This window comes from Vanacampus margaritifer, chromosome 18, assembly GCF_051991255.1.
Source record: "Vanacampus margaritifer isolate UIUO_Vmar chromosome 18, RoL_Vmar_1.0, whole genome shotgun sequence".
NCBI lineage: Eukaryota > Metazoa > Chordata > Actinopteri > Syngnathiformes > Syngnathidae > Vanacampus > Vanacampus margaritifer.
The window spans coordinates 8,221,970-8,333,825 of NC_135449.1; the positions used below are offsets into that span (position 1 = coordinate 8,221,970).

Here is a 111,856-nt window from a genome sequence, read left to right on the forward strand (position 1 = left end):
TAAAGGGAGGCAGAATTTTTTTTTTTTTCATGGTTAAATACTCAGCTGGCCACACTGACCCGTGAACATTTTTGGTGTACCAAAGAAACAAACCTAACAAGATGAGCTTTGAGAGTCGTTTGTATACACCGCCACGCATGGAAGCGACGTAATGTGTTTTTACTCTTTGCGGGTGTGAAGGATGCTGACCTCATTCCCGCCCGTCTTGTCGTCCTCCTCCAGCTCGAAGGCCGATACTGACAGCTCGGCTATTGTTCCAGCGAGTGCGTGGGCTCGCGGGGCTCCCATGTGTTAGAAATCATCCACCCACGTGCTGCAGCCGACGGGGGCCCGAGACCATGAAACCGTATACCGAGTAAGGGCGAGAGGTAGTGAGAGAGAGTCTGTGGGCTGCAGGACGGGGTTCTGATGAAAGACAGTGCGACTGCGGAGAAAAATAACAAACGCCAGGCTCCCGCACACACTGGAACGTCACGCCAGAGGCTTTTGCAAAGGCCTCGCGGGGCCGGGCTGGTGGGCTGGTGGACGGATGCGAGGATGGAGGTGGGTCGGACGCGGCCGCCTGGTTCTCCCGAGGCTGCTTTGGATGGAAGCCAGGCCGAGAGCTGGTGCGCCCTCTTGGCTCGCACGCCATTATGAAAAAAGAAACCGAGCGTCTGCGCGCTTTCAAGTGGGTGACTGCATGTCCGTTTATTGAAGTCAGCTGTGACGCTGGTGAGGTAGTATTCCTAAATACTGCCAATTACCAGAGGTGGCAAAATACTCACACTTTTGTTCTTAACCAGACGTCAGATAGTTATGTAAAAAGTGGCTGGTTAAAGTTGAAGTACTGATTCAACTCCTGTACTTAAATAAAAATGAAACCCTAAAATTGTCTTTATAATATGTTCTATGCGCCCCCACTAGTACAAACACGGCATTCTGATTAATATTGCGTTTGTGGAACATGAACTTAGCAGTAAAAAAAACACCTGCTTTTTCCCCATCTCAGGGCGGCCATTTTGATATTATACCGCCCTCTGCTGTTGACTGAAAATGACATCACAGTTGCTCAAGGATCAGGTAATGACCAATCATGGCTCACCTGTTTTCTGTGTTTAGTCATGTCACGTTTACAAGCTGAGCCGTGATTGGTCGTTACCTGAGCCATGGTTTCCTTTTTAATAGAATCAACAGTTTTTATTTCTTAAATTTACAGTGTGTATAACAGCAAATTGTATTTTCTTATCTAGAAGCAAAGCTAAATTGATGAAAGAAAAAAAAAACAATGCAATTCTGCGAACATTTGTTGTCAAACCGCAAAAGTAAAAATCAAAACTCAGGATTCTATTGTGAAAACAAACATCACATTACAGATAAATTATCGATGATTCATATAATATTAATATACTTTTAACATTATAGACCACTCTTCCTGCTAACGTAACAGATGTTCATTTATTTCTGGTTCCAGTTCAGCTTAGCGCTAAACGTGCTAGCCGTGTCCATCTTAGATTATCTTAGCATTTAGCTTTTCCGTCTTTTCTCTTCATGAGGGTTGTCAAAAATGTCTTCACGCCAAAAATCATTGCCACACAGGCGATGATTACTGATTTAGGAGCGACTCCATAACATGTTTAGGTGCACTAATAACCAGCTGAAGCTGTTGCTAGCTAGCTAGCTGCTTCTGTGTAATTAGCACAAAGCTTTGCTAGACTTCTGACGACATGCGATAGGTGATGTGAGTGAGCCCAGTGAAGCTTTTTTTGGAACGGTCTCTGTGGTTCTCCTTCTTCGTCTACTTTCTTTTGACGGTTGTGTTAAGGTCTGACTCTCAATTTTGCTATTCATTGAGGTGCAAAGAACAAATTTTGATGCGCAAACTGCAATGTGAAACCGCTCATTTTGAGACCTTGCTCTATTTATGTCTTCTGTTGTCATCTGCAGAAACAAGTAACAAGTGTATTTTGACAAAGTATGGAACAGAAACTACAGATATCGGTTTTCAAATGCAGGGAGTAAAAGTAAATATCCGAAAAATAATCAAGTAAAGCACAGATCCCTGGAAAATCGACTTAACTTCCCATCGCTGCCGATCATTTATAAATGTGGTCAGCATCCCAATGGAAGCTGGCCAGAGTCTACATGCCTCAAGTGCAGCCATTAAAATATGGCTTAGTACATTATAAAAGCTTTGCCTCACTGTTCCCATGACTAAAGTGTGTTTACTGTGCTCCAAAGCCCGGCAGCACATTTTCACCTCAAACAAAAAAATGTAAACCTACTCGCAGATTATTTGACAGCATGACCTCATGCAGCCTTGGATCTTACTCCTCTTTTTTTTTTCTTCTTTTTTTTTTAAATGACAACACCTGTACTTGAATAGCTGCCATCTTGGGCCCCAAAAGTTTGGATGGAAACCCAAATCTCTGGAATTTATTACAGGGGGGGGGGGGGGGTGGGGCGTTAAACATGCAGCTGATGCTCAGCAACTGTGAGCGGCCCTGAAGCGCGTTAAACTGCATTTCATGCTAACGTAAAAGGTTAATTGGTAATTAACTCTGACTGGTGACATAATACGCGAACAATACGTCAGGGAAAATGACGTGTTGGTGCTTTACTGCGCTTGTTGTTGAACAGCACGTGGAAACAGATGCATGAAACAGTCGAGCTGCATGCCGAGACTATGAAGCAGAAAGGCCAATAGCTCACAGATAATAAATCCAATTCTAATAAATGTGACTTATAGCAATTAACTCCGATAAATCCCTGCAATAATCTACACCCAAAATCATGTCAATCAGGCAAATCGTATTCAGAAGAGTGGACAGTAAACCAATCCATGCAGCCCGACCTTCTCAACTCTCCTGTCCAAACAGGCCGGCCTTGACCGGCGGCCCTCGGTGGGGGTGATGGCAAGGAATAGCAGAGGACTCATCCATCACCCGCCAGCTCCCAGAGTGCACTGGGACCACTGGGGGTTGCCATCATAAAAGTGTCACGGCTGCCGGAGAGGCTCGGACAACTAAGAACCAACACGGCCTCTTGACTGGAAGCTAACTGTGTTAAAGAAAACATTTCTCGGAGCTCCTCTGGTGCTTGTGCAGCGTGGGAGACGTGCGTGAGATATCTGTCACAGAAAGACGCGAAAAAAAAAAAAAAGTTGGCCATGTTGGTTAGAAGCAGCCATTTTGGGCACATTTTTGTGTGTTTATTAAAACTTCTGGACCTTTGAATGTAAACGTATGTATGTGCTAAACAAATAAAGTAGCATCTGTTATTGTGCATGAAAGTTGAGTCCAAACAAAAAAAGTATTTCCCATGAATAATACGCTATTCAGGGGTCTGCTGCTTGGCTTCAATCATCGCGCGAGGACTTGAGCTCATTTGAGCGACTTTTAGGCTCGGCTCATGTGTGCTCCTGTCAATCATGTTAAGATCAACGCTGCCGGGATCTTGGCAATCGGTTCAATTCCAAGACTTTTGGGGCCAAAAGTATTTGCCAAAGTAGTCATGCATTTCCGATGTTGGCCACGTTAGCATGCTAAATGCTAATGCTAATGCACCGAGAGTATATACCGAGTAGAAAAAGAAATGGAAGCAACTCTGCGGAGTGGCATCCCAACAAGGATTTACTTTTCACAGTACTAAAAGGCAACGTAAAGAGTCTAAAACAAAGCAAAAAGTATTTTGCAATGACGCTTGGGAATATTTCATAGTCGGACACTAAGCAGTAACACATCGGCAGCCTGTGCGCTTCCTGCCGAACAAGACCTTCAGTGTTTTCACCCAGTGATGGAGTGGTCGGCCGCGTGACGCTTCGCAGAGTAGCACCGCCGCTCGACCTTCCGGGGGCGGCGGGTCAAGATCGGCGAACGCCGGAGTGGGCGGGACGTGACATCCAAAAAGCAGCGTTTGGCAGGAAGTCTGATAATTTAAGGTTTCAGCTCCTCAAGCTCTACGGAAAGTGTAGTATTTATTCCTCCTGAGGGACTCGCCAATCATCAGAGACGAGAGAGTGGGGGTGACGGTGGGACGCGTCTGCATCATGTGTGCGAAGGTCCACTCGCCAGGCCTGATTTCTTTGCCCGCAGGTACTCAGAATCACATAAGCCGCAAAAGAAGCTCACTCGCATGCAGACACACGCAAACACATGCTCTTGATCTGCTTCCTTTGACTCAACGGCCATCTTGGGAGGATGTGCGGCGGACACGCCATATACTAACTGCCCCCCAGCAACCCCCTGTCACGCCTTTGCTGGGTTCTGTCTAACATGTGTGAGAGGATGAAAGCTCACATACTAAACAATGAGAAATGGAGAGTAAAAAGTTTGCCAGCTCGCCACAGAATTAAAAAAAAAAAAAAAAAGTTGTCTCACCCAGGGCCCCACAGAAGAAAGGCAGGAATGAAGAAAGGCAGGGATGAAGAAAGACAGGAAGGAAGGAAAGAAACAGCAAGAAAAGAAGGAATGATAGGAAGGAAAGAAACAAGAAAAGAAGCAAGCACAGAAAGGAAGGAGGGAAACATAGGAAGAAAACAAGGGAGCACAGAAAGAAATAAAGGAAGGAAGGAAAGAAGCAAAGGAAGGAAGAAACGAAGGAAGAAAATAAGAAGGAAGGAACGAACGAAGGACATAAACAAAGAAAACAGGTGTGAAGGTGGAAGGAATGCCACAAAGAGGAAGGAAGGAAGGAACAAAGGAAGAAAACCAGATATGCAAGTTTCAGAGAGGCACTCAGGCAAATATGGACATAAGGATGCAAGAATAAAAAAGTAACTGAGGGAAAGAAGGAAAAGATGCCAGGATTTATTTTTTTATTTTTTTTAAATATGTAATAAAAGGGTTTGTTTTGAAGTCTGTACCCACTTTTGGCCTCATGTCTGTACTATATATCCACAGTAAGTTAGGATGTCTCTGAAAGGTCTTTGAGTCTTGACCACAACTAAAATGTGAAGTAGCCGACCAGAGCTTCCAAACAAATGTTGCCAACAAAGCAAAGCTGACGTAAAATTTGTACTTGTTGTGAAATAATTCCTCATTTGTTCCAGTAATTTTTTAATCCTTTCAGCTTTCCAGCAACCTTTGACAGATTTTCACAAAAGCGACTCGCTCGCCATGAATCATTCATCGCTGGAAACATTTTCAAAATGGAAAGTGTGCAGCGGCGGGCAGCAGTGGCGGCTGCTTGCTCAACCGCAACATGCATTTGCTACCACAAACGTGACATTTTCACAAGGTGATGTGAGAAGATGAGGACAGTACTTCTCATCTGATTAGTTGCCAAATCATTATAAGCGGGTTGTGGACAACTAGCAATAAAGGGAATCCTACAATGGCACCGAATCACGACATGTTGAGGTTATACAAATGGCGGGTAATGAACTCGTTTGCCTACTGGCATAAGAATATGAAAATGTGATGTCGTCACATCGCACAAGATGACACACTCAGTTACAGCCATTTGTATTGTTTGATTGCTTTATTTTGTAGCCAGGTGTCTTTCCTGTTAATATTTACCATTAGCATTAGCTTAGTTTAGTAATCGACAAGACTTTTGGGGCCAAAAGTATTTGCCAAAGTAGTCATGCATTACCAATGTTGGTCACGTTAGCATGCTAAATGCTAACGCTAATGCACCGAGAGGAAAAGTAGAAGAAGAAATGGAAGCAACTCTGTGGACGGCGTTAGCATGTAGCATCACAAGGATTTACTATTTACATGGTGTGATATAAACTTGTTTGTCCATTGGCATAAGAATATGTCTTCACATCGCACAAGATGGCACACTCAGTTTCAATATTTACCGTTAGCATTAGCATAGGTCCCTGATTGACATAACATTCAAATGTGACAAACAAACAAATAAACATTGCTTACACCTCATTCCATTTCTCACCCATTCAAATCAATATTGATACTTTACTCAATTTGACCAATTTGAGGGTTACACCGTTGAACCCATTTTGTTACTTGGTTTCTGAGTCAGCTCAATCCAGGACATGTTGAAGTATTCGAAAGCATCAAGGAAGTAGGGGGGGTGGGGGGTTGATGATCCTAATAATCATTACTTATACCTCATTATTACTTCATTATTCATCATTAAAATCAATACTTGTGGTTGATTACACTCATTAACCCAAGTGACTTTACCATGGGTCAATTTGAACCAGTAACATGATAAGATTATTATTTTTGGTTTTACAGAAACAGCAATAAAAAAATTTAAAGTAAAATCCTGATAAACATAATTTAAATCTTATTAACGCCATTATTCCCAATTTCAATCACTATTTCTACTTGATGACACTTGACTTTAACATGAATGAGTTTGACCCCCAATTTGACAGCAGAGTTAAACTTAGACGATCACGCTGCCTCATTTTCATCCAAATGAGGTCATTCGAAATCAGTCAAAAGTGAAGGTATAAGATAATATTTGGTCTTCCCCGCAGTAAAAAGGAAGAGGAAACCAATGTTATGCCTGCCTCAACATGCAGCAATCACACCAACCGCCAAACTCAAACTAATCCATTAATTTGACCGCGCTGCGCCTTTAAGAGGAGCCTCAACGGCGTAAAAACAACATTCCAGCCTCATTAGTTTACACTGCTGATATTAATACTATGATTACAATTGGACATGGTTTATTTGGACTACTATTAGTCCTAATACAATAATAGAGGCTGAAAGAGGTTCAGATGTGGGAGGTGGGGGGGCACAGGATCCACTTGGAGTCATTCCACCCCCAGCAGCTGCAGTGGGGTGGGGGGTGGGGGCTCACACAGGTCAGGCGTACAGTAACACTTGACCTCCACTGTGTGTGTATGCATCCCGCCCCCCCCCCCAGCCAACGGGGGTCCCTGCAGACAGAGCCAAAGGGCAGTAACCTCCAAAGGCTTTGTTTGGCGGTCCACGGCGCGAGCATAGGCCCGCCATTGTACGAGCGCGCCGTTCCAACGCTTGTTTTCTTTGGGAAGCAGGAAATTGGATGACTGGCTACCTGCTACAACAACATCCTGTACTTGAGAAGCCGTCCTCTCGCCCATACCCACCTATTATTTCCCTTTTCCATCATACGCAAGTGGCCAGCCAGAAAGATCCCCCCCACCCCCTCCCCGTTACTCCCCCCCTCCTCTCCCTTGTGCGTGGGCTTGTCTAGCTTCACTCAGGTTGAGATCAAATTGGCCTCATCCAGATGCTTCCGTACAAAAGAGTGTGTGGCGGCTAAATGCTTTGACTTTGGGAGTCAGGCGACGCCCTCGCAGGTTTATGGTCAATTGTGAGCCGCCTGGAATGACACTGATGCTATCAAACACACACACATTTTTTATTTGATGTCTCCGTTTCTCAACATCTATGTCATAGGTACCTTTCAGGACAGGAAGTACCCCTTAAACCTTAAAATGTTAATATTAAATGTGTTTGGTTTATTATTTCAATTTAAGTCATTATCGCAGTATACATTATTGTTGTCCCAACATTTTACACAGGAATTCTTTTTAAATAAATGAAACCATTAAATAAATATTTGTTTGGCTTTATTTCTTCAATTAAAATGATTACCGTCCAGACAACTGGAAAAAAAGAAAAAGAAAAAATTGCTTTAATTTTTTGGGCCATATCACCCGGCCCTAATATACATATATACAGATATACTCTATATAAACAATTGTTACTAGACCCCAAATGTCCACTAACATCAGCAAATGAAGATCAAATCAATTCACATTTTGTGTTTGAAAAAAATAAAAAAACATCATAGTCCCCAAAAAATTTACAATTAATATACTTAATCTAGTAGTAGCACTTTATCCTCATACGCTAACAAACTCATATTCATTTAGCGGATTCAAACGTATCTAAGTGTATCAACCCACAGAAAGGTTTTCATTTTTAATTTCAACTAACTTTAATGTCAGTCCCGCAACAGCAGAAACCACCAGAATGTTTTTTACCCCCCTCTTTGTGCTGTACTAGCCTCGTCCTTATAGCACCTAAGCTAGTTTGTCCCTCATACACGACGAACGTCCGTCCCATTCACACACAACTACTTTCCAGCTTTCTATAAAAAGGTGCACACTTGTCAGGTGTGAGAAAACATTCTCCGGGATTAGGACACATTACAATCAGGATGTGAGCATCTTGATGAGGACTCATCTGGAGATGACTGCGTGACATCACTGATGGTAATTACGCCATCACGGGAAGGGATTTATGCAGCGTTTCTGTGTTGGATGGGCAGCTATTAGGTGGGATAAGATCCCGTGACCCCCACACAGGAAGGTTTCCCTGTTGCACCCCACCTGGGATAACACGTTGAGATGACCACAGCATGTCCATGAGACACAGATCGACTATTTGACCCAGACAAAGGACGCTCTGCCAGCTTTATTTTTTTATTTTTTTTTACTAGCACATCTGCAGGTTTTTGTTTTGCTGTAAATAGCTATGACGTTTCAGGAAAAAAATTCCACCTGTTACTGAACCTAATTCTTAATTCCTAAATACATTGTGTTACATTTATTATTATTATTATTAATTAATTCATACTTTTATTTTTAGGGGTGTGCCCAAAAATTTATTCTCATATGAATCGCGATTCGCATTTAGTACGATTCAGAATCGATTTCAAATGTCCCAAAATCGATTTTATTTAAATTATTTCAGACTGTCTTCCCTTTGTTTGTGTGTGCCTTTATTGGGAGCGCTGTTCGTGTTGTACCCAATTTGGCCACTTAGGGGCAGTGTGGTTCCACGTGACCTGATACACTGTTAAGTTGTAGCCACATTAGAGAGCAGAAGGAAAAAGTCACGATCAAGTTATTCCAATAAAAGTTTTTTTGCAGCGTGGAGCCTTTTTTTTTTTGGAGTGATAAAAGTGCCGCGAGTAGAGCACCTATGCATTGAAGCAACAATCATTGTCAATGAAATCATTTTGAATCAAAAATGGTTCTTAATCAAATCGCACACCCAACAATCTGAATCAAATCGTGAGACATTCAAAGATTCCCACCCCTATTTATTTTACTACTACCATAATGAAACCTGATGTGTTAAAGGAAAAAAAAGGGCAGATTTGGAATCAGCATTAAATTAAAAAAATCTATAAAATTTTATTTGCATCTCTTATTTATTTATTTATTATTATTATTTTTAATGTGTTGTCTGGTGACAAGCCCATATTTAACACCAAATCAATTTTTTGTTAAAAAAATAAAATAAAATAAATATTACTGATGTCAAATGAATCGATGCAACATCGCCATCTACAGGGACCATACAGTGCTTTACAAACCTGAATTCTACAGACAAGTGGGGCAAGACCCTCTTCCAAACACGACTTGACAAATACAGTATAACACAATGAAGGGCAGTGAATGTCTGAAACATTGGCAACAAAAGTGAGTACACCCTTTTGGGAAAATGTCCACATTGGGTCCTAAGTGTAAACATTTTGTGGGGCCTCCAATATTTTCCAGCACTCTCTTGAACCTTTTAGGCATTGAGTCACCCAAATTTGAATCCTTATATATACACACATAGGACATTATAAGCTGTGGGACAAAAATTATTTGTACATAAATTTCATTTTCAAAACTAATTATAATACAAGCAGGCACATTAATGAGTATGCGAGTTTGTTCATCTATGCCAGCGATTTATAGTGACAAGCAGAAAAATGAAATGCTATGCCACTAGACATCATTATTATTATCATTTCTGTATATACGCACACTTGTGACATTTTTGTTTAGTTGTGTGATTTTTCTTATGTAAAAGGATATCAGCAGCAATGCAGTTTTTTTTCTGTTCTTTTTCTTGTGCAGGGTTGGAAATAAATGCTGAGGATATTTTGCCAGTTTTATAGTGGAAAATTTATTCTGTTTGCAAAAAAAAAAAAAAAGTCAACATCTGTTTTTATCGCTAACAGTATAAAAAGAGATGGAAAAAAATATGCACATATACATATATATACACACACATATATGCATTCAAGGGGAAAGTGAGTCTCTGCGGCTGGTTGCAGTCACGTGACCAAAAATGGTGATGACATGTTTTGGACGTCCAGTCTTGCACATCCAAAGAGGCCTCTCACAATATTCAAGATGGATGGCTCACAAACAAAACACAGATCATGGTGGACATCAATCAACTATGTACATTGGAAAAGCACACACAAGGCAGTCTTTCTTTCCTGGGAAGACAAATATAAAAATAAAAATAAAAAAAAGTCTTGGGAATTATTGGATTCCTTTGCAGAGCGGTCAGACTTGACCGGCCCTCCCTCTCTCGTTTTTTCTCAATCCTCAGTCGGAGCTGGGCGAGGCGGCCGAGTCCATGTCGTCGTTCTCCAGGTCGTTGGGCGACGACGACTGCCCGCCTTTCACCCGCTTCCACTTCATCCGCCGGTTCTGGAACCAAACTTTCACCTGGAGGAAAGACACAAATACAATAAGACGTTGCGGTTGGTGCCTTTATTATTATAATTTATTTTTTTATATAGTAGAAAAATCAATGGAGGAACCACTTGTAAGGTCGTATGATGTGCTTGCATGTGGGCAAGGAGAGCCGTTTAGTGAACAGGACAAATACTCTAAACAAGAGTAGAAAAGTCACTTGTAGTAGATTGGTTAGCAGCATAGTTTCTTATGACTGAATCAGCCCAATTTTAGTTTGGATATTAAAAAAATGTTTTGTCAATTTGCTCGTAAAAACATATAAATACGTTCTATTTTAAATATTGCCATAGTCCCAAAAACGTATTTATACGTTTTTTAATGCTAGAGCATACACAAGGCCTTGAAGCAGCCTCTGAACTGAAGAGAACGCTTGAAGCAATGGTAGCAATTACAAAAACGGCCAGTAGGTGACAGCAGAGTATAGAAGATCAACCAGGGCCATGTTGCAAAAAGCTCTTTTCCTCACTGTTTTAAACAGATTTGTGAATAATGATGAAACTTTGCTATATTCTTATGCCACTGATGAAAGAAGAGACTCTAATCTTTATTTTGGTAGGTTCCGTGTTTTTAAAGCCAGAGAACACTATATTTTGAGGGCCTTGCAAAATCAGTCAAAATACAGCTGGGAGCGAAGGGGGCTGCTTCAGTGAAAATGGCTGGGAGTGAATGAGTTAATTTACAACTAAAGGAAAAATAAAAAATAAAAACTGTCAACACTATCCATAGCTAGTGTGTACTCTCACATATCCATATCATCTCATCAGCTGACACAGGATGTCGGTTCACTCATCTTCCTAACACAATAGGAAATACTTAACTGTGACACCGAGAATAGCCGCCAATGGCAGGAAGTTCATCATAATGGATGGCAAAAAAAAATATGCAATGAGAACACAGACGTTCGCCCGTCAATGTTTATATGTAATAATATAAAAATCATACAGGATTTAATTGCCAGGTTTAATGGTCAATCATTATAGTAGTAGTAATACGGACATTCACCAGAGACCTTTAAGGGAGGTTGCTGCGAGAATCTGACAGACAAAACTAATGAAAATTTCTTATAGTCACATTTGTCATTTTCCAGATGGCCGGTCAATTAACTGTTCGCCATCGGCGCTTATAGGTTTAAATATGGCGAATTACTTTCATTTTCACATGCAACAAAAATATGTGCGTAAATGTCCAAAGCGTCAATATTTTGTGTGGCCACCATTTTCCAGTAGACGTGGGAAATGACTAATTGTGCTCAATTTGGACATTTACACTTAGGGGTGTAATCACTTTTGTTGCCGGGCCTGTTAATGGCTGTATTTTTGAGTTATTTTGAGCGAAGTTGGTAACAATACATTTACGGTACATTGTTATAGAAGCTGTACAATGACATATGGGACATGGCAAATATGGAAAATAGTTATTTTAATAGTTAAATTATAATCCATTCTAATTATTAAATTATGCAACTAGCAATAACTGAGCACAAAAACTGCTAAAGAAAACTGGTTAAAAAAAACAAATAATTAAAAAACTTTTTTTTTTATTACAAATAGGCAAATTTACAAATGCCGGACAGCAAAAAAAAAAAAAAGAAAGTGAAATATGTCAAATGAAACCATTAAGCCAACCCTCCAGCACAAGTGTCCTCTTTTTCTTTCTTTTTGTTTTTTGGGAGAAAACTAGATCCCCATTACCATTTTTATTTTTTCCATCTTTTGGCTCAAAAGTTTGTAGGATTTGGACATGGCCTCCTCTACTACGTTCCAACATCCTGATCCCCCCCCCCCCTTCCTCGCCGTCCACTGTCCTCCATGACGACTGATGGAAAGGACATCACAATGCGGCCGCCCGTCTGCGAATTCCATTTGGAGAAGCAGACGGCCGTTCCGTGCGCTCACCGCGGCACCGCCGTCTCATTAGTTGGGACACCGGACATATTTAAATGCCGCCCGCCGCCGCATGCGCACGTGCTGGCCCGGTTTGATGGCGCCCCCTCACTCAAGCCTCACGTCATGTGGAGAGAACCGCAAGAGTCCGTGCAGGAAAACATCTGCTCATTGTAATTTCTAATTTGGACGACGCCAATGGCTTCGTATGGCTTCGTATGGCGGAAGAGGTTTTATTGTCCACGGTCAAGAATGAAATCTTGATGGGAATAAAGCTTTATTTTTCGTACTTCATTTTTCATGGATTTGCTCACCTTAACAATAAAAATGTTGTGTCACAGTGACACTGGTTTCCAAACTGCGGTTCCCAGGCCCCCTGTGGTTCGAGAGCTGAAATTTGGGGTCTGTAAAATAATTCATTAATGTTGTTTTTTTAATTAAGAAGAATGAGAACCACTAATTGGCCAATTATCCCTCACTACACCCTCAAAAAAAATTTGAATCCAAAATGTGTCGTTCTACTCTAATATGATTGTGACATCACGGTACGAATGAAGTGTTTTGATTTTTTAGTTTTTAGTATTAAAGCTAATTTTCACAAGAATAAAGTTGTTGTTTTTTCCACTAGGAGGGGATGCGGAGGTCAAACAATAAAACAAAGCATGTTCCGCATATGCTTTATTTATTTATTTACTTATTTTGCCGTGCAAAAATTAGGTGTAATTGCACATCCACTACAGTAGATGGCAGTGGTGCTTATTTAATTTCTTTTTTCAGGCAAATTGTTGTGCTTCAGATTGCACACAGACAACAAATCCACAAAAAAAGTTCTAAATTGATTTTAATTTTTAATTAATTACTTTAATGTAAAGGATACAATGTTTTGCAGATGTGTACTTATAACTATTTTATAAATAAACTATACTATTTTTAGTCACGACAGCGCAAAATATTTTCTTCGTCCCAAATAATTGAGCACTGCCTTGATTTCATAATATTATGACTTTGGTCTTGCCATAACGACTTTCAAGTCGTTGAGATACTTATTTGCTTTTTTGAAAAAATACAAATTATTATTATTATTTTTTTTATATATACAGTAACATCAGGGCTTTTTTCTTAAATAGAGGCAACGTTTTAATTCCTATGTCATTGGCAGCCTGTTTCAATAAAAGTAATGTATAAATTATATTTCATCAGCCTTTCATCTACATATAACCCTTTTTTGTGGTAGTATTAAATAAATAAAAAATTGGGATGACAGTTTTTCAAGGTTTGTCTTTTTCTTTCCTTCATGTTCCATTTTGTTTTGTACTTATTTAGTTCATTATATTCAAATATATTGGCAATAAAGTGAACTTTACTCTATTGACCATTGTTGTTTTTTCCCTCCAATGAGGCTTTTGATTTGCTAAAATGGTCTTGCAGTCAGATTGGAGCGCCACTCAGTGCTCTGACATGCACATGACAGGAATGTGTTTGCACGTGGAAGGAGATTTCATTTTTTCCCTGGGTGCAAAGGTTCCAGAACCAACTGCAACAGGTGAAAATCCACACTATAGAGAGACTTTTAAAAAAAAATTTTTTTACCAATTATTAAACTGATTCAATCACCCTTAAAATGTTTAAAATCCACTAATGTAAACCCATTTGAATACAAACAAAACAATGGCAGGCATAAAGTACTGTATGTGCCTTTAAGAGGCGGGGCCTGCTGGGGTGGTATGTGACAATAGCAGATCTGCGTGTGAGTGTCTGGCTGTGAGCTGTGGCCGACAGCAGCTTCTTCAGTGTGTTCATTCTGTTTTACTGTCCTCCACTTGTTGCTCTCCTTTCCCACATGTGAGGGCATGCAATTCTGTTTACGGTCTGATACCTGTCTCTCTGTGAGGTCCAGGTTGACGGCGATCTCGTAGCGGCGCAGCCTGGTCAGGTAGTTGTGGTGGGTGAACTCGGCCTCCAGTTCCCTCAGCTGCTCCTTGGTGAAGGCCGTGCGCTCCTTGCGGGCCTTGCAGTTGGCGTCCGTCTTGCACGACGACTCCGGTGTGTCTGGGCCAGGATCGGAAGAGAAATGCATTGGGTGGGGTGTTTTTTTTGTTGTTGTTGTAAGAAGAAGAAGAAACTACTTCCGGCAAAAAATTAAATAAAAAAAAGATTAGCGCCTTTGTTTTTATGACGCCAACAACAAAAGCGGTACTTTGAGGACCACCGTGAATCACACACACAGCGGGTCGGCATTTGGCTAATTTGTCCATTTGTCCACGCAGCCACACAGGGACCGACTTAGTGCAGGAATGCGGCGGAACATCGTTAAATCCGCCAACAAAAGAACAAAGATGAGGATGTGTCCCGGTCGTAGTAGTTCTTACGTGCGTGTGTGTGTGTGCATCCCCCAGGAGACTCCCACATTAACTCATCTCTACCTGACAGCACATCCATCAGAAGATGCCTCAAACATCTCCACAGGGTTTGGCATTTTTCACAATGTCACTTTAAGGCAAAAAAAAAAAAAGCCACAGAAAAGCCAAACTGCCCTAATTTGGACCAAGCATAGCTAGCGACATCATGCTCTACCATAGTCAAGCTTTTGAACAAATAACATAATAGGCACATTAACATTAGACTTTTAGCATTATTTGTACTTTGAACTTTATGGTGTAAAGGACATGTATTGTAAAATTTAAGTTTATTCTTGTAATATTGACACTATTCCTGTGAAATTCAAACTTTTTTTTTTAATCTGAAACAAGGTTTTGCATTATTTTTCTCTTGAAAATGTGGCAGTATCACAAGAGTCTAAAAAAACACAACTTTGTTGAAAGAAATAAAATGTGATTTACCCAAAATACCTAAAAAATAAATAAATAAAACAAAAAAGATTTTTAAAAAAGACTAAAAATATATATATATATATATTTATGAAAAAAAACATTATCTCCCAAGACAAAAATAATTTAAAAAATTATCCCAGAAAAATTTTAACGACAATTTTTTTTCCCCAAAAAGAAAATGTGACAATATTTTCATGGTCCTCAAAAACATTGTTGTGACAACTTCACTCAAAAAACAAAACCTAACTCAACTCAAAAAAAATTGTTCTCCAAACATAAAATTTTATATAAAAACCTCTCCAAAACCTTTCCCCCCAAAAATATCAAAAATAACCCTTAAAATAAATAATATATTTTTTTTAAATCTTTAACAATTTAAAGCCATCAACTATGTTTTAATGTTGATTTTATTTCTTTACAAAATACAACAACTTTTTAGTCAAGTTTATCTACAGTATGTAGCTCTTCATCACAAAAGAGTCTCCAAATTGAATGTTTCCTTTCTATGCATTAGAATATATATATTTTTTTTCTTATAATTTTTTTTTCAAAATACTGCATTTCAAACTGTTAAACAGACGCTCTTTGGTTGAGATCAGGCAAATCAAATCAAAATAACAGCCAGTGATCATTAATGGTAAACAAATGACGAGTGGGCAAACATTCCGAACAACAACAAAAGGATGATGTCATCGTATTTAACTTTCAAACTCTAAATTCGACATTTCTTTTTGCCAAAAAGTGAACTTCTGCAAATCCAGATGTGCATAAATGCAGATGGTGTACTGAAACAAAACACACACACACACACAAATCACACTTAAGTTCAGGTGTCAGCGCTAATGGCGTTCAGGTCGGCTGGCAGCGTCCATGCGGGAATGCGCGTGTGAACACCTGGCGGGACCTTCTGACACCCCACCCCCAATAAATATCCCGCACAGCCAGATGCCGTAAAAGCAAGCGGGCGGCCGAGGGTGGGGGGACAAAGTGCTCGTGTGGAGCCCGCAAATTGTCTTTGGGCCAATTAACATCATGTGACAGCTATGAGCAAGCACTGATGTCATGCATATAACTTGACATAAATAAATATACAAATGCAAACAAATAAATAAATACTTTGTTAAAATAAATTCAAATTTGTCACTTTTGTTATTCTTTTTTAACTTTGACATTGGTCATTACTTATATTTATTAAGTTTACATTCTTAACACTGCACATGAAATATCGGTTAATAAAGACTTAGATTGTACAATAAAACACATTAAGGACCTTTAAGGTCATTTTAACTTAAGAGAATTTTAAAAAATTGTGTCTCTTGAATAGTTGCAATAAAGTTTGGCGACTAACAGTTTCATGCTAGCTAAAGCGAATGGCTCATTAACATTAATTAGAGTTCCGTTGCCTCACCTGTGACATCTCTCTTCCTCTTACTGCCACTCTTCTTGTCAGAGTCACCCGAGGCCACGCTCTGGGGCGAGTATTCCCCCTCGGGGCACCCGGGCAAGGCGCCCGGCAGCCGCTCGGCCCCCACACTGTCCAGCTCGGACCCCGCGCCCATGCCCGCGCCCTCCCCCACGGCGGCGGAGGTGACCGCGGGCGGGCAGGTCTCGGGGGCCCGACCCCGCGCCTCGCAGGGGTTGAAGTGCCAGTCGGGCCTCTGGTAGCCACCCTGGCTGTCCGGGTAGAGTCTGTCATCGCGGGGGTAGGCGGCAGCGTGCGGCAGCAGGCATGAGCCGGAGAAGTCCGTGTAGGCCAGGAACTCGGGTTTCTGGTGCAGGGAGAAAGGGGCCTGCTGGTAGGGCGACTGCAGATTGGCGCCCGGGTGAGTGTTCCGCATGCACCCCCAGATGGGGCTGCTGGGGTGAGCGCTCCTCATGCAGCTGCTGGCCGGCTGGTCCATGGCGGGAAAAACTGAAAGATCCTCTTGACGGCGTGAGGACGGAACGCCTCGCTGACCCCCGTCGTCGTCCTCTGGGTCCTCAGGCGCTCTCTGGGACTGGATTGTGGCCTGCTAGAGCTGGACGCTCAACTGCTGGACTGAGGCGGTGGTGCCGCCTCTTTTCACAAGTCTGGAGAGGCCTCCTTGACACTGAGCCCTCCTCCTCGAGGTGGGAAAGCTTGGCAAATTTATGGTAGGGGGTAACGAGACACCCCGGAGGCGGAGCCTGCAGGCCCTCGGCCACATGTTGGAGTAGCTGGCCTGCCGCATCCACTATTAATCACAGGGGAAATTTTATATGCACATCTAATGGCCTTTCCAGACGCAGCCATTTTAAAAGGGACATTGTCTGCCGGCTAGAAAGCAGCCACCCACATGGGAGCAGCACCGCCGACTCCTTGCCAGCTCCTTAGTGTTCGCCGACACCCCCTTAAGTTGCTTTTTGACACCCGGACGCTCTCCTCCGTGTTGCGATCACGCCCAAATCCACCTGGCGGCATTCCCTTTCCTTTTCCCACGTTGTTGACATGCACGATATGGAATCGGAGGGCTGTGATTCAACACGAGCGGGCTGTTGGCTCGGGGAGAAAAGAAAGGAAAGGAAAGTCTTCTGGTGGATGCTTCCTGTCTTTTTTCAACACAGCAAGCAGTTGCGGCCGCATGAACCGCATTTGCTTCACCAAATCCGTGTCACGATCACGTAGTCCCCCTCTACACCACCAGATTTTAAACACTCACTCAATCACACAAGGATGGATGTTGTAATACTCTCAGAAATGTTATGTTATGAATGTCACAGAAGTTGAAGATAAATGTCAAAAAATAAGTGGACAACTGACCAAATTTTCATGAAAATGAACACTTGAAAACAAAATGGCTGACTTTTTGTGTCTTTTAAGGCAAATTTTTTGAATGTCAACTCACAATTGAAATGTCTTCCAAACTGAAACGACTGAATTTCACAAAATCTTGTGGAACCCGCAAAAACTACCAAATTTACCCAAAAATGAAAACATTCAAAACCAAAATGGCAGACTTTTTGTGTCTTTGAGGTTAATACTTTTTTGAATATCAATTAATGCTAGACATGTCTTCCAAATTGCATGTGGCCAAGTGAAACTGAATTCAAGGGCTGACAATTTCACAAAAACAGATCCACAAAAACAACCAAATTTACCCAAAAATTAAAACTTCAAAACAAAATCTCTATTTGGGCATTTTTAACAAAAAAATAACAATTTAAAGCAACATGGAAAACTTTGTATTGTCTTTAAGGGAAGAATTTTTTTTAAATATTTTTCTTTAATGTCAACTCGTGATAAATGTCTTCCAAATTTCTAAAACTTGATGACCCACAAAAAAAAACTTCCATCCAAATTGGCAGACTTTTTGTGTGTTTGAGGGCAAATGTTTTTTTAACGTCAACTTACCAGAGACAAGTCTCATGTTGTTAAATGAAACTGAATATCACAAAAACTTGATGGACCCTTAAAAACGACCAAATGGCCCCAAAATTAAAACTTCAAACGAAAATTGCAGACTTCCTGCATGTTTTCTTTCCGCATTAATTATAACACTTTTTTTTTCAGGTTTATTTATCACAAACATGCCTACCAAATTTTAGATTGCTCAGTAAAATTGGCATCAGGTGCTGAATTTTGCAAAAATTCAAAGTACGTCTAACCAAATTTATCCTAAAAATGGACACTTGATATCAAAATTACAGATCTTCCTGTGTGTGTTTTAGTATTGGAGCATATATTTTTGATGAACTTTTTTTGTACATCAAATCATGATAGACATGTTTAGCAAATTTTACATAGCTGAGTGAAATTTTTGAAAACTTGATCGACCCACAAAAATGACCAAATGTTCCCTAAAAATGACAACTTCTTTATGGCTCCACTCATGATACCAACCTGGAATTTGGGACGGAAAACTAGCAAAATTGGCTTCAGGCGGCTTGATTTTCAAGAAAATCAAAGTACCTCAGATGAAATGTATCCTAAAATGGATACTTGAAACCAAAATGGAGTGTCTTCAAGGCTCATCTACTCAGATTTGGATTATATACCAGATATCATGTTGCTAAGTGAAACTGGATTCTGGGGCTGAAGTTTCAAAACAAATTTGTGGACTTCCTGTCTCTTTTCAGGCGAGCGGCAGCCATCGCCAAACCGAACAGACAAATTACTATACAGGGTTTTGTTTTTGAAGAAAGAAAAGCAAAAAAGAAAACAGACTAACGCCTGATGTGCGGTAATGAACCGTCAACTGTATTTTGTTCTCAATTGTCTTTTGTAAAGCCTACTTTTGAGTTGTTGTGAACTCTGGTCTCGCTGCATTCCCACAACGAGTGGAAAAAGATCCAAACTCCGAGGCAAATGGGAGGGCGCCTTTTGCGTTCACCCGGTGAATTGTTGAGCCATGAAGCATCGCCGGCTTTTTACTGGCCGCACGGCGGGGAGCCAGCTCGCGCTACTCTTGTGGTCAAGCAGGCCGCCGGCCATCTGTGCGTCGCCATCAATTAGAGCGCCTCCCTCCGTGTGTGCTGAGTAAATACACACCAGCCCCGGTGTGCGTTTGTGTGTGCGTGCGTGATGGGAGTCTGGGTGTATTTGTGCTGATAAGTTCCACGCCACCCCTGTCATGATCTGTCATCAACAAATAACAATTAAAAGCGCTGAAAATAAACCATAAGAACTAACGTTAATCACGCAAGGATGACCTGGAAACCGGAAAAGCAAACGCTGTGATGTCATGTGGTAAATGTGAAACGGTTCCATCATACACAATGCTAGGCTAACAACACTGTTGGCTTTAGAGAATGAAAACAGGATGGAACTCTGCATTCAGGGTTCACTGGCATTAGAATGACTGTTTTTTGTGTGTACATGAGAAGTGATGGTCCACATAAAGAATTTGAATCCGATTTCTTTTTTCACTTCACTTTTTTTCCACCGAAACATCAAAAAGGACAACGACGTTTGATGTTGTGATCACCTACCAGGATCCAATCTAGTCACTTTTATGAAATATTGTTGCAAGGGGAGTCATAAAAATCAAATAATACAAAATATATCGACCAAATTGTGGGCAACTTTTACTGTTTTGTAAACTAGCGCTTTTCAGTGCGAAGCCTTGTTGTAAGTGGAAGCATTGCATGTCAACGGAAAGCCGAAAAAAAACTTGGCCTGACAAAAAAATTGTTAAAATAGATTTAATCTGCCATACAAAGAAGTAATAGAAAGTATGATTTTGTGTACAGATCTAGGTTACAGCTGCCTTTTTTTTAAGCAATGTTGATTACATCATTATATTTCAACACTGACTAAATGTATATTTTTGGGGTCTCCTCTTAACTCTCTTTTACTTTTTTTTTTATATTGTGCTTGTGTGTGCGTGCATGTGTTTTTGTTTTAAGAGAAACACACATCAGTCATACTGCATGTGCAACACATTGCAAATAAATGAACTGCACACGAGTCACATCTTCAACCTCCTGCCAGGCCCGCAACCTGTTACTGTCACTCTCGGCTAGCCTGCCTGCGTGCGTGCGTGCGTGCGTGCGTGCACGTATTCCACCACAGTGGGATTAAGAGCCACCATCCGTCTCGACTGTCTGACAGTTAGACCCCTGGCGACCCCATGTTCACCTGGGAACTGACTCATCTCACTCTGCTACTGTGCCGGGAACGTCCAGTAGGAAATAATGGGGGGTGGGTTTGGGTAATAAATGCCAAATGCATCAACAACCTGTTCAATTTTCGGAATGGGTCTTTGAAACATTTTCTTTGTCTTTTTTTTCCAGTGGTGTTAACTGAATGAACTTTACTTCAAAACAAACAGTAATAATAATAAAGCAGCATATTAGGCCATGCGTTTCTCATTGGGAGCTTATTATTATTGTGCATTTGGATAGCACATCCCAATTGTGCGTTAGTCCACATGCTAGCCATATCAAGCTAATTTGCAACCAAGTTGCATTTTTAAGCGTAATTGAGTAAGTGGTTCCCCATGCGGGCCAATAACAACAATGGATGATGTGTTGCTTGTCGTTTGTTAGCCAGCAGCATGGTTAGCATTGCGGCTGCTCTTATTGCGCTGACAAATGGGCTGAATTTGGTGTTTGTCTGGCCAAGACGCACTGCACGACGCTGTTGCCAGTTTCCTCGACATGCGACCAGAGCGGAGCCCCCAATTACTGTTGGAAGAAGCTTTTTTTTTCTTTAAGCCAACAAACAATCAAACCTAACGTATCTTACGCTAGCCAAAATCAATGTTCAGAAACAGTTGCACAATTAGCATGGTTAGCATAGTTGCATCATTATAGCTTTTCTTATACAAATCGATAAAAACACCTGGTTGGCAACCTTTTTGGCAATGTTGCAGATAGCTAGCTAAAATGCTAAAAATTTGCCGGTGTTAGCCAAAAGTAGCTTACAAACAAAATATACGTTATGGATGACATAAAGGTTATTAAGTCGCTAAAAAAGAAATTGTTGTAAACGAAATCAAAGCTGAAATTAGCTACTTTCACTATGGCAAGAATTATGCCGTAACATTTTTTTTAATTTTTGACGCCACTGACATGTTATTAGGACACTTGTTTTAAATTGTGAATAAAATACATGTCTCCTTTCACAAATACTCGGAAAAAAGGTAAGTCTTGTTTTTTTAGGAGGAAATAGCGCTTTGGTCAGCCTTCAGCTAGCTGCTTGACTCAACCGCGTGCGGTCAAAACGTCACCGAGGGGATAAGAGGAGGCTGAGATGAGGTCACGCTATACGAATACCTCAACCATGACGAGCGCCGATATTACACTTTCTGTGACATCACAAACTCCCTAATAACTTCAAAAGGCTCGAGCAAAAATTACACGAGCGCGACATCACGTCTCGCTGAAAAAACAACAACGTTTAGCCAAAAAGAGACAACATAATTACAATAATGGTTCTAGAGTTGGCTACTGAGACTACTGTAGCTTCATACAATGTGAAAACACTACTACTTGCTACAATTTGACTTTATTAGCCCCATGGCTCCATGTGGGATTTAATTAGACTTATGCATATTCACTCCATTCGGTTTACATTATCCCACATTAACACTATATATGTGTGTGTGCACGCGTGTGCGTGGCGGAGGAGACAAAGCGCTCACACATGCAAACGATCACGCATGATTGCAATCATGTGCAGGCAAAGGTTCCTTTAGAGTGCACGTAGTGAAGGTACATTACCGTCATGTCACGCATCCAAGGCTAAGCCACGTTAGCGAGCGTTAGCGCGTACCTTCTCGCAGGATATCGACCCTGGCAACTTCAACTTTTCCTTGAACCGAGGGCCAAAATCTGAATGTTTTTCTTTATTTTGCATGTATTTAAAAAGTTCCACCGTCCCATTTCACATGGACCGGGATAGTTAACAAGAAGACAAAATATTATCTTGAAAATTCCTTTGATGAAGCCTTAAAATTGGTAAATAAGTGCTAATATGCTCATGAACAATACCTGTATAAAATGTTAGCATGAAGAAAAAAAAAGAAAAGAAAAAAGATTAATTCGATGAAAGTGGTAACATGATCTAGAAGTGCTGTGCTAATATCCCCTTGTACAAGAATGAACCTTTGGAGATGTACCAACACGTGCTTGTACGAGAACATGCCAAATAAGCAGCGCTAACATGACCTTAAATTCTTTGAATAAAAGCTATTACTTAACATTTATATTACTTTAACGAAGAAGCCTGACCTTTGTACATGAATGTTAGCTTTAATGAAAATGTGCTAACATGAGCCTTTACGTGAAAGTTCCTTAGCCAACAAAGTGCTAACATGACTTTTTATAATAGAGCGCTAAAATAACGTATAACTGCTAACATGACTTTGAAGTGTAGCTATCACAAACAAATCTTTTACCGGTAGTTTTGAGGCATACATTTTTGTGTCGACCAGTTTTTATGGTCGACTTAACTCAGTTAGCCGACTTAATTTCCTACTATAGCCCTACTTTGTACATTGATAAAAGTACTAAAATTAACTTTTACATTGACAAAGAAGTGCTAACATGACCTTGCACATCGACAACGAAGGGCAAACGCCCTCGAAGTGCTATTATGACCTCGTTTGTGTCTTTTCCTTTGTGAAAGAAGTGCTAACGTGACTTTGTACATTAGTGAAGAAGTGCTAGCATGTCTTTTTACATCGACAAGGAATGGCTAACACCATTGAAGTGCTAACATGACCTTGTTTGTGTCTTCTCCTTTGAGAAATAAGTGCTAATGTGACCTTGTACGTCGGTGAAGAAGTGCTAACTTGTCTTTTCACATTGACAATGAATGGCTAACACCCTTGAAGTGCTAACATGAACTTGTATGACTCTGTTTGACAAAGATGTGTTAACAGCGTACATAAGCGCTGACACAATCTTTGTGCATTGTGAAGACGTGCTAACGTGACCTAAAAGTGCTAACACAACTTAAATGGACAAACACAGACATGAGTTAGTAGTTTGTTTTAAGAAGAAATAAGCGGTTAAAAAAAAAAAAAGCAGATTACGTCAGCCCTCAACAGACTGACCACAATCATGTATGCGAGTGTAGTCGTCCATGTTGTTTTGAGTTACAACAATGAAAACATCTCATTGACACCACGCCACGAGATACAACACCCCCCCACCCCCGCCTGCTTGCGGCACGCTGAGATGTTCCTGGCAGCCGCTAAGGTTTTTCTTCCAAACATATAATGACTTAATGGTTGCTCCGTGAAGACTGCTCTCTAGTGGTTTGCACTTGGAACAGCTTTGTGGCTCTTTGGGACAAATGAGTTGATTTTAGCGACTGATTGGACTGATTGGAGCCTTTAACTCGATCTTTTCCAACTAAAAAAAAACTTCCTTGTGGGGGCTCATGCTCACGACTGGCTTAAGCGGGAATCTCCCATGACGCATTTCTCTCTCTGTGTTCAACATTTGTAATGTTCATTTCATTAGACAATAGTCGGCTTCGGGGGGGCAGCACAGTTAGCATAGTGGTTAGCATCGCTATTTTATGCATGTTCTCGCAGTATTTCCGTTGTGTTGACACATTGCACCACATTGCAAATAACTCAGTAGGGATACTACTAAATTGTTTTTATTATGTTTGGAATTTTAGTCACAGATGAAAATCAATTGCTAAAAAAAAAAAATTATCTACTTCAGTAACGCCCTGGTGATCGTAGTTTACCATTCACGAATTTAGCTACAGTATTTATAGTTCATTTTAACCAGTCCTCCATTATTTTCAGTAAAACTCCCCTATTCACTGTTTTGTTTGTTTGTTTATTTGCTTTTCTGCCACAAGATGGTGACAAAGACCTGTATAATAGGAAGGTAGTAAATGTCACGCACCTATCTTTAAGCGATAAATCTACTGCAGACTAAGAGGCTAAAATTTTGTTCTACGTACGTTTTGTATCCAGAAAATATTCTATTAAAAGACCGATTATTAGGAGGCGCCACCACACTGGCATGCGTGGCTTTGGCATGGTGACATGATCACAGATCACCTTCCTTCCCTCTTCCAAGCAGCAGCACCGGGTTGGACTTCCTGCTTGGGGAGCAGCCACGCTTTGAAGAGGCCCGCACTGAGCGCCGCCTCCCCGAGCGGTCGCCCGGCGTACCGCCCGAGCCCCCTCAAACAGGAGCGCATCATCTTTGAGGGGCTCCCGAGGCGCCGCGCCGTCACGCCGACTGGGTTTAAGCCGTCGGGCTGATCGCACGCGATGTACAAGAGACGCTAAAGTGTCACAAAGAGACAGGAAGTGTCTCTTTTAAAGCCAAGTCTACACCGGTACTAAGAAGAAAAAAAAAAAGGGAAAAAAAAACTTCAAAGAAAAAAAAGTCTAAATGGCATTACTCCCCATTCAAATCCATGTTAGTTTTTCCTGTGCAATTTGATAAAAAGAAAGAAAGAAGAAAATCACCTATGCATGTTTTTTTTAAGATGGCACAAAATTATTTTATTTTATTTTTTAAAGCAAATAATCTGTATGCCAATTATTTTTTAAGGTAATACAAGATAAATTGGAAATAAAATTAATCAGTTCAGCGCATATGCCCAAACAATATGGATTATTTTTTTAATTGGCGTATTTTTTAATCCCTTACACTTAAAACAAAGATAAGAATTAAAGTGAGAAAATGTTACTGTTTTACAATACTTTTACTGTTAAACTTTATAGCAGAGAAAAATATTCAAAAATCTGCCTTGTCTTTTTTTGTGTGCGTGTGTATTTTTGCCTTTGTGTGTGTGTGGGGGGATGTCATTTTCTTTCTGTTATAATGTAATGTGTTTTTTTAAAAAAAAGTGGAATAAGCAGCATAAATAAATAAATAACCTGCAAATCCCCCCACTGCCTCTGATTTTAAAATAGATAATATCGACCAGTTAAACTGGCCAGCCGATTAATCGATCAGGGCTTAGTGTACATTATTATAACTTTCTTCGGGCATCAGTCCCTGTGCCCATAAATGGTGTTGTATCATACACGCAAATACACAAAAATAATAATGATAATAATAATAATAATAATTTGAGGCAACTACTTCAAACCAAAACGTCAGCTTCCTGTTCATTTTCAGACCAATTTCATGTCTTTCGACGAGATTGGTGTTGGGTCATTCCAGGGCCGCGGTATTGAGTGACTTTTACGAGTTCAAGTTCAGGACCCTTAAAATACGTACATACATGTTCACCAGGATATACCATGCATCCATCCATCCATCCTTCCATGAAAATCCTTTCCAGATGTTTGAAAGCAAAATTTACAGCTAGCACAAAATACACTTGATACAGAAGGAATGCATACTAAAGATAACATATGCAAATGTAGAAAAAAACAAAATTTGAAATGTGCAATTGTAGTCAGAAACAAACAAAAGGTGGTGCTATAAGCCAGAACTATAAGATCTCTTCAGCCAATCAAAAGCCTTAAAAAGAGTAATTTGTGTAAAAGGCACAATAATAAACAAAAAATGGAAAACACGACAACGGCACATTCGGTTTTTGCTACAGAATAAAAAGACGAGAACCATGGCGGCAAGAACTGGAAAATTCCCTAAAAGGCACACCAAAAAAAGTCTGCAATAGGACACCAGTTTACGCTTGATGCTAAAGAGAAGCTACAATTAGCAAGCATGATGTCATCACCCCACTTTCAAGTGATTTGGAAGACGGTAAGCATCTGATATGACATCAGTTGATGCCAACAGCGAGTGACGGCCGCCATGAGCAACACTTGCCATCGTGAGCACTCAGACATTTATCTGCCTGACACTTTTACAGAAGAAGACGAAAAAAGAGAAGGAAGAGGAGGCGGAGCAGAGAATATTCCAGATGTCAACTGTAAAGTTTGTCCAAGTCCGTCCGGTTTGTGGCCACTGGAGCTTTGCGTGTACCTGATGCTGCTAAACGCATTAGCTGGCCGGGCAGCAAGGAATTCTGGGAAGGTTTTCAAATCCACGTCTCTTTTGGAAATAGCGACTGCACAATAGCTACAATGCTAATGGTACTAACGCTAGCCTATAAGCATAATTGCCGAAGTAATTTTTTCTTCATGATTGATTTTTTTTTTGTATTTGTTAAATCAGTCCTTATTAAATGTTCACTAATTTAACATAAAACTTGCCGCCATACTTGCCCAAGTAATTTTTAACTTGCGTACTGTTACCAAATCAATTAAAAAAAAATACTAATGTACTTGCTAAAAATTGTTGTTTCTCTTTTTTTCCGTAAACATTCAAACTATGCTAATAGGCTAATACTGTGTATGTCTGTTGGCGACCTCAGCAAAACATTTGCGGCTTGGAAGCACATAACTCAAAACAAATTTCCAACTTGTGGATAATCGCCTGCTTTGCAATGTATAAATAAATGTCTTTGGCAATGGTCTTCGTTCTTGTTATATGGAAAATCATGCGAAAACTGATTCTGCTCGTGTTGTCCGTTTCTCAGCGGGAATTCAAGTCGCTAGTTGCTTTTTTTGAAAAATAGTCGCCAGAGGGGTCGGAAAAGTCACAGACTTGGCAGCACTGACTGTGCTTTTGTGAAATAGCTCTGATCGCAGCTTACAGGTCAAAAATAACCCACATTGGGTCAAGAAGAAACCAACCCAAAAGTTGGGTCAAATGCATAACCCACAAAAAAAATAAAAATAAAAATCAGAACTGAGCAGAAGTAGAAACCTCAAAAACATCAATTGAAAAGTTTTCACTTCCTTTCTCTCGCTGCCTTTTTGCTCCATCAGCAGCGCAACCACAGACCCCCCCAACCCCCCTCGGGAGGACAACATGGTCGGCATCACTTTCACTTTGACCTGAGCAGAAGCAGACGCGGCTCGCCCACGGGCTCGTGTGTCGGCGGCGGTGCCGCGAGGCCTGCGCGGAGACCAGAAGGGACCAACAAACACGTATGATGTAAGATGCAACTTGACACGCGGCACACGGGTCATTATGAGGGCACAAAACACGTCAATTGCAACATGATACATTTTCAATAAAACTACAGAATATATTTGGGGTAAAAAAACAAGAATAATTGTGCGCTGAACTGAAATGCAGTAAAATTAAGATGTAGAAATGCAGGATGTGAGGATTTGTAGTCTAAAATATTATATAACAATTGCTCAAATCAGGGCAGCAAATGAAGATTTTACATCTTGCTGTGTATTTAGTTACTATTTCTAATGAGAATGTTTACATGCTAACCTGCTAACAGTTAAATATGTCAAGCATAAAGAACAACGGTAACCTCGGAATGGAAAACAAATATCCGATCTGAGCAAAACAATTTGAAGTTGGAAGTTTTTTTTTTAATTGGTCAAAAAAACTGAATATTGAATATATACTGAATACCAATTATTTTAGAGTTAATAAAATATACTTCATGGTCACAAGAGGCCAAATTAAAAAAAAAAAAGAAAAATGTTTTACTTATTTTATTATTTGAGTTTTATAGTAAGAAATTGCATCAGAATTGGAAGTTAAAAGGGTTTTTATTCATGAAAACATGACAAAAAGATATGAAGTACACTACTGTATATTACCAGAGTGTTTTGCTGTTAATAACTTAAGTAAGTATTTGTCTCTACATTAAAACGTCATGGAGAAACCTCAAAAAACAAAAATCAGCATTCAAGCCAGTTTGGAGGGTAACACTGCCACCTAGAGGATATCAATGGTGTTACAGTCAAGTGTAGCCTTCAAGTCAGTTAAAAAAAAAGAAGCGTGACACGTTTATCCAGCCTCATTTAAACTATGCTTTTTTTCTTCAAGCAATTGAATAACATCCATCCATCTTCTATACCGCTTGGCCTCATTAGGGTCAAAAGAAATAAATATTTATCCAATATTATCTCAATGCTTAACAAAAATATCTGACCATGAAAACAAGATAAATCTGTCTGACAAAAACAGCAAGGGTCTCTCTCTCCGTCTCGGACCCCTGCAGATGCTCGCGTGTGATTCCAAGCCAAAGTCGCTCTGACGTGCGCCTTACCTTTGCCAGATAAAATATTCTCCATTCTGCTTAAAAGAAACTTCAGACGCAAAGACAGCAAATAAGCCGTTAAAGCTCATCTCCAACCAATCACATTTGTGTTGCTTCACCACAAATTCGCAGTAGGGGGCGTACATCCATTAGCATTCAGTGCTTTGACTGCGATCTGCGTCCCAATACTTTTGTCCATCCAGTGACAATCTGAGAAAAACACATCTGTGCAACAGGGGGCGCAGTGGAGCGCAATTGTTGTCCGCTGCATGTGTTGCGCACGTGTTGGCAACGGCGAAAGGTGCAATTAGCGTAAAGATTGCATGTTGGTGTTTTATATCTTGTGTTTATTATTTGCTTTGTGAACCCTCAGACAATGGACAAATTCCTTTGACAAAACACTTTCAAGACAATGCCAGGCGGTGAGAGTGAAATGTATTTAGCGGAATAAAACGAGTCCCTAGATACATGTTGTTTAGAGATTTGACGGTTTGGTATGACGTCTTTGTTTGAGAATCATAAATAATAAAAGTGATTATTTACAGTGTGACAAACTGATGATAAAGCCATGAAATGCTTCAAATATTTGTTTTTGTTTTTAAATTTGATTATTTATTGTTCTTATAATTAGGAATGCTAAGAAGCAGCACTGTGTAATTGTGGTTAGTATTTCTGCGTCTTCTGAGGATCAGGGTTCAAATCTTGTCTGGAAACGTTCAGTACTTAAAGAAAGGTTAAGTTAAAAAAAAAATCTTTACAATACTGTGCTTTATGTGCCCCCACTAGTCTAAACACGGTATTCTGATTAATATTGCGTTTGTTGAATATTAATTAAGCAGAAAAATCCACCATAATATAAGGGGGCGGCCATTTTAACATTATACCGCCCTCTGCTGCCGACTGAAAATGACATCACAGTGGCTAAGGGCTCAGCTAATGACCAATCACGGCCCCACCTTCTGGGCTTGGTGATTACATTCATTTAATTTGATTTACTTTTCAAAATGGTTTAGCCCTACGTTAGTCTCCTGCGCTCTCGCCAGCCACCTTTGACGCCGTCCTCGTCTTCTGGCCGCAAACATCTGCCTCCAATTGATGGCAAGTCGAGCGAGACCGAGTCGTACACACAACTTGTGTATGGTGTTTGTTTTACGCCGTTGGACGCGCGGGGCCCACCAGTGAGTGCCCCACCGGCGCCAGGAAGGGCCGACATTATGAAACAGCGCAGCGCCATTTCCTCCCAAGTGGACTTCCTGGTGGCTTGCAGGTTTGTTTTTATTCCTGACTCGGATTCTGATGCATGTTTGAATGCTCACAGCGCCACCAGTGGGAGCTGTGGGCAAACTTTTGTGCTCAAGGGTTGTTGTTTTTTGTTTTTTATCATGTCAAAATACTGGATACAAAATATTGGAATGAAATAATTAATCATTTTTATTTTTATTATTATATTTTGTTTACTTACAGTTAAATTTAATGCAATATTTTGATGTATATGAAAAAAGCTTGTTACCATTTATTTATTATTTACAATGAATACTTTTGCATTAATTTAGCTGTTTTTACCCAAAATAGGTTAATTAAAATGTATTTCTTTTTTTTTATTCATTACTTTCATTAATAATTGGTTGATTTCTTTATTGTAAACAAAATTTAAATATTTACCTAATTCATTCATTATATTTGAATTGAAAAAAAAATGAATACATGTTAATTTATTATTAAATATATAAACACATTGATCAATAATTTATTATTTTTGTTCATATACTACCAAATAATTGTTGATTGCATTTAAATCTATTACTGTATACAATAAAATGAGAATGAGTTTTTTAAAAATATTAATAAAATAAAAACATTTACAAATATGTTTTTTAAAGTTTTTTTTAAATAAATTAGTTGTAAACCAAATTAAAAAGAGAATCAAGTAATATTTATTAAAGAAAGAAAATGTATTTATGATTGTTCAATTAAAGTAAATTAATTAAAATAATGATTCATTTGAAAATGTTGACATTATTTACTATTCAAATGTATAAAAATTAATCCAAAAATTGTTTTATATTAAAATATAATTAAAAATATTATAGTATTTAATTAACTATGTTATATGTATTCACCTTTGTAGATGATTATAATTAAAATCACTATAAACTATAATACCATGAGAATTACTTTAAACCAATTTACTTAATTAAATGCTTGGTTAAATGGGCATAATTTGTTCTAAATGATACCATTAAAAAACAAAATATACTATTGCACTATTTTATTAATAAAATAAGTACTTTAACATACGCATTTAAAATATTAAGATTTTTTATTTCATAATTGGGTAATTATAATTAATTATTTAAAAATTAACATGAAGTTTTACTCAAATTGTTATTTTTTTAAACCTTATTCTATAATAACACGGCCCACTATCGAACGCGTCGGCCCCTTGACCACCAACGTTTATGCACCACCGCACCACACGGACAGTTCAAGAACATCACGTACATTCGACTGTCTGCATTCCGACATGGCTGCGGCCCCTCCTGCCGTTTAGCTACGACCGGCAAGGGAGTGCTAACGCTCGGCGAACACTCGCACTCACGTAACACACACTAACAGAGATGCAAACAGGAAGTGTTGACAGTTGATCAATGACAGCTCGGCCTCCTAAATCACATCAGTTCGCAAACACCGACTTGGCCAGCCAAAAGGGAACTCGGGGGGGGGGGGGGGGGGGGATTTGCACTTACAGCTGTGAGCCGCACTAGGAAACCAGACTGGACCGCCGAGAAGCTCGCAACTATTCACCGGATCAATCTTTCTCCATTTTCACACTGTCAGTCAAAGTTTTCCCTGTGAGAATGGATTGGTGAAAAATAAATCAGGGATGGTAATACAAAAGTGTGAAAGGAAAGACAGGAAAGGGGTCATGCCCTTGTGGTTGAATCCTTTGCGGGGTTGTTCTCGGGGTTAAACACAGGGGCGGAGCTAGACATCTTTTCAGTGGGGTGGCCAAAACTTTAAAAATTAAAAATGAATATTTGACTTCAAATGAAGAGCACTGAAACATTTCAAATCTTGCATTCATTTTAGCAGCATTAAACCAGAACATGTGGCGTCACTAATGACGCACAAATTTCGATTATCCACACACTCATACCAAATCAGTGTAACATACATCATTATGGACGTCTTTTTTCCCCCAATGAGGTGGTCCTTCCAGATCATTTTAATTGACTAAGTGGTCTTTGGGCTGCGCCAGATGACACTAAAACGAGCCGTAAATGTGAATAATACAGTAGACTGATGATGAGCCGCTGAATAAATCTTCTTTATGTTCTTGATAACTGTACAAAAAGTTGGCCATTAAAGAGATTTAAAGAATTTGATGGCGTATTTGGCTTCTGTAAGGCGCAAATTCATAAATTGACCACATTAGATACACCTCATATAAATATCAAATGTGAATTATATCTGGGGAGTTTAACCCTTTATTATTAAATTAGTTTATAATTTCAAAGAAGACTATGTCGATTATCAGTGCTGCGCATCAAAATCAAAGCCATTACAAATGATCCGAGTGGCTCAATATGTTACCTATTTTCCTTTATTGTATTGGTGTCAACACAACAACAGGAAAAGAGAACTGTGAAGTTAGTGTAAGTTACTCAGCAAACAAGTCATCCCGCCATCCCAAACGCACTAATCGCTCTTGATTGCGTTAATATTTGGATGGGGAAATTGTCCTTTTCCCCTTCCTTTTGCCTCTTGTTTGTTTTCTTAAGCGCCCTCGTCCTCAGTCTGCGCATGTTTTCAGTGGTAGTGCAGCATGAAGGCTAATTAGTGTGCACACGGCGCGAGTGTGCATGCGTGTGTATGTGCCACTAATGTAGGGGTGAGCAAAGTGTAGCTCGTGGGTCACTAATGGCCCGCGCCGTTCTCTAATCGGGCCCGCCGAGCATTTACATTCAAAAGTGTCCTGTAATATTGAGCTGTATTGTTTTCCCCAACATTACTTTATTTATGGATTAGTTTGTCATTCATTTTTCATCTCAAAATTTTGTTTTTAACTTTTTTTAATTTAAAGTTAAATTTCAGCTTTTTCATTGATTTTTGTAAACAATAGAATAAAAATGTCAGTAAAAATGATAAATTGTGCATACAAAAATCTTAAAAAATTAATAATTAGAACATACGAAATGAATGATAAAGTATAGTAATATAAACAATGTCAATTACGGTTATTTTAATTAAACTAGTAATAAAGACAATAAAAAAATATATAAGTATGTGATATGAATAGTTTATTAAATGATCAGCTGATCAATTGTATTGATATTAATCCTCCTGTTGTATTGCGGGTCAAATTGACCAGTTTGGAAAATCTAAAAATATATATATTTTTTTATGAATGAAAACGGTTTCCCTCTGGGTTTTTTTTCCACTTTCGTTTTATTTTTTATTTTTATGTATATTAAAAACATTGTGCAATATTTTTGGGTGATTAAATATTAGAGCAGGTCATATTGACCCATGAACATTGTTAAGAGGTTAAGAAACAAAAACAGGAGAGTTAAGTAATTCAATCAAAAAGAAAATAGAAAAATAAACACATTTACATGAACAATCATTTAAATTAATTAATAATGGCCAATTAAATTACATTTTTATAAAATTAGAATACAGATCGTGTTGTATTATATTATTGAAATAAACAATTTTACATATCTACAAGTCAATTTAACAACTTTGTAGATTAATTGCTTCATTAATTATCATTAAGCTAAAACCAAATAAGACTTAAAATTGAAATAATGACCCTGTTATTTCCCCATATAGAATTGAATTGCATTTGATGCGTCTCATTGATGTCGAGTGTCAAACACTCGTTTCATTCACACGCGGCTTTGCAGTTGTTTGGCCGAGGCGGCCATGTTTGTTGATGTTGTAGCGAGCCGATTTCAGGCCTGTAAAAGGAGACGTTTGTTTTCTTTGCGGAGCGTTTAGGAAAGGAGTGACGACCAGAATCAACCTCCCCACCCCACCATCCTCTGCTCTGTCTTCGTTTGTCCTGAAATAGCGCTGAGATGGGAGGCGGGAGATAAAACGGGGGAAACATCAGCTGAGTGATGTTTATTGTGTTAGCATGTTTGTTATGCATTGTATGTCCTGAATAAATAAAGAAAAAGAAAGTGGCGGGGGAAAAAAACATACAGAATTACTGGTCACTTGATTAGGTACTCATTCATATGTCCTTAAATGTTGTTTTCCATGCCTGAGATTTGTTCACACACACCAAGTTGACATCTGCTGCCATGACTGACAGCCACGTCACATAGCATAAGGCAGTATTTTGCAAACATCCAATCAGAGGAGTGCAAATGTGAGACCATTTAGCACAACCAATCAGAAGATGGAAAAATGAAAGGCAAGATTTGAAGTGTAGGTGCAGGTGTACCTAATGAAGTGTCCAGGTGTGTAAATTGAGCATGATGGAGGCTGGCGTTTGGTTTAAATGTTGTTTGGGACATTATCTTGGAGATCTGCAGTGTGATTGGCCCAAAGCCTTTAGCGCTCTTATCTGTGCCTTACACTATAATGGCCCACTTCCAATCAAGCTTGTGTTCCTCTGATAGCGCCACAATTTCCTCTTAGTCACCCCAACGGCTCGCTTTGACTTCCTCCCGCTCAGCATGCGCAACGCCCCTCGCTCTCGCTCTCAGCCAATCAGCCGCCAACAAGCGACATGATGTCAACGGCGCGGTGCTCCTAGTTGGCGGCGTTTCCTGCTGACTGGATGGCGTGCTTGAGGAGCGACAAGTTTGGCAGTTTAAACGCCAGCGTGACTGATGACGATGATAATGGCAGTCGGGTTACATCAGCTCAGGTCAGTTGAGGTAATCACATGACACTTTCTAGCAAACCACAGCGTCACGTCATGTTCGCGGCCTTTCAACTCCTCGTCATGTCGCGCTGCGTGGAAATAAAGCAGACTCTGTTCCATCGTTTATTCATTTTTCCATCTTTTTAAATATATTCAGACCTACTCATTTGTTTATTAATCCAGTCATTCATCCATCCATTTGTTGCATCATTCATTACTCCATGCATTCATCCATCACTCCATTCTGTCTGACATAATTTGTTCATCCATTCACCTGTTTATTCACCCAGTCATTCATTAAAAACATTGAGATTCATTCATCCATGCATCTGGTCATCCATTCAATATTTCATGCACTCATCCATCACTGACATTGTTTGTTCATCCATTCACCCAGTCATTCAATAAAAAAGATGGATTCATGAATCCATCGATCCATTATTCTATACATTCATCAGTCACTCGATTCTTTCAGATATCCTTTGTTTATCCATTCACCCGTTTATTCATCCAGTCAATCGTTAAAACGTTGATGATTCATCCATTTCTTCATTCATTCATTATTCCATTTATTCCTCCATCACTCCATTTTTTCCAAACCTCCTTTGTTCGGTCATCCACTCATTCAACCATCTTAACATAAATTCATTCAATCATTCAGCTATCTAGTCATTCATCCATTTTATTGTGCTCATCCAGTCATTCATCTTTGCATCAATTTTCCTCATTCATCCAGCCATCAGTTAATTCTACCATAAAATTCTTTCATTTGGCCATTTGTTCATCCATCAATCCATCAATCTATTAGTCTATCCATTATTTCATACAGCCATTAATTCAACCATCCATTCAGTTATTCATTGATTTATTAACCCATTCATTCAGTCAACGATTCAGTTTGTATTCCATCAGCAATTCATTTGTTCAACAGTCCATCATCCAATCATTTGTTAATTCATCGCTCATCTGTCAATTCATAGATTTCATATTCAGTGTTTCACTCATCCATTCATTCATCAATTAATAAATCCAGCCATTCATCCATCTGAGTCACCATTTTGTATTACATTTGTTCAACAGTCATCCGTTCCTTAATTTGGTAAATCAATTCATTCAGCCATCCATGTTGTTCAACCATATATCCATTCATCTGCTTGTTGATTCAGCCAACCATTTATTCATACATTATATATTATCCATTCAGCCATTTGTATAGCCATCACTCATAGAATGTATGGCTATGTATCTATAAAGATTAGCTAAATTATGCCCATCCGATGGGATAACCAGTCATCCAATCAACTATTCATTCATTAATTCCATGTACCGAATGTCATCGATTCATCCATCCCCCATGAATTCATCCTTAAACTATTTTCCAATGCATCCACCCCCCTTCCAAATCCCTGATGACAGCCCGGACGCAGCTATGCGAAGCACTACACCGCATCACCATTAAAGCCGACTCATCATCTTTTGGCTCGCATTTAGCGCTCTTGCTCCTCCTCGCTGTCATCACGACAACGAGCCAAAGACTTTTAAGGACTCTGGACCTTGAAGTTAGCAAGTTAGCAAGAGGAGAAGTAGTTAGCGGTGTGTCAGTGTCTTCCTGTGCGATGTGCGGAGAGGCACCATGGATTCCCAGGCGACGCCCAGAACAAACAAAGTAGCGAGTTTGGCGTATGCGTGTTGTCGCGTGTGACACACGCACTCACACCAATCATGCAAGGACGGCTCATCCCAGGCCACCGTCAGCGCAGCACTCAGGGGAAATCTTGCCGGGTTCCGCTCGGTTGGGAATCTCCCGCCACGTTCCTGACGTAGCTTCTGGCATGTGACTTTTATGAGCCATGTTGGGAATAGAGTCAAAAATACTTTGTTACTGTAGTTAAGTAAATTTTTCAGGTCCAGTGTTCCCTACTTATTCTACACTGCTTATGTGCACTTGGCAAAGCCTTGTCTAATGTAAAACTATTGCTTTGGCGCCATCTTGTGGTGTTTTGATGCTAAGAAACTGTTGGAGTGTGTTTAGGAGCTTTACTATGGTTTTGCTGCCATCTTGTGGAATCTAGAGGACATTTTAAAACCTGTTAATGTTTTATTTTTGCTCCCTGCATTTGAAAACAGATATCTGTACTTTTACAACTATTTCTGGTTGTGTTTTGTGGCATCCTGAAAACAGAAAGTACAGTATATGATCTGACAAAGAGCATGCAGAAATGTGTACTGTTTTTTTCAGTAGTTAAAAGCAGTTTTGTTGTTCGCGGTGTCAACAAAGTTACAGAAATGTATCGTTTTGATGGCACAAAAATCAGAGCAAATGCTAGCTAGCTTTTTTTCTTCTTCTTCTCAGTACATCGACTATAAAAGTTAAGGGATAGAATTGTGTTCAGATTTTTTTGTTGTGCCTTGTGTATTGTGTTCGCAAAGCTATGGAAACATTGTTATCAGCAAATGCTAGCTAGCTTTATTTTTTTCCTCAGTTCATGGAATAAAAAAAAAGTGTGGATAATTTAGTTGTTGTTATACCAGGTGTACTGTATTTTGCCAGTTACCAGTTGCTAATTTAGCATAACGTTAGCAAAGTTATGGAAACCCATTGTTGTGATGGCATGAAAGCCTGAGCTAATGCTAGCTAGCTTAGTACAAGCAATAAACAAGTTAAATGAGGAAAAGTATGTTCTGTGTTGAGAATGTTTTGTGTTGTTCAGCCAGGTGTTCTGTATTTTTCCATTTATCAGTCGCTAATTCAGCTTTTTTTTTTTTATTTTATTCTAATGCTAACTAGCCTTTTTCCTTCTCAGCAAGCAATAAAAAAGTTACGTGTGAAAATATTTTGTATTGTTGTGCCAAGTGTTGAAAACAGGTACAGTGGTACCTCGGAGTTTGAACACAATTCGTTTCTGTGAAGTGTCCGAATTGTTCAACCTCCGAAACATTTTTTCCCATAGGAAATAATCTAAATGCAATTAATCTTCCATAACACAGCCCTCCCTTTGACACCAGTATCGGTACTTCTACTTCAGTACACCTCTACTGTAGAGTTAGTCGGGGGGGGGGGGGGGGGGGGGGGGGGCAGCGTCGCCATGGCAACTGACGGACCCTAGAGTCAGGTGACATTAAGGAGAACATTGGCGTTCTGGCACCTGCTGCAGGCTCTTTTCAGGGGCGGAATTTAGTCAACTTAGCTCATACAGAAAAACGATTCCAGAACTTGCCTCATCTCTCACATGGTTTTAATCACCTTGTGCTACAAGGTCGCAGGTTCTGAGAGAGAACAGCGGGTTGTTGAACCGCAACTTGTGCCAACAATGAGGAAGAGAGCCATCCAAGAAGAAAAGAAAATTAAATTGAGTATTGATGTATTTATCCACCTATGGCCGCTATCCATGCATCAATACTGCTCATTGGAACGCCACACAAGAAGAAGACACTCCTCAATGTTGTGCGCGGGAAAAAAAAGGGCAAAGCAGCGTGGGAGAAGTCGCTCGGCGTATCGGACACACCAACTCAACAAAAGGAAATTTTCTTTCCCATCTCAACCAGCCGGAACAACCACCGCCGATGTGGGCCTTCACAGCATGTCCATCAACGCCGCTTTCCCTGCTCAAGGCGGGCGCGACGGCATGGATTTGTTTGCATTCTCGCTGGGGTCGGAAGTGTTATTTGGGTTTCAAATTGGTGACTTGAGTTGATGGGAACCATGTAAGGAACCTGACAGACATACAGAAATTTACTAGCAGGTATAATCATTTACACCACAAGGTTAATGACTGATATATATTTTTTTAATACATTTTCGAGCTTCATTAAAGTGTATTGTCAACTTACTTCCCCTGTAATTCCTCAACTTTTCAGGTTTTAATAAGAGAAATATGAAATCAAATGCATATGATTGATAAAGCACACAACAGAATGCCTTTGAAAAGAGATTTTGGCCTTTTAAAAAGTGGTGATCTAATCACTCTGGGGAAGAAGTAGAGCTGCAAGATTGAAATGAAACTTCACAAAAGATGTTCAACTCACTCAAATTTCCCTCGAGACAAAAAAACATTTAAGTACTAAAAAATATATACCATACGGTGCTTTGAAAAGCATAATTTCACTTTAGTTTGTGTCAAGAGTTCTGCATTAACAGAGAAAGACAAAAGGCATACATTAAACAAAAGACTTCCCAAACAGCGCACTGGAATCACAAAGCATCACCATATGGACTTGAGCATAAACAACAAGTACAACCTGGCCGATCGCCAGCCCTCATTTATGATGCATGGTGGATGGGGTTCAATTCCATCCTATATGTTTTTGATAAGATTACACTCTACTTGTGATGACCACATCAAGCATCACCAACAGCAAATATGACCACAAAACCAGACCTCATAATTTAAACCAATAAATAATAGAAGCAATTGCAATCCACAACACATCATTATAGCTGACTTGGCAAAAAAAAAAGTACGCCAGGTGCATGGTATGGGTCGGTTGTGCTTATATATGATATTAATAACATATTGAGGTTTGTATAGTATCGTTTAAATCAATGTGATTAAAATCCACAGTAAATTCTAAAGTCAGCTACGTCATGTATGTCATGAGGCTTTTGCAGTGTCAATTCTCATCACTCTAATCAAATCGTTTCTTTACTTTTTATCCGTTTTGGTGATAAAGGCCTCAACATTAGTATTAACACAAACATAGCTACTACAATAAAATAGAACAAAAATGTAATTCCAAGAAATGTCTGTTTTGAGAGATCTGCCAGGGCACAATCATTGTGTGAGGTGGGTGGGGGCCCTATCGGGTCCACCCATAGCAACGGGTGTGACTACAACAAACAGCAAAAATAAAGGCAAGCCTTACACTGAAATAAGAACACCAGCAACAATGATAGCGCAAGCGACTGCAGCAGCACCAAAACTAGCAAAAATAAATATACAAAAACAAAAAGGTAGCAAACAATGACAGCAGAAACAATGACAACAGCAACAATAACGACAGTAACACCAGCAGCAACATCAACAACAGCAACAGTAGCAGCAGCAACATTAACAGAAACCACTTCTGTGGCAACACAATAAAAATACAATTAAAAAAAAAACATCAACAGAAAGGAGCGAAAGAATAAGAATAAAGTTCAGTGTTCTTCAAACCAGGGGTGTCAAACTCATTTTAATTCAGCTAAGTGTTAAATTGCCATTCAGATGGACGTTAGTGCGGCTTTTAGTGGGCAAAATTAGCAACAAATGACTTGTATTGAAAATTTGGCAGTGAACGTGTTCTAATCCCACTGGCCGGTTGTGGCCCACGGGCCGTGAGTTTGACACCCCTGCTTTGTTATGTTCAGTTGGATCATTGAAGAGTGTGGGCAAGGTTTGACATCAAGATGGCCGCCAAAACGGAAATGAAATGTTTATCGAGCTGAATGGCCTGTCATTTGCGTGTACTGTATGTGTTTATGTGTGTGTCTACAAGCCCAAATGAGAGAAAAAAAAAGTTGCTCTTACTTTTATGTCGAACGTCTCCCAAACAGGCACGTCACAAGTTCCTCCAAGCAGATTTGCTGATTTTTCTTCCAATGTTGCTCACCAAGCTAATCCAGGGAAGGTCATCGTTGATATCCATCAAGTGTACTTTTTTCTCATCTTTTATTTTTTTCTCCTGGTTTCTTATTCACTCTTGGTGCCATGCGGCCAAATCCAATTCACCTGTGTGTCACCTTGTAGCTGCTCCCAAATTCCTGTAATGTGTTCCAACATTTCTCACACACCTGTATCCAAATTCACACGAATTTGTCGGCTGCATGACGTCACTCCCGGCGCGACTTGACAGCACGCACGGACTTATAACTGATTTACACTTGAATGGATTGTCTGTCAATGTGCTACTGACAAGCGTTATTGACAATCCATTCATATATATATCCGTGCGTGCTGTAGAGTCCCGTCGGGAGTGACGTCATGCAGCCGATTAATTCTGTCTTGTGAATTTGGACACAGGCACACAGTATTGTAAAAGATCACACACCTGTTTTAAAAGGAAATTTAATGTCCATGCATACATGACAATCATTGATTTGGACCAATATCTTAATTTGAAACCCTAAAACTTGTTGGAAACCTTCCCCTGCCTTCATACGTCAACACTGACACATGCTGGGTAAATGTTTTTCCTATGCTTTAATAAATATTATTTTTTATTATTAACATAACGTGTCTTCTGACGTTTTGGGTGCAGTTACAGTTTGGACTGCTGGCCCGCTCACCTCCTTCCATCACGTTCTACAAGCACATGTTGGATGGAAACCAGTTTGCTTGCAGTGTTCAGTCTCACTTAATCCCCTCTGGCTGCGAGCGAACAACAGTGCCGTGTCCATGTCGTCCACCTCCCAGAGAGGAATTAGGTCATACTTCTCCCCCACAAAAATCATCCAATGATGTATTTTCATGTTCTCTGGGTTGCGCACGTTTCGACATTGTGTCATTTACAGGCTTAATGATGTACTAAAAAAAAAAAAAAAAAAACTGAAAATGAACTGTTAGAGGCACCGATAGAGATCTGCAGCATTCTCCACCAAACACCAGAGTTTACTTACTGGCCACCAGACATAAACACATGGAGGTGGTGTGGGGGTCATTTAGATACAGCGCCATCATTAGGCCCGCTCGGGTTCACTGCCGATGAGTCCCCGTGCGCCCGAGTGGGGAACGGTGCAGGCCAATTACATGTGCTGCAGTCAACTGGCAGCAGAGCAGGAAATGAGGGAGGAAGTGGAGGTGAAGTCTGAGATGCGAGCCAGCCGCCAGCTTTGGATCCAATGCGAGACGCCGAATCACACGATACTACTTTGCCCATGTCCGCCAGGACAACGGTCCATCGGCAATTATTCCATCTGCTAGTACCGCTATTGTTGCATTTAGTGTCCTAAAAAGAAGAAAGTAGAATATGGCATTTTCCACGAAAAAGACAACACTGCATCTGTATTTGGAAAGAAAAAAAAATGTTTTCCTTTAAGGTATGTACAGCATCAAAGTATTTATGTTGCACTTTCCTAAAAAGTAGAGACATTATTGAAGCTGTGCTTTTCTAAAGAGAAGAAAAATATAAATGCTGTACTTTCTTATAAAGAAGACAAACTATCTTAACATTTACACAAAAAAAGAATATAAATATTGTTATTGTACTATCCCTAAAAAGGGGGAAATTATTTAGTAATTTCCTAAAAAGAAGAAAATAAATTGTTGCACACCCCACCCCACCCCCAAAAGGCACACTGCTGATGCTGTTTTGTTTTTTAAAAAAAGAAAAAAACATACTGTTGTTACACTTCCCTAAAAAAAAAGAAGACAAAGTATTTTGTAATTTCCTAAAAAGAAGACAACACTACTGATGACGGACATTTCTAAAGAGAATTATTGATGATGTACATACCTAAAAAGAAGACAAAATATTTGTTGTAATTTTCTAAAAAAAAAAGACACACTATTTTGTAATTTCTTAAAAAGAACAATATTAATGTTGCACTGTCCTAAAAACAAAACATGTTTACTATTGAAATTATTCTTTACTAAGAAAGAAAACAAACTACCATTATTGATGTTGCACTTTCCAAAAAGGAAATGGTGGACAAACTATAAATTACATTTTGGGGGAAATTTTTTATTATTATTTTTTTTTTAAAGAGTTCAACAATTCATCAAAAAATCACATTCAGTCTTTCCTTTACACATATGAAAGTTTTTTTTGAGTAAATAAAACCTTGTCTTGCTTTGTTTGTATTTATTTACTTTCTTTGGCAGCGCATTGAGGTAGCGAGCTCGTTACAAGTTTTATTTTGATATCTAATCGCCGATAAAACCATGCCAGTCCATTCTCACAGTTGACCTTTCAACAGTTGACCTTTCAAGTTCTTACGTGATTCTTTCCATGTTTCTTATTGTTGTGTCTGTTGAGGATGACTATTTTCCAGGTATTAGTCAGACCCCAAAGTATTCCAGCAACCTGTATTTTCATGTTGTTCATGAGAGCGTTCCAAACAAGATGTGTGCGACGTTATCGCTCGCACCGTGTGTCGTGTCCTCAAGGTCAAGCCAGACCAGGACCTGGACCCGCTTCGGGTCATGTGATGAAGACATCCTGGCCCCAAAAATTGAGACAACTCAGTCAAAGATGTGGATCAGCAACCTGGTGATAAGAGCAAAAGTAAGGCCGCCTTGCTCATTTTTTTGTTGCCGTTACGGTTTGCAGATGTCCCCCCGCATTGCGTCCCCCGCGAGTCATTCCTTGCGACTCTCTCAGGGAATCCCACGTCCACTTAGTGTATTGTCTTCATGGAAGACTCACTTGCACCGCTGCGGTCACGCTCGCGCGTCTCAAGACTGGCTGCGGGCCAGAATGTGCAGATTGCTATCGGCCGTTCAGTCATTACAGATGTTCTGTAAATAGCAAGTCGGCGAGAGGAAATATCTCCCATCAAGTCACAACACACACACACAAATAAACACACACATTTGTCAGGATGTGTTATTTAACTGCGGCTATCGATGAAGTTGTTTCGCGGCAGACTTTAACGAGCCTCATGGTGGGTTGCAAAATCATTGAAGCAAAATTCATGTGAAGTGTGAAGTTTTCTGTACTTTCTACTCATTCGCAAGCTCACTCAAAAATTTATATTTTTGGAAAAATTTGGCCAGTTTCAGATTTTCCCACCATGGCTGAAACTGTCTTTAGATTTTTCGGCACAGAGCATTGGGTGTACAGAATTCTCACAATGGAATCATTTACATATAGTGTGTAAACAAACACAGTGAAGCTCAGCCTCTGGCTGTCAGATGTCATGTCGATCATTTAGTATGTCATGGTTTGACAGAATGTGAAACTTTTAAACTGTTTGAAACAGCATTAGATCAGTTCTGCGTGAGAAAACAATTTCCAGTTTCTCTCAGAATAGTAAATGCATAATTTGACTTTCGAAGACTGGGTGGAATTGCATTTTTTTTTTTAACAGTATTGATCTGGCACTTTCCGAAAAAGAAGACAAAATAATGTCGCGCTTTATTTATTGAAAAAAAAAAAGATCATTTATGTTGCACTTTCCCAAAAATTGAAAGATAGTGATGTTGCACTTTCCTAATAATACAAAAAAAGGTTGAATGTTCTTAAAATGATGAAAATATCAATGATGCGCTTTCCTAAATGAGGCCTACAATTGATGCTGTACTTTCTTAAAAAGAAGACAATTATTGATGCTGCACATTCCTGAAGTGATGACACACAAACATTCCTCAAAGAAGAAAAATTGGAGTTGCTTTGGGCTAAAAAGAAAAATATTAATATTGTGGCTTTCTTAAAAAGAAGATTGCGGTTTCACTTCCTTTAAGACCAATTATAGATTATGCCCATTCCACAAATAAGACACATTCTTTTTAGGAACGTGTAACATTGATTAGAAAAGTGCAACATTGATCGTTTGTGTTTCACATTCTTCAAAGAAGGCGAATTGAAGTTGCACTTTCTTAAAAAGAAAAACTATTTATTGCACTTTCCGAAAAGGCCCAATGATTGAACATTCCATAAATGAAGACAAATTATTGATGTTTGCACTGTCCTAAAAAGGCAAATGATTGTCCTGGTGACTGATGTTTTACTTTCATTTTTAAGTACCATTGCATCCCTAATGTTGACGTCGTCTAAGTGGTCTCGTGTGTCCATCCCAGGTGATGTGCAGACACAACCGTGGCGGTCGCGTATACTGTATTATTTGCCGCCTCAGCAGCAGCGCAGGAATGCTTGTGACCCTTTGACAGCACACACAGCAACACACTCCCAGCGGCTGCAAGCACGGTCGTTAATCCCGACAAGCCGGGCGGTTGACGACGCGGCTCCGCTCGCCGGCGTCGCCGAGCTCCACCTGAGTTTACTCAGGGAATTAAAAGAGCTCCTCATGGATCTTCATGTGGTTTCCCTCACATCAGACAAAAAAGGCTGTTTTAGAGCATTTTGGTTTGATTAGAAAATATGGCACGAATGTGCTGCTTTGCTGGCTGGGAAAATAAATGGTCAACCACATGAAGACGTCTTTGTTAAGGTTAAGAGACCACATGTGCGCCACAAAGTGCAGAGAAACAGATGTTGCGCTGCCGTCCCTGCGAGCAACATGGCCGCTTTCTGCCTGAGTGGGGGACTGCAAGCGGCGACGTTCTCGAGTCTTGAGGATTCCGGAACACCAAAAGTTGATGGTATTTGAACCATGTGACATCCGTCAACTTTGGTGCCAGTGATCACTATGTGTACTCTGAAACAATATAAGACCATGCGGACTTAACCGTGTCCATGTTACAAAGTGAAACTGGCTTCGGAGCCTACATTTTCAAAAAAATTGAAGAAACGCAAACCAAAAGCTTTAAACCATAATGGAGCACATTGTGACTTTTTTGTGGCTACTTATAATTGTCAAACCTACTTAATGTCATGTTGCTGAGTGAAACCGTCTTTGTGTGGTTAATTTCCCCAAAATGTAAAGGATTCCTGGAAATGACAAAAACAACCCTAAAGTGGCCACTTCAAAACTAAAATGAATGATTTCCTGCGTCTTTTTAAATAGCTTTTTGAGACTTTTTTGTGGGTGTACTCATAATTTACCTACCAAATATGACGACAAATGAAACTGAATTTGGGGGATGGATTTTAAAAAACTTTAAAGACCAACCGAAGTGACACCAAAATGGCCAAGTCTAACTAACATGGCGGACTTACTGTGTATTCTCAGGCATGGCTTCTTAAGAGTTTTTTGTGAGTCTACTTAATATAGACTAACCTACCAAATTTCATGTTGATAAGTGAAACTGGATTTGGGATCTGAATTTTCAAAAATTCAAAGAATTAGCAGAAAAAAACTACCCCAAAAAAATCCAAAAGACTACTAGAAAGAACCAAAATGGCCCAAAAATGGCCACGTCAACCAACATGGAAGACACACTGTGTATTTTTGGGCATGGCTTCTTGAGACTTTTTTTGTGGATCTGCTCATTATAGACATGCCCACCAAATTTCATGTTGATAAGTGAGTGGACATGCCCACCAAATTTCATGTTGATAAGTGAAGCTGGATTTGAAGGCTGATTTTTTATTTTTTTTAATCCAAAAGACTACTAGAAAGAACCAAAATGGCCCAAAAATGGCCACGTCCGACCAACATGGCAGACTCACTATGTATTTCTGGACATGGCTTCTTGAGACTTTTTTGTGGACCTGCTCATTATTGACAAGTCCACCAAATTTCATGTTGATAAGTGAAACTGGATTTGGGGGCTGAATTTTAAAAAAAAAAAATCAAAGAATTAGCAGAACAAAACTAAACTGCCCCAAAAATGGCCACGTCAACCAACATGGAAGACACACTGTGCATTTTTGGGCATGGCTTCTTGAGACTTTTTTGTGGATCTGCTCATTAGACACATGCCCACCAAATTTCATGTTGATAAGTGAAACTGGATTTGAAGGCTGATTTTTATTTATTTATTTTTTTAAATCCAAAAGACTACTAGAAAGAACCAAAATGGCCCAAAAATGGCCACGTCCGACCAACATGGCAGACTCACTGTGTATTTCTGGACATGGCTTCTTGAGACTTTTTTGTGGATCTGCTCATTATAGACAAGTCCACCAAATTTCATGTTGATAAGTGAAACTGGATTTGGGGGCTGAATTAAAAAAAAAAAATCAAAGAAATAGCAGAACAAAACTAAACTGCCCCAAAAATGGCCACGTCAACCAACATGGAAGACACACTGTGCATTTTTGGGCATGGCTTCTTGAGACTTTTTTGTGGATCTGCTCATTAGACACATGCCCACCAAATTTCATGTTGATAAGTGAAACTGGATTTGTGGGCTGAATTTTAAAAAAAATCAAAGAATTAGCAGAACAAAACTAAACTGCCCCAAAAATGGCCACGTCAACCAACATGGAAGACACATTGTGCATTTTTGGGCATGGCTTCTTGAGACTTTTTTGTGGATCTGCTCATTATAGACATGCCCACCAAATTTCATGTTGATAAGTGAAACTGGATTTGAAGGCTGATTTTTTTTTTTTTAATCCAAAAGACTACTAGAAAGAACCAAAATGGCCACGTCCGACCAACATGGCAGACTCACTGTGTATTTCTGGACATGGCTTCTTGAGACTTTTTTGTGGACCTGCTCATTATTGACAAGTCCACCAAATTTCATGTTGATAAGTGAAACTGGATTTGGGGGCTGAATTTTAAAAAAAAAAAAAATCAAAGAATTAGCAGAACAAAACTAAACTGCCCCAAAAATGGCCACGTCAACCAACATGGAAGACACACTGTGCATTTTTGGGCATGGCTTCTTGAGACTTTTTTGTGGATCTGCTCATTAGACACATGCCCACCAAATTTCATGTTGATAAGTGAAACTGGATTTGAAGGCTGATTTTTTTTTTTTTTTTTTTTAAATCCAAAAGACTACTAGAAAGAACCAAAATGGCCCAAAAATGGCCACGTCCGACCAACATGGCAGACTCACTGTGTATTTCTGGACATGGCTTCTTGAGACTTTTTTGTGGATCTGCTCATTATAGACAAGTCCACCAAATTTCATGTTGATAAGTGAAACTGGATTTGGGGGCTGAATTAAAAAAAAAATCAAAGAAATAGCAGAACAAAACTAAACTGCCCCAAAAATGGCCACGTCAACCAACATGGAAGACACACTGTGCATTTTTGGGCATGGCTTCTTGAGACTTTTTTGTGGATCTGCTCATTATAGACATGCCCACCAAATTTCATGTTGATAAGTGAAGCTGGATTTGAAGGCTGATTTTTTTTTTTTTAAATCCAAAAGACTACTAGAAAGAACCAAAATGGCCCAAAAATGGCCACGTCCGACCAACATGGCAGACTCACTGTGTATTTCTGGACATGGCTTCTTGAGACTTTTTTGTGGATCTGCTCATTATAGACAAGTCCACCAAATTTCATGTTGATAAGTGAAACTGGATTTGAAGGCTGATTTTTTTTTTTTTAATCCAAAAGACTACTAGAAAGAACCAAAATGGCCACGTCCGACCAACATGGCAGACTCACTGTGTATTTCTGGACATGGCTTCTTGAGACTTTTTTGTGGACCTGCTCATTATTGACAAGTCCACCAAATTTCATGTTGATAAGTGAAACTGGATTTGGGGGCTGAATTTAAAAAAAAAAAAAATCAAAGAATTAGCAGAACAAAACTAAACTGCCCCAAAAATGGCCACGTCAACCAACATGGAAGACACACTGTGCATTTTTGGGCATGGCTTCTTGAGACTTTTTTGTGGATCTGCTCATTAGACACATGCCCACCAAATTTCATGTTGATAAGTGAAACTGGATTTGAAGGCTGATTTTTTTTTTTTTTTTTTTTTTTAAATCCAAAAGACTACTAGAAAGAACCAAAATGGCCACGTCCGACCAACATGGCAGACTCACTGTGTATTTCTGGACATGGCTTCTTGAGACTTTTTTGTGAGTCTGCTCAATATAGACATGCCCACCAAATTTCATGTTGCGAAGTGAAACAGACAACTGGAGTTTTCCCAAAAACTGTGGGTGGGAGCTACTGAGCTTAATAATGATAACTACATTACACAGTCTGAGGATGATCTGCATGTATGTCCTCACTTCATATGTTCAGGTGTGTCCCACATTGGTGGTCTGTGTATGTGTGTGTGCACAGCCTCAGTGTGAGAAGCCGGCCAAGTGTTATTGTTCACGTGGTGGGCTGGCCATGAAGCACTCCCACTCCTCAAATAATGGGAACATTAAATATTTGGCCCAAATTATAATCATCCATTTCCTGGACTAATCACAGGAACACTGAAAGTAAGCAAACGTGCCGCCAAACGATGGCATTTAGCGATTGCGAAGGTCGGCGCGCCCTCCTTGCGGCGGGACGTAACTGTCAAAGTCAGCATCTTCAGCGGAAAGCGTGCCATGCGGATCCTTCGCCCGCGCCAGATGCAGCGTGAGGATCAAAGAAGGAAGGAATATAAGACTATAAACACGTGGACGGCCGCTTGCGTGTTAAATGGAGTCGCTCCAAGTCCGTTCACAACTTTCCTGTTTACACCAGGCGAGAGTGGCCTCGGACCGCCGGGCGAGAGATTGGGCGAGAAGGGCGGGTTTCAAGTCATGAGAGGAGGATTTTTTTTGTTTTGTTTTGTGATAGAACAATAGAAAATCTGACTACTAAGTCACTGAAAACATGACTAATGTAAAAATAAAAACAAAAATAAAAAATGCATTACTTACTTATTACTGTAAAATTAAAACCCAAAGTTGCACAGAAAAATGAAGTGAAAAAAAAAAGATTTTAAATTCCCCTAAAATTGTGGAACTAATAAAATATTACTACCGTAAAACCCCTAAATTTGCGCAGATTAAAATAAAACTACGGTAAACCCCTAAAAAATCCACAGGTAAAAATAAGACTACTTTACATCAGCTAAACTTACAGTTAAAAAAAAACTTCAACGCTCCACAGGCAAAAATAAGATTACCGTAAAAACTCTAAAAGTTGTACATGTACAAATAAGACAACAGTAAATCATTCCACCCAGAATTGCGCAAGTAAACAACCAAAGAAAAACAACAACAAAGTTCATCTGGGTCCAGTTTGGGACCACAATCCACCTATTGAGCACCTCTGTCCTCTGAATTTCCATGAACCGAGTCGAGAGGCGTTCCGCTCGGGTCTCGCCTCAGCCCACCAGCACAATAACAGTATTCATGTTTAACTGCAGCTGGCTGGCAGCGCTTTAGCCTCCTTTTCCTCTTTATTAGTAACAATATCCTGCACCGTGACACATCCCGCCCCCCCCCCCCCCCCCCCCCAACACACACACACACACACACAACCTCCCCTCCTCCGACCCCTCAATGGCAGTCAGGTAGAGCAAAAAGGTGGGGCCTTCCTTCCTTCCTGCTTTGTGACATGTTTAGTCCAAAAAATGATGGCTTCTCTTTGTCGCGAGTAAAGCCGCTCAGTTTTCTCTTTCGCGCACACACAATAACTTGAAATAACATTGAGACACTCATTAAGGATTTTTTGGGGGGGTCTTTCATGTCACCAACACGCAAGGACAAACACGTTGCGTGATTGTAGCGTGTTGTTTTCTTTCCAACACATTCGACCTACAAGAAGTGACAAGTAAAGAAAATGGTGGAGTTGTTTATTTACATAGCCAATTTAATACGCCAAGCACCTAAAGCATTTGACATCACTTTTTGCTACTAGCTTATTCCATTTGTGTGCAGCATAACAACTAAATGCCGACTCACCATGTTTGCTTTGAACTCTGGGCTCCACTAATTGGCCCAAGTCTGGAGACCTCAGAGCCCTCCTACCTTTATATTCAATCAGTATTCCCATCATTTATTCAGGACCTTTATCCTTCAGTGATTCATAGACCAGTAAAATCATTTTTAAAATCTATCCTACAGCTGACTGCGAGCCAGTGTGAAGTCTTTAGGACTGAAGCAATATGTTCAACATACTTGCACTACCTTAGGTTTACCGAACTAGGTCCAAACAGATGTTGTAGATCTTGTTGTTGTTTTTGCTCTCTCTCTCTCTCTTTTGTCTAGCTCCAGGTTCCAAAAGCAGGTTCCAGCTGGCATTGTTTTTTATTGTAGCTGAAGTGCTTCTCACAAGGACCTGTCACGGTCAATCAATGCAGAATCTTTAAAGCATAAACACAAGAGAGGAGCAGGGTGAGAATGACGAGAAGCGGCAGTAAAACAGACCAAAATACAAATCAGGGGGTGAAGGTGGGGCAATAAGACGAGTTGCGTATAAGGTGTGGTTTAATCGAAAGGGCGAGTGTAGAAACAAGACTGAAATCAGGATTGAAAATTTTCTACAAAGGAATAAGGACATTCTGAGTCCAACTAGAGAATGCTCTAGAACACGGGTCAGCAACCTTTACTGACAAAAGAGCCATTTTAGGCCAAATAAATAATGAAAAATCTGTCTGGAGCTGCAAAACCTTTGAACATTGTGTTAACACAACATATGCAGCATCCAAAACTTTGAAATTCACTTCCACCCTTTTGTCTTCTGTTTTTGGATTTTATTTTTCTATTTATTTTTTTGTTATTTATCAGACTTATTTTTTTCAACCATTTTAGAATTTTCTGAATTTCTGTCAAATTTCAGACTTTTTGGGGGGGCAATTTTATGAACATATTATGGTAATTTTTTCCCTCTCTTTTTCCCTTTTGGACATTTTATGACTTTTTTTCTTTTGCCTTTTTTTGAGTTGAATTTCTGACATTTTTGTGTGCATTTTATGGTAATTTTCAGTATTTCTTCTGTTGTTTTTGGACATTCATAGTTACATTTTTAACGATTGTTTTTCTACCTTAAAAAAAAAAATCTGACTTGGTAATTTTGTGTACATTATATGGTCATTTTCTGCCTTTTTTCTTTTGTTTTTGTACATTTTATGGCATTTTTCCCGGCCTTTCTTTGTGTGCAATTTTGTAAAAATATATTTTTAAAAATATATGGTAATTTTATGCTTTTCTTGTTTTTTTGCACATTTTATAGTCACTTTGGGTGATTTTTAGGTATTTTCTAAAAACTTTTTCTACCTTTCATCTCTCTTTCTCTGACAACTTACAAATTTGGACTCTGATATTGTTAAAATTGAATTATTCATATTTATTTTAAATTGTTAATTCAAGGAATATTTTATCTAAAAAAAAAATAATAAATGTGCAAAAGAAAAAAAATATTAATTAAAAAATAATAATTGAGAGCCACAGGAGAGGGACTAAAGAGCCACAGGTGGCTCCAGAGCCGCAGGTTGCAGACCCCTACTCTAGAAACTGTAGCGAGCGAAAGAAGCAGAATAGACTCAGCAATATGCTAAGCCATGTCATACTTTATGAGTAAGTAACAGAACTCTATCTTCCTTACCAAAGACATCCAGGCCTGTCTTTAAACCAAGGAACAGAAAAGGAACTTTTCCAAACTGTTACCGCAAAAACAAATTGTCTAAAATGTCTTGATATGATGAAAAATTGCGATGATTGAGTCATTAATTGACTCTCACATTACTTTGGTCCCTCTAATTCGCTTTGAAGGCTCTCATCAAGCAGGGACCACTTGGGATAACATCTTGATTGTAAGCCAAAAGGCCACAATGAACACAAACATGACATCTTCCATTTAGTCAATCAAGAGCAATGTTGTGGTTTTAAAGTGGAAAAAAAATCCCACGGAAAGCTTCCCTTTGTTCTTTCAGATTCCGGATTCCTCTCTCTCAAATGAGGGAAACACAAAGCAGCTCTCGGTTTCGTCTCACATTTAACACACAAATGTTTCTGCGCTGACTCCATATGGCAATGAAGAGTCCAGGCGGCGGCTGGCGGCGAAATCAAAAGCGGCGGCGAGGGGCGAGTCCGTTTGTTGATGGCGCACAAACAAAAGCCGACAGGAAGTGCGCACGCCAAATGATGCTAATGTGGCATTGGAGGACTTCCCTATTCCTAAAATGTCTTGTCTACCTGCCAGGTAGTACGTTAAAGGATTTGAATTTATTTCCAGTTATAAAAAACAGCAAAGACAAGAAATTTAAATTGCGGCCAAACAGTTGGTTCTCATGTTTTCATTTCCTCCGGGACGTCCCGCTAATCAGCAACACAAGCGGGATGAGATTGCTTTCTCAGTGCCTTAAGCTCTTTTATTTGAAATGTCTTTCATTTTGCCTCAATGAAGCAAAGCACTGATGGATGGCTGGACTTGAGGCACGGACAGATTTTTCCCAAGGCACTTGAATGCAATCTAAGAACATTAGACTGTGAATTGTCTGATTGGAAGACAGGATGCCAAAAACGTAATTAGTCGACTTTACACTAAACATCGATGCAGAGTAGTGAAGTTGACTCAGCGGAGAAACAACAGCAACAATCACCAACAACATGAGAGGGTGTGGAAGTGATAAATATAAAAAAAGTCAACAAGTACACACCTCGTCCTCTTCTCGGATGTTACCCGACACGCAGCCTTTAAGTGCCGCACAATGAATCAAGACCACGCTCACTTTACACTCGGCCATTGTGTTGAGCACACACAAAGCGGGACCGGGCCGCCGCGTCGGGCCGGGCCTTTCACCTCACTGACGCCTGGTTTTGTCACTAGAGGCAGGAAGTGGAGCAGTTTGTCCCCTTTGTGTATTTGTGTGTAGGAAGACACACAAAGGTACAGTGTCATCAGCTTTCACCTTTTGAAAAGATATAAAGACGCCATCATTATTCTTTAACCTCCTTCTTTCTTTTTTTGAACGATTGAGCTCCATGAACTCTGCCCGGCAACAAGCTAGTACTGCTAAGCTACTTTGGCTATGTTAGCTCTGTGAGAACTTTAATAATGTTATTCCTGCCAGGAATGATTGACAGGTTTGTAGCCGGGTCTCATGGTCAGGTCTGATCCGTAGTAGTTTTCATTGTTGTCATGACTGAAGTCACAATAGAGTCCAAAAACTTTCTCCTTAAAAAATCCAAAAGCAAGGAGGGCTGGGACCAAATTAGGAAACAAGCATCCTGCCACAGGGGCGTCATGCAGTGGTCCCGTCATGGCCAGACTGTTGGCCTTGGCACTCACGCTGTCTGAGAACCGACCGGCCCCGCTAACCTCTGGCAGCGAGGCACCTCCGAGACGGGTCGGCCCCCGAACGGGGTTGCCATTGGGAGCAGAAATTAAAAATAGATGGGGGGAGGTTGCGGGGTACTTGAGGACCACTAATGAAACAATCACATTCCGGGGGCCCGGATGGCGCTCAAGCTTTGTCCTTTTGAGGCTCCCAGTGAGACTTGGGGTAAATATTTATTCTAAACGTGGGCACAACTCTGCAATGTTGTTGCAACATTCATTATGTCAAAACTGACTTGATCGATGTGGTTTGTTTGCTGGATAAACAAAATTTTTCTCCTATTATGCCAAGTAGTTTAGTCTTTTTTAAGATATACGTAATTCTGGTGTGAACTCTTCTCTACATGAGTCAGCTATGGAACCCAGGAGATGATTTATTGTGTTTTATGTAATATGTTCACCACAACAAGGACAACCTGATTTTGTGTCACAAATGCTAATGTTTATGCTAGCCTTCCTAAATTTTACCTGCTCATTTTTCAATCATCACCACAGGCTTGCTAATGGATGCTAAGCTAAAATGATTATGATAATCCACAATGAGGTCAGCAAGTTTTCTATAATCAATGCTCATTTCAGTCTTCTCAACCAGTGTAAGAAATTAGCATGCTAAGCTAAAATGATAAAGTGACCTACAACCTACAACTGATCGCCAGAAACCATTTTTGTGCGGTTAAAACATATATTGTTGTTAGCATGCTAGTTGACGCTAAGCTAAAATGGCTACCTAAAGTCTTTTTGAGCATCTCAATATGTACACCACAACAAGGGCGACCTAATTTGTGTCACAAATGCTAATGCTCATGCTAACGTTCCTAAATTTTACCAGCTCACTTTTCAGGCCTCACCACAGGCTTGCTAATGGATGCTAAGCTAAAATGATATGATGATCCGCAATGAGGTCAGGCAGATTTCAATAAGAAATGCTCATTTCAGTCTTCTCAACCAGTGTAAGAAATTAGCATGCTAAGCTAAAATGATAAAGTGATCATGTCTATGCTAACATTTAGCTGCTGTATGAAAAGGCATCCTGTCATGCAAGTGACTTTCAGTCATCACAACAAGCCTGCTAATGAATGCTAAACTGAAATAATATGTTGATCCATAACAAGATCAACCACCTTTCTATAAGAATTGCTAATGCAAACATTCTCAACTTTCACCTGCTTGGCGGAAACCATTTTAAGACCATCTAGACATACGTCACTATTGGCTCGCTAGTGGATGCTAACCCAAAATGATAAAGGGGCTACTTCAAAGCCCCCTCACAGAGCTCCAAATCCTTTAAAGAGCCCGTCCGAGCGTCTCCAAGGGAACACGCCCTCCAATAAACGAGCCTCCACTCTGGCCGGCGCCTGCCAGGAATGTTTTACGTGATGGCGGCGTCTGAATGCAAACACTTTGGGAGGATTGGGAGCGTTCCGCAGCGTTTCCACGAGGTCTCGAGACCACTTGGGTGGCACTCGGCTGAGAAGCGAACCCCCCACAAATGTGCCCCAACAATGGCAACCTGATTCGCACCGGCTACCTTTGAAAGCCCCTTCAGAAGTGAGTTAGCATCCAATGTCACTCACATCTTATTTATTGTCAGGAGTCCAGATATTCCCTCGCTTGAAAAAAGCCACATCTCGGTCCAGGAATGTGAATTGGCGTGGCAGCAGTGGCTTTAAACCTTCTTTTTATTTATTTATTCATTTATGTATATAATATTCACAGTATTTCAATTCAGAACAGATACTCATTTCCAACGCTAACCTGGTAGTTGACCTCATTGGAAACCCTAATTTGAAACCATTTCCCCGGCTTTAAACAGTCATTAGAAACCTTTACTTAGAAACCCTAATTTGAAACTTTATCGATAACCCTAATCCTGACCCTTGAAACTCTATCCATGGCTTGAAAACCTCATTTAGAACCATACACCTGGCTTTAAATCCTCGTTGGAGCCTTCATTTGAAACTCTAACTTGAAACCCAAACCCTGACTTCACGCCTTAATCAAAACCTTATTCCTGTCCTGAATCTCTTATTTAAAACAATTTCCCTGGCTTGAAGCTTGAATCCAAAATCTTATCCGGGCATTGAAACCCTCGTTTAAAAACATCCCTGCCTTAAAATACTAATTTGAAACCATAATCCTGGCTGTAAATCCTCACTGGAATCCTGGTTTGAAACCTGAATTAGAAACCTTAACCCTGGCTTGAAGTCTTATTCCAAAACCATATCCCTGGTTTAACCTCCTAAGGCCCAAGCTGTTTTTTTTACATGCAAAGTGCTGTGGCCACTAAGCCTTAGGAGGTTAAAACCCCAATTGACAACCATATCCTTGTCTTAAAACCCTAATCAGAACCCCCATTTCCAACTTAAAATAATTTAAAACCATGTCCATTTCAAACCCTAATTTGAAACTTTACCCATAGTTTGAAACCCTAATTACAAATCCTCATTTAAAAAATCTATCCCCGTCTTAAAACCTCCATTTGAAACCCTATCCAAAATGTGAAAACCCTACATTGAAACCTCATGCCTGGATCGACACCCTAATTTTAAACCCCATTCCAAAGTCTTGAAACCCCAGTATACAAATCTAATCTGAAAACATGTCTTTGGTTTGTAATCGTACCCGTGTCTTGGCCTGGTAATGTGAGTCGCCGTGTCCCCATGGCCTCTGCGCGGGATGGCAGCCGGGGACGTTGGGGAAGTAGAAGAATTTCCGTCCGTCCGTCCGTCCATCCATCATTTACGTGTCAGCATCGCCAACCTCATGCTGACTCCCATAAGTGTCGCCGCACACGCGCACACATTCACACACGCACAGAGCTGCGCGGGGAGATGAATTGATAGCATTAATCATTGTCAGGGTGCGATTATATTGAATAGAACATCTGTTGAACATGTACAATGACGTGAAGATTCCATCATAACACACGTGTCAGTGTGTGCGTGTGTGTTGCTTGCGCGTTGTGTACTGATTGCAAACATGTTGTTGTTTTTTCCGGAGGATTCCGTTGACTAGAGATGCTTTTTTCCCTTTTGATGAGATACACTGATTAGAGGCATATTTAGGACACGCCCCCGAGCAAAAATTGGCTCGTGTTGAGGGTTTACTCCTTTTTTTTGTTGTTGTTTTAGTTTTATACTTTGGTTGCACGAAAGTTTTCACCTGATGTCAGCCTGAAGTGTTAAAATGTACAGTACATAAAACAGGCTGGTGATGAAGTACAAGTGTAGCTGCACTACACCATAATGAACTGTAGGGGGGGCGATAAAAAGAAGTCAACCACCTGTACAAAAGGTTTCTGGGTCTCTCTTCAATCAGCCCCAGGAATTTAATTTAGGGAGACCCTTATTTGAAACCCTAACTCTGCCTTGATACACTAACTTGAACCCCTGATTTTGGATTGAAATCCTGATTTGATACCCTAACAATTTCTTACTTCAAAACTTTGACAATGGGTTGAAAGACTAATTTGGAACTCTAACCCAGATTTTTTTTCAAACCCTAACACAGATTTGAAGCTCTTATCCTGCCTTAAAACCATACCTTGAAACTCTAACCTTGGCATGGGCCGATTACCGATTGGACAATTTACTTTTGGTTTTAAGTTGAGTAAATGAGCAGCATGAGGGGAGAGCAATTACACACGGAGGAGGGAGGCAGCAAGACAAACGAGACACTTCAAACACTGATGCAATTTTTCTTCTGTTGATTAATGTGTATTGTCCTAAAAAGAAAAAAAAATGGTGCCGGCGGGTCCTTGTTAGCCCCTAGGACAACATGAGTACCCCACTGATCTGTTCTAAAAAAAATAGCTCACAAGTGATTAGACACTGTGGTTGATTAAAGAATTAAAACAGAAGAATGTTAAAATGTATTTATCTAAACATCCACATTTCTTCTGTACCAAATATTCTAATGTATATTTAGTTAAATCCTAATTTGACACCCTAATCCTGTCCTGGAAATCTTACACTGGCTTGAAACCCTACCCCAAACCCCTTATTCGGTCTTGAATTTGAAACTCTAACCCTGACCTGAATCCCTAATATGGCTTGAAGTTGAAACCCTCAACCTGGCTCCAAACCCTGACCTTATCTTAACCTTACCTGAAACCTACTTTAAACTTTAACATCGACGCATTGTCAGTTAACAACGTGTTATATTATGCAATATTCCGCTTGTCGTGTGCGGCAAATATTTCATTCCGTACGTATAAAATAGCAAACGTGCCTCACAGAAAAAGCGGAATGTAATTTCCTGCACGCAGTAAATCAGATTGAACATGTATGATATTCCATGGAAAAGCTTGAGTCAGAGGGTGAGCATCCTTCACTCCCAGCGTGTGCGTGCGCATGCGTGTGCGTTCTCACAGTTCACCTGCTCCACACGCACACGCACAGATGAGAGTGTTTAGGGCGGCCTAGTTAGGACATCGCCATCCCGATGTTTCCAATCAGGCGTTCGGCTTGAACAAAGTGAAGACGAGACCCGCCCTGGTCCGCAATGTGTGTGTGCGCGTGCGTGTGTGTGTGTGCGTAAAATGCAAGAATCCCAGCTCTTAAGCCAAAATGTAGAACACCAGCCTAATCCCTCCCATGGGCCTGAACATTTTTGCTCGCTAATTATGATTGTGATGATAAATGTGATCTTTAAAAAGCTTTGAGCTGCTTTGCATTCCGCCGCGAGCTTTTTCGTTTCTTTTTTGTGTGTGTGTGTGTGTGTGTGTGTGTGCATAAGACGCCCGCTTTGACGTCGACATTTCAACACGCTCGCAAACGTGGAGGAAGAGGAGGAAGTGGCGTCCAAGTGATCCCAAATCCCAGCTGTTGTTTTAGCCACTGAGGAGCTTTCAGGCCAGCGTGATGTAACGCAATCGCTTTTATGCGCTTTTGCAGCAACGCGACGCTAAACACTTCGTTTGCCAACAAGGCGTCGACATATCGAAAAGAAAAAACGGATTGACTTGAATTGATGTCGGATGAAAGATGCATGTGGAAAGTAAACAACATTTGTCTGACCTTTGCCCTCTTGTTACGTACGAGTTGACATTCATAGGTTCAATTACGGTTGTTCAGAACTAAGGCTTCGAGGTAGGGTTTCAAATCAAGGATATCATTTCAAATTAGGGATCTGAATTGGGAATAGGCTTTTAAATGAGGGTTTCAAACCAGAGATAAGGTTTCAAATTAAGGTTTCACATCAGGGATGGGGTTTCAAATCATGGTTTTGAGTCAGGGATGGGGTTTCTAATTAAGGTTTCAAGTCTGGAGAAAGGGATTCAAATTGGGGTTTCAAATGAGAGATATGGTTTAAAATTAGGGATTCAAGTCAGGGATAGGGTTTGAAACTAAGGCTTTGAGTCAGGGGTAGGGTTTCAAATTGGGGTTTCAAGCTAGGGGTATGGCTTCAAATTATGGATTCAAGTCAGGGATAGGGTTTCAAATGAGGGTTGCAAGAGAGGTTTAGGGTTTCAAATTAGAGTTTTATTACAATTTCAAGACAGAGATAGGGTTTTATATTAGGGTTTCCAGCCAGGAATAGGGTTTCAAATTAATCTTTCGAATTGGGGTTATATGATTTTAAATAATAGTTTCAAGACAAATCAAATCAAATCAAATTAGGGTTGTAAGTCAGGGATAAGGTTTGTTATTAGGGTTGTAAGAGAGGGGTGGGATTTCAAATTAGAGCTAAAAATGACAATTTCAAGACTGAGATAGGGTTTCAAATTAGGGTTTGAAGCCAAGAATAGGGTCTCAAGTTGAGGTTTCAAACACGTGTTACTCTTTCAAATGAGGATGGCAAGACAGAGATTGGATTTCAAATGAGGGTTTCAAGGTATGTTTACGTTGTGAAATGAGGGTTTCATGCCAGGGATATGGCTTCAAATTTGGGTTTTAAGACTGAGGTCGGCTGTCAAATGAGGGGTTTAAGACAAGGATAGGGTTTCAAGTCAGGGCTGCAGTTTCAAATTACGTTTTTTTTTTTTAAGAAAAGGATTGGGTTTCAAATGAGGGTTTGGCCATGACAGTGATTTTAAAAAAAGCAAATGTGAAAAGAATGGCGGCCGCAAGTTTAATGATTTCTTCACTTGTCACTTCTGCGCAGCTAACATGGGACACATTAGCATAAAACATTAGCTGGATGTGCCGTAAATGTTTTTCCAAAGCCATAATTCTCCACTCAAAGGGGAGAATAAACACATTTAATTGTTTGAGATGGATGTCAGTGATCGTGTAGCGTGTGCGGGCGGGCGGCTTGTTGCAGTTACAACTCCTCTGGGACAAAGTCAGAGCACAAATAAATCACCGGAGCTGACAGACGAGCGTAAACAAGTCCCGCCAGGAAGTGAACTTGCCGAGATGGAAAAGCCGGGACCGCGAGCAATGTCATCGTGGCGGCCGAGAACGTCGCTACGAGTGACTTTTTTTTTCTTCTTTCGTAATAGACAGTACAGCGGAACTGTCGCAAAAATAGCATTTTTAAACTTATGTCCATGCTTTCCATGTGATGAGAACATCGCCATGTCCAACGTGGCCTCCACATTGACACTAAAAACAATTGGATGAAAAATAACACATTAGGTAAAAAAGGGACTGACCCAACTTTTTGCGTTATTTACAGTATTAACCCAAAAAGTTGTGTCAAATGAATGACCCACAAAATAAGATAATTTAAAAAGTATTTCTGGGGGTCAGTTGGGTCAAAAATAAACCCAAGTGAATCCTAAAAAGAACCGACCCAATTGTTTGGGTTACATTTATCTAACTTTTGACCCAAAAACTTCCACAAAACAACACAATATTTTTGGCTCAGTTGGGAAAAAAATAACCCAAATTTGGTCAAAAAGGGACCAACCCAACTTTATGGGTTATGTATTTAATTGCGTCAAATGAATAACCCATAAAACAACCCAATATTTTTGCCCAATTGGATCAAAAAATTACCCAAATTGGATTAAAAAGGGACTGGGTCAACTTTTTGGGGGTTATTTATTCAACCCAAAAAGTTGGGTCAAATAAATAATCCACAAAGCAACACAATTTTTTGGGCTCATTTGGATCTAAACTAACCCAAATGTGGTCAACAAATGGACTGACCCAACTTTTTGGTTATTTACAGTATTAAACCCAAAAAGTTGTGTCAAATGAATGACCCACAAAATAACATAATTTAAAAACAAATTAAGCATTTCTGCGGGTCAGTTGGGTCAAAAATAACCCCAAGTGAATCCTAAAAAGAACCGACCTAATTTTTGGGGTTACAGCATTTATCTAATTTTTGACCCAAAAACTTCCACAAAACAGCACAATATTTTTGGCTCAGTTGGGAAAAAAATAACCCAAATTTGGTCAAAAAGGGACCAACCCAACTTTATGGGTTATGTATTTAATTGCGTCAAATGAATAACCCATAAAACAACCCAATATTTTTGCCTAATTAGATAATTTTTTTTTACCCAAATTGGATTATAAAGGGACTGGGTCAACTTTTTTGGGGTTATTTATTCAACCCAAAAAGTTGGGTCAAACAAATAATCCACAAAGCAACACAATTCTTTTGGCTCATTTGGATCTAAACTAACCCAAATTTGGCCAACAAACAGACTGCCCAACTTTCTGGTTTATTTATTTGACCCAAAAAGTTGGGTTAAATGAATAACCTGCAAAACAACCTTTTTTTTTTAAAGTCAGTTAGATCAAAAAAGGGTACCAAAAAAAAAGGTGGAGATCCAACATTTATTCAACACAAAATTTGGGTCAAATAAATAGCTTCCCAAACAACCCAATTTTTGGGTCATTTGAGTCAAGGATTACCCAAATTGGATCAAAAAGGGACCCACAAGGCAACCAAAGTTGAAACCATATAACTAACGCACAAATCAATTGTTTTGAAACCATATTAATTATTCATATGGTTTCTCCTTGGGTTCATTTGATCCAACTTTAGGTTGACCCACTTAACGGTTATTTTTGACCCACCTCTTTTTCGAGTCAACGAAAAGACATCTAAAGACATCTAAGCCAGTTCAAGCGTGCCGTACATGTTGATAGCAAAGCTAACCTTGTTATTGTGACATGAAGCAGACAGCGCGTTGAACTGGAGGGGGGTCTCCTCTTCAAACCCTCAGTGGGGGCAAGGGTGACATCACATCACTAATGGGGGAGTGTGTGTGTGTGGGGGGGGCATCATGCTGTGATGCTGGCCGGCAGCCAGCAGGACATCTCGCAAAAGAGCTGCGACTGCACAACAAAGACGCATAAAAGTCATCGTCAGACAAGCGGGCTGAAATACTCCACGTGCGGTGGTCTTTGTTCCTCCTGGGGGGAGCAAGGGTGGGGGGGGTGCTTGCTTCTCATCCTTTATTACCCGTCGCTGTTTAATCAAGTGTACTCTGGACGCACTTCACAGGAAGCCCCGCCAAAATAAGCACGTTAAATACGTCCAATAAGCGACATGCAGACGCATCAATTCCCAGTGTCTATTTCAAGTGAAATATGGAAGTTATCATAAAAATGAGGGATCGCATCCATTTAACTCTTTGATCTGCTTTTGTTCTTTATTCCGCTCATAAACTAAGGCAAAGGTGCAGCTAAGTTCACTTGTTGGATGGTTTGGGACCACAGCAAGGTTGGGATTGAGAAGTTAGGGTTTACAAACAGATAACAGGTTTAAAACTAAGTTAAAGTTTCAAAGAAAAACAGGGGTGGTATTTCAATCAAGGGTTTCAAGACAGGGTTAGAGTTTCAAAGTAGGTTCTCACAGCAAGGTAGGAATTTCAATTAGGGTTTCAAGCCGGAGTCGGGTTTAGTTTCAAGCCTAGGTTTTCAATCCTGGACCAAGTAGAGTTTCAAGGCCTACAAACTCAAAGTAGGGGTTTAAATCAGGGTTAGAGTTTCAAAAAAGGGTTTCAAAACAAGAGGAATGCTTTTGATTTTGTTTAGTTTGAAACACCAACCCAGGCTTGAAACCCTACCAGAAATACTGTCTACATCAAAGACATCCACTGACGACCAGTCCAGGATCTATTCATCTGGGATTAAGTGACCCTGAGCCGCATATGGAAAATGGATGGCGCGTTGCCGTGGCAACCCCTGCACGTTGGATGCCGATCCAAGAACACAAGCGGGCCCGATCCAAAGTCCTTCCTCGTTTATCTGCGTGTTTTTGTTTCCACGGCGGAAAAAAAAAAAAAAAAAAAACGGGGAAAGACTTCCGACGTGTTTGATGAATGGGATAATGTGAAGAGCGGCATTCAAGTGAAATACGACAACGGATGCTTTGATCACTTTTACAGCACACAAACACAGAAATACATTTAACCCTTCGAACGGCTGCCATTACGTAATCAATGAAATCCTAACCCATGTTCGAACTTAAAACCTTTGCTGACCATTCACTTCACATTATTCTGTCATACGTTTCTGGATGAAGAGTTACTGAAACACACTCCGTATATAACATATATAAAAGTATATACGCCGCATAATACACTAATGAAGTCCTTAAACCTCAAGCACAGCTGACCACGTTAATCAGACCCCTGGAGACAACCTGCGCATACATCAGACCCGACAGGGCACTCGGAGGCCCCTTGCCGCATGTTGCTTCAACGGGGACGCCGGCCCCTCCCCTTCTTGGTGCTGCAGGTGCGCGATGGCGTCACACCCAGCGAGGTCACGGTCAGGAATGAGTTATGGTCTTCATACGAGTCGGGTTGTGGACGTTGTGTCACGCCTGGTTAGCTGGCTGCGCTACATTAGATTAGCTCAAGGATATCGCCGGATGTTTTCATCTTTGAGTTCCATCGTTCAGTGGCGGTCCGTGGAGGTATGGAGGGGAAACCTGCTCAGTTGTGGAGCAGCTTCCAGGAAATTGGATTGGGGGGGTGTGACTTGCTTTTGTACTTTGTATCTTGGAAAACTTTACAGATATGTGCCAGAACATGTAACAATAGAGGCTACAAAGGGAGTTTTGTTTTTTGGGTTTTGGGGAGTTCAGAGATCAGTGTTGACATATTTTTCTTCAATGAAGGCATCTTAGGGAAACCGGATCAGCTCTGGAGCTGCTTCCAGGAGACTAGATTGGGAGGTTTGACTTGCTTTTATGCCTTGCATGTTGACAACTCGCATATCTTTGTGCCAGAACTTGTAACAAAAGAGGCTACAAAAGGAGTTTTTGTAGAAAACTAGCCCAGGTTTTGACACAATATGGCTTGTTCAGTTTTGGAGGACCTTCCATAAGACATGATTGGGATAGCTTACTCGCTTTTGTACTTTGTAGCAAGATATTTTTATGTGCCAGATCTTGTAAGAACTGAGGATACAAAAAAGTTTTGTTGGAAAATACAGCACTTTCCTTTCTTTTCTTTGGTCCTTCCTCGGGTCTCCCGACGGCCTCACGACTCTGGCTGGAAGTGTTCAGTTTAGGTGAACGGTATGGGATTTTTTAAATAGGTTTTAGGTGAACTAATGAATACACACACACACACACTCACACACACGCACATACCAAAAAAAAAAAAAAAGAGCAACGATGATGACATGTCAAATCGGTAAAATTACCGAATGAACAATACTGAGCTCTCCAGAAAAAAAAAAAAAAAAAGGAAAATACAGCAAAAGATGCTGGCGGTGGATCCGCTTGTGAACATGACCCAGTAGGTCAGCAATGAAGATCCATGGAGGCATCTTAGGGAAGCCTAAACCTATCTTCGTGCCATAACTTGTAACAAAAGAGGCTACAAAAGAAGTTTTTTTGAAAAATAGCCCAGGTTTGAACACAATATGGTTTCAACAAAGATCGTTGGAGGCATCTCAGGGAAACCTGTTCAGACTGGATTGGGAGGTGTTATCTTAAAATCTTGTCCGTTATCTTCATGTCAGAACATGTCAGTCACTTTCACGAAGGCATATTAAGGAAACGTGTCCAGTTTCTAGAGCAGCTCCCAAACTGACAGGACAGGGACAAGATGTTTCTTGGTTTTGCAGTTTTTTTCAGATATTTTTGCATGCCAGAGATTGTAATGATGGAGGCTACAAAAGGAAAATAGAGCAACAGATACCGACGGGTTGTGGATATTGTCACGCCGGCTTTATCTGTCAACATCAACATTAGGCAGACGCTTTTATGACCTTTGCACATGTTTTTGAGGCATCTTAAGGAATCTTGTTTTGAAGCAGCGTACAGAAGACTGTATACGGATAAGATATGTTTTTCCTAGGCTAGGCTACAAAATAAGTTTTTGTTGGAAAACAGAGCAACAGATGCTGGTGGTCAGGAAGGACTTTGGGTTCTGGATGTCATGTCACGCCTGCTTTAGCTGTCACATAAACATCAGGCAGACATTTTTATGACCTTCGCGCATGTTTTGACATCGTATGGCTTTAGTGAAGATCCATGGAGGCACCTCGGGGAAATCTGCTCAATTTTAGAGCGGCTTCCAGAACACTGGACAGGGACAAGATACTTGGTTTTGTACTTTGTATCAGATATTTTGTGTGCCAGAACTTGCAATGACGGAGGCTACAAAAGAAGTTTTGTTGGAAAACAGATGCTGAAGAGCTCGACGAGCCATCCAACAAGGAGAACGATTCCCGTGATGGCGTTAAACTTATATGCCATCTTCCTCCTCTCGTCCGCCTTTTCCTAATGGATCCTGCAGCGACGTGCAACGACGGCGGCCGGGAACGTCAGTCTCATCCCCGTTGCGAACTTCGGAGGATACAACAGGAATCCGATTGCACTCGGCTCCTCATCCCCGTCCAACACAAAGATACCAAAGTTTCCCATCTGGCGTTCTCCGGTTTCGGCCTGCTTGGACGGCGTCGTGCTGTCGCTCACCAGAGGACGCGTGTTTGGAACGGTGCAAACATCAGCAGGAATCCGTCAACTTTTTATGTTCGCTTGACTATTTTGACACTTCATGCTTGATATAATCCGCTGGCGCTCTTTTTATTACAAATTTGCCTTCCAGCCATGAAATCGCCCTGAAAATAGTTGTTTGGAAGCTCAGGGCTTGTTGAGAAACAATCGGCTCGATCAGACTCAGGTTCTTTTATTACAATCACATGTTGACCTTTTAAAACCAGCTTAAAGTGGAATAAACGATCACATCTTTGCGATTTAATATTCTCCATTACCGACTACGGGGCTATTTTGACTTGCAACCAGTGTTCCCAGTTACGTTAAAAAAAAGTAACTTAGCTACTTTACTTATTACTATATTTTAAAAGTAACTTAGCTACTTCACTAATTATTCAATTTTAAAAGTAACTTAGCTACTTTACTAATTACTTGATTTTAAAAGTAACTTGGCTACTTTGCTCATTACTTTATTTAAAAAGTAACTTTATTTAAAAAGTAACTTAGCTACATTACTAATAAGTTAGGTTACAAGTTACTTTATTAATTACTTTTAGCAAATGCCGACAATCCCTGCTAAACAAAAATGACAATTCAACCCCCCCCCCCCGATATTTTATTGGAACTGCTTTTAACAGTAATGTTTAAGGATAAAGTTTGCTACTTTAATGCTAGAATGCTATAATAACAAAAAATCCATAAGCACACGGGCTAATAATTAGCATCTGTGATGTTGTTACCCTTTAAGCAACGGATATCTGAACACACACAGTGCTGCCATGCATGCAGACAGACCATATAGCAATACTTATAGGCGTGTATTCTTTATCCTCTGTGAAGATTAAAGAATGACTAAAATTACTGCTGAATTGAGAAACGAGAGGAGCTGAGCCGCCAGTGCAATATATCTGTACGTCTGTCTTTTATATGCACAATTTAAGATGACGAAGGTAATGATATCAATACTGTATGTATATTTTAAAGTCGATGCAAGTTAATTCTAAAAAAAAAAACATGCTGAGGAAAAAAAGTTTTGATGCTTGTTTGGTATCAGGAGAAAAAAAGAAGAAGCAAATATTGTTTTGAATATGTTTTGCATTTTCTACAAACAAAGAGGATAATTAGAATCATAAATCTAAAGAAATATGTGAGATTTCCTTATTTAATTTTCCGGCCATATGTCCTGCTGTCTGTGTCTCGTTGCTCACCTCTGACGGACGGCCCGCGTCTCCCCCGTAAATTGACGCCAGCTGCGGATGGTGGCAGTGAAGACAATCCTGGAGCACATCAAACGAAAGATCATAAAAGAGAAGAAAAAAAGAAGAAGAGGATGGTCAGCATCAAATTATGTCTCTGGCTCGACGGAGGAAACTGCCGCGACCTCTTTCACTTTCATCCTTGGCTCGGGTACACATGTTGCTTTTGGGGCTAGTTGATGACACGTGTGACATCTAAACCCTCTCAGGAGGAACACGGAAAATCTCACCTAGCGACCACAGAAGTGGGGGCTTTAGCGATGAGGTGGTCCAGGCAGGGAGGGGCAACCTCGAGTCTTGTGGAATAAAAAATAAATAAAATCTACACACTCCTTTTCAAATACTAGGTTTTTGCGATTTAAAAAATATTACACCACTTAAAACTATTAAGTGTATTGTTCAATAAAAAAATAAAAAAATCGAAAATGGAAGTAAAAATAAAGAAGTAAATGTGGTCACACAAGCGTGCACACTCACTTGTATCCTAGCTATTAGCCTAGCCATTACGCTTATGTTAACATTCTATACTTGTACGATTTAAGAATGTTAGTTTCATGCTGCTCTAGATATCAGCTTAACAATTATCTTGTCAAGCTAAGCTAGCATTAAATACTATACTATTAAATACTACTTAAATACTAAACTATGAATGCTAAGTATCATGTGGTATGCAAATGTGATGACCCCCAAATCATGCTAGCTTAGCTTAGCTTGTGCTTCAGCCAAGTTTTTGGTGAAAACCCGTAGGCCCTACTTAGTTATTTAATGTATATTAAATTTCAATGATAATCTAAGTTTGTTTCATGTATCAATGGCAATATTCTTTTCTTTCAATGTTTTCAATATGATTGTGACATCACAAGAATGAGGCTAAACTTCAAATCACTCAACATCGATCTATTTCATCCATTTACCCAAAAGTCAAAGTTTTGTACAATAACAATTTCATGGGGCTCCTTCTTATTCCATTATTCCTCAAAATATTGCCTGCACAGTCTATAAAGGTTTTATGACAATGACAGTTTGACCCTGGACAAAGACAAAAGGAAAAAGAACAAATCAGAGCCTCCCGGAGCAGATTGTGCTCGACTTCAGGGGTGCAAAAGTCTCTGACTGACCATTTAATCCAAAGAAGAAGTGAACCGAATCTGAAGCAGTTGTTGTCCTAAATCAGTAGGATAATGTTCCCGGGATGCACACTAAAAGCTTTAATTGAAAAACCTGTTGACGTGTACACGAGGACGTTTTGGGAGGTTCCCACACTGCTGGGAACACGTAGGCTTCCGGACCCTCCGCTGATGGTTGAAACAGGCCGCCGTCTACACGGGAATTATTTATGGGAGCGCACACGTGGCCACATGCGCTGCGTTTGAATGCCACGGCTGAACTTGTAACAGTTCAATCTGAAGGTCAAAATCCCAGAGGCGGACTTGAGCCCCAGGATCCCCGATCCGGTCTGCTTTGGCTATCAGCGTGCGTCGCTGGTCGTTTGTAATCATCAGCGTGCGTGTGAATCAAGAAAACTGGCCTGCAAAGCCCGGAAAGAAGGCATTTATCAACTGCTAAGATTCCCGTTTGTCGGGAAAAAATATATCTACAGCGGCTGAGCAGGTGCACTGATGATGTCATTTGATTTATAGATCAACTCTGTCCAATGTAAAGCATCGTATTAAATATGTTGCAGCTGATGGCAAATTTGACACGAGCCAATGAAAAGCATGTACTGTATCTTGTCATACTGTATTATTTGTGAAAATTCATGATAATAATATTAACCCTTTAAGCCCTAAGCTATTTTTCAGGCTTTTGAAGAAGTTGTCTTTTTCAGAAAAAAAATTAACACGCATGTATCTTCAAATTGTGTTAGTCTGTAAATATTATTTGAGAATAATAATGATATTATTAAGTAGAAAAAAAAATGTTTTTCTGATACAAATGTACGAAAAGGAGCACACATTTGGAAGAATTATTCCACTATTCAATCCAAAGCATGTATTCATTAATTGTATTTGTTAATATTATTTAGTAATAACTAATGGTATCGGGTACTTGTGAAGGCTGCCGATACCAACCACTAATGCTTTAGGTAAAAAAAAAAAAAACATAAATTAGCACTATAACTGCGGCATTTCAACACATTGGCAAATCATCATCTGCGTCATTGTGTTACATAAAACGTTACATATCAAAAGTATTAGAGATATCGATACTCTGTATGGGTTAGTATGCAAAGAGTTAATATTCGTACTGGAAGCGGTCAAAAAAAGTAGGTATCGAGCATCACTCGTAATAATAACTATAATAATGAGGAGGCAGAGGAAAAGGGGAAACAAATTAAGAAAAAAAAAGTCATTGAATTTTTCTGATAAAAAAAATAAAAATTAATTTGCCAAAATTATGTAGCTCCTAATTGTTTGTTTTTTTAATGCCACAGTTCAATGAAAAGAATTGAGCTGCAAAATATGTTTATTTGCTAATATTAGCCTAATCATTAATATTAAGAGGAAGACCACTAAAAGAAAGATTTTTTTTTTTAAATATCATAGTCTGATTATGATATTGATAACGAACATGATAAAAAAAAAAAAATCGGATTTTATTCACAAAATTTGCAATGCTTTTTTCTGGACAGCTCTAAAAGAAAAGTGTTTTGTTTTTCTCTGGGCATTCCGAAATCTGTCTCACTTCATCTGCAAAACCATTTTTTGTTCATCAAGATATGAAGAAATTCCGCCCACTATAAAAGGAAAAACAACAGAAGTATTTCCAACGGTTGGAATTTCATGCGTGTATTTCTTTTTTTTTTTTTTACATGATCATAAATAAAATCACACCTGCGAGAAGCAGCAACATTCCAGCTTGCCTCTGTAAGCACGTGTGATGGGAGTGGAGGCATTCCGCACAATTGCCGCTTTTTGTTCCTGATGATCCAAAACAGACACACGGCAAGCTTTTAATTGCATGCAAGAAAACCATCTATTCAAAAAAAAAAAAAAAAAAAAAGGGAGCGTGAGGCGTAAAAGTCAACAGGAAATATAATTCACTTGCTCCTCCACAAAAAGTGACACAAAGTGAACTACTTGTGCACTCACAAAAAGCTCCAAATAAGAACCTATGACTGGAATTAAACATTTCAGCACCGGAGCGGCATGTGACTTTTCTTTTTGGTTTCTAATCCTTTTGTTGAGTGTTTGATCACCGTCCAGATTCAAGCAAACGACTCACTTTCCAGTTTTGGAGCGACCCAAAAAACGGGGCTGATTAACTGGTGACACCGCCACTCTCCGCTTTTTATGTTTAATTGCCGCCATTTCTTAAAGTGCTTGGCGCGCTTGCCAAGTGGCAGCGAAAATATGACGGATGGCGTCGTAAAAAGAGCCTCGTCCGCCACTTTTTGCGAGGAGACACTTGGCGCGCTGCTCCGCGGGCCGTATTTCATCCCGCGTCGAGCGCTCTTAATCAAATTTGTTGGTGAGGAGACGCTAATGTTAGCAGGCGGGGAGGGGGACTTCCTGTGAAGTTGGGGTCAGAGCTTACAAATGAAATCATTTTAAATCATATGAATGCTACTGTGCTGTCTTTTCGTCATCCGGGTTCAAAAAAATATCTTGGTGTTTTCTAAATTTTACAAATAAAGAAGTTTTAAAGTCTTTCAGAGGAAATCAAGCGGAAAATCCACCTGTTTTCATCCATCTCAGGGGGCGGCCATTTTTTTTTTTTTTTTACATTATACCATATGACAACACAGTGTGTAAGTGTTCAGTTTCTTAATGTCACATGACCAAAGCTGCTATTGGTTGTTCCCTGATCCCTTAAGCACTGTGATGTCATTTTTAGTCGACAGCAGAGGACGGTATCATATCAAAATGGCCGCCCTTTGAGATGAATAAAAGTGGGTGGATTTTGAAAGAAAATTTTTTGACTTTTAAACAATTTTTTGGGACCATAAATGTAGGAGACACCTGTGTTATTTGTAAGAATAAAAAGCTGTATGGTTTTTTTTAAGGTGTTTTTTTTTAAGGTGTTTTTTTTTTTTTTGCAGTGTTAGGGCCAGAAAAAAAAAAAGTTGGCAAGATTCTCACTTTATTCTCAGAATTCTGACTTTAAAATCAGAATCCTCACTTTATTCTCAGAATTCTAACTTTAAAGTGAGTATTCTGACTTTATTCTAAGAATTCTGACTTTTTGACCCCCCCCCCCCCCCCACACACACACACACACACACACACACACACACACAATTCATAGCTCTACATCACAAAGTGAGAATTATGACTATGACTCACTTTAAAGTTTATTCTCAGAATTCTGACTTTAAAAAGAATTCTGACTTTAAGAAGAATTCTGAATTCTGACTTTAATCACAGAATTCTCACTTTAAAGTCAGAATTCTGAGAATAAACTGAGAATCTTGGCCCAAATTCTTCTTCCCTCTTCACTGGCCCTAATCCTCTTCCGTACATAACTAAAACATTTAAGCTATTTTACCCACATGTACACATGTTTTTTGTTCTGGCTGCTGACTCATATATGGAAACAATTTTGTAAAAAGTAAGTTAATTAATTTACAAAAAATACATCAATACCATGATGTAGTTTATTGGGGAATTTGGAGACCCCATTGGAGGACCCAAATATAAATTAAATAAAAATAAAAACAGCTTCCAGCCGCCTTCTTGTGCAGACAGCAGTATGAATCCCCCCCCCCCCCCCCCCCCCAAAAAAAATGATGTTTTCGTGAACATGCTCTTCCTCCTCCTCCAAGCACTCAATTCTCCCAGTCTGGTGGAACGACAGCTTAATGACATGTGGAAATATCGCGGCGCATCATTGCGGGCGGGGTCAACACCGGGACAGGGCGTTTAAGGTTTGTGGGGGGAGTTGCGGGAGTAATTGTGATCTCCTAAGCTGTGGAGATGGAGGAGATATCTCCCGGGTCATGCAGCCTCAGCCACAAGGATGGGAGGCAATCTTTGGAGCTGATTGCGTCGAATCCTCGTCCAAAGGCGGGTTAGGATCTAAAACTCAAACAGTTTCCATGTGGGCCCGAGAGCCGACGTGCTCATGGGAACGAGAAATATTATCAAGTGGGAAAGAGGAAAACGCCGCGACAAATATACAAACAAGCGCAAAGGCACCAGGATGTCTGCGCTGGCGGCCGCGACGCCTTCGGGGTTTGTTGTTTCGAGAGGCGCTCTACACGCCTTCCACATCGAGATCAAGACTCTTATTTTTGAGATTATGCTTATTAATCGGCAGTGGTACTAATTCGTTCCGTGACCAAGCTCACAACTAATTATGGTAAGATGATGACCATAGCGGCCTTGTTAAACGTCAGCGGCAATCCAAAGAACTGAGTGATCTTGAGTTGATGTAATATTTTGGACATTTTGGGGCTTGAAGAGCTAATACTGAAACTATTCGGGAAAAAAATCCACCTCAGGTTAAAAAACAAAAGTTATAAAGAAGGAATTGGACAGATCGCAAGAAAAAACATCAAAGCTGCCTTTTAGAGAATGACAGGCTACGGGCACCTCAGAGGATTCTGAATGTACGCGAAATTAGCAACATTTCTGCTTGACAGGTCACTTTTATCACCTCTTTCTGGATTTTAATCAGTTATACATTCCTATGGATTATACAAACTTGATAACATTTAGTGTATAAGTCACACTCATTCAGAAATAAGTCATGCTTCAATGTAGCAGCCGTGGCTAATGTTAGCTTGTTTACAGCGCACGTAAAATCTTGCTAGCAGTTTTAAAACTGTAAACTCTCCCTTGAAGTACATTTCAGTCGTTACTTTTTTACTTTTGGAGTTGAATCAATTGAATCAAGTGTTTGTTCAGAAATAAGTCATGCTTCAATGTAGCTGCTAATGTTAGCTTGTTTACAGCGCACGTGAAATCTTGCTAGCAGTTTTAAAACTGTAAACTCCCCCTTGAAGTACATTTCAGTCTTTACTTTTTTACTTTTGGAGTTGAATCAATTGAATCAAGTGTTTGTACTTTCACTTAAGTACAGAGTGCGAATACTTTTACCGCCTCTATTAATGCTCCAGTCCAAACACGAGCTAATTGCGGTTGTCATCAGTTTCCAAAATGTCTTCACGTGCCAGAGGCGTCGTGAAGCATTAGGCCGAGCAGGGTGACGGCGGGGCTGGTTCGCCAGTCGCAGCCTGTCTGGCTCCGCCGTCATCGCGGTTAACACTGATGACACTGAGACGAACCGTTTGACTCATCATTTGCTCGCCATTCAGAACGGGAAGAGAGGTTTTGGTCGGGCGTCTGACGCGCGCCTGTCAAAACAAGCCAGACCGCCGCCCACACACGTGCCGCTTCCCTTTAAATATTCCATGATTGACTCAAGCTGAAACCACTGCTCAGTCCTGAATCCTAATATTTGAATGGAGACCTTTCATCTGGATTAAATGCTAACGTTTAGCCACTTAGCCTTGTGACGCAAGGCAAAAAGGGTGGGAGCACAACCAGAAATTTTCCCTGGGGAAGGCCTAACTGTCAAGACCTTTTTAGCAAAAGTTGACTTTTCGGAGGTGCGTCCTCGGATGGGCGCAGCACCTTAATGCCCAAAATCCCCTAATGAAACTTGATGACAGCGGCGTTGCGTGAGCCGGGTGGAGCAGAATTGAAGAAAAACTGTCAAAAAAATCTCCTTAGCCTCGCTTTCTTATTGAAGTAGTAATTAGAACAATGCGATTTATTCCGGAAACAAGAGGTACGCTAAACTTAAAGCAGTGGTGTCCAAACTATGGCCCGTGGGCCATTTGTGGCCCGCCATCTATTTTTAAACGGCTCGCAGCATATAGTAAAAATGACATTTGCTACTAATATATATATATATATATTTTATATATTGTAGGTTTTTTATATATTGTAGGTAGTTCATTTGCAAATTTAGAAAAGCTCTACGACGTAGAGCTTTTCTAAATTTGCAAATGAACTACCTACAATCAAAAAAGTAACATTTCCCTTTGTAACACTGGTGAATATTTATTTGTTTTTGTTTATACACGCAATAATGGTTTCTCCTCCACTTTCTGCTCCGCGTCAAAGTCCAAATTGTGAAAATTTCACATGAATGTTACCCACTGCTTTAAAAACGGTCTTCTTACAACTGATTGCTTTTGTTTTGCTTCTGAATGTTGAGATGGGATTTGGCTGTCGTTTGTGTACGGGCTGATATTTTCTGGCAGGTTACAGGGGCCACCCCACAACCTTGTAAAATCCTAAACTATTTGTCTTACATTTTCACTATTCGTTTCAGGGCTATAGTGAGTAACATTTTCTACTTTATAGTGTTTTGCAAGGCCAGCACATTTATTAGATGGCACTCCGCTCGTATCTCAAAAAGCGAGTTATGAGCCGTCTTTAGGGACTCCGCATGTGTGGTTGGATTGATCTCTTTCCGAGTCAACATCCGCTCTGTAGACGAACTGCCGAGTGACATTGTGTAAACTCGTGTCGCTACTCGTGAAGCTTATCCAGGCGCGCCACGCCGAAGCTTCAATACACTGTCGAGGTCAAACACGTCGACTGATAAGACAGTCGCACAACTGTGCTTCTCTAATCCCGCACTGAACAGATTTCACTCGAAAACGGCGCGTTTTCAACAGGTTCCGTCAGGTGAAAATTCCTGCAGAACTTCAGACTAAGCGTGTCTCCCGTTGACAGACGCTTCCTAAACTCCCGTCGTCCTCGCAGCATTTGGTGAACTCGGTTGAGCGACTGAGGCTTACTCGGCTCAGCGGAACCCCTTTGACCCATGAAGATCATCACCACAGAACATTTTTGTTACTGCACTGTTAAGTGAAAATAAAAATGTCTTGTAAATTTGACACACAACAGAGGAGAGAGTGGACAAATTTGAATGAGTAAAAAAGTTGCCAGGTCTGTAAAATGAGGCTTTAGTACCGTGACAAATGAACTGAGACGTTGCGTGCTTGTACACGGAATGCGTAAAACCACAGCGCGCTAAAAAATAGATGCTACTTTAGCTAGCAACTTTCTTGTACTTAAACATCCCTACATGTTTGAGCCGTGACAATAAATCCACTTATAGCCTCTGGTTGAACATACCCCACTGGGTCATTTTGGCCACCAGCTAGCTCGCAAGCTAACAGGCTAACAGCCAGCAGACGGGTAACGAGCTGGTTCCGTAGCTTCACGTTGGCAAATGAAGTAACAAAAGCAACCTGTTTTGTGAATTGCGGCATTCGTGGAAGATTTATTTTCGGGGTGTGGGTATAGCTAGTAGCTAGCTAGCTAGCTAGCTAACTGCACTGTAGAAATGGGCGTAGTAATAATAACTAAGTATCTCCGAAATTTGCCGGATGATGTGAAGAACTGCCAAATGCATCAACGGGTGTTGTTTTATCCATAGCCCAAAAAACATGAAAACTGAACAGTGAAAATGTTTAATGTTTAAACATTTCTTTACAATAATATGTGATCTCACTAGTCTAAACATGACATTCTGATTAATATTACATTTGTGGTAGATGAGTTAAATCCAGCCGTTTTTATCCATCTTAGGTGGCGGCCATTTTGCCACTTCCCAGTTGCTCAGGGCTCAGGCAACAACCAATCACAGCTCACCGGTTTTCTGAAGCTGAGCTGTGATTGGTTGTTACCCGAGACCTGACCTGAACGATGTCATTTTCACTCGACAAGAAGTGACAAAATGGTTGCCGTCTGATATTGATAAAAATTGCTGGATTATGCTGCTTAACTCATATTCCACTAACGCAATATTAACCAGAATACCGTATTTAGACTAGTGGGGCTGCATAGAACATATTGTCAAGAATATTTTTTTTGGGGGGGGGGGGGGGGGGTTGACTTCCTCTTTAACGCTACACTTCCACAGTTGCCACAAAGTTTTATACCGTATTAGAAACAAAGCTATGAATTCACTTTAGTTTAGAGATTTTTATTTATTGTTTGCCGTTGTCAACTCGCGATATAATAAATTAATGAAAATGAGTGAAATCAGTACAAATTTTTGCATATTTTTATGCAAGTATCTCAACTTAGGTAGAGTGTAAAAGTACTTGTCCGCCATGTCCGTCCTTCAAGCTGCTAACAAATCCTTGTACATCTTAGAAGGATTTGAGAAGAAATTCAACATTTTGGTTTGATTATCCTGAAGTGGACACACGTCTTTGATTACTGCAGTAGTTTGCAGTCTTGGCAAAAGCTTGATTGAAAAACTACTGCGGGCGGGGCGCGCGGGGGCCGAATCATCTTGACGTGGCGTAATCGCCGCCGAAGGCCGGAATGTTTGCAGTTCCAGTAAAAATGTTTTTCATCTCCGCAAAGCCTCCTGGGCAGCTCTCGGTTGCACAAGCTGTCCATGCAGAAACTCGACACATTACCGACTTTTATTAGGTTAGCTTTTGGCAGGCCGCGGGAATTGTTTTGTATAACGTTTTATGATCGATCCCGTTTCATGTGGATGTCACTTGTATTGGTGACGTGTGATCTTTTATGAGATGAATACCTCTGGCAACGCACGCATTTGGACAATTTACTATCAGTGCACGCAGATGATACACTAATAAAGAAAAATCCTCTTAGGTCTCGTCAGTGCTACGAAACCGTCTCCCACTTCAAAGGGTTATTGTCAAAACAAGAAGTATGGTAGCATAGCCTGAACATGCTGCTGCTGCTACCTTTCATGTAGAAGCGCAGGTTCAAATCCTTCCCAGACGTGCCAAAACCCTGCCAGGGGAGGTCAGAAACCGGATTAACGGAAGAATTTTGTCAGCGAGGGACGTCTGGCGTGAAAACAAATCAAGCGAGTGGCGCACACAAGAGAGCTCAAATCTCAACCAATCATCTTCAGGCTGAGGTTCCCCAAAATGTTTGAGAATTCCTTCACATGTCACAAGACCTTTCGCAAGACCTTAGGAACCCTTCTTGGGTGGAAGAAAAAGACAGAATTTGAAGGATTTAACCAACCCAGCTGAGAACGAAGCTTTTCGGCGAGGAACTGGTGCAACGGAGGCGTGATTGAAAGCCCGCCGACAGCTTTGGGACCGACTGAATCCCTCCCTCACCTCTCACTTACGTTCCCACGTCGGAACAAAGGAAGCCCTGCGAGCATTTATTGTGGTCAGTGTGTCAGTTCTATAAATATTTTCTCAACACCGAGAACGTTTTGCGGCAATACGAGGAGCGGCTTTTCCTAGCGGCGGCGGGCCTGTGGGGACGCGCGCACCTGGAGTTCCGAGCGCCTCCGATGACACTTTGTGAGGCATCGGTTGGGAGTAGATTGCGCCGCGCCGAGGTCGGGAAAGGGTCACGGGGAGTTTGCGGTGTTGTGCGCCACGTTAACGCGGGACAGATGCTTTGTCAGCGTCACCGTGCCGCGGTCTAAGGTTTCTTGGGAGAGACGAGCAAACGCACGGGCACGTCTGTTCTCTTCGGGAAAACAAGGGCTTGGGGATGACATAATGACCACCCGCTCGGGATGATGTAGTGAAATGTGATCGGGACTGCGCTCCCAGAGAACGCCAGGAGACAAACTCCCGGTTTGCACCTTGTTTGTTTGGAGGTCTTGAAACGAAACAGAAAAATGTGCAGCATCCAATAGGCTACTTTGAGATTCATTTTTCTTCTACCTTTTGTCTTTTAATTTGGGATTTTTTAAATTAATATATTTATTTATTATATTTCACGTTCTGTTTTTCATACATTTTTAGACTTTTCTGAAACCTCTCTCCTTTTTTCTTAAAAATACATTTTCAGATTTTTGGGGGGCAATTTTGTCTGCATTTTACAGTCATTTTCAGGATTTATTTTGTTTTTCAACATTTTATAGCTACTTTTCACTTTTTTCTGCCTTTTTTTTTTTGTATATTCTCAGACATTTATGACAATTTCATGGACATTTTATGGTAATTTTCTGCTTTTCCTCTTCCTTTTTTGGACATTTTATGGTCACTATTTTTTATTTATCTATTTTTTATTTATTTTTTTCATCTCCTAAAATCCAAAATTTGGAGTCTGACCATTTTTAAATATTTAATTAATCTTTTTTTTATAATCTAAATCAGTAATTCATTTAAAGAATATTTATCTTCATGGACATTTTATGGTAATTTTCTGCTTTTCCTCTTCCTTTTTTGGACATTTTATGGTCACTATTTTTTCTTTATCTATTTTTTATTTATTTTTTTTCATCTCCTAAAATCCAAAATTTGGAGTCTGACCATTTTTAAATATTTAATTAATCTTTTTTTATAATCTAAATCAGTAATTCATTTAAAGAATATTTATCTAATAAATTAAAATAAATAGGTTAAAAAAAATTAGTATTATTTTTTTATTTATTTTTTTTACTCCACAGGAGAGGGACTAAAGAGCATCATGTGGTTCCAGAGCTGGAGGTAGCACACCCCGTTACTTCAGTATGACAATTTCCGACTTAACTACGAATTTGGTAGTTTATAACTAACCTTTGGTAAAGCAAGTTTGGGCACTCATAAGTTAAGGTCCTACTACATTGTTTACACCGCTGTAAAGGTCGTTCATCATTCGTGACCACAAAGTTTCGTATGTCAGGACCGTTGCATGTCAAGAACCAACGTCAGGATCAATGACACCCTCTTTCAAGATGTGACATTTGAATAAAACAACAAGCGGACCACTTTTTAAATATATCTGCATTGGCTTTATTCATGTGCTGCACAGTATTTCGTACTATATGACAATAATGGCGATTATTATATACTACAAAACAAGTCGCATAAATAATTTAAATGTGGAAATAAAAAATAAATATGCAGTTCTTTCGTTTGTTTGGAGAAATCTGCCCCCCATCACCGTCCATTGACTCGCACCTGATCCCCTCCAGCCTGGCAAGGGCGACACTCGGTATGATATGTACAATCAATGACAAATGCTTTCCAGTTGCTCATTTTTAAAAGTCAAAAAAGCCGCAAACATCGTCAGGATGCTTTGATGGTGGGGAATGACCGGGGCGTTAGTAAAAAGGGGGGCGGGGGGGGGGGCTGGTTTAACGTCCACCTCGTCCACAGCAAAGGGTGAAGCATCTTGGTGGTGCTGTTGTATTTACAGAATGGCAGGAGGAGGATCAGTCTTCTATCAGGTCCGCTTGTGGGCTCGCTGAATTCGTAATTCCAAGGAATGTCGAGCGCGAGTCATCAGCTGAGAGCGCCACAGGGCTGTTGAGGTCCTGGGGGGGGGCCCCGGAAGGCGGAAGAGGTGAGAGGCCTCTTTTTCCGAAGCTGTCACCATCCCTCCATCTGAGCCCCCCCCCCTTGAGCTGCCAGCGTCCCGTCTAGGCAGAAGCAGATGGATTACGGCCCCTTTGGTGCACCTTGTCGGTCTGAAATGCAGCTGGGGGGGGGGGGGGTGGGGTCAAGCGATGTGTGTTTGTACAGATGGCTTCGAGGGCCCGGCGGGGAGGATGTTTGCTGCGCTTGAGATGCGTTTATATCAGGATGAGGACCCGCTGCGACGTCTCCAAGCCCGGATTTAAGGTTTGTCATGCAGAAAAGAAAACTGAGATTGGCTGAAAAACGCAAAGTCAGCCCAGCTTGTGAAGTCGCTCTGGAGTGAAATAGCTCTTGCGTGTCCTCTCCAACAGAGAGATCGGTCGGGTTGTTTGCGAGAAGACTCTGAGATTTTTAATACGAGTTGTCTGTCAACGGCGAGACGTTCTTGTTCCGGTCCTGGGACGAGCGGCCGTGCTTCTTGTTGCGGGGCAGCCGCGGGACCTCCTTAGCCTCGGACTGGTTGTGATGCGGCCGGAAGCGCTTGCACTTGCAGGAGGTGACCACGCGGATCTTATAAGTCCGAGTGTTGCCGTTGGGACAGCGCAGCTGCACCCGGCGGGTCCGCGAGTGCGCCGGGATGCAGCGGTAATCCGAGGCCCCGCCGCTGGTCCTCCACCACTTCCCGCGGCCGATGGAGTTGGGCATGAGGTGGGAGGGCAGGCACTGGCCCGAGCACAACAGCTCCTTCACCGGCTTGGCGCTACGGCAGGATCCGTCTGTGATGTAGCGGGAGGATCGCAGTTCTCGGCAGCTCAGCTCCGAGGCGCCTGGGAAGCAACGGCGGGAGATTGAGGTTACGCTCGGTCACAAGACAAACATTGGATGAATACACCGGTTAACTTGTTTTATCACTGAGTAACCGATGGTCAATCGCTCAACAGTACTTCGAAATTGCAACTAGGAATCAACACAAGCTTAGCATTACTCCCTACGTCTACTTTCTACTCCTTACACAGTATTATGTTAAAGGATGTGTTACTTGGAAAAACAAAAACAAACAGATGACAACGTAAAAAAAGCACTCTAATTCTAGTGCTAGCTAGCTAGCGAGCTAGCTAAACTGCTCATCTTTGCTCTCTCTATCAGTTGCTTGTTTGGCCCTCTCGTTGCATTAGACGTGAGAAACACTGGCTATTATTTATTTTTTCAAGTTCTCCCTGGTAAACAGCCCTCAATGAGTTGCTTTTTTCAAAACTTCCTAGAGCATACCAGTCGTGCCCCAGACTGACAAAGATCTATGAAATTGTCTTCCCTCTCCTCTCTTAGGCATTTTGAATTTCTGATATCTGTAGAATCAGTTTCTGTTGTTGTTTGCTTTTCCTGATTTTATTGTTGTTTTCTCATTGTCACTCAGAGGTGGCAAATCCAGGTCCAGAAAGTAAAAACCCTGCCACGGTTTGGCTTTAGCGCAAGGTGCTAGAAGCTAGCTCCCACGGTGCTCGTTTACCTGCTAGGGAGCTAGCTAGCTAGCTAGCACCTGGGGCTAAAGCCAAACTATGGCTACTTCTTGAAGGACTTCAGGCTTAAAGACATTTCATGGGTAGATTTAAACCGATTTTTTTTTCTATAAAAATGATAAAGTAGAGAATACACTTGAAACAAATACAGAGGGAGGATAGAATGCGGGGTTGCTCACGAAGGAAAATTTAGTGTTAGTACACCGTCTTTGGTCCCTCATAAGCAGCTGTTACCGTTCAAGCAGTGTAGTTCCCTACGAGAATCAGTGGCCTGGACTCAACTTTGTTACAGTTGGCTTGCGTATTTTTGAAGTTGAGAGGATTAGCTCAGAGCCTCAGCCTTTTCTAATTTGACGTTGCTACTGACTAAATCGGTGTTTCCCGAGGCTCATTTACATGAGGAAAATCTCACAGCACACTAACAAACAATGTCAGAAGAAGTGTAACAGTATATACTGTAATAACAATGGATATAAAGTAGGAAATCCTTATTTGGTTTCTTGCAGCACACCGGATTAAATTTTTAAGTTTTGTTATTCGACATGGCAAAATGAGCGGTCTTTGCCAATTTTACTCCATTTAGCCATGACCGTAATGAGAACAAGCTGTACCAAAAATGAATGAAAATTCTTCTAATTGGGAGTGGATTGTGCATAATTGTTAATGTTCAAAATACCCGTCCCTAATTGCAAAATTAGGTCAGAAAATAACACAGCCTTTTGTTTTTCTCGATTAAAAACCAAGCATATTTAGTCAAGTTGGACGTTTTGGAGATGAGTGTTTGTTAATTTAATTTCATCGGCGGTCCCCGGTGCCTAAGGCCTCCGGGCGCAGACGTCCAGCTGGCAGCCATCAGCTGATGCGGGGGAGCCAGCAAAGCGCTCCATCAAATCTAATGGAGCGCTGAGCTACAAGGGGGAGGCCTGGCACACGCAGCCGTGCTGGCCCTCGCTAACGTGCTAACTGAAGGCTAAACGGCTGTTCGCTTGCGGCACCCAACCAAGAACACGACATCTTAAATTTCGACTACATCTTTCTAATGGACGCATGCAAAGGCTATTGTGTTGTTTTTTTGTGTTGTTTCTTTTTGTTGGCGGCGCGTTAAAAGGGCCGAACAAACAACGGGCGAGGGATCAGCTTTCCTGTGGGTCCGCTTCTCAAAAAGGGACCAACAAAAGGATTCATGAGAAGCGACTTCCGTTTTTATTCTCCCGGAGAAAACCCGATCCTGATGTTTTTCTGTGGCCGCAATACACGACGACGGCTCGCACGATCACGCCAAGGTTGGCTCGGCTTGTAGCTCTAATTTAGTAGCCAATCCGGGACAAGCGGTGGGGGGTTGCCATGGCCGAACCCCCCCCCCCCCCCCCCCTGCTGAGACCCCACAGAGGACACAATGCATCATAGGTGGCCAAAGTAAAATCACAGAGCTGTCATTTGTATATATAAGTTTTGATAACTTGGCAAAATAGAAAAATACTTCTCTTCAAACAATAAAAATCACATTACATGTCGCATGTGGAGCTAGCTAGAGTTAGCTTGACTTTTGTTTTTAAAACTAGGGCTGTAACAATACACCAGTTTTTCAAGTCATATCTCCATTTCACCTGGATAAATTACAGTATAACAATTATATTTAGAACAATGTATTGGTCATATTATATTTGAAAAACAATATCACATTTATATTGTTCCAGACCTCATTTAAATAAATTTCATCATGGTGTATTTGAAAATGCATTAACGTGTTTGTGACTTGGTGATTTTTTTTTTTTTTTTATTTATTTATTTATTTTCGCTCACATACTGCTGACCTAAATGAGCTTGGAGGGTCCACAATTTCCTGATTATTAGTCGTACTTGTAATGTTTCTCGCTCTAGTACTAGCACTAGCAATAGCATTAGCGGTAGCCAGTTTCGCTAACTCTGGTCAGATGACTGTCATCGTAAAAAGTAGTCACATAGCAAGAACACACTTTTGGAGGCATGCTGAAGAATTTTGTCTTCAAAAGCTAGGCTTTTTTTAAAAAAATTATTAAAATTATTATTATTATTATACTGGATTCCGGTCCGTAGCACTGTGAGCTAAAATGGCTGCAGCCTTCATCTAAACGTGATCCCATAGCTTTACAAAACTGAAAAAAATAATTTGTTTTGGGGTTGTTTTTTTACATTAGATGTCATCCGTAAAGGTTGAAAAAAAACAAAAAACGATAAATTTTTAACAAAATTAGGATTAGCCGTTTTCAAATGTAGAAAGTAACTAAACTACAAGTAGTTGTCAAAAACCTTAAAACCTTACTTAAAACGGTAATGAAGTATTTGGAAAGCAGACAGGCGAAAGGAAAACCTCAATTCTGACGCAAATCGAACCCCCTTGGCGTTCATTTTCCTTCTCGGGCCACAGGTGGGAATCATTCTCAAAAGGCAGCGTTGCGTTAAAGAAGCAATTTCCAAAGTCCCCTCATGGATATTCGCAGCCAGGGGAAGGCCGTGTTTTCTATTAGGGCCGACATGTTGCTGCAATCAGAGGCTTGAGTCCCTAAGCAGCGCTTGACTAATAGTGTCAAGTGAGACGGGCAATAAACTGATGAACAAATGAGGGGGTTCCGATTGTCTCTGTCCAGGGTCCAGAGAAGACACACCGCAGGAATGCGTGTGTGGAAATTGGATTCCGACATGATCTAATGAAAACCAATTGAAAAACAAAGACAGACGAGTACCAAAAAAAATCCACCGAGATTCAACCTTAAGTGTTTTAAGCGCAAGGAACTATTATTGGTAACTTTAAACACAAAAAGCATCAACAAATATAGTCTTTAAAAAATTATGTTGTGTTGCACTGAAACGGCTTTTTATAGTTAAAATCTTGCAATGATTTATTTTATTTTTTTTAAACAATTTTCTGTTTTGAAAAGTTCAAATTTCTGAGTATTTAAATTTGATTTTAAAAGGAAATATTTAGAAAACATTCAGATGGATTTCAGGTCTTTTCTGCTTTTAACTTTGGACTTTCCATTAATCAAGTATTTCAAATAAATGTAAAATATGCAAATCGTGACAAGCTCAATCAGTTTTGTGTGCTTGATTCCCCTTCTAACCAGACAAATTAAAAATGCTGAACTGAATATTTCAAACACTGCAAAAACTATGCTTTAAAAAATATATATACTGACATTCATAATATATTACTCAATATAAGCAAAATGATCTTCCAATAGAACAGGGAAATTAGATTTTGAAAAAAAAAAACCGCAGATGTCTTAAAACTGGTGCATCCATACTACGGCACATGCATAGAAATCTGGCATTTCTTGTCCTAATACAAACCTGCTCACAAAAAAAAATAAAACCTCAATAATCTTATAATACCTTAATCATATTAAAGCGGATAAAAATGCTTGAAGCAAGTGAACTCAAAATATTTTTAGCAAAGAACAAACCTTGATTTGTAATATTTCACCTTGGTTCGATTCGAGTGTTAGCAGTGCACTTCTATTCAAAACGAGCAAATGATGACAAACACACGTTTTTTTTTTAAATATAGGACAACAAAGAGGACACTTACTGTAGGACACCGAGTTGCTTGTCCGTCCACCTGTTTTGGCTCTGTTGTTGTTGTTATGATTCATGGTGTTGTTATTGCCGCCGCCGCCGCCGTTGTGCGTGTAGTCCGGCATGAACTCCGTGCCGTCGTTGCCCACCTGCCTCCAAGCCTTGGCGGCGGCTCCGGACGCGCAGCAGCATCCGCGGAGCAGCAGGAGGCTGAGGAGCAGCGGGGGAGCGGCGTGCATGCTGCAGCCAGGAGGACGACGGCGAAGTGGGGCGAGTGGGGGGGAGGAGACGGAGGAGGAGGTGGTGGTGGTGGTGGTGGTGGTGCTTGGTGGGTGGGTGGGCTTCTTGTGGAAGGCTGAGAGACTCCTCACGCCTTATAAAGACTCTGGCGGGAGGCTGCCAATTAGGCGGTGACGTAAGGGAGAGGGAGGGGCCCCGAGCTGGGGCCTCGGACTTCATGATGTTGTGTTTTTTTTTTTCCTTTTGGTGGGCCACACTGTTGCGTCACCGCAACTGCTCTTCGGGTCTTATTTTGACACGTGAACAGGAAACAACGCATGTACTTGAACCCTTTTAAACATTTTTTTGGCCTGACTGACCTAAATTTACAACATTAAAAGTACACGATCTGCGAAAAGTGCTTCGAATTCAATTGGCAAGAAACCACCGCGCCCGAGAAAAACAACCAATCAGAGGCAGAAGGCATGACTGACACTGTCACTCTTCAAACAGATAACATTTTGTGTTATAGTAACAGTCCATTCTAAATTAGTCAAGGTGGGCTAACGGCAACCTCTTTACAGTTGCTAAGGCTAGCTTAGCAATGCTAGCGCTGCTATTTCGTTGAAGTCAAATAAGCACTTGTATTAACCACGACGACACACTTTCATACTCTCATGCAGTTATGAATGGCCATTTTTGAGAATTGCGTTCATAAACGATAATGAGGGGGCGCGGCTTTAGTCTGATACTCGCTGAGAGTGAAGTGAAGCTACTTTTAAATCTTGCTAACAGTTTTAAACCCGCTCTTCCTTAAATGTGATATTGTATTTATTTATTCCTCACAGTCATGTGACATGACATGAAAATGGACAGTAAAAGGGACAACACACTGGTGGATAAGGACTGCTTTTGTCTAAATGAAGCTCCACAACTCACTTCAAATTGTTTCCTTGAGGACTAAAATGCCACCAGATGGCACAGAAGCAATACTGATATTGAATAGTTTTTTCAGTTGATAGCAGGATTGGTTAACTCTTTGACTGCCAGACGATTTCAGAAAAGGGATGCCGTGGGTGCCAGCCGATTTAAGCATTTTGACTGATCTTTCAAGGTCCATAGAAAATTATGTGTTTGGACTATGGAAACACACATACTACCAAATTAAAGATTGAACTCTCATCTTTCATCAGAAAAAAAAAGTTTGTTTCTACCTTATTCCGTTTTTCAGTAATCAACAATAGAAAATGGTTAGTTTCACCTCTGTTTTGAAACAAACGTCTTTTAACGTCTTTGGCACTCCTCCATAGGATTTTACTAAACGTTATTTAACGTTTTTGGCAGTCAAATAGATAAAAAAAAATCAGCTAACAGCCAAATTTGCCAATGCCAAACAGCAAATTTTTTGTCAACATTTAATTTTATATTATGTCAATCTAACCTGTCCAGGGTGTTTGTGGCTGATGTAACTTACGATATTGGCGCAATTTCCAGTCAGATTTAAAATTTGCCGTCCGCCTGCAGTCTCCATGTCAGCCTTTTTCTGGCTTCTGATTGGCTGGTCAAAGCAAAACTTGTTCCATCTGCACACATGAATACAATTTCATAATTAGCATCTCGGTATTTTATTCACATTGTTCATCTTTTTGTCACATGAATATCGATTCCGAACTGCCTCAGATGATCACACGGCACAGTTGTGTGCCATTATGTTGCATTTTTGTATTGTAACGATTTCTAAAATTGTGATGTCTGTGGTGGTATTAAGAGGTGGACTGAGCCCCCTCATTGAAAAGTGAAACCGCAGTACTAAATGCAAAGCCCGCCGCTGTTTATGGATCTGCTTCAAATTAGACATTGTTGACTAAGAGGCTCTTGGCATCCTCGGCATGTCAGCGCTTTTGACGAGCGTTGACAGATGGAGGCTCCTCGGAGGAGAGGGAAGCGTTCCAAATTAAGATCCCCGTCCACATTTTCCCCACAGACTCGGTTTAACATCAGGTTGACATTTCGACCTCTTCGCGTTCACCCCAGGAGACGCGATTGGTCCCTCTTGTCTGGGCTTTTTTTTTTTTTTTCTCGCCGCTCCTGCCGCTCTTTGATTTGTCACATATAAAAATCATGGATGACAGCCAGAAAAACTGAGCCTGCGCAGGTCCACTTCGGCGCCGTATGAGCTCAGCATTCTAACCGCTGCCCTTTCTTTGGTCTTAATGACTTTTTTTTTTCAATTCATTATTTGGCTCTTTATCACCTTCAATATGAGTGTAAAACAAAGTGAATAATCATTGGATTAAGAGTCTGACGCATGAGCGCGTTGACTGAGGAAACACTGCCTCCTAGAGGTTGAAGGAGCGAGTGCAATTTCCAAGCATAAAGCAGACAAAAGGTTGCAAATAGTGCATGTAGTGAAGTAATGATGATTCTGTTGTATGATTGGCAACTAGTGGATACAAACATTAATCGCACCTTTTTTTGTGTAAAAGCATTTAATTTATCTGCCTGTCATTATACGATGCTGGAATAGATAGATTAATCAATATAGATATTTGTAGTAAATAAATAATTTTCTGGCCAATTAGTGAAGCTGGATCATTTCCTGATGATCTCTCACGGCACATTCGGAATTATTTAGACAACCCCCCCCCAAAAAAAATATACATATACAGTGCTGAACTTTATAAATAAATATGTACCTTATAAATATGCATACATACATACAGTAATAATATAATTATAGAAAGTAAAGAATTTAATAGTTTGTGCATCAAAATGTTATGGGCATTGGCAAGATAATATAATACATACACATACTACACGTAGATTTGATGCGGAAGAATCACAAATAAGCTGCAAAAAAAGTGATTTTTGCAGAGGATAAAGAATATATGCCTGTGAGCATCGTTATATTCTCTGTCTCCATCTGTTACAGTTCAAATATAAGTTGCTTCAAGGTCTATGAATTACTGACATCAATGATAATTCCATCTAAGGTGTTTTGCATTGTGTTAGCATTAAGCTAGCAAACCTATGAACGACCAAGTTCATGCGGTTCTGTTAAATACACAATGTGCTAATCTTTGCTGCACTCAAACTGCAATGCAGGACAAAAAAAATATTTAAAAAAAATTAACCAGCTAAGTGACGGCTACGAACGTAATAAAAAAAAAATGGGGGGGAAAATACCGGGTTAGCACCAAATTTGAACTTCCCATGTTTTTTACTGGTTCCATATGATTTGCTTTTAGATTCTATTATGTTACATTGTTTTAATGAATTGCCATTCATTCAACTGTGGTGGTTCTAAATGTGCTCTATTAAAAAATTTGGATAGGCGGCAAGCTTATATTTGATGAATCGGCTTGTATTTATTTACATGCCCGCAGTTTGCGTTTGTGTTTTGTACAGCCTGACTAGATGCTTCCCATGTGTCATTTAAGAGCGAGGAGACGCTGCGTTATGTTGTGTGAAGTAGTGCCAAGCAGCGACGCCGCAATTCCGATTACCATCTTTGCGACGGGCGTCAGTCACGATCTCCATTTGGATCTTTATGGTTTCCTTCACGGAGACCCCCCCCCCCCTGAGGGGGCCTGCTGCGCGTTTTGTTTTTTTAATCAGCGTCGCAGTAAAATAACAATCAGATGCTCGCCACATTGGAAGAAAGCCTCCAGCGTTGCAGCTGATGGCAGACTTTCATTTAAATTGAGAAGAAGGGCTGCTAGAGGTTCATAAACCAAGTGTTGAAAAGCTGCTCGCGGCGCTCGCTGTTTTTGTTACAAATTGGGAGGGTCGAAAGGAAGCTCATGAGAATTGCTATCTTTGTCAAGGCGCATTTGTAGACAAACTAAAAGAATGAAGAGACGACTCTTAATTTTGCGGGAACGGTTTGGGAAAGACCTTTTTTTTCCCGTAAGGTCGATAAAGCCAGACGCACGCCGAGCACGGTAACCCAAAAAAGCAATTGAACTTTTCGTGTTGGGTTCTGCGATTTGTTTTTGAGATGCTGACTGCCGCCAACTAGTTTGACTGTGACGACATTTCCTGATAAGAATTTGTTGTTGTTGTTCGTTATAGTCTGTAAGTTTGCTTTTTTTTTTTTTTTTTTAACAAAAATTAGCCAATTTTATTTATTCATTCGTCATACCAAATTACATTTTTTTAGGGGGTTTGTGCAAATCAAATCAGAAGATGTCTCAAATTGACCCAAATAGTAGGCCATTCCATTTTGGGCCCAAATTGGGTTATTTTTAACTCAACTCCGAAAACAGTTGGTTCAGAAGTAAACCAATGTGGGTCAATAATGGACAAATCCACTAATTTGTCCAAAGTATTCTCTTGATTGTTTCTTTCTTTCTTTCTTTTTTTGTGCAAAAATTAGCCAATTTTATTTATTTATTCGTACAAAAAAATGTATTGGGTTGTTTCATACAAAATTACATTTTTTTTTAGGGGGTTTGTGCAAATCAAATCAGAAGATGTCTCAAATTGACCCAAATAGTAGGCCATTCCATTTTGGGCCCGAATTGGGTTATTTTTTTAAACCAACTCTGAAAACAGTTGGGTCAGAAGTAAACCAATGTGGGTCAATAATGGACAAATCCACTAATTTGTCCAAAGTATTCTCTTGATTGTTTCTTTCTTTTTTTGTGCAAAAAATAGCCAATTTTATTTATTTATTCGTACAAAAATATGTATTGGGTTGTTTCATACCAAATTGCAATTTTTTTAGGGGGTTTGTGCAAAGCAACTCAAAAGAATGACCCAAGTCGTGGACTCACCCCCCCCCCTTTTTTTTTTAATTCCCAAATTTTATTTTTATTTTTGTACCTAACTCTGAAAATAGTTGGGTCAGAAATTACCCAATTTCGGTCAATATTGGACTGATCCACTACTTGGGTCAATTTGTTCAAAGTATTCTCCCGAGATGGGAAGTTTGTCAAAAAGCAACTCAGAAATTGGTAAAAAAAAAAAAAAGACCCGAGTAGCGGATCAGTCCATTTTTGACCCAACTGTTTTAGAAACTAATAAAAACAGTGAACTGTATGTATGTCAGTACCATCATGACCCAAGGAGCACCTGTAATTCTTCACAAACTATCCCTGACCCGCCCGAAATCAATCTGTCACACATTTTTGGGTCCAGACCCACCAGATGAGAATCACTATATTAGGGAATTCACCGATTTACATTTCCGACACAATACCAAAACCCCGAAAGTATTAAATGGTGTCAAAGTAGCCCAACTACTCGAATGTAATATCAATTTCCCCCCAATGAAATGTATTCAAATAAATGGATCAGATTTTTTTCTCTTGATGGATTGTGGTCGTCAAGTCAAATCCATTGGAATGATCGACATGAATATTATGCAAGAGTAAAACGTTTCCCGCCTTCCCCTCGTAAAAACACGTGTCGAGCCGCCGCGCTCCAACGCGGGGGCCCCGTGTTGACCCGAGTCGCATTTTAACGTCCGGCGGGTGTCAATCAAGCTTGCAATCGACGCGGTTATTGGCGTTGTTGTTGTTGCACCAACATGTGGCCGCAATCAGCGCACGCAACCACAATAAACACCAGCAAGCAGCGCTCGCGCACGCTCGCGGCCCTCAGATATGCGAAGCACGCTGGATGTAAATTTGCTGTCATGTTCTCATACGAGGCCCGGCCAGGCCCGTCTCACAAACGACATTTCACGCGGACGCGCATTTATCAATCGTGACGGCTAAATCTCAAGTTCAAGTGGCCGGCATATGGCAGGCCATTCCGAGCATCTCGTGCTAATAATTCACATTTGCGCGGGACAGCCGAGCACATGCTGCTACTTTTTCCTTTTTTCTTTTTTTCTTTTTTCAATTGGCAAAGAAAAGGTCTGAATTTGACAAAAATTGCTTATCTTCCGATCTTTCAATAAACACCAAGAACTGTTAGGTTCTTATCCTGACTGTTTATCTACTACCCCAGTTTTTTTTTTGGGTTCTTTGGCAGGGAACGAGGTCAGCCGGAGTCGAGCGGCTGCTACGGGGCAGCAGAGGCACAATAAGCGCAAAATGGGATGCCGGTACGACTCTGATCTTTTATGATCTTCCACGCAGGAAAACGGGGGATTTCACCCTGGCGGCGGCAAATCCCCAAATTGTCATTGTTTGTCTGCAGACTTTTCAGATCATCTTCGAGATAGATCGTACTTCCATTGAAGCTGCCAAGTAGGAAGTTGGCCTGTGGGAGCGCGGCTGGCTGGACCTCAGACACTAAATGGCGCTCTTTCCAAACAACCCCGAGGCCCTTTGCTTGTCGGACATGTGCTGTTCCTATGAAGGAGTCAACTAAACGTTCCCAGAACCTTGATCTTAGATTGTTGTAGGCGAGCTGCTCTTAAGCTCCTGAAATCCTTTCTTCTTTTTTAGCGTTTCTGGTTACCAGTGCCCAATTTGGTGTTCCAGCATTTGCATGCCACTTGGTTGTATCGAACCCAAAACGCTCCTAGTTCCTATGACACCATTTAATACTTTTCAGAGATTGGAGACTCGACTCGCAATCTAGTCGATGAGACTCGAGTCGAGTCTCCCATCTCTGAAAAGTAGTAAATGGTACCATAGGAAGTAGGGGCGTTTTGCGTACGACGCGACTGGGGTCAAATTGACTGGGTTCGAATTGACTGGGTTCGACTTGACTAGGCTTCGACTGGGGTCGCATTGACTGGACTCGACTCGGGTCACATTGACTGGACTCGCCTGGGGTCGCATTGACTGGACTCGACTGGGGTTGCATTGCATTGACTGGGCTCAACTCGGGTCACATTGACTGGACTCGACTCGGGTCGCATCGCATTGACTGGACTCGACTGGGGTCGCATTGACTGGACTCAACTCGGGTCGCATCGACTGGACTCGACTGGGGTCGCATTGACTGGACTCGACTGGGGTCGCATCGCATTGACTGGACTCGACTCGGGTCGCATTGACTGGACTCGACTGGGGTCACATTGACTGGACTCGACTGGGGTCACATTGACTGGACTCGACTGGGGTCACATTGACTGGACTCGACTGGGGTCGCATTGACTGGACTCGACTGGGGTCGCATCGCATTGACTGGACTCGACTCGGGTCACATTGACTGGACTCGACTGGGGTCACATTGACTGGACTCGACTGGGGTCGCATTGACTGCACTCGACTCGAGTTGAGTCAGACTTAAGTCGCCATTTTTAAGACTTGCTTGCCTAAAACTTATGCAAGACAAACTAACTGATTTGGCATTCATGAGACTCAAATTTTCTTTGAATTTTAGTACATAACATGGCAAGTTTTGCTTGTTTTTGTTAGATAGTGCCATTTGTTTTGTTGTGTTTTCAAAAGAAAATAATTTGTATAATGTGTACAAATTCAAAGATAAGACAACTATGGCAGGTCAAATCCAATAAAGGAAGCCAAGCTAAATTAACTTCAGACATTAGCTAACCAAAACATAAACTAAGCTTCATGTTGTATATGCATTTGTTGTAAATAAGAAGACAAAGGTGATTCTGATTATAAATGTGCTAGTAGTAGTCGTACAGCTAACTAATGCAAGTACAGATACGGTTCCAAAATCCTAGAATTTTGTGGTATTTCATGTTTATCGGGGCTATGGGATCAACTGTTGTGGCTATGTTGCAGAAATGGTACAGTATTTCCTGGCATAAACCGTTTAAAACTAACACCAAAAAGTCAAAACAAGCTGTATTTTCTTACGTATGACATTTTTCAATGGACGATTTAAGGTCAGTGTGACAGATGCTGGTGATTCTCGCATTCCCATAGAACGGCGGATCTCCCGTGATAGCAAACAAGAGGTGCTAATTGCGCATGTAAGTACAAGCAGACAAACGCCAATGCTATGCGTGGTTATTTTCAACTTGTTTTTTTTCCATTACAAGATCAATAAGTCAAGCAAACCGGCATGTGAGAATAATCTAGCCCCCGCGGTGTTTAATTCCGCAAAGGATAATGACAAGCAGAATGTCTGTGCGGCGGCAGCGCGCTGTCAATTGCGAGGCCACCCACGGTGCAGCTTTCCCTTCGCCGACGCAGAAACCTTGCTCGCTTGCACCTTTTCAGCGGGTGTGACGGCACTTTTGGGCCGAAGCCAACGCGTGACAAGACCAGTGCCCTGTTGCCCACCGGTGATGTCAGGATGTGCTACACAGTACATTTTTCTCTAAATTGAGTCTATTTGGTAGACTCTAAATAGAGTCAAATTTACATTTACATTTCAGTTGGAATTTTCGTAACCCCAAAAGACTAAAAATTATGTTTTTGGTCTCCTCTTAACTCATTCACTGCCATTGGCGGTTATAGACGAAAAAAATTCATTTGAACTATTTCTATTAGTTTCCCTTTTTTTTTTCACTTTTGTTAACAAGAGTATGAAAACCTAGATTTTTTTTATTGTACATTTAGAACAGATATAAAATTTGTGATTAATTGATTAATTACAATTAAAAAATTTAATTGTCTGACAACCCTAATTTTCAATAATCTTTTCTTTTTTTCATTAGGGGCATCAGGCGATTATTTTTTTTAATTGTAATTAATCACATGACTTCACTAGTTAACTTGAGATTAATCACAAATTTTACATCTGTTCTAAATGTACAATAAAAAATGTCTAGGTTTTCATACGCTTGTTAACAAAAGTGGAAAAAAATGTGATACTAATAGAAATAGTTCAAATGAAATTCTGACGTCTATAGCCGTCGATGGCAGTGAATGAGTTACTAAGCAAACGGTAGGAGTGGCATAGCTCAGGCGGTAGAGTCTCCCAAGCTGAAGGTTATGAGTTCATTTATCAACACATGTAAAAAAAAAAAAATTGGGGAAAGAAACTAGTAAAATTTTGTCATAATCTCTCCTTGCAAAATTTACTTAGAATTTCTGACTGACAAATCGTTAATATTTATTTTTTCACGTGATAGGAAAGTTCTCTCATATGCACTAAAATACTTTGAGTAAACTTTATTTAGTGAGAGACCAAATACTCAGATTAGAGTAACATTTTACTCTACAGAATTTACAGTGTACAGGCCAGAGTTCGATCCACTAATCGACCAATAAATTTCCCAGGCCGTCCATTTGCATGCCTTTCTGTAGTTCGTCCCTACTCTATAAGCTGAGTGGCCTCTTGAGAACCTAATTGAAGCCTCGCAATGGTCTCACGATGTCAAAACATAAACGGCAAGTGGAAGTGGAGTATCAAGCGATTCATGGACCGTTCAAGCGACGTCAGGTTTTCTTTACTTGGACTGGGGGCTTGCGTTCGAGCCGGCTCCCAAAGTCAGATGTGTGTACGTCTGGCGCCGCACTGTGAACATTTCAAACGCTTTGTGTAACTTGCATCGTTCCGTGTCAGAGGTGTGCCGGTGCAGGCGGCTTACATCTGGTTGCGCAACAGGATGATCGTGCGCAGCCTTTAGCAATTAGCGAGGCAGCTTAAAGGTATGTTTGAAAGCTGCCAGGTCTGCTTTTTAACAACGCCACCTGACTTTTTTACCCTCCGCCGCTAGTGAACTCTGCAAAAGGTTGGACGGAAGGGTGCGTTCGAAATGTTCACGTTGTAATCTTCTTGACTATTGTCAGATTCTTATACAAGCATTGCTCCACTATAAGTAACCCGTTTACTTTGGCAGACATGTTGTTTGTCCTTCAGGGAGAGAACAATGACAGGTTTTAAATTTACGATTGATTTTAAATCCGACACGGGATCGTGCTGGGCGTGATGTTGCGGTTTTATAGTACTGGCAGCGTACGCGGATCATCCACATGCGGTGCAGTAAAGAAAAAAAAAAACAGCACAGGGATGAAACCAGCGACACTGCGGGCGAGACCATTTGGAAGCGGATCTGAGGAGATGATGGATCCTCCGCCTTCATATTTCCTGCTAAAGCTAACGCTGTGCCACAGATGTGCTTCGGCGACGGCCTTAGAGCATCGCAAAGCGAAAACGGCGACTTTTGGAGAACTCTGCTGTGACTGATGGAAACGTCAAGGCCAGAAATACCTGCCATGTCCTGTTTCTCACTCATGAATCATTTCCTCCATAAACAAGCGTTCCGACATCAGGTGTTGTTAGCTTAGCGGATATGAGCAAAATGAGCACATGACTCATGAAAATAAACACGTTTCCAGGCATTTGAGGTATTCGACCCAAACAACTAAATCTGTATTGACACCAGCTCGTGTTTCTTCAAGCGATCTGCAGGATGTAGTCGGCTCTGATTTTGGCTCAAGCCGTAAACATTTCCATGCACAAGCAAACACATAGTTGGAATGTGTGTCACTTCATCACGCTGATGAGATTGGAGAGCTGCTTTGGAATAAAAAGTGGTAGTGAGGGACCTATAACCCGCTTGGACAAATTTTTTTTACGCGCAGTGCTTCCTGCCCTGTAACGGGCTCTTGGTGCCTGGCATGTTTTTCTCCACCGCGCCGGACCCCCCCGGATGCGGTTGTTCGAACCCGAGCCAGCGAGGTAGCCAACCAAAACAGAGCATTTAAAAACGATTTATAAGCTGCAGAAATAATTAGACTTTTAATTCAGGCTTTCCTAAAAATGTGCAGAAAGAAAGAGGAAATGCAGAAATTTACCATTAAATGTCCATTAAATTGCCAAAAATGTTAGAGAATTGAATGAAAAAAAAGAGGCAGAAATCCCCCAAATTACTGTAAAATGCAGATAAAATTACCCATGTCAGATTTTTTTTTTAAAGCAGGACAGACGGTTTAAAAAGTAACTATGAAATCTCCCAAAACAAAATAAATCCCGAAAATAACGATAAAATATCCACAAACTTGCCCCAAAAAAAAAAAAGGTGCATTGTGCCGTTTAAAAACGTAAAGTTTTTTACATCATGCATGCTCCACCAATTCCCAGATGAGTACAAAGAGCCCTGACTGTTTTACTCTGACGACACCTATCAGCTTTCATCTTCCCTTTATAGTTTCTTTAGGGAAGGGGGCGGAGTTTTTCTGACCTCATTTGAAATCGTGTCTTCCTTTGTCAACAGTGGCTGTCACTTTAAGATCGTGCACGTACTCGCATGCGCATGAGCCACATATGCTGCAGTTATGCTTTGGGCCAGGGGTGGCAGTCACGAGTAAAATAAAGTGACAAACTGCATAAAGATCCTTTAAGAAAAGGCAGGAAAGAAAATGTTGAAAAAGAAACCATAAAATGTCTATAAAAAAAAAAGAAGAAATCTTGAAAATTACTATAAAATGTCCACAAAATTGCCCAAAATTTTGCAATAAATTGTCCAATTAAAGAAAGAGGGGCAGAAAATTACCATATGTCCATAAAATTGCCAAAAACGTCAGAAATTTGATAGAAAGACAATAAAGTCTAACTCTTTGACTGCCAAAAACGTTAAATAACGTTTAGTAAAATCCTATGGAGGAGTGCCAAAGACGTTAAAAGACGTTTGTTTCAAAACAGGTGAAACTAACCATTTTCTATTGTTGATTACTGAAAAACAGAATAAGGTAGAAACAAACTTTTTTTTTCTGATGAAAGATGAGAGTCCAATCTTTTTTTGGTAGTATGTGTGTTTCCATAGTCCAAACACATAATTTTCTATGGACCTTGAAAGGTCAAAATGCTTAAAATAGTCTGGCACCCACGGCATCCCTTTTCTGAAAACGTCTGGCAAAGTCAAAGAGCTAAAAATATAAAAGTATGAAAAATTATAACAACAAAAATAATCCTAAATCTACAAAAGGCAGAAGAAAATTAATCTCAAAGTATTGGATGTTGCATATTTTTCTGTTATGGTGCAGCTCTAATTAGCTCTTGGGTACATTAGACTAACATGAGCACACTTTTTTTTTTGCTCATTACAATGTTCAAAGGTTTTTCGGCTCCGGACAGATTTTTTTTCTTTTTGGCCTAAAATAGCTCTCGACAGTAAAGGTTGCTGTAACCTGGCCTATACAAATTTGCATTTTGCAAAGATGTTTCTAATATTTGGTAACCAAACACAGAGCAATAAGAGCAGCCGTTAGCCCAGTTGATAACTCAGTAGTTTATTTTTAACAAAGTAGTCCTAGATAAGAAAAAAACAAACAAACAAAAACAATCTTAAATCAAGTGCACTTCAACCTTTTGCCCTCCCGCCATGTGAGGTGGAATTGACAAACGGAACGACACACTGTAAGGCTTCAGGTGGGCTGTGTCGTTTGGGTCGTCGTCATCATCATCAAAATGGGAAACGGGACAAAGCAGGAGTCAGGCAGTGGGACTCTTTTTGTGCGAAAACCGTTGAACACCACTTGGACTCCACCTGGCCCCGACTCCCACTTTGTTACTCCTTTTCCGGCGCTTGTTTAAAAAGCTCTCAGGTGGGAAAACGTAGCGGGGGGAAAAGGTGAACAAGTTCAAGCCAGATGAGTTTCCATGATGTGCCGAGTATCGGTTGTCGGCCACGCGGGGCTTCCAACAAAAGGAGACTTCAAGCGCAGATGTCCAAATTACACCACGGGAGATTTCACATTTGGACTCCCAAAACTTTTTTTTTTTTTTTTTTTTTAAATCACAGGAGTTTATCTGGGAGTCAAATGAACCTACTTCTCAATGTTTCACAATGTTGTAAACCAGCACTGTGAATCCATTACAATTACGGGTAACGGGCCCGTGATGTCATCGTTTGTCAAAGAAGATTAAGAACTTGTCCAGCGCCTTTCCCACCCCAAACAATTCAACTAAGATCCACTTATTATCCTCCCCGGTAAGCGGTTAACCAAATGTTACTACCGGCCAATATATTAGGCCAGCTTGGACATTGAATGCAGCAATTCACCACTTTAGTGCATGTTACATATTACGTAGTATATATAACGATATACAATTTGACATTCGCAGTTCTGGAACCAACACAGCGGAGCGCGGTCAAAGCTTCCAAAAGGTGACGCTGGCGGCGCATCGCCGCTCAGCAACGCCAATTAGTCGCGATGCTACGAATTTTTACACTTGGAAATGACGGACGGGAAACACGATGAGGTGAGTTAATTAAAAGCAATTACATTGACTGGGCAGCAGGTGGCAGTTTCGATTTTTGTGCTAAAGCATCAAATATATCATAGGTTGACGGATTGTCGCAAAATATGCAACAAATACTCATTTGTGAAGAAAGTCGTGAATACGCCATAGAAAAGATGTAGATTGGTCCATTTTATGATGAGTGCTTTCAAATGTGGGTTGTTGAGAGGATTTACACTAATAACAAAGTTTCAGGATCAACAAAATGCTTTACAGGCAGAGGTGGCAAATCCAGGTCCAGAAAGTAAAAACCCTGCCACAGTTTGTCTTTAGCCTCTGATGCTAGCTAGCTAGCTAGCTAGCAGGTAAACGAGCACCATGGGAGCTAGCTAGCTAGCTAGCACCTGGGGCTAAAGCCAAACTGTGGCAAGGATTTTACTTTCTGGACTTGGATTTGCCACCTCTGATTACAGGTCAACTTAATTTGAACCTTCTCTAAACCCTTGAAAGGAAATGTTCAACTGTTCAATGTTTTTGTATATTTTCCACAACTTGCTACTTCCCAACAAGGAGCTGAAAGGCAAAATTCACAACAGGTGCCTGTGCCTTTTTTCCTCATCTCTGACAAGCGAAGCTAAAGTGGCCAATTCCCTCTGAGGACAGTTTGTTTGAAGTCTCGCATGGTGAGTAGTGTCGATGATTAGCCGAGTCGCATCTTGGTCTCATGATGTCGAAAATGTGAACAGCATGATGAAGAGGTCGCACCGGAAAATGTATCGGGCATATCATGAATCATACGCCTGTTGGGAATTTTGTCATTCCGTTGCTTGTTAGATAGCGGCAAGTCAAACAGTACTGAAGCATTGAATGTTGAACACTTAAAAGAAGGTCAAATTAAGTTCACCTGTTAGGGTTAGAGTGCATTTTAAGTTTATCCTGATATTTCACCTTAAAGCAATATTCAACTTTTGTCGTATTGAATATCTTAAACCTTCAAATTCTTGAGGTTCTGGTTTTGAATCTTCAACCTGCTCCCCACATTGAAAAAGTCTGCAGGTGAGGTTCAGTGAGGACTAAATTGTCTGAGGATGTGAATCGGAGTCAGTTGACCCAAATGAGATCAAGCTTGATAAGAAAAACGATGTATAGAAGGGATGGATTTTGCGTCGAGAACCACAAAGACTCAAAAGAGTTAGTAGTAAACCGCTGGCTTCCGGGTATTGGTTGCGCCAGCAGCTTTGTGTGACTCAAAGGAAGTGATCTTGTTTCCGCGTAACTTTTTGTGTGGTCTCCGGGTTGTGATGAGGTGAAAAACACGACGTGACACATTTTTGACAAAGATCTCAGCTTTTTAACCGAGTGCACCTGATGGTTGTTGCCAAACACTTTGGACTAACACAACCAGCGACATGTTGGCCAAAGGACAAACTGGGGATGGGGGGGTTAGAATCGGGGGGGGGGGGGGGGGGCGTCTTGCAACTTCCCCCTTGATAAGAACTGACTTGCCGACGCATATTGAGACGTCAGCAAACGGCGCTGCGATGCATCTGGCAGCGTTTAGTCATGTCTGCGTCAGACGGGGGCCAAGTCTTTGCTGCTGGAACACATTTTGGTTGGACGTCTACCAAACAACCACTGCAGTCCTACAACATCTCAATGGGGGCTTGCTTTCTGGAACATAATGGAAGGACGCCCCCTAGTGGAGGCTCCGTATACTGCTAGAACTTGAAACCCAAACCCTTTCTTTCTGGGCAAGTTGGCGCATCAAGGGCGTGACAGACTTGGATGCGATGACATCAGCACAATCCCAGACTGCCACCTGTGTCGCAATGTAGACGCACAATTCATGATCGCGGATCACGCGATTGTGGTCACAGTAAAGTCCATGCACATCATATTCGAATATTAATTAATATACTGTAGTACATGTAAATGGGCGACGTTTTGAGATTGATTAGTCGTACAGACGGGTGATATTTAACACACAATGACGATATACCTACACGTTGGATACATTGCTCATACATTCATATATGTCAACACGTACAGTAAATACGTATATACAGTACGCACAGTACATGTATATATTCATATGCATATATTTATACATATAGCAAAGGAGGAATAAATAGTGAGTTGAGATGTGCGACACATTCGGCATTGTTGACAGTGTTAAATAACTGACAGCTGGCCTTACATTCTATATATACTGTATATAATATCGGAGTATTGACATATATTGCAATGTTTTACTGCACACACAAAAAAAAGAGAAGTGCATGGTATGGGATGTGCGAACTGGCAGTGGCTACAATGACTTGCATCACTTTTATCCCATGATGCATTTGGAGAGCGTCAAACGGAGAGAGGCCTCTGGTCGGTTTTTAGGAGGCGCTATGCTAACGCGTTAGCACGGTTGGTTAAAAAAAAAACTGCTGTGGAAATCACGGAATGCTTCTATGTAACGTTACAACGCATCGTGACCGGCCGTTTATTTGACTTTTAGGTTTCCGACGTTCGTGGCAGTGAAACCTCTCGGAATGATTGTGCTGTGGTCTTTTTTACGTTAGGAATCGTGGGAGTACGGAGCGTCGGAATGCTTGAAGTAGCTCGGTTCTATGAGCTCTAGCTCTGTGGCGTGATCGGTGAGTTTACAGCAGCGATTCGAAGGTAAACATGGACGTGTGCGTGCGCGGAATGATTAAAAAAAAGCATGTTCCAGAATACCCCTCAGACGGGCGCTGGTTTGTGGGAGGAGTCCTGGAGAGCAGCGGGGAAACCAGTGAAAGGCATGATGGGAGGTCGTTTTCATTTGGTCTTTAGTTTGCCCACCTCGCCATTCAGCCTGCCCTCGCGGGCCAGCTTCTCGTTGAGTTGGCACAGCAGGCGCAGGAAGCCGTCGTTGGGGCCGATCTCCCTCTTTTGCCGTACGGTGGCCACCGCCTGCCGGGCGTCCATTTTGTGGCGCAGCATGAGGTAAGCCACCACCATGGTGGGCGAGCGGCTGTAGCCTTCCCTGCAGTGCACGTACACCTTCCCTGTGAGACACAACAGGATGAGTTCAACGCAGGCCCAGTGCATTTTGGGTATTGGAGTCTAAAGTTGCTATCATGGATTTTTAAGCAATCGTTTTTATTGGGTTTTTACTAGGGGTGTCAAAATTTGCGCGTTCATTTTGAGTTAATTTAAAGTTACTTAACGGCACTATTTTTTTGAATGTGCGATTAATGACCGCCCCTTACTTGGAAAGCCTGCACTGGTGGAATTCCAGTCACAACGCAGCAGACACGTCCACTTCAAAATTTACCAGTAATAATAATGCATACATTTGTGAAGAATGGGGTCAAGTTGTATATTACAATTTTAAAAACGTGCGGAATTTCACAAGTTACTTCATGTTAAAGATTAGATGGCTCTTAATATGAAATTAAAAATGCCCTGAGCTGTCACCAATGTCTTACAAATGCAATTATGCCATCTCGTGGCAGAAAAATGACCTCAACACAAATCAATATCACTCGTTTTTTACAGTACAGTACATCTTTTTAATTTTAACTCAATTTTATGAATTACGAAATTACTGTATCAATGACTAAAAGATTCAGCCATATTTCTATTAGTTTATCATTTTTTCTACTTTTATGTTAACAAGAGTATGAATTTTTTTTTTTTTTTTTTTTAGTATTTTATTGTACATTTGGAACAGATATAACATTTGCGATTAATTGTGAGTTAACTAGTGAAGTAATGCAATTAAAATTTTAATCGCCTGACACCCCTAGTTTTTAATTTTCAGGATCATAGTTTCTGATATGTTAATAGTTTAAACCAGGGGTGTCAAACATAAAGCACGTGGGTCAAAAGTGGCCCACCAGGGACTCCAATCTGGCCCGCGACGAGAGATCACTGCAGGGTGCACTGACGACCACTTAAATGACATTCTGAAATTTGGCTGTCGGGATTTGATGCAAAAAAAAAAAAAAAACGCTAATTTTTGTTGCAATGTGATAATAAATAATATTTTCAGTATGTACTTATAATTATTCACACACAAAAAAACAGGAAATATTGCCGTATTCTTTTGTATAAATGGTAACTCCATCCATTTTCAACAGCATTTATCATGAGCTGGAAAACATTTTGGACCAATTAAGTGAAATTAAACAATTTCCAAAAACTGGTCAAAACACAATTTAGCTTCTTCCTTTACATCTAGTTTCAGACATCATCTCCAAGGCGAATAAAAAGGTCAGCAGTGTTGTGCATGGGCAGGTGGAAAGAAAATGAGTCCTCGTCTACAAGGAGACGCCGTCTGCACTGCAGCAACGGTGATGCAAGCCGCTCATTAAAATCCACCAACCTTCGACCTTTGAAAACTGGCTCGCAAACAACGCTCGCAAAAAAAATGAGCCGATAATGTCGCGCGCAGCAAAATCCGACACTGCGGCAAAACACGCCGGATCTTGGCTCCGAATATTCAAGTGGGTGCGCTTTTTTTGTTTCACGGAACGCTGATGAAGCACCTTTTATATCTAATATTTCATGTAAAAGATATGAAGAGTAGAACAACGCGCTCTACAAGTGCTTTTGCTCATATCACAGGGACGTGATCTGATATTGGAATATGGAGCAGGACTCTGGCGTGAGTCGGAATTAGCCACAGATGATTGGCTTTGACAGCACAATGCATCACATCAATTCATTCAATAAATGTCTGGTGGAGAAAACTTTATTGAAAGAGAAAAGTCTCTATTTTTTTTTTTTTTTATTCTACAAACTTGAGGATACTGACATGGAACGCACAAGTTGGAAGTTGACCCGCAAAAGTTCACCTTTGCCGTTGTTGTGCGCGAGGGCCTTGTCGATAAAGCCGGCGCCCTCCTCGAAGAAGGCACTGAGGTCAAACTGCTCCGTGTCGTTGGCCTTGATGCCGTGGTAGACGATGCCTGTGCCGGCGTAGAAATCGGCGCTGGTGTTGACGTGCATGAAGGAGGTGCCCTCCGCCATGTTGAGCACGTGCGTCACGCCCAGCTTCTGCAGGCGCATTGCATTCTGGGCCACGAACCTGCAGAGGAAGGAGACAAGTGTTCATCCCCCCTGCTGAACATAAAGCGCTGGAACAGCACACTTGGGGGGGGGCGGGGGGGGCTAGGATGATTGATGTGTAGATAAACATCACACTGCAGCGATATATATATATATTTAAAAAAAAAAAAAGCATGTCAGCACAGTGTGTTTCAAAGTGATATATACGCTGCATCTTTCATATTAAAAAAAAAAAACCAGCTCAGGGAACATTTTGCTGCTTCAAAGAAGATTTTTTTTTTTTTAGCTGAGGCTGGCCTGTTTCTACAGTATCTGTTGTTGAGGGAATACAAAATAATTAAGCCTCAATATTGCTTTTCCTTGATTTAGTGTTAAAATTAGTATGTCATGAGCAATTATGAGGGGTGTGGATTCTCTTGACAGTAGTAAAGCCCGCTCCATCACAAATTCTAGGTTCATGGTCTCACCATTTTGTGATTTTTTTTTTTCAACAGTTCATAACTATTTTTGTTCTGCTTCCCACTTATTTTAGCTGTAATTCCACTGTTGACCACTAGATGGTGGCACATTATTTTGTTTGACGCTAAATTTGGCTAAAGAAGACCAAGCATATCAGGTCGCCCTAGTTTTTGCTGAAGATTACTGAATGTCAATTCCCTTCAATCCTGCTTTTTACGCCTACAGCAAGTAATGGCTAAAAGGTTCAATTTATAATGTACATCTTTGGGTATGATAATTATGTACTGTATATTGTGAGACGATAAACCAAGTTTCTTAGTTTGGGGAGGGAATAAATACAAAATCACTGTCTTTGCTATTTCTCTGTAAATGTGTTTAAATGCTTTATTTAATAATAATAAAATTTAGAGCCATAAATGCTATTGAAACATGACTAGGGAATATTTAGCATATTTTATCATGAATTTCAACGTAACGTAATCCCAGTGACGGAGAGGGGATTATTGTATTTGTATAAACAGAATGGACCCAAATTCATCAGTACATCGATGCAGATCTGTTACCACCACCACCACAGTAAGGAATTTTAATTTCTGAATTAACTTCCCATTCAATTTGTCTTCTTTTTTTGAGGTTGCTCAACCTCTAACACCCACCGCGTCTAAAAGCAGTTTGGAGATAATTGCACTGTCTCTGATTCAAACTATGGATTGAGACCTCAAGTGGGTCAACTCCTCGGGGAGCCTCTCAGAGAACGTAATGAACATTTTCCAAGGACTGAACCACCTTGTCTGCTCCCGGTGTAAGCTTCATGCGAAGAGGGCAACGCAAACAACAGCTTTCATCCAATTACGGGTGCACCGAAGCAGACTCGTCAGCACAAAAAGGTCCGCGGGGTCCCCGAGGGGGTCGCAAACTTTGAAATCGCCAATCAATACCACCGCACGATCTTTTCCTCCTGTTGGACACGCCCACTTGAACGGCGCACTAATTACACAAGGCAGATTAGTGTTTGTAGGCTTGTCGACATCACTTGTATCCGGGCTTGACTGGCACGTTTCTATTGATCTTGTTGTAGCAGTGATCCATTAAAGCGCATGCAGAGCATCCCTCTTCCTGTCTCGACGGCGAGCCGAGCCAAAAAAATGGAGAGCAGCGGGATGCTAAGCGCCATGCCTTCTTCTCGAGTGTCAGTTCGCTTTTTCCTTGACAACAGCGCCATGATAATCGTGGGTCAATAAAATAATACACACGTGAGTTATGCGATGCGTCAAAGGGTTTATACAGAAGATGACAAGGGCTGGCATTTTTTTTGTTGCAAGTTCGGGTCTGTAAGTGAGGGTCAGTCACTAAACAGTTTAGTCGCGATCGTCCATTTCCGTCCAGTTCAGGTGCATCGCTCGGTGTGTTGGCTGGCTTCAACCAGGAAACGACTGAGTATGAGCTGTGAGACGTAAATCCCCGTAGACACGTTTCATTGGAAAGCAGGTAGCTGCTGGACAGCCAACAAGCTCAGATTTATGTTTCTCTCTCCAGTTTCATCTGCTACGATTCCCACAAATGACTACATCCACATGATCCTTTGTGTTTCAGCAGAGACGCATGCTTGGATGCTGGTGCTTTTCTTTTTTTTTGGGTGGGGGGGCAAGTTCATAGCGGACAGTGTTGCCAATTTAGCAATATTTTACTAAATTAAAGAGGCTTTTCAGTAAATTTTGGAACAGTTCTAAATGTTAATTCTAGGAAGGCACAACAAATACAATTACAACGCCACCCCTCCAAAAAAAATATTTCTAAAAATAAATATATATTTTAAATGACTTCTATTCTACTATATGACATATATATATATATATATATATATATATATATATATGACTTTTATAAGAAATCTGACTGAAAAGAAAAAATATTCCCCCCTTGAAAAATTGGACTTTTTAAATTAAAAACGACTTTTCATAAGTAAATTCAACTTTTTCCGCTCCAAAAAAAAATTGGACTTTTTAAATTAAAAACGACTTTTCATAAGTAAATTAAACTTTTTCCGCTCAAAAAGATGCAGCTTTATTTCCTCTAAATTTAATGTTTCTGATTTTTTTTTTTTTAAATCCTTACATTTTTTTTTCTATCAAAAAAATCCAACTGTAAAATAAAAAAATAAAAAAATAGACTTACTGTGTGCTTTTATGTTTGGAATGCCCCTGTAAAATTGTGTCTTTCATGGTGGGTTTGCAGACAAAAGTGCATTTTTCGAAATGATGCCCCTTTCTACCGCACTCATCCACTATCGGCGGCGCCAGAAATGCCTCCAAAAAAACAGGTGGTTGCATTTCATGAATGAACACAAAGACAGACTAAAATAAAATGTTACTCTTAATTTAACTCCAGGAAACGCAGCTGTTTTGTAATGCTGAAGCAGGAAAGGTTAACAACTGAAGCAGGTTTAAAGAATGAATGTGTACAACAAAAACACCATCATGGAAATTTTGTAATGATCAAAAATGTTGGCACAATTAGTATTCTCTTTGCCATCGTATGAATTGTAATTTTGTTTGCATGACCTCAAATGCATCAAAACTACATGAAATATGTCAATAAAAAGGAGCAAGGTACCTTTTCAATACTTTTAGTTTTCTCGCCGTGCCTGATAAAAATATTGTAATACTGCATGCAACATGCAAATCATAAAAATAACAGAGGGGATTCCACTGTGTGTCATATCTAAAAATAGAGACCGAAAACCCGTTTTCAACCAATCCGAGCACATTTTTCTGAGACAGACCTGAATTGTGTGATCACTCAAAAATGGTGTCACGAGTAATGGCGGAAGCGGATCCATTGTCACATAACTATATAATCTTATTTTTCTTTTACGATAGGTTGATATTTTGCAGCCCCCTACCATAACCTGACATCAACATTTTTGTGTAGCCCCCACCTATTTTTCCCTCTGTGTCGTTGCTCTGAGTGTTTTGTGTATATGTGTGTGTTTAATCTAATCACTTACGAGCTACGATAACTCAGGCTCATGACGGCTTTCGGCAAAACGTAATTCTGAAGTGGCTCCAAGTGAAAGGAAAATATATTATGGCACCCTGTCCAAGTCGTGGCTTTTTTCTTTTTAAAACCTTCTGAAAAGAGAAAGGTTGACGATGAGACCAGTCAATTTCAAGAAAAACGGGAGACTGTTCTAAACTGTTGTTAATAAACATTCAGAAGAATAGATTAATTGTACTTTTATCGAATACTTGAAGACCATATTTTGGGGGTGGGGGGGGATACTTGATGCATATAAACTTTTTAAGATCCCTGTTGTAGACCTGTCTAGGTCTCGGATTATGCAATTTCAGGTTAGGCTCAGTCAAGGTTTCTGAATGAGGTATATGCTTAGGTTTAAGGTTCGGTGCAGTTCTATTTGGTCGGTGTGTATGAAAGCATCCAAGCCCTAGGACATACACACCTGTTTTAAAACACATTTCTTTAATTTGTGCGTTGTCGTGACGTTGATACACAACACCCACATGAGAGGGCGCCCCAAAGGTGTGTCGGTAACAAAAAAAAGACAACAACAGGCGGTCGCTACTCGCTGGCTGGCAGGCAGCAAAACAAAGAGGAAAAAGGAGACAAACACTCACGCATTGCCAATGTATATCCTGGGGAAGACCTCGTTGAAGTGCTGCGTCGGTAGACTGTAGAAGCCGCTGCCGTTCGACAGGAGCTCGTTCAGTTGCTGGACGGTCACCTCGCCGCCCTGAGTCGACGCCGCCACCGATACAACCGCTGGGACCTCTGCCGCCGCCGCCGCGGGCTGCTTGGCGGGACTGTGGTGTTTTTTCATGACGCCACAAAATAATGAAGGTCAGACTGAAGTCGTCGGGGAAGCGGCGAACCTTTTACTGTCGTTTAAGCTCATCTTCATATCGCCGCACGTGAGTCGCGCGCGCGCTGTCTGGTCTAGTGGGTGTCTGACAAGAGATGACGTCAAGTTGTAAGGAATCACATTGACTACTTCCTGTTTGAATACTCAATATAAAAGTCTCAGGAGAATAGTCATGGTTAAAATAAACTGTTTTTGCTGAACCTCAAACATAATTTACATTGTTTGAATTATGTATAAAATATATACCTTTGAGTAACGGGATCCATCATATTGCAGTACAGTACATCACGCTGACACAATTTTTTATTTTGAAGTCAAGCTTGGTTATTTTTCGGTACTGTGTCGCTTTCTAGCAGACACGCCCCACCGGTGAACGCACGCCCGTCTGTGTTCCACGCCCGACGACGGCCACACTTTGCTGTCAGTGCGGCTTCGCGAGGTAAAAATCGTTATATGAACGCATTGGGAATGCAGCGAGTAAATGCAAACGCACAATGGGAGGATAAATTAGCTCACGCGTGCTAACAAGACGTACTTGTATTAACCCTGTCCTCCTCTAGATGTCGCCATTTGCTCTTTTGTGGTTGTAGACTGGATGACGTCACTTTGTGTAGCCAAAATAAAAACACGTCTCCAGTTCGTAACAAATTATTTTATTTTGGAGCTTCTTTAACCCCTGGGCGTTATTTGACCATTTTTTGGCTTTTTGTTGGTTCTGACCAAGCCATTTCAAAATAAAATAACACCCAGGGGTTAAACTCACAAAATGGCTAAGTAACGTGTCTTTAACAAATTCTTGGTTGAATTAGGCTCCCTAAATCCATAGCCTGAGCTTAAAATTAAATATGAAATGTAAACTAGTTTGCATGTTCTTTGAATATTCGATGTGTCTTATTTACCATTTTGTATTTATTTATTCGTTTATTCTTTAATGTACATTACTTTTTAGTTCATTGCCGTTATGACAAGCACTGCTGTTATGAAGCCAGCCACAGAGGGGCGCCAACGTTCCATTGAAGCTGCACACATCAGTGGTGACGGTGCATGTAGATATAGCAGGCATGACGTGACCATTTTTTCCCGGTGCACTGAGCAGTGTATATAAATAAATAAGTTATCAATAATTGCCGCATTTAATCACGATGTCAGAATGGTTACATGCATCAAATGTTATAGAATCTGGGCTGGTCACTAGCCAATTCCAAGGCAATTGAAAACAAACAAACAACGGAACTGGTTGCCAGCCAATGTCAGGGCACAATGGAGGAGTCACCAGCCATTTATCTTACAAAACCACACTGATAAACAAGATGGGGTTCTATCAATTTTGGATTATGTATGCAATCATTTATCTTAAACGGTTTGCAACTTGCACAACTCATTGTTTCAAGTCTTTTCTCTTGTTGTTTTTTTAAAATTGAGCTTTGATAAACAACTGCTGTGTAAATGAGGCCACTTCACTCAAATAAGCAAGCCAGTTATCATTTTTATGTTTCCATGGAAAATGTGGGGAGATGCAAACCAGCACCATGGCAACAACTGAGTAGACGGACAACATGTCCAATTGGATGTTATAATTTCATTCAGCTGACATTATACGTTTCAGCATCACAATAATATCCGTGAGGTCTTGTAATGCCTCACAAATTGCAGAAACACTCCAGTAAAGTAGGATCAAAATGCATTACTGATAAATTATAGGCAGGGGGGGGGGGTTTAATGACATCCCGCATCCCTTGTGGCTGAGGATAACACTAAGCATTGATTTACAAGTAGTAGCTTTTTTATTGACAGTTTCCCTCCTCATCCCGCATCCACGCCGCTTAATTGGATCGGGACCACCTGAGTCCGTCTGCAAATCAGCTGGCGGTGACATGTGGGGGGGGGGGAGTTCCACCAAATGTGAGCCGCCTCGATCCCCATTTTGAGATTTCTTCATAGGGAAATAGCCGTATAAAAACTGGAAGGTTGGCTAGCTTAAATAGCGCAAACGGTACAGAAAAGATCTGAATTCAAAGCGATGTCACGATCCACAAAGCGGAAAGAATGGCGCTTTTACCAACATGTGAATGGATGGAGCCATTCATCGCACACGTGACGCCAGTCTAATGGAACACGTTAAAGCTGCCTTTAAGCCACATAAAACAGAACAAACTGCAAAGTCTGACATCAACGCAGCAATAACAGTAACTTCTCTACTTTCCGCTTTCATGGAAATTTAGCCCTTAGTGTGCCAAGGAGTGTTTATTATTAGGCTCTCTTAGTACATTCTGGATGACTTCTCCAGATGGTGCATGACAAAGGAGCGTGCACGTGTTGCCTTCAAGCATTTTTTATTTTTTTTTTAATATATATAGCAGATAGAAGCCATCTCTATCAATGTGGGCCGCTTTCACCCACGGGCTTTTGTAAGAGTCGGTGATTCGTCTTGAGCTTCGACAATGGACTTTTCTACACGAGGTGATGGATACAACCATCTGTGTGACCCCCCCCCCCTCCCCCTCCCCTCCAATCAGATAGATTCTGCACTAAGCATCTTAATTAAGGGGAGGAGCAATCAGAGGTTTGCTAATAATAATAGAAAAAGGAGATTCCCTCATATGGAACGTCAAAATCGTCCAGCCCTAGCTGATCATTTTCGAACCCCTCTCCTTGCTTGGGTGGTCGTTCACATTCACCCCACAGTTCAGAAAGGACGTTGACCCCCCCCCGAACCCGATGTTTTCCTTTCAGGCTTACGTTTCGTGAAGACAAATACATATCAGGCTAAACGGGCGTGTGCAAGTTCAACTGGGGAGGCGGGGCAGGCCGGGTCTTGGTTCTGTTCAATGTTCTTCACGAATGTGTATTAACCACTTCTTTTCAACAATCAGCCCTCCTTTCACAATGTTGGAAGTTAAGGGAATCCCCGATGAGAAGTCACAGTCCGAGAACAGCAATTACAACCTGGCCTTACAACAAACATTTGTTCTCGCAACAGTTTGGTTGTCAATACCTCCAAAATGACAAACCCCAAAAAAAGACGTCAACCCACCCACATTCTTCATTTTTTTTGTTTTTGTTTACAAGCAGAGCGTTTTAAGAATTTGGCACGTTAAAGCTTTTGCAAATGGGACGGAAATAACTGATCCGTCACACTGTCTGTCCCCCCAAAGCCTTTTTTTTCCACTACACGGCTAGTTACTTGCCTTATTTTATTACTCGTTTGCTGGTTTTATTGACATGGTTCCACTCTCTTTTTTTTTTTTTTGTATGTGGGTGAGTATGTGTGTGTGCGTGCGTGCGTGCGAGTGTGTGTGTATTCATTAGTTCACCTAAAACCTATTAAAAAATCCCATACCGTTCACCTAAACCGAACACTTCCAGCCAGAGTCGCGAGGCCCGTCAGGAGACCCCAAGAAGGACCAAAGAAATCAAAAAAAAAAAGTGTATCTACGTGTATGTATCACAGATTTTAAAAAAATAATAATAATAATAATTGGTTAGTTAGCTAGATAGTTTGGGGTACATATATTCCAGGTATAAACTACTGATATATTGCTAATATCAAACATTTTAGGGAGAACTATTTGCGTCAGGGGTTCATCTCTCACTCCCACGACACAAGTAGCGAGGGTTCACTGAATGTATATTATTAAGATTTGATGATCGGTGGCTCTTTACTGTATGTACACAAACAAAACTTATCAGGATATCTGGACTTGACCTTTTGGTGAAGAAGGTGTTTTTTTTGGAGGGGACAAGATAAGTTGCTAATTGTACCGAGGTTGGTGGAGACTGTCAGGACGCGCTGGTGTTGAGTTTGTGCAACCTTGACAAGAGGCGAGCTGAGTGCCTGTGAGCGCTGTGCTATCTTTAGCTTTTGTTCAAGCTTTTAGCGCTGGCCTTCTCTTCCTCCTCCTCCTCCTCCTCCTCTTCCTCCCACTCTGCCCACTCACTGCAAACATACACGCTGATGCATGCTTGCACACGACCAACACACACTCATATATGCACGTTGCATGAGTGTTACCGGGCAGATTAGAGGAGGCAACCTACTTGTGGGCTGAAAACGTGAGACCCATGTTTTGTTTTGGGGGGAAAAGTGAGCCGCTCTTCACACAACTGGACGTGAAAAAATACTCAAATACAGTATTAGTAAATCTTTCATGACTTATGTAATAACATGTATGTTACCGTATACCAGTCGCCACATGTGAAAAAGATTTCTGTGGTTCTTGAGGAAAACATTCTCAAAATAGCTCGGGTCAAACAGCCTGGCTAATCAGCGTTAATCGTGTTAAACGTCGCCATGCCGAGGGTCAATCATAATCGGATCAGCGCATGATTGGTCGTCACATTTATGAAACCGTTTTAGCGCAGGAAAAACGAGGAATTTGCCAAAAAGTGAGGTCTGTTTAAGTCTGCTTATTGCTATTTATAGGGTGTAATGGTAAATTCCCACAAATCATATTAGGTAAGGGATAGGAAGTGTAACACTTTCCTTTCTTTTCTTTGGTCCTTCCTCGGGTCTCCTGACGGCCTCACGACTCTGGCTGGAAGTGTTCGGTTTAGGTGAACGGTATGAGATTTTTTTAATAGGTTTTAGGTGAACTAAGGAATACACACTCACACATACAAATTTTTTTTTTTTTTTTTAAAAAGAGCAATGATGATGACATGTCAAATCGGTAAAATTACCGAATGAACAATACTGAGCTCTCCAGAAAAAAAAAAGGAAGTGTAACTCCCGCATAATCGAGCAACGCGTCTCCTCCGTAAACAACCACAGTGCAGCTCACCCTCTTGCTTGTCGACATCATGGCTAGCTATGCTTACTAGTTAGCTTACTAGTTAGCTCACTTGACGCGGCATCATAAGCAACAATAAATAATAAAACAGCTTAAACTATTCCAACTCTCATTGTTGCACTTTCCTAAAAAGAAAAGATTCAATCTGTTAAATATTGCATTCCTTTAACCAAACTGTACACAATGTGATCCAAACCTTTTGCTTTGGCTTTCAATCCTAAAAATGAGGGAGAATAATAATCTCACTGACTACTCTCATCTCTTTAATCCCTTCTATTCTTCACCACACACATGCAATGTCGCGGTCCAGTGATGAAAATCCAGACACGTCCTTCGCACCCGAAATTATATATCTGCTCTGCAGGTTCCTCCTGCACTGCAGCATCTGAGGCTGTCAGGGGAGTTCACGTCACGTTTGCCCCGAGCGGCGACCGACTGCCAGGCAACCGAGCGCCTGCCGCGCCGTCCCTCCTGCTTCACCTTCACCGGCGACTGGCAGTGATGATGAGAAAATATTGCTTTTGCTCGGCGGGCGAAAGGAGATTATATCCTGATAAGCGATGATGCATTTTCCCCTGCTGCGGGATAACAAAGGCGTAATTGTGATGCTCACAGATTTTTTTTTTAAAGCATCATTTGCCTAAAAGTGCAGTGTGACCTTGATGGAAAGGCAGTTTTTTACCTTCACACTTCTCTGAGTTTAATAAGTTCCTGACGAAAGAGGGCTAGGGGCTGTTTTTGCCACAGATCATTGGAGGCAACATAAGGAGGATTAA

General features: G+C 40.7%; 3 protein-coding genes and 1 long non-coding RNA gene across 8 annotated transcripts; all 4 read right to left on the minus strand.

Annotated features, from left to right (window-relative positions):
- Positions 1-9,838: 9,838 nt before the first annotated feature.
- On the minus strand, positions 9,839-40,314 carry meox1 (mesenchyme homeobox 1). 2 transcript variants are annotated; one of them, XM_077551095.1, is made up of 3 exons: positions 16,564-17,571; positions 14,201-14,373; positions 9,839-10,411 (listed from the first exon to the last, which is right to left on the minus strand). In XM_077551095.1, the coding sequence occupies exons 1-3, from the start codon at positions 17,054-17,056 to the stop codon at positions 10,289-10,291; spliced, it is 789 nt and encodes a 262-aa protein (XP_077407221.1). In that variant the 5' UTR covers positions 17,057-17,571; the 3' UTR covers positions 9,839-10,288. The 2 variants fall into 2 exon arrangements, 1 of the variants encoding a protein (XP_077407221.1); XR_013289240.1 differs by lacking the exons at positions 9,839-10,411; positions 16,564-17,571 and adding an exon at positions 40,012-40,314 and having other exon boundaries at positions 14,225-14,373.
- Positions 40,315-49,724: 9,410 nt separating this feature from the next.
- On the minus strand, positions 49,725-61,397 carry LOC144038927 (uncharacterized). Its single transcript, XR_013289314.1, has 3 exons — positions 61,288-61,397; positions 55,849-56,045; positions 49,725-50,251 (listed from the first exon to the last, which is right to left on the minus strand). It is a non-coding gene; the product is annotated as an uncharacterized LOC144038927 (long non-coding RNA).
- A 5,225-nt stretch (positions 61,398-66,622) lies between these two features.
- dusp3a (dual specificity phosphatase 3a) lies at positions 66,623-106,374 on the minus strand. 4 transcript variants are annotated; one of them, XR_013289269.1, is made up of 5 exons: positions 106,046-106,374; positions 101,738-101,970; positions 99,738-99,943; positions 85,372-85,480; positions 66,623-66,640 (listed from the first exon to the last, which is right to left on the minus strand). XR_013289269.1 is itself a non-coding variant. In XM_077551391.1 (4 exons), exons 1-4 carry the CDS (start codon positions 106,246-106,248, stop codon positions 85,460-85,462), a joined length of 663 nt encoding a protein of 220 aa, XP_077407517.1. In that variant the 5' UTR covers positions 106,249-106,374; the 3' UTR covers positions 85,352-85,459. The 4 variants fall into 4 exon arrangements, 2 of the variants coding, with proteins under 2 accessions (XP_077407517.1, XP_077407516.1); XR_013289270.1 differs by lacking the exon at positions 66,623-66,640 and adding an exon at positions 84,125-84,204; XM_077551391.1 differs by lacking the exon at positions 66,623-66,640 and having other exon boundaries at positions 85,352-85,480.
- On the minus strand, positions 78,022-84,027 carry sost (sclerostin). The gene is made up of 2 exons (XM_077551392.1): positions 83,692-84,027; positions 78,022-79,433 (listed from the first exon to the last, which is right to left on the minus strand). The coding sequence occupies exons 1-2, from the start codon at positions 83,915-83,917 to the stop codon at positions 79,018-79,020; spliced, it is 642 nt and encodes a 213-aa protein (XP_077407518.1). The 5' UTR covers positions 83,918-84,027; the 3' UTR covers positions 78,022-79,017.
- Positions 106,375-111,856: the final 5,482 nt, after the last annotated feature.

What these genes read in the sequence shown, in the direction of transcription:
- meox1 (XM_077551095.1), bottom strand. Translation starts at nt 17,056, where the DNA reads ATGGACCAGCCGGCCAGCAGCTGCATGAGGAGCGCTCACCCCAGCAGC. An exon ending in GAGGAAGAGAGATGTCACAG is followed by an intron (nt 14,374 to 16,563) that starts GTGAGGCAACGG and finishes ATCCTGGCCCAG; the next exon opens with ACACACCGGAGTCGTCGTGC. An exon ending in TGGACCTCACAGAGAGACAG is followed by an intron (nt 10,412 to 14,200) that starts GTATCAGACCGT and finishes TCTTTCCTCCAG; the next exon opens with GTGAAAGTTTGGTTCCAGAA.
- sost (XM_077551392.1), bottom strand. Translation starts at nt 83,917, where the DNA reads ATGCACGCCGCTCCCCCGCTGCTCCTCAGCCTCCTGCTGCTCCGCGGA. An exon ending in AAGCAACTCGGTGTCCTACA is followed by an intron (nt 79,434 to 83,691) that starts GTAAGTGTCCTC and finishes GTTGCTTCCCAG; the next exon opens with GCGCCTCGGAGCTGAGCTGC.
- dusp3a (XM_077551390.1), bottom strand. Translation starts at nt 106,248, where the DNA reads ATGAAAAAACACCACAGTCCCGCCAAGCAGCCCGCGGCGGCGGCGGCA. An exon ending in AGGATATACATTGGCAATGC is followed by an intron (nt 101,971 to 106,045) that starts GTGAGTGTTTGT and finishes CTTCCTCTGCAG; the next exon opens with GTTCGTGGCCCAGAATGCAA. An exon ending in CGCGCACAACAACGGCAAAG is followed by an intron (nt 99,944 to 101,737) that starts GTGAACTTTTGC and finishes TGTGTCTCACAG; the next exon opens with GGAAGGTGTACGTGCACTGC.